The sequence below is a fragment of the Budorcas taxicolor genome, chromosome 22, assembly GCF_023091745.1.
Source record: "Budorcas taxicolor isolate Tak-1 chromosome 22, Takin1.1, whole genome shotgun sequence".
NCBI classification, from domain to species: Eukaryota; Metazoa; Chordata; class Mammalia; order Artiodactyla; family Bovidae; genus Budorcas; species Budorcas taxicolor.
This window is the reverse complement of record NC_068931.1, coordinates 42,104,353-42,226,248: the sequence shown is the minus strand read 5'-3', so window position 1 is coordinate 42,226,248 and position 121,896 is coordinate 42,104,353. Positions and strand designations below refer to the sequence as shown.

At 37.8% G+C, this 121,896-nt stretch overlaps 2 protein-coding genes across 2 annotated transcripts in view; both read right to left on the bottom strand.

The window, feature by feature from the left end:
- Positions 1-7,646: 7,646 nt before the first annotated feature.
- ANKRD12 (ankyrin repeat domain 12) lies at positions 7,647-67,875 on the bottom strand. The gene is made up of 12 exons (XM_052660454.1): positions 67,748-67,875; positions 59,429-59,576; positions 51,731-51,799; positions 47,710-47,856; positions 44,198-44,395; positions 42,849-42,991; positions 34,082-34,229; positions 18,747-23,440; positions 13,812-13,910; positions 11,446-11,589; positions 8,968-9,063; positions 7,647-8,338 (listed from the first exon to the last, which is right to left on the bottom strand). The coding sequence occupies exons 1-12, from the start codon at positions 67,832-67,834 to the stop codon at positions 8,153-8,155; spliced, it is 6,159 nt and encodes a 2,052-aa protein (XP_052516414.1). The 5' UTR covers positions 67,835-67,875; the 3' UTR covers positions 7,647-8,152.
- A 39,612-nt stretch (positions 67,876-107,487) lies between these two features.
- NDUFV2 (NADH:ubiquinone oxidoreductase core subunit V2) overlaps positions 107,488-121,896 on the bottom strand; it is an 18,536-nt gene continuing 4,127 nt past the window's right edge. The window contains exons 2-8 of the mRNA XM_052660442.1: positions 121,787-121,852; positions 120,329-120,391; positions 120,130-120,246; positions 117,670-117,838; positions 116,297-116,406; positions 112,758-112,834; positions 107,488-107,642 (exon numbers count right to left, since the gene is read on the bottom strand). Coding sequence (XP_052516402.1) covers positions 107,549-107,642; positions 112,758-112,834; positions 116,297-116,406; positions 117,670-117,838; positions 120,130-120,246; positions 120,329-120,391; positions 121,787-121,852 — 696 coding nt within the window. The 3' untranslated portion in view covers positions 107,488-107,548. The remainder of the gene's footprint in view (positions 107,643-112,757; positions 112,835-116,296; positions 116,407-117,669; positions 117,839-120,129; positions 120,247-120,328; positions 120,392-121,786; positions 121,853-121,896) is intronic.

Below are 121,896 nucleotides of genomic sequence, written 5' to 3'. Positions count from 1 at the left end.
TTACTTGGGTAGTAAGAAAAAGATAGTTATTTTTAATTTGAAGATCCTCTTTGATATGCTCTAGAAGATCAAATGTCGGTTGAGCTTCCAGGTGGCAATCAAGTGGTTCTGGACCTGTTTTGGAATTGAGAGCTGCAAGGGTTATTATAGTGGCTATTTTATTTCACCAGTGACCAATGCAATAGCCTCTTAGTAGGGTTTGATAGGCTTCCCAGGTGGTGCTAGTGGTAAAGAACCCAACTACCAATGTAGGAGACATTAAGAGACTCAGGTTTGATCCCTGTGTTGGGAAGATGCCCTGGAGAAGGGTATGGCAACCCACTCCAGTATTCTTGCTTGGAGAATCCCATGGACAGAGGAGCCTGACAGGCTACAGTCTTTGTGGTTGCAAAGAGCTGGACATAACTGAAGCGATTTGGTACAGCACAGGGTTGATGACAGGGTCAAATGTCACCACTTCACCTAAAGTGATTCATTCAATCATCTGATGTAGATGCATCAGTTGACTGTCAAACCACCACAGTGAAGAGGTTTCCTATTGCTGATAACAAACATTGCCGTAAAGCAACATCCATCTAGTTTCTTACGGTGCTGGAAGTCCTAAACTCAGGCCAGATCAGAAGAGCTGTACTCCTTCTGGAGGCTCTCGGGGAGACTCCGTGACCTAGCTTCTAGAAGCTACCTGCATTCCCTGTCTTGTGTCCCTTTCTCCATCTGCAAGGCCAGCAGCACAGCATCTTCAGGTGAATAAACACACTTCCCTTCCACGCTCGCTCTCCCTCAATCCCCCGCTTCTCTCTTCCTCCCTGTTTCTCAGCTCCTCTACACATCTCCTTCTCACTCTCCCATCGCAGTATCTGTAACTTTATCATGTTCCCAAAGTTCCTCTTCCTATGTAAATTTACATGGACAGCTCTTAGGGATTAGGATGTGGACATCTTCGTGGGCTGGGGGAGGGGTGGGGTGGGTGGAGGTAGTGAAGCTAGGGGAGGGGGAAGTTGTCCTGCCCGGTATAGAGGGACAACAAGGACAATTGTAGCTTCTTACCTCTGGGTCTCTCCTCACTCCAGCCAATCCACCCCAGGAGACAGAGAGCAAAAGGGTCACCAAGGCACAGTGCTGGGTGCCCCCGGTAAGCACTCCAGTTGGTCTGGAGTCTCCACTTTGGAGCTTCCTTACCACTGTGTGGGCAGATCGCCCAGTCCTGCCTATGGGAGGAGGAAGCTGGGCTTGCCTGGAGGAGGCATCCAGCCTGTGCACCACATGGCCCAGTGGAGACAGGAAAACCACTCTGTGTCCTAAAATCAGCCAACTGCCCCAAGCTGGGTACTCCGGTCTGGAATCCACCACTCCCCTCTTCATGCTTTGCATCCAAGAGACTCAGCTGAATTCGCGGATTTGATGGATCTAAACTAAAGGGAGCCAGTCTACCAGCCTCTCAGCTGCCCTGTGGGGGTAAGATCTAGGGATGGGAAGGCCCTTTGGGGAGAAGCCTCCTTCCCCATCCTCGCCCTGCTCTTCCATCCCTGCTTTGTGATGGGAATTACCAGGAAGCTCTCAAAAGAAAACACTGAATTCCAAAGGCCTCTCAACTCTTCCTTTTTTAAACATAAAGAAATGTAGAAAATCTTGAGGCTATTTCTGTTTTGTTTCAAGTTCTTAAGATCCTCCTAATTCCCTCAGTGATGAACGGCTGTGAATCCACCAGGCAGGTCACCCAAGGGAGCTCTTCAAAGTCTCAGGGCCCAGCAAACCTCCGGGGAAGCTGCCGGCCCACCTGCTGGGAGAAAATGCTGTTTTGGCAGAAGATGTTTGCACGGCACTATCAAGGGCTATTGAGAGATTTACAAATCATTCTGGAAAGCTCCTAAGGCCTCTCAAATCATGAGTAAACACTACTCATGGCTCACTCTTGCCTACCAGATTAGGTCCAAACTCTGTAGCTTCTTTAAAATACTTTTTTTCAACTGTTTCTTTTTTCCTGATTACAGAAAATTTAAAAGTTATGGAACGTCATACTCACCCCGGGCCATTTTAGCTTCTGGAGATTGCACCTCATTTTATGTGTATTCCTTCTTTTTTAAGTCACATGCAGTGACATGCTTGTGAAAAATGAAATGATAAGAATACTTCACTGCAACATGCTTTTTCCCACCTGGCCATATCTAGAACATCTTTTCATGCTACTAGATTTAGATCTTTATACAAATACTCTCCATAAAGCCAAGGTGTTCTATTTGCATGCTTCATTCTTTTCCATTCCTGTATTCTGCACATTTTTCCTTTGGCTTTGTACAGGATTCGTTTTTCCTTGTTGCATAAACCCTATCCACTTTTTTTCTAAATTTATTTTATTGGCGTATAGTAGATTTACAATGTTGTGTAAGTTTCAGGTGTACAACAAAGTGATTGTTATACATATTATTAATATCCATATTTTTCAGACTTTTCTATTATAGCCTATTACAGGAGATCAGCCCTGGGATTTCCTTGGAAGGAATGATGCTAATGCTGAAACTCCAGTACTTTGGCCACCTCATGCAAAGAGTTGATTCATTGGAAAAGACTCTGATGCTGGGAGGAATTGGGGGCAGGAGGAGAAGGGGACGACAGAGGATGAGATGGCTGGATAGCATCACCGACTCGATGGATGTGAGTCTGAGTGAACTCTGGGAGTTGGTGATGGACAGGGAGGCCTGGCGTGCTGCGATTCAAGGGGTCGCAGAGTCGGACACGACTGAGCGACTGAACTGAACTGAACAGGATACTGACTCTAGTTCCCTGTTTTCTACAGTAGGTCTCTGTTGTTTATTCATTCTATATGTAATAGTTTGCATCTGCTAATCCCAAACTCTTAGCCCACCCCTCCCGAACCCTCCTCTCCCTTGGCAACCACAAGTGTGTTCTCTAGCCTGCAAGTCTGTTTTGTAGGTAAGTTCACTTGTGTCGTATGTTAGATTCCACATATAAATGATATGGTATTTGTCGTTCTCTTTCTGACTTACTTTACTTAGTATGAGCAGTCCTCATTGTCTGGGAACCTTGCTTCCACTCTGAAACTCATGGGTATGAACTGAGGGGCGAATGGTTCCAGGGCAGGTAAGAGGGGACATAAGACTATCACAGCTGTGCTGATGTTTTATCCCATGGGGAGACACAGCAATTCTGAGACAAGAGTTCTTTCGAGACTTGAGCTGGGGAGGGCTAACCACAACAAAATAATTGAAACAACAATAAAACCAACCCACGCCAAAAAACCCACAGGAAGGCAGTTGGTTTCCTACTTTTCCCTGCTTGCCAGCATCTGCTTGTTCACGCTTGGAATTAGTGATGTTTTTGGACTTCTATGTCTGAAATGGAGCAGGACCCTATGGTCCTTGTCCCCCATGTCCTCTGCCTGCCTTCTGTGGGAAAACTAGCCAGAAAATAAGTTAATCAGAGAAATGAGAATATGCAGAAGCAAGGAAAACAGTTAAGAGAGACCAAATGATAATAGTTTAGTCATTAAGCATAGTCAAGGACCTTTGGTTCCTCCTCCAGGGCTACAGATAATATTCTGAGCTATATCCTGTGAGCTGTCTTATAGGTACTGAAGCCCCCACCAGGTAGAAGTTAAACTGTATGATGACCTGCCTGTAACCATGACACAGCTGCCACAATTCCTAGAACTGGCCTCAAGGAAATGTGAACAAACTGACCATGGAATTGAAGACTAGCTGTCACACTGATGACCAATTTCAAGGTGACTATCAGAGCTGTGATGTTTCTGTACTTAGCCCCCACCCTCAGCCTATACAAGCTCTAGCCCACTGATGGTCAGAGGAAAGAGTGGGCCTTTGGACAGAAGTCTATCCTTCCCTCAAGTTGTTAGCATCCAAAATAAAGCAAGCTTTTGCCTCTTTATTGCCTTCTGAGCAGGCAGAAGCCGGGCCCCACTTCTGGTTACATGTTGGGAGTACACTTTTAATTAAGATGTTTCTTCATGAAACTTCCACCACGTGCTAACTTAAGTCTAAGGGCCAGAGCTTCTTGATGCTTTCTGGAGGACAAACTGCTCCTTCCACCATATCCAGCCTGCGGTGTCACTAATTCAGGGAACCAGAAGGCTTTAACAGGGCTTCCATCTAAAGTATCTCTGATTAGACTGTACCATTCAAGATTTTCTGCTCTCTGCCCTTCAACAATGGCTTCAGCTTTTTGCCTTCAAACCCATCAGACTTAAAAGTTCTGAGATTTTTCTTTCTTTCCTTCAAGCTCTTTAAAATACAGATGTCACAGTCATCTCTTTCGTTTTATATCATCATTCCCATCTCACAAAGCATGTTGCTGTGATTCTCTCCCTTTTAGGAAAACAGAATTTTTGTATTCTCCAAATATTCCAGTTGGGATGGTTACACAGTAGTTTAATTATTTTGAGATAGTTAAAAATATACTACTATAATTTATTTTAGCAAAACTGCTTACATAAGAATGTTTGCAATGATACAATATTTTGCCTTAAATCACTAAAACCTAAATGCATGGATATTCATACATTCCTTAAATTCTTACGGACATTAATAAAGACCTGACAAAGGATCTGTGTGCAGAATAAATACCTTCTAAAATCAATCAGTAATACAAAAACAACACAATGAACACTTGAGGACTTTTCACACAATAAAATGTACAAATGGTCACTAAACATATTAGCAGTGTTCAAACTCCCCAGTCATGAGCGAAATGCAAATTAAAAGCACAGGAAAATACCACTACATATCCATCAAAACTGCTAAAATTGAAGACTGACAAGTCAGTCTCTCCAAATGTACTTTTCACTGCTGCTGCTGTGTCACTTCAGTCGTGTTCGACTCTGTGCGACCCCATAGACGGCAGCCCGCCAGGCTCCCCCATTCCTGGGATTCTCCAGGCAAGAATATACTGGAGTGGGGTGCCACTGCCTTCTCCAGTGCATGAAAGTGAAAAGTGAAAGTGAAGTCGCTCAGTCGTGTATAACTCTTAGTGACCCCATGGACTGCAGCCTGCCAGGCTCCTCCATCCATGGGATTTTCCAGGCAAGAGTACTGGAGTGGGATGCCATTGCCTTCTCCAGTACTTTTCACTGTTTAAATGCTAATGCTTAAACTCTAACCTTTTAGCCATCTGATTAATTGGGAATTATTTAAATTTTAAGGTTTGAAAAGGATTTTTTAAGAAGTTGTGAAAATGCTTTTTTTCAAAAATACAAGAAGACAAGACTACCTCATGAATTTTAAAAAGTCAATTTCCCCTACATAAAATTTTGGGCTTTTCTGTGTCAGAGATAGAATAAAAAATATTGTTAACTTTTTGAGACCTCATTACTGAGGAGACAAGGCTAATTTTTGTCTTAGAAAAAGGTTGTTTCCCCCCAATGAGTATTTTACCATTTTGCCACCTGCTCAAGTAAACACTGGTGTTGGAGTCATGTGGGAGTAGAAAATAAAAAATTAAAAATAAATCACTTATCACACATTTCACTCTTATTTTTCTATAAAAATATAACTCTTTATTAAATAACATGCACAAATATCAACTAGTCATTTATTAAACAGATATGATTTAGAACAAGATTTAAAGAAATACAAATCCTTAGGTACAATTTAGTATCTTGCTCATGATATTTGAACAGTTAAAAAAAAAATCACTGATTAAACTAACCATCCTTTTGTTTCTTTCATAATCTTATATCATTTTAGGCATAGACTTCATTCCAAGTTTTTTTCTAGCATTTCAGAGCTTCAGAATATCTTTAATATCAAGAGCCCTTAATTACTTACTTAAGTATAAATTCCTCCGGACAAGGCATTCACTTTTTTTTTCTAAGCTATTCCAATTGGCTTCGAGTCACTTTACAGAGGAAACCTGCAGAAGCAGAATCATGGCAGACAGGCTCCAGCAACTTGAGGTACCGTTGAAGAGGGAGAGAACTGTGGTTAGTACTAAGACGCTGGGGTGACTAAAAAATGCCAGATTTCTGCTTGTTTGGTTTTTCTCTTCTGCAGCTTGTTCTGTTTGGCTAAACAGTGATTTTTTTTTTCCCCCGTCCCCCATCTCTGGTTGAACCATCAGAACAAAATGCTGTATGAACTTCCCCTTCTTTTATTTTCTGTGACTTCAATGCTCAGTAATCTGGTTTTTTTACTTTTAGGCAAAAGTATAAACAAAATTTGCATTAATTTTTTCATATTAAAAAGTATTGCTTTTATAAATTAGCTTTTAATGTTCCCAGCCTTAATAAACTTAACTTCAACAAAACCAGTGCTTTAAAATCTACCCTGCCTTTCTTGGCCTCATTTATCCAATAAAAAAGGCCAAAATCTTTCATCTAAATTTCTAAAGACTACTACATCCAATCTTTATAATAAAGTCCTTGCACTGTGTATTTTTCACATGTGCTGCTTTATTGCGCATGCCAAGTACAGTATGAATTAAAATATAAACTGAAGTAAAAATTCAAAACCCCTAAGCTTAATATATACCTTTGCACTCAAAAACTTCAATTTTACATTCTTTCCCATTAGCTGGGACTTCCAACTTGCTAGCTGAATTTAAATCACTTTATTCCTTATATATTCTTTACTTCTACTGGAATAAAAAACATCCAGTATTATTTTATAATTTAAGAAGGTATTATGGAAAGTTCTGTAAATTTTATTTCATATACTTATGATCCATTTTACATATAACCTAATTTTCTTTCCAAAAATGTTTAATAAGTTTAGCAGCAGGTTTCAAATCTGAAATATTCCTGAACATTTAATTGATATCATGTTATAGGAGAAACTGGACTTTTTCTATGTATATTGCTAATTATTTTACTAAAAAACAGCATACCAAATCTTACTTTAATTATAAAATTCTGAAAAGTATATGTTTTGCATCTTGATACAAGGAAAAAATACAACATATTAATTTTGCATAAACATTGCAGAGGTCAATAGGAATATGCCCATTGCTTTTACTTATTGTGACTACCAAGTATTTCTTTCTTGAGTACTCAGTTTTTATTTAAAAGTGCAAAGGTTATTAAGCTTAAAACATTATATTTGAGCAATGTAAAAAAGTTTTACAATGATTTAACATGACCAATAAAATTTATTAAACATATTTACATATATTCACAGATTCTTTCATACTTGAGTATTAAAATAGACATTTACAATTTCAGAATTTTCATTCAAAGGCATTTTTTGGGGGGAGGGAAAATAGACTCTATCGTGAGATGAAGAAAGAGCTGTTTCTTTGCATGACTAATTCTAAATAAAATGTCCAACATAGTAAGCCAAAGGTCCTACCCTGGGAGACTGGTATGAAACACCTTACACTACCGCCAGGCATCACTGTGGAGAGGGTTAAATTATAGGAAGCATGCAGCTAAGTCACAGTCTCTACAATTCTGTGATGGTAACAAGCTAACGCAGACACGCATGCCTTATTTAAAGGTCCTGCTACCTCAACACACTATCACTACACTCCATACCATACAAACTACAACTTTGGTCCAATAAAACATTAGACAAAACAGTTTTACAATTATCTCTTTGTATATGTTTTGACTACCAATCCCTTTGTATACATTTTGACCATTAATTACAAGATTTACATCTGCACAATATGTATAAAATAAGTTATTAAAAAGGAAGACAATATTAAAACTTTCGAAAAGAAAGCTATACAATTAACTTACAGATAAAATAAACTGAAGAAATTTTGTGCCAAGTTTTCCTTCCACATTAGAAACTGCGCCTTTTAGTTTGTTGATCTATCTTAGCAGACTGTGACAGAACCTGAACACCCGCAGTCACCTCGTACACAGAGCGCTAACAGCTTCCAGCGCCATTAGCAGCCCCTCTGCTCCCTACTCAACTATGACATCTGCCAACGGGCTCCAATGTGAGTCACCTTCCACCAATATAAATAGTAGTTTTCAGTTAGAAACTGCTTGGATCTAAGATCCAAAATAATTCTTTTCGTTTTTAATAAAATGACAGTGTTTACTACATCACCAACTTTAGTTGAACTTTACTAACAATTGTGAAGGCATAATATCGTATTTTTGTCAAAAGGCAGCATTCCACAGCGTAACTCTTGAGCCTCATTTGTTTAAGACACCATCAGGAAGTAACGGCTGCTATATAGGAGTCAATTCAAAGTCATCGTTAACATCAACCAGGGGAACGTAAAACTCCTGAATTTCATAGATGCTGATAGATTTATAGGTGGCAGGATCAAGTTCCTGGAGTTTGAGCTGCCATTCTAACCTCTGGACGGCATTTAAAGCTGCAGCTTCATGCTGTTGCCTCATTAAAAGACAGGTCTATTTAAGAGAAGAGAAGAATTGATTATTTATTAGAAACTGCTTTGTTTAAAAAAATTAATCTCATGCATTGTTTCTTTAGGGAGCAAGATGGATATACTAGGGTATGTGAAGTTTCTGAGTTACGTCCATTTCTGGTTTACCCTGTCTTATATCTGTATCCATACACCAAACCTTTCTGGGCCTGTGACTTTATACTCATCTAACAGACTTCAATTTGAAACTGTTCTTTCAAGCAATAAAATTTCAAATTGTCAGAAGAATTATGAAAATCTAAGGAAGAGTGATTTTTAAAAATAATTCAAGCCAAATAATTTTCTTTACAGACTACTGGCAAAATAACATTTCTTCTCTCTCTGTTCTTCCCCTCCTCTTGTACAAAGGATAACAAGCACGAAGACCCCCTTTAGAAACAGCTTTTTCTGTGGCAGCTGCACCTTTGATACTAAACTGGACTCAAAAAATGCGGGGTGGGGGTCCTTTTCTTCATTTATCTTCCAAAGTGAGAACAGCATGAGGACTCACAGCTTACCATCTTTCGTTTCCTAACCACTCCTCTATCACACAGCAATAGTTTCTGTTGATGAAGGGGAAGCATCCAGTTAAAGTGAACTTCTAAACATACATACCTTTAATTTGTCAAATTTATCATCCACATCTTGTAACCATGACATGAACTGTCTTGCATTAAAGCGATCCCTCACAGAAGTTTTACTGTCATCAGACTGAAACAGTAAAAATAATTGGATATTACAAAATAAAATAACCTACTTTAAAAAATCTATATGCCACTGTATCTTTTTATAGTATATTTTACTTTTAAAGGAATGATGAAAGTATATTTCAAAAAAAGATAACATCTAACTGAGTATTTAAACAGGCTGATAAAATATTTCCATACTGGGCTGATTAGTTATTAGAATTATTAGGATGTTGAGTTTAGTAAGTAATTAAAGAGAACCCTACTGCTATGTGAGTCAAAACGTCTCAAAAAGGCATGTCATATGATGTATTAAATGCCTGTGACCTTCTTAACATATAACTGATCATGAAACTCATTTTAACGTGACAGTTGGTTCAGACCTGGTAAACAATCTGCCTGCAACTCAGGAGACTCGGGTTTGATCCCTGAGTGGGGAATATCGCTGGAGAAGGTAATGTCAGCCCACTCCAGTATTCTTGCTTGGGAAGAATGGCCAGAGGAGTCTGGAGTGCTGCAGTCCATGGGGTCGCAAAGAGTTGGATGCAACTGAGCTACTAACACTCTCGCTTACCACACGTTGGGAGGAAACAACACCACGGTCGCAGACAGGGCTCTGGGGCTGGTGCTTCTCCCAGGACTGATTCCTTTTTTTAGGACCTATTCTTTGGAGAGTTTATACGGAAATACTATACCGACTCTTAGTAATACCAGTTTTGGTATTTCTTTAAGATAGGCAATATTCAAAGGTCAGCGTTGTATCCTATTGTGTAATCTCAAATTGATTATATACTCCTTCAATTTTCTATTCTGTAAATGGGGTTAAGAGCATCTCTTTACATATTGTTTGAGAACTGACTTGTGAAGGCCTCATTCTAATGCCCAGGCAACAGGCAGCACTGGGCCCACCAGGCAGCTGCCTCCATAACTGCCCCACCCAACCTGACCACCAGCACCACTACAGGGGTAACCAGGCCTCAGACAGTCCCACTACCACACTGTCCACATTCTGACCTGTGACCACTTTTGCCCTGGTCTTCAGGAAAGATGTGTTGACCATTTTAAAATGTATCATTCAATGCTTTTTAATATTACAAGTTTATCTGGAAAATGAAGAGGTCTGAAAAGAGAATAGCCTACCTAAGCAAGTGGACTTGTTCCTTAGACCCTCTGCAGCTCTGTTCACCTGGACAAGCCTGCTCCTCAGTTGAGAGAGACTGTCTATCAACTGTAAGGCCAGCCGTACAAGGACAAGCAACAGGCCCACAGTCGTTCTCAAGATAATGACTACGTTCTTCTGTTGACTGTGGCGTGATCCTTTTTAGTCTCTGATCATTCTGGGTTTACTAGGAAAATTCACTTCTTTTCAGAAATTCTCTTTATGACCCATCTGGGACTCCTTTTTTTCTTTTTAAACAGACGAGAAAAATAAAGCCCAGAAAGAACTAAGTAATTTTCTCTGTAATATACTGTGTATCCTTTGTGTTTCTATGGTTGGCCTGATTTAAAACAGCATTTCCCAGGACTTCCCTGGTGGTACAGTGGATAAGGTATCTGCCTGCCAATCCAAGGTACATGGGTTTGATCCCTGGTCCAGGAAGATCTCACAGGCTGCAGGGCAACTTAGCCCTCGAGCTGCAATTATTGAAGCCTATTTGCCTAGAGCCCATGCTCTTCAACAAGAGAAGCTCCCACCATGAGAAGCCTGTGCACTGCAACTAGAGAGTAGCCCTTACTTTCTGCACTAGAGAAAGCCTGTACATAGCAATGAAGACCCAGCACGGCCAAATAAATAATTAACTTTTTAAAAAACCCCAGCATTTCCTAGTCTTTTTTGGTGATGATCCTTCATTGTCTTGTGTTGATACTTTTATATTCTCTTATGACGGGTGAATTTCATTCTGGTTTATGAACTACAAAAAAATTCTGATGACTGATGTCTGGTTCCGGATTCCTGAAGTTTATATGTGGCATTACATGTTTTCAAACTATAGGTACAGTTTCCCATAGTTCTTTTAATTTATCCCAACAACACCCAAGATACAAATAAAGCCTGGTCTTCTCTCAGCACTGACTCAACCCGGGTTCCACCTGCCAATTTTTTTTAGCTTCTAGCTTTAAGCTTCCCAGTTGCTCGAAGGTCAGGATCGGGGTATAAAATCCATGACAGAAACAACTTACAAGTTATCTATAAAATGAGGCTATCTTAAACACACATGTATCTGTTCTGTAATTGTCTTGATTTAATGATATAAACCTGACGTTCAGAGGGCCAGGTGATCTGGAAGTGCTTCACTCATTTTTGCCTTTGTGCTCTACTGACTGTTGAACTCAAGTTTGTCCTGAGGATACCAACTACCAGAGGCGCTGCTGTCCTAGGGGCACTGAGGCAGCAGGGAGACCTTACCTGGGCATCCAGGGGCACGCTGTACACTTCTGCGTCCAGGAGAACTGTGCATGCGCTGAATGGCAGTGTCTGATTTGCCAGTGTCCTTGCAGCTCTGTAATGAACCCGAAGAACCTCCTGTTCATTGGATACAATGAGTTTTTCCTAGTTGAACAAAGAATTAAAAAACAAAAACAAAAACTCTTCAACCACTTGTTTTAAAAGAAAAAAAAATCACTTAAAATGTTAAAAGAACTTGAATCTCAGAGAAGTTTTTCCTTCATAGTAAGGCTGAGAAATTTGAGAACTCTGAGAATTCTAAATTCTCAGAGAATACTCTGAGAAAAGTAAATTTTCTTTCCAAAATTGGCAGTCTCTTTAAAAATGATCTTCTGAAAGTGTACAATGATGGCTTTCATTAATAACATACAGTCATCTGCTGGTATCTGTGGGGGATGGGTTCCAGGATCTTTGTGGATACCAAAATTCATGGATGTGCAAGCCCCTTATATAAAATGGCATCATATTTGCATATAACCTACACACATACTCCCATATACTTTAAATCATCTTTAGATTACTTACAATACCTAAGACAATGTAAATGCTAGGTAAATTTGCCAATATGTGGCAAAATCAAGTTTTGCTTATTAGAACTTTCTGGAATTTTTTTTCTTGAGTATTTTGATCCATAGTTGGTTGACTCCATGAATATGGAACCTGTGGATATGGCAGGCTCACTGTATTTACCAAGATGTTCAATTGTCACCACTTAACTCCAGGACATTTTTGTCACCCCAGGAAGAAATACCCCAGGCCCACCAGCAGTCACTCTGCATTCCCCTTCTGCCCCTGACAACCTCAACTCTACTTCTGGTTTCTATGAATTTACTTGTTATGAACATTTCATACAGGTGACATCAAACAGTGTGTGGTCTTTTGTGACTGGCTTCTTTCATGTCACGTTTTCAAGGTTCATCTGTGTTGTAGCACACATCACTTCCATTCATTTTTACATTTTATTTATCTATTCATCAGTTGATGGCTCCTTTGGGACACAGTGAATAAGGCTGCTATGAACATTCATGCTCAGTTCTTTGAATGTGTATTTTTATTTCTCTTGGGTAAATAACTACGAGTGGGATTGCTGGGTCATATGGTAGGTTTATGTTTAATTTGTTGACAAACTGCCAAAATGTATTCAACAGCAAACTCTGGGAGTTGGTGATGGACAGGGAGGCCTGGTGTGCTGTAGTCCATGGGGTCACAAAGAGTTGGACATGACTGAGTGAATGAACTGAATTGATTTCAACAGCAGTTGTGTCATTTTATGTTCTTGCCAGCAAGGTGGAAGATTCCAGTTTTTCAAACCCTTGCCAACATTTGTTATTATCTGTCTTTTTATTATATGCATTCTAAGTGTTCTGAAGTGGTACTCCATCGTGGTGGCATGGTGGCTGCTTCTCTTCTGTAACAGCAAGGCATTTGTAACGTGGCTACATGCACAGATGAAATATACCACAAGCTTGTGGCTGAAACAGCTACTGATGTGGGTTATACACGCTAACTTCTTTCTGCTAACAAACTGTTCACTGATGTGGGTCATGCAGTGTTGTAAGTTGTTTGAGTGCATCTTTATTTGCTTTTCTATTTGTAATACTATAAATTTATTTCATTCATTTACAAACATCATTTTGAGCAAAGGTTTTATATTGGAATCCATGGCACAAAAAAGGTTAAGAACCTCTACCCTAGGGAATCAATCATGAATGAAGAAATTACATACAAGGTTTTGCTTGTATAAGAATCTATGTGTATGTCTGTAAAGAAAGGTCATAACTTATATCACATTTTCAGAAAGTCCCTGACTGTCCCAGAAGAGATATAGAAGGTAATTTATTATTTTTATCAATCCCAGTTACTTTGATGATTTCTATAAATAGATAGGTTTGTTCTCTTGTCATTTCATGCCAAAACTAACCACCAGAAACTGGAATACTAAAGCAGACCGAAAAGACCACGGAGCACAGCCTCAGTATGATTCTGTACCATGGCAGCTGGTACCAAGCAACAATCTCAGAACTGGGAAACCCATCTGTCTATACAGGAATTCACTGCTACTGGCCTGCAGATCCAGCAAATGACACTGAGAAATTTTAAGAGGTTTCTGTTTATCAAATAAATACTGAACATAAATTGTAATACAGGAATGGCTGTCCAAAAATAGGCTTAAAAATTCTCCATCTTATTGCAGAAGAACAAAAATAAAATCAAGCCATTTCCCAAAATGGTTCTAAATAAGGAAGATTCACTAATAAAAAACTGTAGGCCATCATAATCTGTTAAAACCGTTATTTTTTGCATAAGTGAATTTAAACATTTCTTACCCTTTCAATACTGTGCTGCAAACGTAGTTTCATCCTGACAACTTCCTGTTGTCGAAAAAGCTCTTTAAGTGGATCTGACAGTGAAGGTGGGGGTGTAATCTAATTTAAAAAAAAAAGTTGAAAATTAGATTAATTAGATTTCATTTACAATAATCAGCTATTTCTATAAACTTAAACCTTTTTAGTGCAGAACATAATGAAAACATGAATTCTTACGTTCTTTGAATTAAATAACACAGTAAGTTTCAATTTCACAACTGGTTGTTACTTTTCAATTTCAACTCTTTGAAAGAAAGCAAAACATCACATATTTGAAATGCTCCGAAAGAAAGCAAAACGTACACATTTTACCTCTGAGGCCACAGCAAATCCCAAACAGCAAATCAGGATGGAGGGAGTTGTTTGCCGCAGAGACACGTTTTAGAGCGTCAGTATGTGACAGTTCACAGACAGGGAGGAAGGAATAACAAACACACAAAAACACCACACAAACAGTCCTAAAGATGACGGCAGTCTGAGTGTAGAGTAAGTAAAGTCTCTCTGTAGACATGATAAAATCCAAACACAAAACTGGAGTCTTCTATTTAGTGAATTAACTTTTTTAAAAATAGATGAAACTGTCTTCTAATAGAGCTGTGGTTTTCAAACTTCATTACAAATGTGATACCTCACTTTGTCTATCCAATCTCCAAAGAGCTTATGGTTAGTTCACCTCTGATTTGATCATTATCATGAACTGTGCTTTTTGACAGATGCTGGAGCTTAAGAAAGCTGACTTAGTCTCAAGCACACTCTTGAGCATTAATACAGAGACACCCAAGTATGGCAGCAACTGTCTGTGATCCCTGCATATTCTCCCTCTGCCCCCAGCTTTTAATAACTATCAACATACTAGAGTGAAGAAACAAAGGTTTCTCAGAACATCCTTGCACAAAGCAATAACTGTGGGGGACTCTTCTGGCAGGGGCACAAGGAGATACTGACACTCGGCTGCAGGGACAGTGTAGTGCCTACCATACCTGAAACACTTGCCAAAGATGCAAAACTGGACCTAGTCAAGACTCTGTTCATAAACAGTAAACAGTGTAACACCACTAGGATTCAATCAGTTGAGTCAATGCAGACTATTCTATAAAACACCTTATTGGGGCTGCTCATTTTTCAGGTCTCTAATTATACATTTGTGTCTTAAAACTTCTTTAAATTTAGTAAGAGGCAAGAGTACAGTTTGGTGCTATTACTTCAGTTTTGAAAAGCCACACAGGTGATCCTTCAAGTGGCACAGAGAAAACACCTCCTTTGAGACTGGAGTGTCAGAGAAGGCTTCTCTGAGAGGGTCATGCCCGAGCTCCACCTTAAAGGAAGAGCCAGAATAAAGAGTTCAGAGAAGTTAGTTGTGGGGGAAAAGAGACAGAAGGGAGGGAGCTAATTCGCATAGGAGAGAACAGTACGATCACCTGCCTGAGACAAGCAGTCTGGTGTCAGGAGGCACCTACAGGCAGGCCTGAGTTCCTGGAGCATCAAGAGTGAGAGCAGAGGGCAGCATGGAGAGAGCAGCAGGGCCCAGTACTACAGGCTGTAGTCTACCCTGCACACACTGCTTCTCCAGGCATGACTCACAGGACGCTGGGTCCACAAACATGGTTTACAGGAAATGGTCCGAGAACAAGTGAGGTTGGGAAACACTGTATGGATACACACACACATAAATATACTTATTTACATATCTCATAATTAACAAACTAAATTTTAATAGTTTTAGAAATCCTACAGTGAAGAAATCTATCTTTTGATTAAATGATGTTTCCCAAACTTATTTAGTCATGAAAAATAACCCTCTTTCTCCACTGAAGAAGGTATTTAAGTAACATGTTGTGGAACACATATTATGTGTAACACATTGGGGCAAATTTTATATGTAATAGGGAACCAGGGAAAGGTCTTAACAGCTCACAGCTGTACTGGAGAACAGCTACTGAGGGACACGACTATAAGCAAGGAATGAGGAAATCAGGTCACTGGTGCACTGGGGTGAGAGGGGGAGGCAGAGAAAGGGATGGGGTCTAAAAATATGGGTGACTGAGGATAAAAAAGAGGGAGCAGCTGAGGACTCACAGGTCTTTCAGCACTAGGACTGGATGGCTGCCAACAGAGACCACAAGAGGGGACCCGAGGAGAGAGAAGCAAGTTAGGGGCAAGTTCAGTGCTGAAATGTTGAGTAGACCAGCTAGTATAAAAGATGCCAAGGAGAGAGGTTTGTACAGAATATACAAATCTGGGAATTCTCAAAATACATCCATCTGTAGAGAAGGAGTATGTGGAGGCTTTTTGAGGATACTTTCCCCCTGCTTTTTCCTCATCTTGTCCTATGCTGTGGGACATTCAGAAGACATCCAGAAGCAGGTAGAACACAGTTACGGAAGTCAGTAGTGTATTCAGGGTTGAAGACAGAGGTAGGCATCATTCTCCAAGAGACCTGCAGTGTCCCAGCCCTTTATAAGATTACAGCTCAAAGGGAGGGGCAGGCCTGTAAACAGTTAACTGTAACATCCTGGGTAGGTCTGAGGAAGATACAAGCAATTCTGTTCCGACAAGATCCTGCCCAGAGTGACATCACAGCTCACACGACGACGGAAGAGAGAAAAATGGCCCTGACGAAGACAGCATTCCATGTAGAGCGAACAGCATGGCCAAAGGACCCAGGCAGCGAGCAGAGACTCCACAGGAGAGGGGGCTCAGTGTGACTGAAAGGCTGAGTGACTCGGACAAGTGGTGAGATGATGAAGCAGGAGTGGGGAGATGGGTCAGGCTGCTGTGCTCAGATGTGGGTTTTTATGTGTGGCCAATGGCGAGCCAGCTAATCACAGCTGAGATACTTCAATAGGGAAACAGCTTTTTATTGTTTTTAAAGCGACAGAAATTTAATAACAAAAGGAAAGTGCCAAAAGAAAGAAACTAGGAGAAAGAAGAAGTGGAAAAGTTGCTGCAATGCTGAAGTGAGAGATACTGATGAGGGCCCTGGGACAGGCAGCAGAGAACATCGAGTCCTCAGATCTAAGGGATAGAACCAGGTTAACTGATGGGTTTCTACTGTGGTGTCATCACCAATAAATAACGTGTTTGTCAGGGAGTGGGTGGGGGGGTCCTGTTTCGAAGTCTGAGGTTGGAGTGGGTGCCGTTAGACCTGCCTTCTGGAAACAGAGAGTTGGGTGGCCAAAGCACCGCAGCAGCTCAAGATAACCATCACCTCCCCCAGGCCAGGGCAGGCTCCCAACCAGAGGCTCCCACAGGTGCAGGCAGTCACTGCACTCACCTCAGGGCACCTGCCTACTCTCAATTCCACTTCCTTCACACATGCAGGCACAGCTCCTGACAACTCCCACCTATGACGCTCCTGGAAAACCCTCAGGGTCAGCATACTGGGGAACCAAGCCTGGGACATGTGCCTGAGGTCATTTAACTGACTGCCCAGGAGGCACGTGCCATCTGATTCTAGAGATGACGTGGCTCGACAGGACATTTTGGGACTAACGCTGCTGAAACCACAGAAAGAGACAGGAGCTCACTGACTGAAAAATTAACTCCTAGAGAACCTTGATGTTTAAGGGGTTAGTACAAGAGTATTCTTGCCTGGAGAATCCCATGGACTGAGGAGCCTGGTGGGCTACAGTCCACAGGGTCGCAGAGAGTCAGACACCACTGAGCAACTTCACTCACTCACTCACTCACTCACAACAGTCATAAGAAGACAGAAAAAGATTAGTGAGGTAAGAGAACCAGAAGAGCACACCATCATGAAAAACCAGGGAGGGGAGGAGTTTATGAAGAACCAGATGGTTATGAAGTCGAATGTGACAGAGAGCAAGCAGAAAGAAAAAGGGAGAGGTCAAGCAATGAGTCAATTCGGAGCTCATGGGGGATCTCTGCCAGTGCACACACAGTGAGAGTGTGAACAGGAAGTAACACAGAGGGGACACTGGGCACAGATCACTAAGGTATGGTGTGAGATCACTCACTAGGCATGACCAAGTGCCACAAGCAAGGGATAACTTTTTTCTCCATAGGACGAAGGAGACCCAAATATGTTCAGTTGATGGGTAACGGCCAGTGAAAAGAGAAACTGTAAAAATATAGTAGCAAGAAGTGTTCTCATAGAGGAAGGTTCCAAAGAAGGCTGGAGGGAATGGAATCAAAAGGATAAGGAAAGGAGTTACCCTTCGGAGAAATAAAAGCATTAACTCCTTATGGTTGAAAAAAGCAGCGGGTAAAGAACACAATATCGAGGACCAGTGTTGTTCAGTAAGGCAGCACAGACCACATACGACTCCTGAGCACTGACTGATGCATGGCTGGTCTGAACTGAGACGTACTGCAAGTCAGCCTGGTTTCAAATACTCAGCACCAAATATTTACCTATGTAGACTATCTCAAAAGCTCTTCTATACTGATTATATTTTGACATAGAATTGTGGATATATTGGCTGAAATATTAATTTCACCCATCTCCTTTTACTCTTTAAAACTTCAAAAGTAAAATCACTCAGTTGTCTTCTACTCTGCAACCCCATGGACTATACAGTCCATGGAATTCTCCAGGCCAAAATACTGGAGTGGATAGCCTTTCCCTTCTCCAGGGGATCTTCCCAACCCAGGGATTGAACACCGGTCTCCCACATTGCAGGCAGATTCTTTAACAGCTGAGCCACCAGGGAAGCCCAAGAATACTGGAGTGGGTAACCTATCCCTTCTCTAGCGGATCTTCCCGACCCAGGAATCAAACTGGGGTCTCCTGCATTGCAGGTGGATTCTTTACCAACTGAGCTATCAGGGAAGTCCCCCCATTAAAATGCGGTTACTAGAAAACTGAAGACTACACGTGACCTTCATCACATTCCTACCAACAGGGTTCTCAGTGTATCAAGAGAGGCTACTTACTGTGGGTATGCAGATCTTGCTTAAGGGGTTTCCGTCCAGGAGATATGACCCATTAAATGTCACGTATTCATCGTAATACTGAGGTGCCTGAGGGATCACACTACATAACAACTTGCGCTTCTCTTCAATCTTTTTTCTTATGTGCAAGTATTCAAAATAGGGATTTGCGCGCTCTGAGCTGTATGGCTGGATCTCATCGAGCTTCAGCGAGTCCACAATGGCAGCCAGGGACTGCTGGGTTTTCTCTTTTGCTTGCAGCAGAGACGGACTCACTTGCACTGGCTGAGGCACCCGAGACACTTTTCTTTTCCGCGGGTGGTGAATCTGAGGGTCGTCCTCCTCAGTTAATCTTATTCTTCCTCGAGGGGACGCAGACTCACTGTCTTTGTCTGGCAACAGTGCACAGCTGGCCAGAAGCTGCTTGCTTTGACTGGCTCCTGTGTTTCCTTTGTTTCTGGTCATCCTCTGAGGGATCTGGTTTTCAGGTTTATCATCTTCAGCACTTTCCTCTAGTTCTACTTTAACTAAGTGTCCGTATTTATGCATTTCTGGTGGAGCCAATGGCTGTGGATGGTTCTCCAGACTCGATAAAGTACTCTGTTGTGACTCCTCATCCTCGATGGAAAGCAAACACTTCTCACTTTCAGGACAATGTTTTGGATTATCTGGTTCACTCAGGTTTCCTTTTGGCACTCCTGCATTCATTTCACATAAATCAGAATCACACTTATCATTTAAATGAGTCAAAACCAAACTCTCCAGTTTGTTTTCTTTTTCATGTGAAGCATCCTGAGTATCAGAAGTGCTTTTTTCAGCCTCATGGCCACTGGAAGACTTAAACATTAGCTTGCTAAATGCGTAATGAGGATTTGGCTGGGAAGACCCGTCACTTCCATTAAAGTCCTTTTCTGATGTCAATACTGGCAAAGTACTAGCTTTCTCAAAATTTGGTGATGCTTCTTCAACAGTGCTTTCAGAGTACACTGGGACAAAGGCATCTGTCTTCTGAACGTCTGTTAGGACAAAAGTATTTTCCATATCTTTTGTAGGTTCAGTATCAGTATCCAAAACAGAACTGATCATTTGAATTGCATTTTTCTGCTGTAGAATACCTGGTTCTTGAGTGGTGACATAGGACAAAGAAGTATGTCTGGAAATAGATTCAGCATCTGAAAGTGATTGGCTGTGAGAAGAGCAAGGTTGCTGGGAAGGGACAAAGGACGCTGGATCCTGAGCACAAGTGTTTCCTGGCAATTCAGTCTGGTGCACGGACACAAAATCAATATTCTGTTCTCTCAATACTTTGTTTTCAGGATTACAAAAACCCTGAACAGAAGAATCTTGATCAGGTGCAGCAGAATTTGGGCAGCTAAAGTCCCCGGTGTTTAACGACTCCATCTCCCATGACTTACTTTGGATCACACCAACCTGATTAGAGAGCTCTAAGTGCACAGGACTGCCCATCAGCATGCCCATGGGAGCAGTGCCCTTGATGACATTTGTATCAGCAGAATTATATTTGCTGTTTATAGATCTTGTTGGAGAGGCTGCAAAACTGGAATGTATGTTAGACACGCTCAAAAGTTCTCTTTCAGGCACGTTGGAAGATACCTCAGATTTGGGAGAAGGACAAATATCTCTTGGCACAGCTGAGCCATCTTGACTGCTCTCTTCTGATATTGTTTGGAATTGCTTTGTATGCTCACAAATGACAGAGGGCATGCTACATCTTCGGGCTTCTGCAGCTGATCTCCCTTCATTTGTAACTAGTTTAGCATCTTCGACAGAAGATGCCCGGAGATGGGAAGTCAGAAGCCTGCTAGCATACGATGCTTTAATCCGCTCTGATAGGTCAGTCAGGCTATCTAGCTCCCTGTCATGAAGGGCAGGAGATTTGGCAACTGGCAAAAACGGTGACTGGGAAAAGGACATTTGAGAATCCGAACCCTCTAACATAAAATCTGAGTCATACTCAACTGGAGGCCTTGGGGTTGTCATTGTAGTAAGGCAGGAATCTTCTGAGCTAGCCACTGAAATCATGGAGACAGACCTGGAGCTGAGACCTGGCTTTTCACTTTCTGATCTAGGAGACCTGTTCAAGCTATTATCTGAAACAAAGGATGACTTGCCTAAACTCATTGTATTTTTGGTGTCCACAGATTGGGATCTATTACTTACAGCATCTTTACAGTGTTTCTCCTTAGTGTAAGTATCAGTCAACTCAGAACTCTTTGATCTAGTAAGTTCTTTATTTTTGGACTCAGCCAGTGCATGCTTTGTTTTTTCTTTATCTTTTACTTTAAGTTCTAAACAATTGCGATTTCTCAACCGTTCCTTTTCTTTCTGCTTAATCTTTTCCTTGTGTTTTCTGTGCCACTGCTCTATTTCCAGGTCTTTAAGGCTTAGCATCCTTTCAAAGCTGGTCTGCATTAAGTCGTCATTCACGAGCCTCTTTTCTTTGGGCCGAGTATCTTTTGATGCTGGTGATGACTTAGGTTTAGGCTTATCTGCTTCAGATTTTAGTTTGAGTGAACTACTCAGTTGAATTTTATCCCTATGTTTGTCTCGTTCTTTATATCTATCTATATCTTTATCTTTTTTATCTTTTTCTTTTCCATCAGGAGTTCTTAAAGGTTCATCTTTTGTTTTTTCTTTGAGAGAGAAAGTTTTTTCATGTTGTGCTTTATTACTGTCTGTTATACTTGACTTTCTCTCTTCCTGGAAGTGTTTGGAATTACTTATATTTACACTGTCTCTAGATTTGTCCTTTTTATCTACCTCCCTATCTTTTTCTTTATTTTTGCTTTTTTCTGATTTAGAATAGTCACTACTATCTGATGGCTTGTTTTTTTTTTCCATCAAGTGCTTCTCTTTGCTCTCTGCTGGATGTCTCTCTTTCTCAGGTTTTTCTTTGTCATGTTTCCTATCCATCTTTTCTCTACTTTTATCTCTGTCATCGTTTTTTTTAATGGTAGTAATGTTTTTTAGCTTCTCACCTTCTCTATGGCATTTTTCTGTGTGATGTGAATATAGCTTGTCCTTTTCTTTTATTCTGTCGACAGAGTCACTAGGATCTAATCTGTCTTTCTCTGACTTATGCTCATGTTTTATCTTCTTCTCTTTTTCAGAATTTTTTCTGTCAGCCCTCTCAATGTCCCTATCTTTAGTTTGAAATCGTTTTTCAGATTTTTCCTTACTTTCTTTCATATGCTTTTCAATTTCTATTTCTTTTTCCCCTGAATGTAACCCTATAGTGTCTTCAGTGGCACTTACACCTAAAGAGCTGAATTCTGTTTCTTTATCTGTAAGTACATTCTCTCTCTCATCTTTTAAATCTTTTATTTTTTCCTCCCTAAAAGATTTCTCACTTTCCTTTTTAATCTTTTCCCGTTCTTCTTTAAAGTTTCTCTCTTTGGAGATATGCTTTTCCTTGGTTGATTTATCATCTTTTATGTTTTTCTCCAACTTTGACTTTTTTTCTAACGTTAGGGACTCATGTTCCATACTTAAAAATAGATCTTCAGTTTCATCACTTTTAAAAAAATTCTCTTTCCAAAACTCTCTATCAAATTCCACACTCCGTTGCAGCTCTTTAGAACCATCCCTACTTTTGTATTTTTCCTTTTCACCTTCAATTTCTTTTTTATGCTTTTCTTTTTCCCTTTCTTTATGTTTTAACTTATGTTTTTTTAATGTTTTACCCTCTTTATCCATTTTTTTCAGTGTGCAATCTGAATTTTCAAATGTTGGACTGTGATCATCATCTTTTATTTTGGCATTTGACTTTTCACCAAATTCTAAGTGGAAATCTTTATGATGTTTGTTTTTCTCCTTATGCTTACAAGATTTTACACTTGAACTTTCTGGCAAGAATTCAGATTCTATATTGTCATACCGAACAAGATCAGGCTGTAATGACATTTCAGAACTTCCTGGTGATAAACAGGTTTTAGAATGTTCTTGTTTTAGTGGTGTTGACTGCTTTTCACTGAGTCCACAAGAATGTTTGGGAGATTTACCACTGGAAATATGAAATAAATGTAATGAAGTATCATCTTTCGGGCTAAAAGATTTCCTAAAATTCCCCTCATCTCTGGTCTTATCTGAACAATCTAGTGCAGTATTAACTGTCAAGTTTGTTACTCTGGTATTTTCTTTCCCCTCTTTTTCTTGCTTCAGCTCTTGGTTCTCTTTATTTTTGTTCTGGTTCTTTAATTTTCTTTTAACTTTGCCTTTCTGTTTGTGTTCATTTGAAACTCCATATTCCTTTTTGGTTTGAATATCAGAATTTGATGTTTCAGGAACAGAACATGGAGCAGAACACTTTTTGTTCTGAAGAATTTCTTCATCTGAACTTTCAGAACTTGAATACAAGACCCTAGATGGCTTTTGTTTTTTACTTTTAAATGATTTAGGATAGAAAGCTTTTTCCTGTTTTGCAAATAAACTACTCTTTTCTACTTCAGATTCATTCTCTTTTCGCAGTTCTTTCCTAAGAATATGCCTGTCATCAATCATTTTATTTATTTCTTCTTCATCATCATCTTTGAACTCATACTCATCAAGGGCAGATGGAAGAGGTGCTTTACTGGGAACTATCTGTTTACTTTCACAGATGAGAGAGTCTTTCTCTGTCTCAGAGTCAATATTTTCATCAACGCTGGAAGGATTTACAGACTGAGCCTCTTCAGAATCTAGAATATGAAAAAGAAAATCTCCTGTTAGTCAAGAGACAACTGTCAGGAAAATAATACTGAGAGAAAAAACATAGCATATACAGCAAATACTTCAATTCTGAAAAATTTTCATATTTACATGTAAATAATACAATGAAAAAATATGTAAGAGCTTTGCTACAGTTTTGTGGAAAAGCTTCAGAGACTCTGCTTCAGTATGATACCTCATGACACCTGTTAAAGCACACAATACACTGGACATACTATAGATACATATATATTAAACTAACATTAAAATGAATGAACAATATAATTAAAACTCCAAAAGGGCTAGATTCAGGGAAACATTGGCTACTAATGTAAAAAAAAAAAAAAAAAAATCATTTTGTGGCCACGCTATGCGGCATGTGGGATTTTAGTTCCCCAACCAGGGATCAAACTGGTGCCCTGAAGGATGGAGACTTAGTCACTGGACCAAAAGGGAAGTCTCCTATAAAATTTTATATATATGTACATTTTCTTTTTTCCTGGACAGAGAATATTTAAGTAAAATTCTTTGATGCAGAAAAGATAAACAATCACTAACTTAAAAAGTTTAATAAAAATTAGTTTTATATGCTTCAGAACTTTTTACTACTAAAAGCATAAATGATCAAATGATTCCCATAAGGACAGAACTTGAATAAAGGTGAATGGTTGTAACTACACAAGAAACATGACTGTCAGCTTTACCACCAGTAAAAAAAAAAAAAAAGAAGAAATATATCCACCAATCACAAAATCAAGATTGTAACAGATAGACTGATATATACTTTGAAAAAAGCTACTTTATTCTTTAGTTCTTTTATAGATTTTTTCCTTCCTAGTTGGGCATCTTTTCTTAGCTGAAGTGTATGTTGTATGCATGGAGCCTCCAACGGAAAAGAAAACCCAGGCCTGTAAAATTAAAGAAAACTGAAGACTCTAACCAAAAGAGGAGAACATCAAACTTCACTTTTTTGGCTAAATATATAACAATATAAAGGTAATCAATTTATCTGAATACATCAAGTTTTCCCTAAAAGTGATCTAGCTCTCAAATATTGTTTACATGGAAATTCAAATTGCAGACGCCATTTTAGAGTGTCTGTAAGGTTCTGAGCACTGGACAAGAGCTCTGGAGAGATGTGGAGAAGATGTGGTAATATTCCAATACTATTAAGTGCCAACTGAGTGACAGTTATATTGACATGTGGAATTAAAAAGAGAACATTTTTAGAATGACAGTTGCTTGTAAGCATAACTCCATTCCCAGTTCTTAACACTGCAATACAAAGCATTAAACTGTAGAACTTCATGGTGCAAAAAAGGGAACAGCTGTTTTGGAAGTAGTATTTGTTCTACTCCTCAATTAAATAAATACAAGAATATGTACTTATATGACAGGTGTTATTTTCCTTGTTGGCACCTTATTTACAATTTGTTCTTGAGGACTTTTCTCCCCTTGCAGTTTTTAAGGAGTTATGTTTTATGGTTTGTATATAACTATTCTATTTATATTCTTTCCCATTAGCTAAGTTTAACTGGAACTGGGAATGATTTTTTCCCTTGTGTATTCCTTAACACCTCAAGTCGACACTAGAATCAATCTTAAGTAAACATTTAGTATGCTTCTCTAGGCACAAAGTGCTCAGCGGGAGGTGTGATGTGATGAAAAGAGCACAGCTCTGCAGAGTAACAGTGACTCAGCCTGATGATGGCTCAGATGGCTGCTGGTACCCGGTTGAAAGGGTGCAGGTACCCTTCTCCAGTCAGCACCTGGGAAAGGGGAGCAGACTTCTCACAGCAACAGCACTGAATATTAGGAACTTCAGGCAGACTTCAGGGTGTGAAAACAACTAATGTAACAAAAGGCAGCTCAAACACAGCATGTCCCATTTCATATACAGCTTTTTTTCATTCAATAGTTGCAGACATTTTCTTTTTAAGTTGCATTTTCTTTGTTACTGTTTTTAAGGGCTGCATGTTACACGGAGTTAATATATAATCATGATATACCATGATGACAGTGTGGAGTTATCCCGGGAGGAGGATGGCAGCCTGGCCCTGGCCACTGAGTTGCACCCGCCCACCAGGCTCGCTCCTCTGCGTGCGGGCTCTCAGTACTGCCAATCAGGACCCTGCATGGCTCTCCTAAAGCTGGCCAGTTTGGGACCCCAGAGATGACTCTATGTCTCTGTGATGCCATTCTGCTGGCAGACTAGGTTCAAATCCCGTTTCTTCCCTAAGGAGTCCTAAACCTTTTTTATTTACTTTACCCAGGACTATGGATAAAGCTGGTCTTGGAATTCTGGCGCAGTAGTAAAAACAAACATGTCTGCTCCACCTCTCTTAGGATAGTGAGAACTTCACATAAGAATCCAAATCCTCAAGCCCCTGTACTGAAAATGGCCATGGTCATCGTGATATGACACCATTTTCAATTTGTTTCCAACTTTTTTCATCTCTACTATTTATTTAGTTACTAGGTTTGAATTTGTATTTAGAACAGTTTACTGAATTATTTCTGATAAAAAAGCTCCTTTAAAAAATATTATGTTTATCATCTCAATTTTCTCTGGGAAATGAGGGAGACAAGTGAGAAATAAGCAATCATTAAAGCATTAAATTTTTCATTAAAGCATTTTGTTATCTGTGAAAAAGTGCTAAATAACAAAATATAAAACTTAATTGATTAAAAATGCAATACATTTGAAAGTCGTTCTTGTACATCTCAAGGCCTTATTTGGAAAATAAATTGAAATCATGGAGATGCAATAAGCAAAATCCAGATTTTGAGAAAAATTATCAGGCAAATGATTTTTTCAACAACAAAAAATTACAAGAACAAAAGAACAGAAGGGGATATTTACATGACACGGTGAATTCTCAAAATCGAATTCACACACTATGTGTACTATAATCTACTCCTTTCTTGATAAATTCTTCACAAATACCTCTGACACTTTGTTCTAAAATATGACAATTGCTCGTTGCTGTCACTTGGGAATTTTTCATCAAAATCTGAATCTTTGCATTTTCCCCTTAGACTTTTTTAACCTTGCACTTTAGTTGCGAATGAAATTTTAGGTTCAAAATAATTTTCATACAACGTTGAGCCTGAAGCTGCACCCATCTTCTCACAACAGCTTTTAAGAACAAGAAATCAGTCACTCTGACTCTGATTCTGTGCCTCTGATTCTGGGAGTTTGTAAAATTTTAAACAATCTTTATCCTTGAAGTCGTGATGTAACTTGATGTGGGGTTTTCCCTTTTCATGCTTTTTGTTTTTGCTTTGTACATTCCCCTTTGATCTATAAATATCTTTCTTCAGTTAAGAGACATCTTCTTCAACTAAAAAAATTATTTTCTTCCCAACAATTATTATTTAAAAATAATATTGGATATGCTGGGTACGGTTTTTTTTTAAACCATTTTTCTCATATTCCTAATGTACTTTTCAATGTTTTGTGTGTTGCCCTTCTCTTAGATCTCAAATTAGATCTTCAGCGATGTCCAGTTTATTATTTAACCCTATATGGAATGCTTACTTTCAGTAATGAAAAACATTTTGAATTTCAAGGACTTTCCTGGCCAACTTTTTCAAGGTGGCCTGTTAGGGTTATTGGATCGACAGCCCCCACCACTATCCCAGAGTCTCCAAGCGCACTGAGAACTTACCCTTCTGCTTCCTATGTAATTTTCATTCTCCAGATCAACTGTTGTGCTTGTTCATTTTGGCCCTTCTTGTTTGTCTTTCAGTTGATTTTCCTCAACTCACTGGATTTCTTTTCATACTGATAAAGGGAAAAACTGGTTTCTTCAGCAGTTTAATGGAGGACCTCTACAGCAGGCGTCCCCTGCATGTGCTCCTTGGTCCCTCTAACCGCAGTCTGTTGCTGAGAATGCGCCTGCAACAAGCTGACTCTGAACTTCAGAGCCCCCAGGGCTCCACTGGGAGGGATATTTGAGTTGTTGCTTTGCTCCGCAATACTCTACTAACCACAACCAGTATACCGAACCTGATTACATAAATATAACTTACGTTCTAGTCAAGGAAGTAACATTCGAAAAAAAACACCTGCATTTTAGGAAACATATCTTTACAGCTTCCATATCCCTAAATTGATTGTAAAATGCAGTCTAGAGACAGGAAAATAAAATATTGGGTAATTTTATACAGCTTATTCTAAATCTCCATTTCTAAAGCTCAATTTAAAATAAAATAAACCTCAATTTTCCTAAGTAAAGGTTAGTTATTTTAATTTTACTGTATAGGAAAAAAGTAGTCACGTTTAGTACATTTATTTGGAAGTAAGTATGCCATATGGGAATATATTTTCACTGTATTTCTACAGTAACAGGTACAGGTAAAGGAGTTACAACAAAGAATTGAGGGGTGAGCTGGGGAGAGAAGAGAGTATAATCAATAGGTGAAAACACTATGTCTAAAAGCAAAATTGACATAAAAAGTAAAACCAAGTACCCCACTACTCTGTACACTCCCTTAGTTATACATGGCCTTTCTATCAATGTATCAGTCACACAAAAATGAAGTCTATAAAGTATAAATTAATCAAGACTGTCCCCCTCTGAAAATATGACTGGTATCACTACAAAAAATTTGATGTCACTAAAGGAAACTGACAAAAATCACCCAGTCTCGGCTATTCCATCAATACGTGTGTGTGTGTATATATATATATATATATATGCATATATATATTTTTATATATATTACATGGAGGTCCTTTAAACCATGAGTAGGTAAAACAGGATGATATAGCTAAGGCTAAACTCATTTATTTGTATACATATATGTAATATTTTAAGTTAAAGGTCTTTTTTAAGAATTCTGCCCAAATGTACCCTTCAGAGAGTTTTAGTCTTAAATAGTCAGCAATATCTCAAGGACTAAAATAATGTGACAGACTCACTTTAAGTTGCTAGGCATTGGTAGAAATGCAGTTTATAAGACAAACCATCAAGCTAATATATTTTTAACAAAAAATCAATTCATTCTGAATTTGCAATAAGCCATTTTATATATGTAGGGCAAATACACTTAAAATTTCTTGATTGTATTTAGATAAACTTCAAAGAGAGATATTGAGATTATTATTTTATGTAACACAAAAATTTAAAGACATATTCATTTGCAGACATCCAAACAACATACTAGCTGCAGTCACAATTTCCCATGTATTTTTCTGATATATGAGCAAGTAAAAAATGTAGAACTATGCAATTTTTATAGACACTACTAAAGAGCAAATGCTTATAATATGGTAATTTAGGTACAATAATTTCTTTCCCTTTTTCTCCACTTAACAAAATTTGACAAATAAAATTTTAAAAAGACATTCAACCTTGAATTTAAAACTCTTAAGCTTTAGAGTTAGGTTGATATAATGAATCTACATAAAACGCATGATAAAACCTGTATTGATTTTAAAGTATTGGCTTTCAAATAAGAGAACTATAGAGGTTTTGGCTGTTTAAGGTTCAGGTAGAAGTAGTTGGTGATATTTAGAGAAACGTGTGAAGAGTTAAAATCAGAACTCTGTGTATAAAGTGTACCATATATATCACAAAACAGAGGAGAAAAAGCAGAGTATGCAAAACATGGTGACAGAATTTCTTTTAACTAATCACTAAAATCTTATTGCCTATTATGCTGTATGCTTAGCCCTCTGCACATCACATGCCTTTTCATTTCTTGTAAGCACCTATACCACAGTAAGATGGGTGAAGAATAAAAGTTGTTGAACACCAAGCACAGTGCTTACTCTATGTGACCTCTACCTGTAGTCTTTATGCTTTGAAGGTTAAAAGAAGCTTGTTTTAAAACTTCCTCAGGTGGGTCTTCCTCCTACTTACAGTTTAATTGTTAACATCACATAATCCATTTAATAAAAATTTCTGGTCTATTTTGACTTAAGTAATTGTTTTTTGAATCTCTTGATTTATTAACTGTTTTAATTCCATATCTGCATGAATGGTCATATTTTCATAGTTCCTGAAATATAAAACTGAGGATATGAGTTTAACAAATATGACAATATATTTAGAATAGTTACAATCTTTTAACATTAAGAAAATAAGGCTTTGAATTACTGGTCATTTTGTGTACTTTATAACACAGAAATGCACTCAGCAAACAGCAGAGGTAAACATATCACTGTCTTTTTAGAAACTTCTTAATCTGTCTCATGGTAGACTCTAAACACAGACTGCCTACTTATGATGGAGTATTTCCTTGCTTAATCCGAAGCATGCAAGTGAGCAAAGCTTATAGCAGTGGCTTAATAAACATGGCCAGATTACTGGCAGTGAAAGTAATGTAAGAAAAGGGTGAACAATTATTTTTAACAATGCCTGGCATTTTCAACTTTACCCACTGGGCACTTTGTTTACATAATAAAACAGGGTCTGCAAACCTGCAGCAGAATCTTGGGCAATTAATGAGTATAGAAAGCATGGGGAGGGGCACAGTGCAACACAGAGTCACCCACTTCTCTGGTACCGTAATTCTGGTTCAGGAGCATGGTCTAGTTCTCGGAATATGACTCAGCTTTCAGCAGGTTAAGTAAGTAAATGAAGTTGCTCAGTCGTGTCCGACTCTTTGCGACCCCGTGGACTGTAGCCTATCAGGCTTCTCAGTTCATGGGATTCTCCAGGCAAGAATACTGGAGTGGGTTACCATTTCCTTCTCCAGGGGATCTTCCCAACCTAGGGATCGGACCCGGTCTCCTGCATTGGAGGCAGATGCTTTAATCTCTGGGCCACCAGGGAAGATTCAGCAGGTTAGCAAGAAGCAAATATCTGTAGCAAATCCTATTATCAGATAGAATTTCTGTCAGGAAGGTAATATGGAATAAGATTGTGGAAAAAGGGCAGAGGTCAGGGGAAAAAACCACAGAATTATGCAGATTTAAGTGTTGTACACTTATATGCAAATCAGTTGTACTGACCAGGACATGAATTCCTCCAACAATATCATATATATCTGATGTGCATGACATAAAATGACTACTCAAGGAGGTTCATGAACTTGGGCCACCCTGCACATTATTACTAATCTGTGATGAAATGATGAAGTAACAGGCTTGTATCAGAGGAAATCAGCGACGTCACAAGCACACTCTGAGCTCATCGGACAGATACCTCTTGTCAGAGCATTCTCCTCTCTGATGAAAGAAGCCGTGCACTGGCATATATTCTGGCACAAGCTCTGTGCCCTGAGGACCTGACACTCTGCAGAACAGTGCCTCTGTGCAGCACTGTCACAAAGCACAACACCTAATGGGATAAGCCAAACTCTAAAATGTTTCCTACAGAATGCCTCTTTATCTACTCCAAATTTAAGTTCTGAAATCCACAACCAGTTATACTCTCTAACTTTGCAACACTTAAAGTGTATCTGTCACATGGATGACGTACATACAAAATGGGTAACAATGCTGTCAAGCTTTACATGTACAAATGTCTATGGGCAGTCAAATTAATACTCCATTAAATATTAATACATTCTGAATTTAGATTAGAGACGTTTAATCTGACAAGGACCTCATGTAAATTAAACAATAAATTTGGGTATTTTCATCAGTCTTTTTCAGCAACTTCAAAATCTTTGTATGATACTTACGGATGATTTTTACTGATGATTTTTAAATCATTCCTTGAGGGATTTTGATCAAGCAATAATTCAGGCACATTCACCATGTGGAAAATAAGTATGCTGAAAAATCAATACATAGCTGATGAACACATGAAACAGTATCAGTGAAAATAAAAAACGGTTCTAAAAGACGTGCTTTACTCTAATGAAACACGTAAGTTCAAATAAAATACCTAACTTCTTCCAAGGGAAAATTTATTGCAGCACTTCTTTCTCAAAGAAAGATTTTTAACCAAAGCTGCTTTTCACTGCTATTGTTTTCTGAAGACACCAGGATTACAAAGTCCATAGGCATAATAAATGGGAGAATTAACATATCATATAGAATGTTTCTCTTCTTCAAATCTTATTTTCTTACTTCCCTATGGAAACTACATAATTCAGTTATTATAATCCTTATTTCATACAGTGCAAAGATTTCAACTGACTTTCAGTTTGCACCTGGCAGATGGATTTACAAATACTTTGAAATTAAAGACGTGACAGGGGTTAGGAGATAATCATGTTAGTATCTCCATTTCCTTCACCAGCTATGTCCTCCAAGCTCACAGATGGCCCCTCCATGCTGAAGCACCAGAGGAGACCTTGCTGTTGCCAGACCAGGTGTTCCCAGACTCACCCAGTCTCCTTAATGGACAAACTCAGTCTACAGGTTCAGCGACTCTGGATTTGTGGGTAATGGAAGCTTCTGGCATAATCCCTAAGGCCCAATTACCCCTTCCTCCAATTAAACAAATATTTGTTCAGCAATGTCTATGTACCAAACACTTCAGTCTACATTTATTGGAGGGTGGAGAGAAAATATACACAAAAAGGAATGTTGCCACCTTTACAATTCCTCCTATAGTTTTAGCTCCCATCATTACAATTTCCACTACTAAACACTGCTGTCAAAGCTTTAAATAACATGTTTGTCTCTCTCTATTCCTCCCTCCCCCATGTTTCTTCTCCTTATAAGTAGCCCCCCTTTTGGACGGGTGATAGTCAAGCAGAAGCCTTGATCCTTTCCTAAGTGGAATACGAGAACAATCACTATTGCCGGCCCCTTTCAGAACTACTGAAAACATACCAGGCATTTCCCCTAATATATCATCTTAATAATTTCTTTGTATTTAAAAAACCCAATATCCTGAACCTTTTATATGCTATTCACCTTAACTGAGTTTTGTACAAAATTCCCCTGGAGAAGTACCTATTAAGTACACAATTAAAATTTTAGTCTTGTCCATTTTTTAAAGTCTGACATGGTGTTTTAAGTCATTTTTATTTTTTTCTACAAGTCCTCCCTCTTTTCGTACAATCCAGCTGGGAGAAGATGCTGGGTGCAGCTCAGCACACTCCTCTGTCTGGGCCCCTCCTGCCAATGGCAGCGGGATCTGACCCGGAGGACTGAGGAGAGGAGCAGAGTGTCTCTCCAGCAGGAGGGCAGGCAAGGGTTTCATCCTCTTTCTAATTTAATGTTGGCAACTACTGATGCTCAGTGCTCCCAGACATCAACTAACAGGGGGCTGCAAAGTGGTCAGTCTCTCTTGTCATTCTTTTAGCTGGAGTAATCTTATAAGAAAACATTTCTTCTCATCATAATGAGGTTACCCAGTGTTAAGAGTTCATATAGGAATATGGAAGCAAAATAAATGACTGACTTTTCCCCTTTTTTGCCTATTTTTTAAGATAACAAACTGGTTCTTTGGTAACCATGAATTAATTTAAAAATTCACCATGAAAGATTCATGAATTTATACATGTTCAATGGGTTTCAAATCTTTGCAATTAACACCCTTACTGAAGCTCAAACTTTCCCATTTTTGGCCAGTGGAGAACTGTTCCAAGCTGTCTAAGGCCTTCTGACAAAACCTGAAATCTGAAATAAGGAGATGTTCTATATTTCCTGCCCTAGACTTAGTTTAGCATCATCCATTGTTTTCCAAGAAAGTCTGGCTTTCTTTTAGGAGAAAATATTTCCCAATTATAATCTGGGTACCAGGAATGACTACTGCTACTGTCTTTGTCAGCTTTAGATCTTTTCAACAGATCTAAATTTGTATTTTAGTTTTAATTTGGAAATAATTTCAACTCACAAAAAGTTAGAAAATAAAAAATAATAAACACTATGAATCCTTTATCTAGGTTTTCCTATTAACACTTTACTATTCTTGCATTATACTTTCTTTCTATATATAACATATGTGTATAAATACATTTTCTTCCTTAACTATATGAGGGTAAATTACACATATAATGGCTCTTTACCCTATATACCTCAGAGAGTATTTTGCAAGACATAAAGATATTATTTGTTACAGCATAGTTGCCAATTTCATGAATTTACACTGAAACAACACTAATCTACTGTCCAAAATCCTTGCTAAATGATCTAATATCTTTTATAACTATTTCCCCCCTCCACAACAGAAACCAGTCCTGGAGCAGGTATGTTTTTTACTTATCGGTTTTTAAAAAACTCTGAGTATGCCAAAAGTTTTCTGAAATACTCTTCTTGGATCTTCCCTTTTTAAAACTGTGATTGTAAAATTGTGCCGCAATTTTACAACAATGACCAGAATTCAACCACCTAAACACAAAAATAAAAATACAAAGGTGACTCATCAATGCCAGGAAGGGTCTGGTGAGTAGTGCTCTAATTGATAAAAGGATTAAAATAATTCAGACGTGGTACAGCTAGCAGTGGCAGTGTGTAGCAGTGCTGGTAACTATTAATGGGGAGAGAGTCTGCAACAGGCTCGAATCTGACATCAGCAATTTGTGGGGAAAAGAAATCACAGAAATAGGGCAAGAGCATCAGGACTCCATTTACACGGAAGACGTGGAGACAGGACCTCAACTGAGGTTACCAAACTCACCATTCTGAACAGCTAGAGTGCTAGGTGTTACAAAGCAGAAGTACAACATTCTACTAAAATAGCATGTCAACAGGTGAACGGAGACCATGTGGAACAAACCTGTGTAACTCTCATCATCATCAGACAAAGGCACCTCCCTTTTCAGCAACAACTCCAGCTCCTCTGTTTCTGCCACATCCACTGGACGCTCCCCATGTTTATTAGCTTGAAAAGGGTTTCCACCATGACGAAGCAGCAGTTTCACAATCTGCAACATTGAACAGTAGGAAGACTCAGTCCTTTCGTAGACTGCATTATTTCAACCATTCTCCCGATTACATGCATAGTCTCCTCCTGCTCCGTCTACTCTGCCTCCTTCCCCAGTATCTATTCTAAATCATAATTACTCTCAAGTTCCATTTTCACTGCCATCCCCCTTCTGATTGCATCTACTACCAAGACAGTTGCTCCTTAAAATTGAGGTTGGGCTATCTTAGCACTGAATCTCATGATTTTTCTTCCTGTTTCATCAAACATTTGACAAATATTTACTGAGTACCTGTTTAGTCACTGATTTGTGTCCTTCACTTTTGTGATCCCATAGACTGTAGCCCACCAGGTTCCTCTGTCCATAGGATTATTCAGGCAAGAATACTGGAGTGGGTTGCTAGTCCCTTCTGCAGGGGATCTTTCTGACTAAGGGATCGAACCTGCATCTTCTGCATTGGCAGGAGGATTCTTTACCACTAGCACCACCAGCGAAGTCCTTTTCACTCATATTCCTCATCAGATAGCTGGGAAGTATTATTAATTCTGCTTCCGTGACATCTCTTTTGCTTTGAGCTTTTATTTCCAGTGACATGAGTGTGTTCTGTCATAGGTAAATCTGTACTATAATTTATTAACACATTTCTGCCCTTATCCTAGACCACAAACTTTATGTGAAATCTTTGTTCGTCTTTGTATTCTCAATACGCAACTATGATGTGTTCTGGTATATAGCGCATCTTTTTCAAAAAACAACATTAAACAAGATGCTACAAATCAGGAATTTCTAACAAATGAAAGTATTTAAGAGTAACAATGGTTCACAGTGAAATAAAAATGAAAAATTGTTTCTAGGCTATGGAAGAATAAACCATCAAAACAGAACATTTGAAATGTAAGAATACAAAAAGAAAACAAATAACTCATGATCAATTGTTAATGTTCAATTTTCGTATTTTCATAAAATTATTTTTTATAAGATCAAATAGCTTTTCAAGGGTGCTAGTGAGAAACAATTGTCCCTGATATTTATCTTCGAATGCTTAAATATCACACCTAGCATGCTGCTTCCATATTTTTCAGTTTTAGGTGTTGTCTACTGTCTTACAATAGAAGACAGGGATTCAGCTCTCGTTTACCAACTGCACCGCTGTACTCCTATACATAACCATTCCCCCTCCTCCTAACTTTCCAAAACAGTCATATTATTTTGTGTGTGTATACTATGACTAATATAAATACTGAACCAAGTAGCATATCATGACTAAATTTTCATTCTTACACAAGTCATTTTATCCCAGAGTTAACTATCTTCATTTTTCATTTGCTCAGTGTTCTACATACTTATCTTTAACTCATCTCCCATTCTGCTACAAGCACAGATCCCTTCAGTTCCACACACAACCACTGTTTCTGTTAAAGTCCTTCTCCAAGCCTTCTCACTTACTTCCAAATGGACTGGCTGCTGTCTAGATTTGCTTCTCATCTGTCATCTTCCTTCATCCTATCATCCTAGAAACACCCTTTCCTCAGTTTTGTGTTGAGTTCTTTAAATCGTATCTTCTTTGTTGGTTTATGCCATTTTGTTGAAACACTACCTCCAGGAGATTCTTGAGAAATGGTTAAATAATCTAAGATTTTTTTTGTACATGTCAGAAAATACCTCTACTCTATCCTCACTTGAGTAATACTTACTTTGGACATAGAATAGTTTCCCCTCCAATTTTAAAGGCATGAGCATTATCTTTTAGCTTCTAGTGCTGTTACTGAAAAGTCTGACGCCATTCTGATTCTTTTCACCTTTACATGGAACTTGCTTTTTCTCTCTGTAAGCTAGAGGACATCCTTTGCCCCTATGGTTCTGAAATCCCAGGATAATGAAATTTGACCTCAGTCTTTTTAACATTCAGGCTGAGCATTCAATTACCCTTTCAATCTGAAGACACCTGTTCTTTCAGTTCTGAGAAAATTCCTGCTTTTATATCTGATAAAGTCCTGTGTTTTCATTGATCTGTCTTCTAAGAACTCTTTACGACACTGGATCTCCTGAATTAATCTTTTTTCTCATTTCCCCTCCTCCATCTTTGTCTATTTCCTGGTTTCTGGGAGGTTTTCTCAACTTTAACTTTCAATATTGTTTTTCATCCTGTTATCATTTTGTTAATTTCTAAGAGCTTTTTTTTTGTTAATTTGCTAATTTTCGTTATTTAGCAAGCCTTCAGTTTTTGTTTCATGGCTACAAGAAACTCTCATCTCTTTGGGAAAGGTAATGAAATTTTTTTTTTGAAGTTTCTCTTGGTCTGTGTCCTCCAAGTGACTACTTTTCTATTTGCCTGTTCTGGTCTTTACCTTCCATATCAGAGGCCTTTCTCAAAGGTCAGGTGATCAATGGCTGTCCACATTTAAGACTAAGGAACTAAAAGACTTTCTGTAAGTTTTCTAGGCCTAGGTAGGACTTGCTGATAGGTGGACTTTGTGCTAATGTGATATGGCTGGGCCACTTCACCGGAGCCCCTCTTGGCTAGCTCATTTTTCTATGGAGAAATCTCTCAATTCACGTCTTACTGTCACCATTCTGCTTGGCTGAGGTCTTAATGTTAATAAGCTGACATTTAATCCTTACTTCCAACTATTCTTGTAGTATGTCAGTCCAGACAGTATGGTTTATACTTCTTAGAAAATAAACCTTCAATCAAATCAAATCTGCCAGGGAGATGTAGTCATCTGCCTGTGAACGGTTAAGAAGGGCTATGAGGGTCAAAAACAGTTTGATTCAATCCTCTTGTTTTCTTATTCAACAGGCATTTCCTGGTGAACCCAGCCATCAATTGCTGAGCTTCAGTTTTTCTGGGATTTTGTGCTGAAATGGCTTTGGCTTCAATTTTCTTGGACTTTTTTAAATCAGGAGGAGCTGGTAAATTTGGTCTGTAGGCCAAATCTGGCCTGCTGACTAAGAATAATTATATTCTTATAAAATACTTTAAAAAATTGATAAAGGAGAAATATAAAGGAAGACACAGGAAAAAGAGCAGGGGAAGAAGGGAGGAGGTATTTACTATCTGGCTCTCTACAGAAAGTTTGCCAAACCCTGTTTAATGTAGTCACCACTCAGTCCTCAAATTTCTATCTCCCTAAATACTGGTTTCCTGTTTCATCTGTTCTTTGTGGGTCCATGTTCTTTAAAATCTCACCTTACTATCATTTGAGAGGTTTGAGAAGGTAACTGAAGGCAAAAACCTTTAGTTATTATAAATATTGGTATAGTGAACATCTTCACAAATTGAAATATTTCCCCACCACATTTCTAGCCTTATTTCCTTAGGCTAGAGTCCTAGTTTGAGAAAACAGAAGATCTTGATATTGCTGAATGCTTTCTATACCTATTAGGAAATAATTTTTAAAATATTTATTCCTATGATGGGACAATCAGTTCATTCAAGCATGCTACAAAAACCCTAATCTAAATAACTGATAAAGGACAGAAATGGTATGGACCTAACAGAAGCAGAAGATATTAAGAAGAGCTGGCAAGAATACACGGAAGAACTGTACAAAAAAGATCTTCACAACCCAGATAATCACGATGATGTGATCACTAATCTAGAGCCAGACATCTTGGAATGTGAAGTCAAGTGGGCCTTAGAAAGCATCACTATGAACAAAGCTAGGTGGAGGTGATGGAATTCCAGTTAAGCTATTTCAAATACTGAAAGATGATGCTGTGAAAGTGCTGCACTCAATATGACAGCAAATTTGGAAAACTCAGCAGTGGCCACAGGACAGGAAAAGGTCAGTTTTCATTCCAATCCCAAAGAAAGGCAATGCCAAACAATGTTCAAACTACCGCACAATTGCACTCATCTCACATGCTAGTAAAGTAATGCTCAAAATTCTCCAAGCCAGACTTCAGCAATACGTGAACCGTGAACTCCCTGATGTTCAAGCTGGTTTTAGAAAAGGCAGAGAAACCAGAGATCAAATTGCCAACATCCGCTGGATCATGGAAAAAGCAAGAGAGTTCCAGAAAAACATCTATTTCTGCTTTATTGACTATGCCAAAGCCTTTGACTGTGAATCACAATAAACTGTGGAAAATTCTGAAAGAGATGGGAATACCAGACCACCTGACCTGCCTCTTGAGAAATCTGTATGCAGGTCAAGAAGCAACAGTTAGAACTGGACATGGAACAACGGACTGGTTCCAAATAGGAAAAGGAGTCCATCAAGGCTGTATATTGTCACCCTGCTTATTTAACTTATATGCAGAAATGCTGGACTGGAAGAAACACAAGCTGGAATCAAGATTGCCGGGAGAAATATCAATCACCTCAGATATGCAGATGACACCACCCTTATGGCAGAAAGTGAAGAGGAACTAAAAAGCCTCTTGGTGAAAGTGAGAGAGGAGAGTGAAAAAGTTGGCTTAAAGCTCAACATTCAGAAAACAAAGATCATGGCATCCAGTCCCATCACTTTATGGGAAATAGACGGGGAAACAGTAGAAACAGTGTCACTTTATTTTTTTGGGCTCCAAAATCACTGCAGATGGTGACTGCAGCCATGAAATTAAAAGACACTTACTCCTTGGAAGGAAAGTTAGGACCAACCTAGATAGCATATTCAGAAGCAGAGACATTACTTTGCCAACAAAGGTCCACCTAGTCAAGGCTATGGTTTTTCCTGTGGTCATGTATGGATGTGAGAGTTGGACTGTGAAGAAGGCTGAGCACCGAAGAATTGATGCTTTTGAACTGTGGTGTTGGAGAAGACTCCTGAGAGTCCCTTGGACTGCAAGGAGATCCAACCAGTCCATTCTGAAGGAGATCAGCCCTGGGATTTCTTTGGAAGGAATGATGCTAAAGCTGAAACTCCAGTACTTTGGCCAGCTCATGCGAAGAGTTGACTCATTGGAAAAGACTGTGATGCTGGGAGGGATTGGGGGCAGGAGGAGAAGGGGACGACAGAGGATGAGATGGCTGGATGGCATCATAGACTCGATGGACGTGAGTCTGAGTGAACTCCGGGAGATGGTGATGGACAGGGAGGCCTGGCATGCTGCGATTCATGGTGTCACAAAGAGTCGGACAGGACCGAGCGACTGAACTGAACTGAACTGAAATAATCAATACTTTACAGATCCTCCTCACATGCAAAAAATTACTTATTCTAAAAAGAATTTAAAGTAACAAAGTTGCTTAAAATAGCAGGCAGCATATTAGAAGTAGGTAAAAATGTTGAGACAAGAAGAAAATAATGGTAGGTAGTATCTAAAACAGAACCAGGAATAGGGCTATTCTAAGAACATATATTATGAAGTACTATACACTTGAGAAAGGTAGGCCAAAGATTAGGTTCTTAGTAAGCTATGTTAAGAAAAGTAATCTTCTCTTACTCTAAATAATTTAGGACAGAACTGCTATCTTTCTGTTTTTCCCACCTTAGAAATGTCTTATGGATGGCTCAGTCATCATGAGTATCACCGGAAGAAATCTAATTCTTTGCTAGAGAATCATATGGTACCGATAAACACAAATGAGCTTTTGGTGGCTCTCGTTTCCCTCCTCCTCTTTGGGGACAAGTAACGAATAAGGAGAAAATAGCCCTCAACAGCTCTGAATTATGACTCCTACTATCCTAGGCATGTTGGTAGGAGGAAAAGCAAAGGTCTCTTGGAAACAGCATGCCAGTCTCCCTCTGGAAAGAGACTGGAAATAGTGTTTGAATCCTTGTAAGTGAATCAGCTCAAAGGTCAGCTTCTGGAAATATTTTGCAGCAATGTGCATATTTAGAAACTTATATTCATAGAAACATGTCTTACTCATAAGGCATAATTCTTTAACATTACATTTAGCAATCAAGAAATCTTTTTATGCAACATTCGAAGAAAAACTATTCCTGTTTGAAAAACTATCAATAATCCTTATTTTGAAAAAAGGGAAGTGAATACAGTATTTAACACAGCACACCCAGAATATAAATTATATATGTATGAGACTCAATATTCAATGCAGAAAATAGACAAGCACACGAGTAAAAAATAATATAGTTAAGTGCTATCCCATAGGTTATGTGTGAGACTGGAACAACAGTAAGGATCAGTTTAGGAAAAATAACATTGTAGACTTCATTTTTCTTCAAAATTTGAACTTGAGAATTATGAAAAAGTCTTTTAGAAAGATTTAAATGAGAAAATGGCACTTTTAGATTTCTGAATTTTAGTTTCTAAAATATTTGAGTATATTTGAAAAACAGCAATAGAAGCCTTTTAATCTCTGACCTCTGACATTTTTATAACATTTTAGATTTCAAGGTAGGTTTATGTGCTCAGTGTCTTTCTTTCCTTCCAAATATTCCCTTTAAATAGGTATTATTTATTCTGAATGAGAAAAAGGAAGTTGAGAGGAAAAAAGTAACTTGAGACCACACATTTGGCAAACTGGCCAGGCCAGAACTGAATTTGTATCTATCTTCACCAAATTTCCTTTTTTTCTCAACTAAAGCGGCTTTTTAAAGGCAGGCAGCATGACCCTGAAATTTTTATTGTGTCAAAAAAGGAAATAAGGCTGAGAATGTTTGCTGCTATTGAAAGAACTAAGGGGGATTTTTCTAGCAGAAAGGTATGAGATGACACCAAAATTTGAGCTAGGGTGTTAGAAAGCATGTCCTATGTTATTCACCAGAGAGCAGACACAGTGTATTGAAGAGCTCTTCCAGCTTAATATATCATTACCTCACTTTGTCTTAAGAAGACATTGGTATTTATCTTATTTAGTCCCTTAACTTGGGACTCTTATCAGTTTAATAAACTTAGGAGTGTCTCAGACTAACATGACCTCATGTGTCTTTGTTTTGCCAAACTCCGGGAGAAGCTAAGGGTACTGGAATGTAGTGGGTCATACAGTTTCCACAACAGACACCAAAGGATGTTCATTTACTGTGATGATTAAAGTGATTAATACATATGAATCATTTACAACACTTAGCTCCAAGTGAAAACACACAAATATTGCTGTGAGAAATTAATGCAATGTAGTGGAAATCTCAGAGACAAAGAATCCCACATGAAATTCACGGCAAAGAGAAATCCTTGGACAGCGTCTGTGCCACAGATCTAGGGCAGCTAGTCTCACCTGAAGCAGGATCCAGGACATTTTGTATACAAAGATACTCTCAAAAACAATGAACTGATGGATGTGTTTGACTTAATTCAGGGCATTTTAGAGTTATGAAAGAGAGAGTAAGGAAATACAAAATATTTATTTACACAGAGAACTAAATAAGAAAAATTAGAACAAGGCTGAGTAGTAACCAAGGTAATAAATAAAAATCCAAGGCAAAATAAATTAGAGTACACTCTGTGAGTCTCAGAGCAGCAATATATATTAAAATCCTTTGCAGGGGTCAGTAACTAGAGACTAAAAATTTAATAAAGCAAAATAGCTTACACCTTGTTAGAAATGAAGAGAAGAAACACAGCTGCTTTTGGCTAATGGTACTAGGAAGGGTGGAGGGACACAAGGGAGAATTTAGGTATTTTTCTGAGCTAAGCAATACTTTTCAACTTTCTAAACTATGCACAAGTATGTCAATAAAAGTCTAATTAACTGAAAAACAGAAAGTACTTCTTTGATGAACAGAATCCTTTGCTTTAGACACTGCTAACAGTGGCCCAGGTTGATTTGCTTCGGCTATAACCAGGTTACAGTAATGGAACTAAGCACTGCTGCTGCTGCTGCTGCTGCTTAGTTGTTTCAGTTGTGTCCGACTCTGCGACCCCATAGACGCCAGCCCGCCAGGCTCCCCTGTCCCTGGGATTCTCCAGGCAAGAACACTGGAGTGGGTTGCCATTTCCTTCTCCAATGTGTGAAAGTGAAGTAGCTCAGTCGTGTCCGACTTGTAGCGACCCCATGGACTGCAGCCTACCAGGCTCCTCCGTCCATGGGATTTTCCAGGCAAGAGTACTGGAGTGGGGTGCCATCGCCTTCTCCAGGAACTAAGCATTAAACACGCTTAAAACAGAAGCTTTATTACAACAAAGACAGGGTAGGCTTTGATGTCAATAAGCCAGAGACTGAAAATGCAAATGGAATTTAAAACCCAGCATGGGTCATAATATTGCATCAAAACAAATCAAACATGGTATTTAAAGATGCCATTAAAATTTCAAGCATATATAATCATGTTTGATTAAACTGTCTTATTATATATATAAGCATCTGAATATCTTTAAACAAATAATGTCAGCTAAAATTCAAGAACTGATGTTATATACAAAGGAATCATTAAATATTAATGTCTTAAAAAAGGTATGACAGTGTAAAATTTTTATAAGTAAAATATGCTTTAATCACTACATCTAATTATCTGATGGTGGAATGGCCCTTCAAATAAAAATTTTGTCAAGTTGCTTAATTATCAAATTAAATAGATTTTATGAAAAGATGCTAAACCCATAATAGGAATTAGCAGACAGAAGGTAGAAAAAGGGAAAATAAAACACAAATGAGCTGGTCAGGCAATGAATGAAATATGACACTAGATTGTACAACTAAGAAGTGAGTTAAATTACTCTGGGTTAAATTTTGAAGATGTGTATTACTGCTCCTCCTGTCATACTCACATCTCTGTGCCCACTACTAGCGGAATCATGGAGTGGAGTGTCATCATCTAATCCTTGTGTGTTAACATCTGCTCCAGCTGCTATCAGTATCTTAGCAACATCATAATATCCCACGTTGCAAGCTTCATGCAGTGGTGTCCAACCTAAAGTTACAATATTAATTGAACATATGGTTCACTTCTACTAATTCAACACATATGCTTTTAATATAACCATGTGTGATACAGTAATTCTAAATGCACACAATACAGAAGGAAAAAGGAATGATGAACAAGCTACTGAAAATAAGTACCTAAGAAAACCACTAATTTTACTGAAGGTTCATCCACAATAATATTATTTCCCATGAAAGTGAAGTCGTTCAGTCGTGTCCAACTCTTTGCGATCTCGTGGACTGAAGCCTATCAGGCTCCTCCTTCCGTGGGGTTCTCCAGGCAAGAATACTGGAGTGGGTTGCCATTTCCTTCTCCAGAGGAGGTTCCTGACCCAGGGATCAAACCTGGGTCTCCCACATTGCAGGCAGACGCTTTACCCTCTGAAACACCAGGGAAGCCCCATTATTTCCCGTGGGGCTAAATTATTTGACAAAAGTATTAAACTAACATTTAAGCTTACCCGATGAATATAAACTTGCTATAATTTATAATAATCAACTGAATTATAAAATAAGAGTAGAAAAGGGCAAAATAAGCTTGTTAGGGTCTTGCAACAAGATATTAAATAGAGTTCCCCGTATACAGCAGATTCTTGCTTATCTATTAATATTTTATATACAGTAGTGTGTATATGTTAATCCTAACAGTGAAAGTGGAAATGAAGTCGCTCAGTCATGTTCAGTTCTTTGAGACCTCATCGACTGTGGCCCATCAGGCTCCTCTGTCCGTGGGATTCTCCAGGCAAGGGTACTGGTAATCCCAAACTTCTACTAACTTATCTCTTTCCCCTACCCAGGGCTCTCTCATATGCCTTTTTTTTTTTTCTTTCTTCCATATACTCTTGATGGGAGTGAAAATGGATTCAAGATCTTTCTTTTGGAGGGTTATTTGCCTGATTTTCAAAAAAACGGACAAAATTTTTATCCCAAATTAGATAAAAAATTATATGGTAATATGCCAGATAAAACAGAAGCTTAATATTTAAGAATCTGAGTGATTACTGACATGGAATTGTAGTAGAGATCAGGGTTTCATGTACAAACTCCAAAATAGTTTTACATTAAAGTATACTTTTAGAACACTTGTATTTCAGAAAGAGGAACAAAGAATGTCGATTAAATTATAATCAGAGTCTGTTTAGGTGATAATCTCAAAATTTTAGATCCTGAGTATGTCTTTAATTACAAGTCTTACCTGCAAAATCTTTCACATTCACATTTGCCCCTAAACTTATTAGTTCTTTGACTTGTTTTACATCTCCTCGAATAGCTGCCATATGTAAAGGAGTTTCACCACGTTCATTTCTTTTATTAACTTTATCTTTTTGTCGAGATGAGGAACTGGGAGTTTTCTTTTGGGCTGGTGTTTGCGATGGATGATTTGGTGTGGTATCTGTAAGAAAGAAAAGTTTAAAGTTCTAGACTAAATATTTTGTTCATATAAAGGTTTTTACAGGTAATGTGCTAATTTCTTGGATTGAGGGAGTACCTTCTCACCCAAACAATCTGACACTAGACTTGGATAATCCGATAATGACCCAGAGTAGATCTTCCTTTAGGGTTATCAAATACTGCATGTGCCAACTAAGAAAAAAATGTTTCACTCTGTCAATTCTACCCTGAAAGTACTTGCTCAATGAATAATTTGATAAACTTCAAAAAAATCATTTTTCATGGCATGTTATGATATTATTTTAAGACTTAGATGAAATGACACTGAAGGCTAGAGTTTACACCTCTTACTCAAAGTACTGGACACAAAGTATGTATTCCAGCATTAGGTACAAATTAAAGTCATAGATGATTTTAGTATGAAATGAAGCTTATGATCCGTAAGAAATGAGGACAGTCTAGAAAAAGGCCTTTAAAAAGGGGCTGATAAAGGAGGGGAAAATAGTGCTTTGCTTTGATTTCTATCTTTTGGTATTTGTTCCAGTTTCTCTCTCAAAAACAAGAAAGTTAAACTGCATGACACTTAAAAGTCCTCTCCTCCCCATTTCAGAACTAAGAAAAACACAAAACGAAAAATAATTTCTTAATCAATTAAGGATTCGAGACATATGAACAGTGTTAATAATTCTGAAAATTTACAACTATTTAAAAGAAACAACAGCTCTAAGGAAAAAAAAGTCTACAGAAAATAATTTTCCAGCATCATATAATGACTTCCTTGCAAACTGCCACGATGGGAATGATAAAGTATTATCCCTCTTTTCTCAGTAAGAAAAAAGTTTAAAGTTTACTTTTTGATTTTTAATGTACATTGAGTTAGTTTATCTATGAATTTCTATAACATACACTCTAGAAGTACACGAATCTTGTCTAATTCATCACTGTATCTCGACTGCTTAGAAGACTTCCTGTTACACAGTGTACTTACACAAATTTGTTGAGTGAATACATGATTATTATAATATTTATAGTTAAATTATTTATTTAGGAAATTAGTGATTGAACTTAAAATAAATTCAAACAACTTGCAACGAATTAACTCATACAAAATTTTCTCAGCCATACCAAAGTAATATAACACAGACAAAATAACAGTAGTACTACCCATAATGGCAATCAGAATAAACATGGGAAATAAGTTATGTAATGGATAAGACTAGGAACCTTAACAACCATATCTATCAGCTGGCAAACAGGTTGATACTTCAAAAGCTTTCCCCTCTATACATGTATTAATGAGGAGGACTGATATACCCTTAAATGAAAAGAACAAAGTGCAGAACAGTATTACAGTATTAATCATTATATTTAAAAACAAACAACAACAAAAGATATGTTTACATGTTTATATCTAAACAACTGAGAAGAAATTATGAATAGGGCTTGAAGCTCAAAGGGAGAGGTTATTGGAAATGAGGAAAGATTTTTAGCTTTTTGCCTTACTGCATTAATTACTCTAACGATAGAGATTCATAGTATTAAATAACACTTTTAAGAAACAAAAGTTTTCTCATCTAGCTATTTAATCTGAGTCAAAGTCAACACTTCTCAAATGTTCAGAAACATTTGAAGTTTAACACTGTAAATAACTTTGATTTGGCCAGTCTCCCCAAGTTGTGGGTGGAAAGGCAGAAGAATAACCAACACAACATGCCCCACTTTAAACAGAAAGCCCTAACACACTCTTGTTAGTGAAAGATATAGATATACTTACGTTTTAATGGAAACTATGATCTATAGAAACTCTAAGAATTTTACCAAGTTGTCCCATTTTTTAATAACAAAGAGCCAACACTGGAAAAGTTCACTAGAAAAACTGTGTTCTTGTCAATGCATTTCAACAGGGTCTGTCATGTTACCCCAAGTGTTATACAAAGATGCCCTGAAGAAAAGAATTTTTCTTCCAAATTTTTGGAACTTTTCTTTCTAAAAGAAAAAGATTTCTCCAAAGAGATTTACTTTCTTCTTGCATTGCTCAATGAGAACTTTATACAACTTAAAACTCTTGGTTTTAGCTACCGGAATGTATAACTAAGTTCACTGCTCAATGTAGTAACTATCCCAGCCCAGCTGTCTAGACCTTCTCTACCTTTTAAACTCTTTTAATAAATGAACAAGTTCGTTGTTTGTTCCTTCTTTGTCTTCATCCTGCTGGTAAGCCATCTTTAATCATTTCAGGAGGGCAAACTATTGATACTTGAATAAACACACACACACACACACGAAGCATAATATCTTAAATGGAAACGTGAAATGAAACATGAAATAAATTTACATAATACACTGCAGATATTTTTCTTTTGAAAATAAATTTTGTTGTTGCTGTTGTTCAGTCATTAAGTCATGTCCGACTCTTTGCAACCCTATGAAGTGCAGCATGTCAGGCTCCTCTACCCATGGGATTTCCCAGGTAAGAAAAATGGAGTGGGTAGCCATCCCGTTCTTCAGGGGATCTTCCCAGACCAGGGATCGAACCTGTGTCTCCTGCATTGCAGGAAGATTCTTTACTGTTGAGCCAACACGGAAGCCCAAAATAAATTTTAGCAGATCTTAAACAATAAAACATGAATTATACTCTTGCTTCTAAAAGCATGTGTAAGATTACCAGCTTACAATAGAGTGCTAACTATAAAAGTACAGTATAACTATAAAAGTAAACTATAAACCTAGAAGCAGCTCTATAGAAACTGAAGTAAAACTTTCTGCAGGAAGGTAAAGGCACGCACAGTTCTACAACTGTGTGTTGCAGATTTCTCATGTGGACTGATTCAATTCTAAATTACAGTTGACCCTTGAACAACTCAGGGATCAGGGGTACCCACTCTCCTCACATTTGAAAATCCGTGTGCAACTTACAGTTGGCCCTTCAAATCCAGAATTCAGTATCTTCAAATTCAATCAACCATGGATCATGCAGCAGTATAGTATTTACTACTGAAAAAAAATCCGTGTGTATGTGGACCCACTCAGTTCAAACCTGTGCAGTTCAAAGGTCAACTGTACTCATTTTAGCTGACAAACATTTACTGAATGTCTGCCAAGAGCCAAGATCCCTGCTCCTGTATACCTTTTCATCTAGCAGATGAGACAGACAATAAACAATTGTCACACAAACACGTTAAGATTACAAATTTATAAGAAACTGATTAAATCTAAGAAAGGACAAACATTTAAAGTAGTTAAAAATAACTGTCAAGATACAGCTACAGTGTGAAGAAAACCACAAACACACAGGTCAGTGATGGTGAGTGTCACCTGGACTATTGTCCCGTGCTGTCATCTGCATAAGAAGTGCCATCTGCTTTCGCTCTGAGAGTGGGTAACCAAAGAGAATGCTAACTGGAGTGGACTTCTTAGTTCCAGCTTCCTTTTTGGTTTTCTTCTTTTCTGGACCTTCTTTCTCTGGAATTATTAATAAATATGTAAGAATCTGAATCAAATTTAAGCACTCAAAAGTAAAGCATAAGGAGACTTTTTAAAAATAGATGATACATGTTTATGAGAAACAAGAGTAACAGAAACTTGCAATAGGCAGACAAAAGAGCACTAGGGTTTTATTACATAAGCAATTTTCTCCCTGAATGCTTTGAAAAAACATCTTAATTATATAATTTTCAGAAAATTAATTAACATTTGGAAATTTAGTCCTAGTAAGATCTGTATTTTAATGATCAATTCTACTAAATAACACTTCAAACATTCCTTAGCTTTACATCTCTGAAACTCCTTCATTCACTTTAATCTTATTCAATTATTCCTAAGCCTGTATAGCAATATTCCTTCACATTACCTCCCTAATTCCACTAATAATTTGTACATCCTGTAAGGAGCTGTTTACGACAAAGCACATCACACAGAGTAATTACTGAAAAATAACACCAAATCACTCTATTGCAGTTACAGGATAGTTGAACATGGAAGACTATTAATCAAAGCTGAAACTGAGCAAAATTAAAGATTCTATATGTGTGTGTAAAGGGGCTGGGGGAATTAAGAAAGATCCTGCAAAGATGCAAAAATGTCTAAAAATTTTTCAAACAGATTTGATCCACCATAAAGCCAGTTCTCAGATTTAGCTATTTGGCAAATCTCTGGCAATGGAGCCAATATTCCCCGTTATAAGCCAGAAAATTCAGATGGAACTGGATTCCACAGTTCAAAGAAACATAGGTGCCTGTTACTCTTTCCTTAAGGACATTTCTGGGAATTAATTCAAGTGGCCCTGTGAGATGAGCTGCCTGTTAACTGTCTAGGCATCTATTTCCTAGAAAATCCTGTACCAATATCTGGGATCTACTGATCCAGGTTTGCAGTATACACAGGAGCTACAAAACTATAAATAAATTAATAAAAACTGTAAACAAATGTAAAATAGCAAAATGAGTACAAGACAAGGCTTAGTAGTCAATACTGTTGTTTTTCTCACGTAGATGTGGCCAGCAGTTAAGACTACTCCAGGAGATAAGCATTTATTGATCTAGTAACTTTCAAGAAATGAATAAAAGTTTGATACTATTTATGTATTACTGTATTATTATTTAAGGCATAAAATCCTATAGTGTGCCACTTTAAGTTAATCAGGACAAACTGGCATCCTAAGGGCCTGGAAAAATCAAAGGGCCTGCTTTTATACTCTGCTGCCGACAAATCACCCAAAATTCAATAGCTCCGAAAATGTCCATTTTGTTGATATTTGCAGAATTTTACATAACAGAAATAAAAAATTCCAAGATCTTTAAAGTCAGCCTTTATTAATAGTTCTAATATATTATTTCCTTACTTTTCATTTCATTAATGATCCAATTAGTATAAAGCCCATTTTAGCAGTGCTACACCTAACTTACTAAATTTATTATAAACCCCTAAATAGGTCTTTTGGAGAAATCTATTTTTTCCTGAAACACATTCTTTTTCCTAATAATGTTCTGTATGCTTTGGTTCTCAGAATTAATAAGGAACCACAACTGTTGTTTTAATAGTTGTCGATCTGAATACCAAATCTTTAAATATAATGAATGTACTTCTCACTTAAATTAAAATACTTATAACAGTTTAAAGAAAGAAGTTGTTTTAAGAAAAAAAGTACAGTTTAGTAATTAGAAGAAGCAAAATAAAAAATACATATCTATCCTTAAAACACTTAAAATTTTGGAAAAAAAATTTTCTTTTATTTTCTCATTTGCAAACTCTTGATTTCTGGTTTTAACTGCATTTTAGTAACACAATGTTTTAAGAAGAATATGCTTGAGGACTTCCCTGGCAGTCTGGTAGTTAAGACTGCACTTCCAATGCAGGGGATGGAGGCTAGATCCCTGTTAGGGGACTAGGATCCCATGTGCCATGAAGGAGTGGCCAAAAAATTTTTAAACAGTAAATTCAATAAGATTAAGATCAAAAAGCAAAAATCAATTATGTTCCTCTATACTTGCAATGACCTCCTAAAAAAAGAATATACTCTAAAGTGATACTCAGTTTATAGCAGAAAAACTTTAAATAATGAATTCATTATTAAAATTCCATGCTGCCAAACGAACAAAGATATTATATTTTGGAAAGGAATAAACAAATTGGATATATTCCAAATGTTCAATCAAAAACTCATTACTAACATTCATATGAACAATATTTTTTCTCTGAGTTACCTCAGCCATCTGTCTTGAGTTCATGCTTTACATGAGATATGAAAATAAGATAGGTAAACAGTAGCTGGTGTAGGATAGATTAGAGATAACTTTATACCATTTTAAAAAATCAAAAAATCTTAGATTAGTATGTCCCAAAGTGTGCTTTTTCATGTCGAAACCATTCAACAAAACTGTGAAAGCATGGATTCTTAACAACTGGACCACCAGGGAAGACCACCTTGGAAGAGATTTTTAAAGAAAAATCCAGGTGGTTCACTTAAGACTAAAGAAAAACAGATACAGCCTTTTCAACAATCCAGTATGCTTTACTTCAAGGTTCAGAGGACCTTTAGAATTACAGAGATATCTCAGTCTTATAATCCTGAAAATTAGTGCTTTCTTCCCATGTCTTATCAGAATAAACAGAAAACTCAACACTGTCACATCTCAATTAAGTATACTGAGAAGAGACAAAAATGTTTTTCTTGGGGAACTAGTTCATAAGCCTACCAGTGTCTCAGAAATATGACATTTTCCCACAAAGCAGTCACAGTATAAGGAATGAAACCATGGGAGCCACAATTCAAATACAGATGGTTTTGCAATATTTAGTTTCTGACAGGCGAGTGCTTACATCTTCTGATTTCCAGCCATGACCCTCAGACCACAGGCAATTTCATCACATACCGCTCTTTTAGGTGTGCCTTGGTACTCAGGGGCCCCATTTTAGGAAAGTACCACTAACTCCACAATAAGTATAGATCTGTTCAATTTAATGCTAACTGTAGACAAGCCATTGCCAAATTTTGATAACTAAGTATTACTGACTTATCAGGTCAATTGACAGTTTTTGGGATAATTTTAAGAATAATTACTTCGCTGTATACCAACTCCACAAATTCATAAATTAAATACAAAGTATATTAGGAACAGAAATTTTTAGTTTTTACAGTTAAAGGTCATATGCTAAAAACTGGACACTGAGGGACTAAACAATATTTTACATTTAAAAAGTTCAGAGATAAGAATCTAAGCTAATTAAAGTTTAAAAAAAAAAAGAATCAAAACACCTAGCTAATTTAGTTTTCACATACTATGGGATACATTTACTCTTTGATGGCATTTCTCCAGGAAACTTGGTGTTTTAATTCATTTTAAAATTCAACAGGGGCAGTAAAAAAGTCAACAGACTAAAGAGGTCAACTGAAAAAATTTTTAATGTTTTTAAAAACACTGCATGCTTGAAGAGTAAGATGACACTGTCTACGAAAATCACTATGTGTGGTATAACATGTGAAGGGCGTACAGCTAAGAGATGGAGGACCAGGGCACGTTCCCACAGGGGTCACTGCTCAGCACAGCTCCAAGGTGTACAGCTCTCATACTCTTCTACATGAATGGGTCCCCAGCTGTGCTGCATGCCTGAGTGGCTGTGCAGGATCCTGCTTGCAGCATCCACACAGAACATGTCTTGGACATGGTACATGGGAGCTCTCAAATGAGGCTGGAAAATTTTATGTCACTCATATAGTCACTTATTCAACCACAGACATCTATATGCTGGTTTGAAAATAAGTTATTTATAGTACAAGAATTAATTATAAATGTGACAGAAACCACTGGCTAACAGGAACCCCTGATAATCTAGTTACCTGAGCATGTCCTGTAAGAAGATATAAGTCTCTCCCCCCAATTCTCACTTGTATGTCCTGGGTCTGAATCTACAGAATGAGAAGAGACAGGAGAAGAGAAAAAAGCATACGAAGGGAAATGCAGAATTCAACAAACCAACATTTTTCAAAAGACCACAATGATGTATCACTGTTTTTCCAAAAGATTATTTTTAAGGTAAAGCCAAAAGTACATTTAAAACACAGGTTTGGCCAATACCTAAGATTTCAGTTTCTTTAGTCTTACAGCTAAAAAAGTCAACTATGTAGGTTGCGGTAACAGTTATTACTGAGGCTGCTTATTAAAACATATCATCTTTCTTTAGAATATTTTTTCAATCTCTGAATATTGATAAAACAGACAGTACTCTTAACTGCTTTTCTGTTTAGAATTTGCCTTTACAGAACTTGAATAAAGACTTGAATCATCCTTTTTGTTCTACGAATGCCAAAACTACTCAGAAGACAATAGAACATTTTGGACTACAGTATCATTCCAGACCAAGTATTTCTATAAGACTATGAACATTTCAAATACTATGAATTATTACACTGACCACCTCTTAGAAAGAAAGCAGGCTAAAGCAAAACAAAATTTATCAGCTAAGAAATGGAATGCTGCCTAACAACTCAATAAATTAGACAATTAAGAATATGGAGAACTGATTTTTGACAGTACGGCCAGAGCAAATATTTTTACTTACAAATAAATGCTACTATAACTTAAAATAATATTATTCTAATCTTTACAATCTCAATTTATTGGCTCATAGTTTTCTTTCCAGAATGATTACTATAAACATTATTCATGAGTTCAGTTAGGTATAAGTAAAAAACAAAAATATTGGGGGAAAAAATTTAGAGAACAAATAACTCCTAAACATAACATTTGCAAAAAAAAAAAATAAGCCTAAAAGTTTAGTGATGAGGAAGTTCACTCAATTGAAAGGGAAATGATTAATAAAATAACATTTAGACCAATTCTAGAGCCAATGGGTAAACAGATTGAATCACAAGCCTTTCAATAAACAATTACATTTGCTTTTTGTAATTGTTAACAAAACCATTAAGTTAACAACTAGAAGAATTCTATGAAGAATATTTGACATTTCAAGATAAACAAAAATTTAAAAAGACCTCCACAGGTTGCAAAGCAAAGTGGCAACTAATATGTTGCACCAACAAACTGAATTAAATGGATAAGTGAAAGCAGATCATATTACTGCGATCAATTAAAGAATAGTGGATAAAATAAACTTGCTTTCAATTATATTCATTAATGTAAGGAAGTAGTTTAATAGTTTATCCAAACCTTCCTTTGGAAGTAATTAATCTATCCTGGCCCCACATACCCACTGGCTTTTACTCAAATAAGTATGCTCATATTTGGGGCATCTGTATATGTATTCTATAAAGATTTAATTAAGGAGCTAGAAAATTATCAGGGGGAAGGGACAAAAATAAATCTATAATAGACTATCTCCATGAAAATCACCAAAAGATGAGTATCCTTATTAAGCAAAACACTAATTTTATCTGTTACTTTTAACACAGTTATCAGAAAAATAACATTTGGGTTTTTTTTTTTAAAGTTGTCTTCTCCAAAGTTGCTTGAGTCATTAAATAGGGTAGGTCCTTCAATGGGATCAAAGCCTCAGGAAAGCAGGCCTTAATGGATGGCCAGCAGAGACTGAATTCAGAGGATGTGAACACACTCTACAACTGCGACCATGGCCTTGGGGAATGGAGCATACTGTGCCTCTATGCATCTTCTCCTTCCACATTTATTCACACATTACTTACATATGCCACTAGAAAAAACACAATAAGCAAATAGATAATGCTTATAAGAAGAAATAAACATTTTTTAAAAAGAATGTTGTATTTTTTTTTTTACTTAAACATGCAAACTAAAATGAAACACTACTGGTTTATCACTATAGATAATTAGATCTATCAAACCTAAAAAAAAAAAGCAACTGCCCTGATGTAAAGAACACAAATGTACTGCTGGAAGACTCTGTAACTACATATAATTATTTTAGAGAAATATCATAGAAACATTGTATCCTTTTAACCCTATAACCCTACTCTTGGAATGAATAAGAAAGAAAAAATTCAGGGTATAACAAAAACACAATCTGGAACGATACTCTTATGGCATTATTCACAACAAAATAATTCAAATGTAGGCTGGAGGCCAAAAAGAGACTCACTCCTGTGTAGCCTCAAGCAGTCAAGTTCAGTACTTTCATGTTAAAGAACTCTTATGGCATCCAATGAATGCCATTAGGCTAGGAAAGAAAATTAGTATGATTTTATGGTGGACAGAGGAGGAATAAAGTCCACTCAGTAGAAACATTAGCCAACTATTAAAGATAACAGCAGTTATCAGTTATTAATATTTTGTTGCTGTTTAGTTGCTAAGTCTTATTCAACTCTTTTGTGGCCCCACTGACTGTAGCCTGGCAGGATCCTCTGTCCATGGGATTTTCCGGGCAAGAATACTGGAGTAGGTTGCTATTTCCTTCTCCAAGGGGTCTTCCCAACCCAAGAATCAAACTCATGTCTCTTGCATTGGCAGGCAGATTCTCTTAACAGTGAGCGACCAGGGAAGCCATATCAGTATTATAAGGTGCCTACTTTAAATATTCATTATCCTCTTCCTATTAATAGGAATACCCCAACTTTGATTAGAGTGACAATATACCCAGCTCAAAAATATTCAACTTTTCAGACTTTCCTGAAACTAGCACAGCCTAACCAGTTGAGGTGCAGGCAAAAGCATCACTGGTCTTTCCTGCCCAGGAAGGATGTCCTGTTACTATAAGGCAAAATGTTGAAGGACAAAGCCTATATACAAGCTAAGGGTGGCAGAGCAGAAATACGAAAGGAACCTAGTCCTTTCGGTATTACTGAACTGCTGCACTGCCTATGCCTGCTCTTACTGCAGTAGATGAAAAATCTCTAAGTCAGTTTTCTATTTTAATTAATATACTACAAACTGATTTTATATGTTATGTCACTCAGAGATCACAATTTCTGAAGTTGGTATTATATATGCACTTTTACAGATGAGACAAATGGGACTTATGAGGAACTCAGGTAATCTGGCCAGAGCAAGAACTCAACACTGGTCTGTCAGACTCAACAGCCCCTGATAAGAAACACTAGGGTCTGACTTCTCTCTATTATAACTATAACAACTTATTTTGTCTGGATTCCGGATGTCTGGGAAAGACTGAAAGTAAAAGCTAAAAAATGGTGATAAAGCAAGCTGACGACATAGCTGTAAAGAAACAATTTGTTTTCTTGTCTATACAGTAACTCACTGAGTCTATGGAAGTAAGGCTTACTATACAGTGAGTTACTGTATAGACAAGCCTCTTAACATTTCATGGGACAAGATTTATAGAAATTCTCTAATAGGATAGGACGATGTGGGATAGATACTGGAATGATAAAAGCAGTTATGCTGGAGATTTGTTGAAATGAAGACAATTATGATATAGCTATAAAAACTCATGGGCAACACTTCGAATTATGCTGTAATTTCCCCCCAAATTTTATCTGTCTAGTTAAGCAACTACTTTTCCAGAAACTGCTATCTTTTAAAAAATTAATAAACATGAAATAATTGAGGATTTAAAGAGTTTAAGACATACTAGGCTATCTCAAAATGAAGACTACGAATGACTCATCTGGTTGATGGCATTATTGCGGATTATAAGAATCACTGAATCTTTCTTGGACAATATGAATGTCTTTAAAAAATAATAATGGTTGTTTTATAAAAATAATGTATGTCTGTCATGTTAAACATTTAAGGCATATAAAAAAATACAAAGAAGAAAGTAACAAGTCATCCCCAATCCTGGAAACAACATGTTAACATCTCCTGAGTATCATGCAAAGTACCTTTCTAAATGTATGTAAAGACAGAGGGATCAGGGGAGAGAGAGAGAGAAATCAATTTATGTAAGAGGAAGAAAATACCACACACATGTGCAGTCTTTAAATAAAAATCTGTAAGATTAACTTTAATCCAACATAAAAAGAAAAGGAACTAAAGGAATCACTTCTCTACAAGAGATTCATATGCTAAAATATAAACACAGGCATATTTATAAACACACAGATAAAATTTTAAATAAGGAAAGATTAGAAGTTTTAAGCAATAATTTTGAAAAAAAATTTCAGTTTTAGGCAATTTCAGTTAATCCCTTGACATGAGAGAAGATGAGCTGAGTAGCACTCAGCTTTTTCTCCTTTTCCCCCATTCCTTTTTCTTTTACTTTTCACTAACTCAGGGTTTATAATATTTACATTTTTATTCAGGACCCTTAATAACTCACTAGGTTTAGGTTTAGTTCTACAATGAAACAGTGTTTATATTTAAACAATTTTCTCTTTCTGTATGTGTGTTAATATCTGTTTTATGTGCATAGGCATATAGACAAATATAAAGAATATGACATAATGCAATCAAACAGTACATATTATTTCATAACCTGTTTTTTCAATTTGTATACTATGAACATCTTTCCATACTGCTTATTCTTCTACAATATTATTTTTAACAGTAAAAGGTATTTCCTCAGGGTTTACCATAATTAAACAAATCCTTTATTACCTGACAGTACTTTCCTGTTTTTTCTATTAAAAGTTGAGAGAATTCTGTTTATATGTGTCAGTATACTGTATTGGTGTTTTTCTTTCTGGCTTACTTCATTCTGTATAATAGGCTCCAGTTTCATCCATCTCATTAGAACTGATTCAAATGTATTCTTTTTAATGGCTAAGTAATACTCCATTGTGTATATGTACCACAGCTTTCTTATCCATTCGTCTGCTGATGGACATCTAGGTTGTTTCCATGTCCTGGCTATTATAAACAGTGCTGCAATGAACATTGGGGTACATGTGTCTCTTTCAATTCTGGTTTCCTCGGTGTGTATGCCCAGCAGTGGGATTGCTGGGTCATAAGGCAGCTCTATTTGCAATTTTTTAAGGAATCTCCACACTGTTTTCCATAGTGGCTGTACTAGTTTGCATTCCCACCAACCGAAGTGCCAGTCTATGTTCGATACAGGATACAGGATGCTTGGGGCTGGTGCATGGGGATGATCCAGAGAGATGATATGGGGTGGGAGGTGGGAGGGGGATTCAGGATTGGGCGCTTGTATACAACCGTGGTGGATTCATGTCAATGTATGGCAAAACCAATACAGTATTGTAAAGTAAAATAAAGTAAAATTAAAAAAAATAAAATAACCCCCCCCCAAAAAAAAGTTGAGAGAAATATACTTGAAGATAGTTTTCATTCTCAATAATTATTTATATTGAATAAATGCCAAAAGAAAGAATAAGTCAAATGTTAACAAATTTAGTTTTTAGCATATGTTGTTATATCAAGATAGTTCTATAACTTAGACAAACTAAAGCAAGTTCCTATTCTAAATCAGTGACCAATTTGTATGAGTTCATGAAAGTGTAAGTTGCTCAGTCGTGTGTGACTCTCTGCGACCCCATGGACTATACAGTCCACGGAATTCTCCAGGCCAGAATACTGGAGCAGGTAGCCTTTCCCTTCTCCAGGGCATCTTTCCAATCCAGGGATCGAACCCAGGTCTCCCGCATTGCAGGTGGATTCTTTACCAGCTGAGCCACCAAGGAAGCCCTTGTATGATTCAACCAATGATAATTTTCTCAGTCATTATAAACTCTATTTCCTTAACTACTATTATTTCATAAAAAGATCAATGTCATATATGAGTTTTGGTGCTATAATTATCATTCATATTTAAAACAGCCATTAATGGTACTCTGGACTCTTTTTTAAAATTATGAAAATAAGACAGCTTAATTGTAAATAAGACATTTTTCCTTGGGCCTGGGGAAATTCTTCTCAATGCTTTGGATGTGTGTTTATGTGTGTTCATGTGGAACTAAGGCGTTCATCTGTTACTTACTAAAATTTATAAATTCAGACTACCAAAACTACAGATATACGTTTAAATACATCAAAATCTTCTTTAACGTTAGCGTGTGACCTTTTTAAAAAAAATGTTCATACTATGCAAGTCTGAGAGAGAGCTACAATGCCCCCTATTAAATTCAAATAGTGGAAAGACTGTAGCAGAGAAAAGCATTATATCCCATCAATAAAATATGAATCAGACCATGTTCATTCAGTGCCTAAAGTTCATGTGTTCCTAAGTCTTTCTTCTTTATTTTACACTAAATGAAAGACAAATAACCCAGCTGACCTAATAACAAGGGTTCTCCTGGGAAGTGTGTTATTTTGAAATCTTATATATTTTGAAAAACATGTTTACAACCTTTGAATTTTTCTAAGTCCCTTCTTCAAACTACTAGTAGGAGAACACTGTCACTGGAAAACAACATAGTTAATGTAAGTACTTTATTTATTTATTTATTTATTTTCTAAGTACTTTAAAAATGACTAGCAGAAGGACTTCCAAGGAGAAAGTCTGAGAGAAATTAAAGCCTGTGTATCTGAAGGCACATAAGCACCTTCTTCTCAGCTAAATGACCTCATAACCTTGAAAACAATGCTGAAAAATAAGGAGGGCCAGGCTTCAAAAAAACAAAAGAATCCAAACCTTTAGAAGGCAGTAACTTAAAATGAACAAAGCACATAATTTCTTAATTACTCAAAAAAAAAAAAAAGCAATTTTTAAGGTTTAAAAATGGCATTAAGTGTTTAAGAAAAACTTCTAATTCAAGCTAAGAGAAATAGCCAAATACACAAAAGGAAACCTAGCTGCTACCAAAAGTGTACACTAAAATTAGGTTATTTTCTAAACTATATTAGTATAACGCATTTCAAAAGTCCTTAGGATATTTTCAAAGATTCTGGAGTCAAGATTGTTTCTATACTGATGACTAAGGTAGCTAGAAAGATAAAAGTAGGATACAATCTCTGTACATATATTTAGAATGTAATACTGATTTTTTTCTGTGAGTGAAACTAAAAACAAACATTCTTAAGAACAGTTCATTATTAATACTTCATTCAGGGGATAAAACGATTATGATAAACATATAACAAACATTCAAGTTTATATGAGTTTTAGGAAATGACTATCTTAGGGCTAAAATACAACCTAGTATTTATAGACAGTGGTCATAAGGTTCTAATCTATCATGAATAACTGGGATTGACTGATGTCAAGTATCATTCCTGATATAGTGAGAGTTTTGAGGAAAAAAGTACTATGAATTGGACTGAGGCAGCCTTAATATTTTTCTTCTTTTTTTGGAAGGGACATATTTCTGACTCGTTTCTGAATCTAAAATGTTTAAGCTTTTTCTCCTTTGGTGGGTTCAATACGTTGTCCACAAAAACTGAACAACTCTTTCTCAAATTTACCACATCAAAGATCCACATAACCGAGTAAATTTTCAACAATGAAATGCTCCCCAAGAAATCAAGTTCAGAAAATGATAAGAGGTCTGTAACACTGAGACTAAGAAAAAAACTGCTTTTATATATGATAGAAATTATACTTGGGCAAGGAATATATGAATTTCTGCCCCAATGATAAACCTGAAATTCCAAAATACAAATATTTCTCTATAAAATGTAGTGTAAGAGAAATGATAAAATCACAGTAAAAAAAGATAATTTTACTAGAAAACAACAAATTTTCCTACCTGTGTCTGAATCTCGTTCTTCATTTCTTGATGGGCTGATGGTAAAAGGAAGTTTACGTTTCATGGATGATTTCTCTTTCATCTCCTTGCCCACATCATTTCGATCAATTTTTGGAGTTTTGCTATAGGATGCAATCTTGTCTTTACTCTATTAAAAAATAAAACATGAATAAAGTTTTAATGATACTAGCTAAGCAGTACAGTATTAAAAAATACTTTATGAAGGAAATTTTCATACACAAAAGTTGAAAGGGTATTACAAACTACCATCATATTCAATGTCCTCAAGGGCCACTTTCAACAACATGTTTTCTAAATTGTTTCATATTCCCTTTCATTTAGTAATATAATTTTAAATAACAGTAAAACAAAGTATCTTGAATAACAGAACTCTATGTCTAAGACAGACATCATCCAATAAACAAATATATAAATCAGAAAAAGAATTCTAGATTGAACTGAGTAGTGAAGATTACTGAAAAATAAAACCATCAAATCATTTCCCAGGTGTAAAGGAAAATCCTCTTGAGCTGTCTTTTCACTTCTGCTAATGAAATGGAGCTTCACAGGCATGCCTTTTGCTTACAATGCTGTTTTAAATGGTCAATTTTATTATTATTCTGGCATAGTGAGGCCAACAGGTCAGGAGACCACTGCCAGTGGCAAGAGTTTGTCACTCACAGCTCCCGAGAAAAGAGGGCATGTCACATGTGCAATGCAGTTTCTCCTGGGGAAGCACCTAGCCAGTTCAGGAGGCAGAGGGAGGGAAAGGCAGGCAAGCGGAAGCTTTAGTGTGGCTTCCACAGGAAAAGGCTAGGAGAGCAAGCAGGTTTAGGGCTGGCTAGTCCAAGTAACTTGTGCAGGGTCTGGGGTATACGTGTCACTTCTCTAGTTGTCTGGTACCTGACGGTTATTCTGGGGTAACCATCAGGGCAGGGGGACAGTGGTCCAGAGTATGAGAGTTGCTAGAGCTGGTGGTTAGGGATGAACCCTGGATTGCTGGTTTGCAAATGAAAGCTGTGGTCACAAATGAGCTATTTATTTTCTCTGGGAACTGAGTGGCCCTGGGAAGGATAGTCTGCCCAAGGTCAGTGAGGCCCCAGATGTCCAAGTATCAGAAGTAAAAAGGCATGATTAATAAAAGGTTAGCCAACAAAGTTCAAGAGATCTGCCTTAGAAAATACAAGTATTTTGTTATTAACAAAAGAATCTAAGAAAAACATTAAGAAGTTCCTTCTACCTTGCATATATGTTATGATACTGTTCCTTGACATAAACAAGTTAAAAGAAACCATGTAAATATATTACATGAAAAGTGTTCGCAAGACTATATCAATCATGTCCTCCTATGTGATAATTTGGTGACTAGTGTGAATATTCATACAGGGCTTGTAAGATAGCCCAGCTGGTAAAGAATCCACCTGCTGCAGGTGACCCCAGTTCAATTCCTGGGTCAGGAAGATCCTCCAGAGAAGGGACAGGTTACCCATTCCAGTATTCTTGGGCTTCCCTGGTGGCTCAGACAGTAAAGAATCCACCCGCAATGCAGGAGACCTAGGTTCAATCCCTGGGTTGGGAAGATCCCCTGGAGAAGGGAGCGGGTACCCATTCCAGTATTGTTGCCTGGATAGCCTGGCAGGCTATAGTCCATGGTATCCTAAAGAGTTGGACACAACTGAGCGACTTTCACTTTAAGTGTGAATATTCTTACCTGCTACAAACTTACTCTGTTCTCAAGTAAAACTGTTACCCAAAAAGTGTTTTTGTGAGAATTTTAACACTAAAAACTATTTTCAGATCTGGGGAAAGTAACTCTCAAATGAAATAGTTACTTCTGATTGTCCTGAAATTTCTGTATTATCAAATAGTATTTATATGTTAATAATATAAATACTCTTGTCTATTCAGGAGAGGGTCACTGGCACATTCTTCTTTCATACGATGACATAATAAACTTAACAGATTTTTTTCATTTTAAAATGTTAAGTGCTTTTCATTTACAGTAATGTTTTTCCTAAAATAATCTACAACAGCCATCACACACAGCATGAAAGTATTAACAGTTAGCCAAGAATGACCTTCTATCACTGCTGATACTAAACAAGGTGCTGGTAGTCTTTACCAACTCAAGAAGATAGAAAAAAAGAAGTATAAATTTACCTGGAGATAATTTAAAATATATATACATATATAAACCTTTGAAGGATACAAATCAAAATGTTAATGGCTATCTGTGGGTAATGGCATTACAGGTGTGCTGGGAGACAAGCCACCATGGCTTTCTTGCATTTCTGTACATCTAGCAAACAGAAGCACTAAATAAATCCCTTTGTTCTATCTTTTCAAAGTTATCTGTATACAGAACAGCCTTGGAAGACAGCAACAGTGTCTTCCTCTGCAGCAAAGGGTAGATTAGGTCTGTTCACTGTTCAATATATAACTTTTCTCTTTAGGGCTAAGGTCAGGTAGATAAGGCAGAGACAGTGTCTTCCTCTGCAGCAAAGGGTAGATTAAGTCTGTTCACTGTTCAATATATAACATCTCTCTTTAGGGCTAAGGTCAGGTAGATTTACCTCCCATTAAAAAGATTTGGGGTTCCTCTCCTGTTACACAATCCACTGTATATGTAGTTGTCACTGGCCTTCACTACATCCCTTTGTGAGAAATAGGGCTCTGACAACAGACACAAACACTGATACATGGCTACTGCTATGGCTATGTGAAAAAAACTTTCCTTTTTATCTGACCCAGGAGTCTCATGTCTTCACTAGAGTCCATGAAACTAATTAGCCTGCAAATAGGGTAGAGTAAAACCTCAAGATCCTTCATCTCAAACAAAGCAATTTCTATTTTCATTATGCTTATATATTTTTAAATTTTTCTACAGTGAACATGTATTACATTATTTGAATAAAAAAAAGTTCTCAATTATCAGGTGGAGAGGACAAGAGATAATGAAGACTGAACCTTCACTGATGATGAAAAGGTAGATGATTAACATTCACTCTTTCACGCTTCATGAACGTAACTCAAGATTTAGACTATCAGAAAATGTTTGATAAAAGATACTGCTTTGCAAATTATGAACACCAACTTACAGCTAGAAATGTTTCAGTGGAAAAATTTCTAAACTAAAACCAATGGGGGAAAAATCCCACAGATTGTCAGTAAAAGGATAAAATATTTGGAGAATTTTGAGTAGGTATTTTTGATGAACCCCTAACTATTGTGATACTTACTAAGGTAATAAAAATCACTTTATATAAAAAGCATATTGCTATGGAATTATTATTTAAAATATAATCTATTTGAATGTATTTAAGAAATTAAATTTTGGTTCATGTTATTTTTAAATTTAGAAATCTCTTAACAGCAATGTTTTGTGTTATATTATGCTATAAATATGGTCTCTATTTACATAAGAGAACAACTACAGATTCATTTCTAAAAATTTTATGGAAGGAAAAACTCAGCAGAAGCTAGAAATTGGCTTCAAGGCCAATAACTCACTAAGAAAAGACAATCCTAAGAATATGCTTTGCAAATAAATAAGTGAAAAAAGATAATCATGTCGGCTTCTCTCCTCCCCTCTAATTTTGTCATAAGAAACAGTAGTAACATATAGCATAAGCAAAAAACTGAGAATGGATATTACTGCCCTTCCTCTCTTAAGCTGTCAAATATTTATTTAAAATGAAAGAAAATTACTTCCACCAGCAGCTTTGGATGTCAAGCTGCTCAGAGATCCGGAGCATGGCAATACTAAGCACCATGCACACTGCTTCAGAAGGGCTTCTGACTCTTACACAAACACATGTGTGCTCTTGAAAAAACACTGAATGATTAAACTGAGGCTGAGAACAATTAAATATATCCCTTTGGGTAAGCCAACTGTTAATAACTAAAGAATTTAATAGTTTGTATTCCTATTTATTTTATAAACCTAATGATTAGTAAGCATTCTTAACTTACCTAAGGAATGTTTTTAACAGAAATATATTAGTAAAAGTTTTTGCTTTTTTGCTTGCCTCTACAGTTTTAAGAAATCACACTTTTATGAAGGCAATGCTCAGGACTACTACATATGTAGTGGCAATCATCAAAAAATAAAACAAGTACCTAGAAGACTAAAAGCTTCAACAATTTTGGCCTTATAAATTCAAATCCAAAAACTGACATCAAGCAACCTTCACTACACTTCAGCATTGAGAAGTGAAAGTTCTAATTCTCTCCTCAAATCTAACATTGCATCCTGTCCCCACAACTCTGAGATTTCCTCTACTCAGATCACGGTAAGGTATCTCCACTGACAAAACCCAACAACTTCATCTTTCCCATTCACCGCTGTGGCATCTGGCCACTCTCGGCTGTGCAACCTCCGCTTCTCTCTTGTCCTCTCCTGACCCCTCCTAAAATGTGTGAATTCCTCAGGGTATACTCTCCTCCACTCCTGCCCCATTCTCTTTGGATGACATCATCATACCTATAGGTCACGTTTCCACTAATTCTCATACTTTTAATTTTCTTTTAGCTGTTCTCAGCTCTACTCTTGTTATATCTACTTACACCTCTATTGGATGTTCTGACTTCATTCAACAAGTACAAACCAAACACACTTCCTGAAACAACCTCTTGCTTTTCCTGAGTGCCCTCTCAGGGAACAGTCCAATCAACCTCAGCGTGGACCCAGATCACTTTTCTACATACACAGGTAAATCTCAGTAATTCAGTGTCTTTCAGAACTGCCAATTCTCTCTATCCTCACAGTCACTGCCCATACCGCCTCCTCCTCGGATTTTTAAATACTACTATTGATCTCTGCTACGGCCCTTCCGTTTGGCTCACTGGCTACAGGATAAATGTCAAGATCTTTACCAAGGAACACAAGGCCATAATGAACTGGTCCCTGTCTAAAGCTTATTTCCTATCCTCCATCCTTCATAGGCTACATCCTAACTTTGGGTGCAGTACTTTAACAGACTCTTGTCTTTTTTACATCTCCTGCTTAAGACTACTACTTACTCTCATTTTCCAGCTGGTCACATATGTACTTATCCATGAGAATCCAGATTACATATCTTTTCCACTGTGAGACCCCATGAACACCCATAAACTGACTGCTTTTCTCCTTTGTCCCATCACTGTACACTTGAACACTTTCATTAGTGGGCTTCCTACAATGGTACACAAGTTCACAAAGTGTGGTCCCTTAGATTATTTCAGGGGACCTGCAAGGTCAGAAATAAGCTGACAATTACACATAAGATGTCAGTGTATCTTTGTCTCCCATTCTCTAAAAAGTGTGTATTTGACTCTTGAGACTATGTGACAAGAGATAGCTGAACTCATGGACTACAGAAGCAAATAAGTTCAATATCTTTCTGTTAAGCCAAACATTAAAGATATTTTGCAAAACTAATGACACTCTTCTCCCTGATACTGTCTTGGATTATATAGTTTCATAAAAATATATTCGTAACATGTAACAGTTTTTAGACCAATTATTAAACAAAACACATAAATTTCTTCTCAGTTTTCATTTCTGATTATGTAAATGTCGACCAGTTCAGTTCAGTCGCTCAGTCGTGTCTGACTCTTTGCGACCCCACGAATCGCAGCACCCCAGGCCTCCCTGTCCATCACCAACTCCCGGAGTTCACTCAGACTCACGTCCATCGAGTCCGTGATGTCATCCAGCCATCTCATCCTCTGTCGTCCCCTTCTCCTCCTGCCCTCAATCCCTCCCAGCATCAAAGTCTTTTCCAATGAGTCATCTCTTCGCATGAGGTGGCCAAAGTACTGGAGTTTCAGCTTTACATCATTCCTTCCAAAGAAATCCCAGGGCTGATATCCTTCAGAATGGACTGGGTGGACCTCCTTGCAGTCCAAGGGACTCTCAAGAGTCTTCTCCAACACCACAGTTCAAAAGCATCAATTCTTCGGTGCTCAGCCTTCTTTACAGTCCAACTCTCACATCTACTACTGGGAAAACCATAGCCTTGACTAGATGGACCTTTGTTGGCAAAGTAATGTCTCTGCTTTTGAATATACTATCTAGGTTGGTCATAACTTTCCTTCCAAGGAGTAAGCGTCTTTTAATTTCATGGCTGCAATCACCATCTGCAGTGATTTTGGAGCCACCCAAAATAAAGTCTGACACTGTTTCCACTGTCTCCCCATCTATTTCCCATGAAGTGATGGGACCGGATACCGTGATCTTCGTTTTCTGAACGTTGAGCTTTAAGCCAACTTTTTCACTCTCCTCTTTCACTTTCATCAAGAGGCTTTTTAGTTCCTCTTCACTTTCTGCCATAAGGGTGGTGTCATCTGCATATCTGAGGTTATTGATATTTCTCCCAGCAATCTTGATTCCAGCTTGTGCTTCTTCCAGCCCAGCGTTTCTCATGATGTACTCTGCATATAAGTTAAATAAGCAGGGTGACAATGTACAGCCTTGACGGACTCCTTTTCCTATTTGGAACCAGTCTGTTGTTCCATGGCCAGTTCTAACTGTTGCTTCCTGACCTGCATATAGGTTTCTCAAGAGGCAGGTCAGGTGGTCTGGTATTCCCATCTCTTTCAGAATTTTCCACAGTTTACTGTGATCCACACAGTCAAAGGCTTTGGCATAGTCAATAAAGCAGAAATAGATGTTTTTCTGGAACTCTCTTGCTTTTTCCATGATCCAGTGGATGTTGGCAATTTGATCTCTGATTCCTCTGCCTTTTCTAAAACCAGCTTGAACACCTGGAAGTCCACGGTTCACATATTGCTGAAGCCTGGCTTGGAGAACTTTGAGCATTATTTTACTAGCGTGTGAAATGAGTGCAATTGTGTGGTAGTTTGAGCATTCTTTGGCATTGCCTTTCTTTGGGATTGGAATGAAAACTGACCTTTTCCAGTCCTGTGGCCACTGCTGAGTTTTCCAAATTTGCTGGCATATTGAGTGCAGCACTTTCACAGCATCATCTTTCAGGATTTGAAATAGCTCAACTGGAATTCCATCACCTCCACTGGCTTTGTTCGTAGTGATGCTTTCTAAGGCCCACTTGACTTCACATTCCAGGATGTCTGGCTCTAGGTGAGCGATCACACCATCGTGATTATCTTGGTCTTGAAGATCTTTTTTGTACAGTTCTTCTGTGTATTCTTGCCACCTCTTCTTAATATCTTCTGCTTCTGTGAGGTCCATACCATTTCTGTCCTTTATCGAGCCCATCTTTGCATGAAATGTTCCCTTGGTATCTCTAATTTTCTTGACAAGATGTCTAGTCTTTCCCACTCTGTTGTTTTCCTCGATTTCTTTGCACTGATCGCTGAGGAAGGCTTTCTTATCTCTCCTTGCTATTCTTTGGAACTCTGCATTCAGATGCTTATATCTTTCCTTTTCTCCTTTGCTTTTTGCTTCTCTTCTTTTCACAGCTATTTGTAAGGCCTCCCCAGACAGCCATTTTGCTTTTTTGCATTTCTTTTCCATGGGGACGGTCTTGATCCTTGTCTCCTGTACAATGTCATGAACCTCCGTCCATAGTTCATCAGACACTCTACCTATCAGATCTAGCCCTTTAAATCTATTTCTCACTTCCACTATACAATCATATAGGTTTAGAGGGCCTAAATTAAATAGGAATGAAGAAGGATAGTTGTAAAAGGGCAGAATCACTGGCAAGGACTAATAAGGAACAACAAAAACAGTTAACATTTATTGAGTACTTACTGTGTAACAAGCATTGTATTAGATACAACACTTTAGTCATTTCACTGTCACAACGATTCTATAAAGTACCACTGTCCTCTATTACACTGAGGTTGGAAAAATTACGTAAGATTTATCCAAAGTTACAGACATGGGAAACTGAATAGCTACGGTATTTGTGTGTTTTGTTACCAGGAGTCGGAGGGAAGAAATAACAAATGACTGTGAAGTCTTGGATCCCCCACCCCATGATTATTTCCCAAGTTAATTGTGCAATCTTAGTAATTTTGTTATCTTAGGGAATGAGAAACAATCTCACCCCCAGGATTTGCCTTCCATACTACTTTTTGTTTTATGGATAATTATTAATATTAAAAATACTAAATCATGGGAATTCCCTGGCACCCTAATTCATTGGTTAGGACATCTAACTACTTCACTGCGGAGGGCCAGGTTCAACACCTGGAAGGGGAACTAAGACCTGGCAAGCTTCTAGGTATGCCCAAAATTAAATAAAACCTACAATTAGAGAAGTTTTTTAAAAAGTAAATAAAAATACTAAATCAGGAGTTTTTTTTCACAATTTCCAAAGAGTTGACAAAATCTTTAGCATAATCATATACCTTTCTTCCATATGGTTTTTCTACCATATTGCTGTCACTGTCAGAATTTTCACTCTGAACTGGTTTTGTGAACCCAGATTTGGGCATCTTATAGCTGTTCAGCTAGCTGCTTCTTCTGTCAGTCTTCTCATCCTGGATCTGTGAAGAATGGATAAATAAGGGTTATTTGTAAAGGTATGCAATAAAACCTACTTAAAGTTTATGCACCACAATTAGTGCAATTTGGTGTCCTCTACATCTCTATAAGGTCATTTCTTAGGTTTATCTTAGCCTAAAGTAAGCTTTCATTTAACGATCTAAGCTTTTAATTAAAGATCTCCTATTCAAGCCCATTCAGCTTGCCACTGAAAAGAAGAAAACTACTATTACATCGCTTTCCATGTTCTCTAGACTAGTATCTAACCTTAGCTTTTGGGGTAACCAGCCATGTTGAAGTGGAAGTTAAGTGTTTGTCACCCCACCCAGCATGGCTCCAGCAGCTGGAGCTCATAACAGATTCTCTGGTAGTTCTGCATTGGTCTGGAAATTGTTTCTAATTATTTCTAGGTATGATGAGTAATTTTATAACATCTAATGCTATTTTAAATAAAGTCCTCACTACTTAAAATCCCCAGAGTGGTTTCTTTTCACTCACTGAACTCTGAGACACCCCCAGGTATTTAGTAACTCTATAGCCTATATACTGATTTAATCCTTATCATACTGTAATTGTCACTTTACGTATTGTTTTCTTTCCAACTTGTTCAGTCTTCTGTCTCCTGCTCTACAAACTGATTTAACAGATCAAAGAGCCTCTTGGAAGCTTTTTGCTTGAGAGATCTAGAAAAAATTCCAAAACATAGGTTTTACAATACAAAACAGGTAGACTAGACCTGTGTTGCTGTCTGTTAGCCACACAGGGTTGTTGAAAGTTAAATTAATTAAAAATTGCTCCCACACTACACAGTGTATCTATACTGTTGGCACCGTTATCTGTTCCATGACCACAGAAAGCTCTCCTGCACCGCCTTCGGCTACACTGAGGCTGTCGGCCAAGAGGAGCAGGACTTGGGCCACAGCAACAAGCATAACAACTGACAATCCTAATTATTTCATGCTGTAAATTTCCTATAAGGGGGTATGGATCTAAGTAAGATACATTCTAGGATCTATAGGAATTATTAAAATCCAGACATTCGGAATAGAAAATTAGTAAAAAATCTATATTCTTCAAATTGGTGCTTTAAAATTTGTGGTTTCAATAGAAACATAACCAAAATATCCTTAACTGAACTGAATTAATCGGTAAATTATCAAAACGAGTTTAAATTAACCTGAATGTAGCCAAATTAGAGTATACTGCAACACATTAAACTTCCAGAATTCAAATAGTTCAAATCTTTCATTTTATAGAACAGGAAGCAAACTTGAAGAAATAAAGGGAAAATATTGACACTACACCAAAGAGGCAAAGTTTCCCTTGGGGTCATTTAACTGTTTCTACTGTTACTATATAAAGAGTCATTTAAACATAGCACTGTCCTCAAAGCCAGCTCTATGCAAAGCTTACAGAGTTAGAGTTACAAGTCATATCTAAACAGAAAAATTCTGATTCAAAAGCAGAACTGAGCTGCACAGCATCAACATGCACTAACCTGGGCAAAACTATGAAGATAAAACACTATCTCTTTTGTAGATCAAGTGAAACAAGTCACTGGTGGATGAAGAAATGTCACGAATATTTTTTAAAATTAAAATTAAACATGGCAGTAATATTGTATTAATAGACTGTTAGAAAAAGCTATTATTAATCAATAACTGAATCTGGAAAATCTCAGCAGCAAGAAAACTGACAAATGGATTTTTAAAATATTACTTTAGTCAATCAAGTATTTGATATATAATTATGTTCTGGGCCTAAGATACATAATGTAATCATCAGAATGATCGATGCACAAAGAGGTGATCAAAATCACACTGGCTAAGTAAAACTTGAATCGTTAAAAATGTACAAATAACCCAACAGAAGGCAGAAACAGAAATACTGAGGAATGAAAAAGAGAAGGAACACACAAAACAGTAATAAAGTGATAGACCTAATCGAAACATAGCAATAATTATATAAAATGCAAATACTAAAAACACCAATTAAAAGACACAGATTGTCAGAGAAGAGGGAAACAATGATCAAACTATGTACTACTCATAAATTCACTGAAAATATAATGGTATGAGTAGATTAAAAGTAAAAGAATGGAAAAACATATGCCATGCAAGCATACTCAAAGGAAAGCTGGAGTAACTATATTAATATCAGACAAAACAGATCTCAAAGCGAAGAAGGACACTACGTATTACATACTGATAAAAGGACCAGTTCACAGAACATATATCTAACTAGCAACAGACCTTCAAAGTGCAGGAAATAAAAACCAACAAAACTGACAGAAGAAATAACCAAATTGATAGTTATAGTTAGAGGCTCACTACTAAGTAAGACAGAATATCAACAAAGATATAAAAGGACTGAAAAAATGCCATCAATGTGAACTGACTGGATTTAATTGACATTTATAGAAAAATCTTCAAGAAAATTTTATAGAAAAATTTCTGCAAGAAAATCAGATACCAAGGGAACATTTCATGCAAAGATGGGCACAATAAAGGACAGAAATGGTATGGACCTAACAGAAGCAGAAGATATTAAGAAGAGGTGGCAAGAATACACAGAAGAACTATACAAAAAAGATCTTCATGACCCTGATAATCACGATGGTGGGATCACCAACCTAGAGCCAGACATCCTGGAATGCAAAGTCAAGTGGGCCTTGGGAAGCATCACTACGAATAAAACTAGTGCAGGTGATGGAATTCTCATTGAGCTATTTCAAACCCTAAAAGATGATGCTATTAAAGTGCTGCACTTAATATGCCAGCAAATTTAGGTAACTCAGTGGTGGCCACAGGACTGGAAAAGGTCAGTTTTCATTCCAATGCCAAAGAATGTTCAAACTACCAAACAGCTGCACTCAGTTCACATACAACCAAAGTAATGCTCAAAATTCTCCAAGTCAGGCTTCAACAATACGTGAACTGTGAACTTCCAGATGTTCAAGCTGGATTTAGAAAAGGCAGAGGAACTAGAGATCAAATTGCCAAAATCCGCTGGATCATTGAAAAGCAAGAGAGTTCCAAAAAAACATCTACTTCTGCTTTATTAACTACACCAAAGCCTTTGACTGTGTGGATCACAACAAACTGCGGAAAATTTTTCAGTTCAGTTCAATTCAGTCGCTCAGTCGTGTCTGACTCTTTGCGACCCCACGAATCGCAGCACTCCAGGCCTCCCTGTCCATCACCAACTCCCGGAGTTCACTCAGACTCACGTCCATCGAGTCAGTGATGCCATCCAGCAATCTCATCCTCGGTTGTCCCCTTCTCCTCCTGCCCCCAATCCCTCCCAGCATCAGAGTCTTTTCCAATGAGTCAATTCTTCACATTAGGTGGCCAAAGTACTGGAGTTTCAGCTTTAGCATCATTCCTTCCAAACAAATCCCAGGGCTGATCTCCTTCAGAATGGACTGGGTGGATCTCCTTGCAGTCCAAGGGACTCAAGAGTCTTCTCCAACACCACAGTTCAAAAGCACCAATTCTTTGGCGCTCAGTCTTCTTCACAGTCCAACTCTCACATCCATACATGACCACAGGAAAAACCATAGCCTTGACTAGATGGACCTTTGTTGGCAAAGTAATGTCTCTGCTTTTGAATATGCTATCTAGGTTGGTCATAACTTTTCTTCCAAGGAGTAAGCGTCTTTTAATTTCATGGCTGCAGTCACCATCTGCAGTGATTTTGGAGCCCCCCAAAATAAAGTCTGACACTGTTTCCCCTGTTTCCCCATCTATTTCCCATGAAGTGATGGGACCGGATGCCATGATCTTCATTTTCTGAATGTTGAGCTTTAAGCCAACTTTTTCACTCTCCACTTTCACTTTCATCAAGAGGCTTTTTAGATCCTCTTCGCTTTCTGTCATAAGGGTGGTGTCATCTGCATATTTCTCCCGGCAATCTTGATTCCAGCTTGTGCTTCTTCCAGTTCAGCGTTTCTCATGATGTACTCTGCATATAAGTTAAATAAGCAGGGTGACAATATACAGCCTTGACGTACTCCTTTTCCTATTTGGAACCAGTCTGTTGTTCCATGGCCAGTTCTAACTGTTGCTTCTTGACCTGCATACATATTTCTCAAGAGGCAGGTCAGGTGGTCTGATATTCCCATCTCTTTCAGAATTTTCCACAGTTTATTGTGATCCACACAGTCAAACGCTTTGGCATAGTCGATAAAGCAGAAATAGATGTTTTTCTGGAACTCGCTTGCTTTTTCCATGATCCAGTGGATGTTGGCAATTTGATCTCTGGTTCCTCTGCCTTTTCTAAAACCAGCTTGAACATCAGGGAGTTCACAGTTCACGTACGGCTGAAGCCTGCCTTGGAGAACTTTGAGCATTACTTTACTAGCGTGTAAATGAGTGCAGTTGTGCGGTAGTTTGAGCATCATTTGGCATTGCCTTTCTTTGGGATTGGAATGAAAACTGACCTTTTCCTGTCCTGTGGCCACTGCTGAGTTTTCCAAATTTGCTGGCATATTGAGTGCAGCACTTTCACAGCATCATCTTTCAGGATTTGAAATAGCTCAACTGGAATTCCATCATCTCCACTGGCTTTGTTCGTAGTGATGCTTCCTAAGGCCCACTTCACTTCACATTCCAGGATGTCTGGCTCTAGATGAGTGATCAAACCATCGTGATTATCTTTGTCATGAAGATCTTTTTTGTACAGTTCTTCTGTACAAAATTTTCTGTGGAAAATTCTTAGAGATGGGAATACCAGACCACCTGACCTGCCTCCTGAGTAATCTGTACACAGGTCAAGAAGCAACATTTAGAACTGGACAAGGAACAACAGACTGGTTCCACATTGCGAAAGGAGTATGTCAAGGCTGTATATTGTCACCCTGTTTATTTAACTTATAGGCAGAGTACATCATGAGAAATGCTGGACTGGATGAAGTACAAACTACAGTAAAGATTGCCGGGAGAAATATCCATAACCTCAGATATGCAGATGACAGCACTCTTATGGCACAAAGTGAAGAACTAAAAAGCCTCTTGATGAAAGGGAAAGAGGAGAGTGAAAAAGCTGACTTAAAACTCAACGTTCAGAAAACTAAGATCATGGCATCTGGTCCCATCACTTCATGGCAAATAGATGGGGAAACAATGGAAACATTGTCAGACTTTATTTTTGTGCTCCAAAATCACTGTAGATGGTGACTGCAGTCATGAAATTAAATGATGCTTGCTCCTTGGAAGAAAAGTTATGACCAACCTAGACAGCATATTAAAAAGCAGAGACATTACTTTGTCAACAAAAGTCCATCTAGTCAAAGCTATGGTTTTTCCAGTAGTCATGTACGGATGTAACAGTTGGACTATAAAGAAAGCTGAGTGCCGAAGAATTGATGCTTTTGAACTGTGGTGTTCAAGAAGACTCTTGAGAGTCCCTTGGACAGCAAAGAGATCCAATTAGTCTTAAAGGAAATCAGTCCTGAAGATTCATTGGAAGGACTGATGCTGAAACTCCAATACTGGCCACCTGTTGCGAAGAACTGACTCATTGCAAAAGACTGTGATGCTAGGAAAGATTGAAGGCAGGAGGAGAAGGGGACAATAGAGGATGAGATGGTTGGATGGCATCACCAATTCGATGGACATGAGTTTGAGTAAGCTCTAGGAGCTGGTGATGGACAGGGAAGCCTGGCGTGCTGCAGTCCATGGGGTCGCAAAGAGCTGGACTCGACTGAGCAACTGAACTGATTTGAAATAAGAGAAAACCTATAAAATCAAAACAATCAATGAAAGGGGGAGCATTACCACAGATACTAAAAATACCAATAGGTAAAGGAAAATAGGGGAACATCACAAACTTTATACTAATACATTCAAATTAAATGAAATAGACAAATTCCTTGAAAGGCACAGACTACCAAAGTTCAATGAACTAGACAGTCTCAATAGGTCAATACTTTTTAAATGACTCAATTTCATATTTAGGAAAAATAGAAAACTCCTAGCATCAGTAGTAAACTCTGCAAAATTCTACAAAACTCTCCTGAAAAGGAAAGAGAATATATTTTATGAGTCCATCAATACTCTGATAGCAAAATCAGTCTTTTACAAGAAAATTCCAGAGCAATATACTTTATAATCATATAACAAAACTGTCAACCAAATTTTAGTAAACTTGTAAAATTTGTAAAAATTAGTAAATTAGTAAAAAAAAAAAAATCCAACTACATAAAGAAAGATAATACATCATGACTACGTGGGATTTACACGAGGAACCTGAGGTCAGCTTAATGTTTGGCAATCGATCAAGGTAATTCACTGTATTAACAGACTAAGAGAAATAAGCATTTCAACAGATGCAGAAAAAGCATGCATCCATCTATAACATCTAGCAGAAAACACAGGAGAATATTTTAGTGATCTTGGGTTAGCCAAGATTTCTTAAATAGGCTATGAAAGCAAAAATTTATTACAAAAGAAAATATATGGATTAAGTGGGACTTCACAGAGGAAACTCTGCGCTTTAAATGACACTGTTAAGCAAATGAAGAGCAAGACATACAGGGAGAAAATACTTGCAAACTATGTCTTTATAAAAGACTTATAGCCAGAATATATAAATAAATAACAAATCAATTAGGATAATCCAACCTTAAAAGAACAAAAGATTTAAACAGTCCATCAAAGAATATACAGAAAATGATGTTCAATCTCATTAGTCATCAGGAACATAATAATGAGATACCATTATACATCCATGAGAATGGCTAATATTAAACAGTAAGGAAGACCAAGTATTGGTGAAGGTGTAGGGGAACCAGAACTCATATATACAGCCAAGGGTTAGATGGAAAGGCAAACTAGTACAGCGCTTTACAAGTGAAAATAGTTGGTGGTATCTTCCCAAGGCTAAGAAGAGTTATTCTTTACTTCCATCCTTTGTATGACAGTTTTGGTGACTATTACAACACTGCTTGTTGTTCAACCTCCTTGCCCTAAGACTGCAGAGAGACAGCAATACCTGTTAAGGGCCGCAAGCTCTATGAAAGACTTCCTTTGCTCTCTAACAGCTAAAAGAAACAGTCAAAAAGTTTTGATTCTACCTTTTCAAAGGTGTTTCTTCCTTCACAATAAATACATTCTTGCTTCTTATAGACCAAGGAGACTACGTATTCATCTGACAGCAACTTAATTCTGGGGCTGACAATCCATAAATGTATGCTATTATATTCAAGAGTTTTTCTACTCTACTTAATCACAGTAGTAAAACATATCTTTTTCTAAAAGTGATTCAGCATTCTAAAGTTTTTTTTTTAAATGATGTTCCTGTTTGTGATCATTCAAGGGATACTAATAGTATTGCTATTTGAATAACTTTGTTTCTAATAAACTATTCCAGTTCAGAAGTACCAAGATAGCAAATATAGGTACATCAAAAACTTGAGTATAAACTTAACATCCTTTGGATGAAGAAACTGCATATATGCCATTTATTCTTTTAGTGTAAGCACTTTAAGAACAAAGGTTGGTTGGTTTTTTTTTAAGCTGAGTCAAAATTATACCAAAAACTCATTAAATTTCTTACACAGTGGTGAGTAATGGATGGGTGACTATTTCTGGTTGGTTAGTATCATTGTCTTGAACCGTCTATATATTCAGTGTCACCTTCCACTGTTCCCCCTTCCTACATGTATGCTACTCTCAAAAACACACTTAGAAATTTCATAGCTCTCTAAATAGTCACAGAATCTGTACTTAGCACCAGTTACATCATCTGATTACTAGTCAAAAAAACTGAATCCATTAACAACTTAAATTTATCAAGCTAATAAACAATAGTGGCCCCAGAAGTCCTCGATGATAAGTGCTACACATTTAGTAGGTCTGAAAAAGACGCAGGAATTTGTCCTTTCAATAAATATCCCAGTGGTTCTTATCATCAGGGAAGTTTGAAAAACAAATTAAATGATGGATCATTTTTAATGATATAAAAGATCTCAGAAAAGAATTCACTTAGAAAAATTAAAAATAGGGGATTTCCCTACCATACTAAACACAATGTGTATGTATGTGGGTGTGTGGGTTACCATCTAATTTTAAAATAACCACATTAGGCAGCCTGATAGTCTCTTTAAAAACAAAACAAAACATTTTACTATCATTTCCTTTTTTCACAGGATGATAACTCTTTGGAAGAGTATTTTAACTTACAATGAAATGGATTCTGAAGAGCATTCAAGCACTGGTATCATCACTAGTTTGTTCCTCTACAGGTTGTTAGTTATGCTATAAACACTCCACAGCTTTCTTCTCCTAGGTTTATCTGTTTCTGTTTTTTACGGGAAGATTTTGGATCAACCATTAGTTTCTTGTCACTGCTTTTTAATTATAACATTTAATACTGGCTTCCCTGGAAGTCAATTTTTTCCTCTACTCTAGACAGAAAAACTGTTTTAGTTATTGCTTTCTTGTATTTTTAAGTTTGAAATAGTCTCAACAGAAGCCTATAAACCACAGTTAACATTTCTTTCTTTTAGATTACAAGTAGAAAATGATTTAAGTTCTATCCAATTCTTTCAGCTTAGTTTAGTCGCTCAGTCATGTCCAACTCTTTGAGACCCCATGGACTGCAGGACACCAAGCCTCCCTGTCCATCACCATCTCCCAGAGCTTGCTCAAATTCATGTCCATCAAGCTGATGATGCCATCCAACCATCTCCTCCTCTGTCGTCCTTTTCTCCTCTTGCCTTCAGTCTTCCCAGAATCCGGATCTTTTCCAATGAGTCAGTTCTTTGCATCAGGTGGCCAAAGTAGTGAAGCTTCAGCATCAGTCCAATATTCATTGGAAGCAATGAATATTCAGGACTGATTTCCTTTAGGATGGACTGGTTGGATTTTCTTGCAGTCCAGGGGATTCTCTAGAGTCTTCTCCAACAACACAGTTCAAAAGCATCAATTCTTCGGTGCTCAGCTTTCTTTATGGTCCATCTCTTAACATCCATACATAACTACTGGAAAAACCATAGCCTTGACTAGACGGATCTTTGTTGGCAAAGTAATGTCTCTGCTTTTTAATATGCTGTCTAGGCTGGTCTTAACTTTTCTTCCAAGGAGCAAGCATCTTTTAATTTCATGGCTGCAGTCACCATCTGCAGTGATTTTAGAGCCCCAAAAGATAAAGTCTGTCACTGATTTCATTGTTTCCCCATCTATTTGCCATGAAGTGATGGGACCAGATGCCATGATCTTAGTTTTTTGAATGTTGAGTTTTAAGACAGCTCTTTCACTCTCCTCTTTCACTTTCATCAAGAGGCTCTTCAGTTCCTCTTTGCTTTCTGCCATAAGGGTGGTGTCATCTGCATAGCTGAAGTTACTGATATTTCTCCCAGCAATCTTGACTCCAGCTTGTGCTTTACATTTAAATGTAACTTTAAACAGCATTTTCTAAACTGATTTTTCAAAGCATCCTTCATGGAGATCTCTAGAAACTGCTTTTGAGAGGGCAGGTGTAAAATCACAACTGGAAGAAAGCTACGTATCTCAAATCTCTTGACCTGTGTAAGGTGGTGAAAAAGATCTCATCGTCCATCTACCTTATCAAATTATTTTTAGTCGGCAAAATCATTCCACAAATTCTCTTGGATTATACACACATTTGCTTTAGCAAAAGGAGCCTTATCAATTCATTTCTGAGACACAATACACGCTTGATGCTTGGGGGACACAATGCATGCAAGCCCCCCAAAAGTCCAGTTTGTTGGAAATCTGCCAAATATTATTGTTGATATAAATGTATATCATTACTCACAAAGTTTAATCTAACAGGTGTAACAAACAAGAACAGCAGAAGCAAATACAACTAACTCAAGAACAATGGTACACACAGATAAGCATCCTTTCTGAAAGCAAGGCAACTGCAATGATGCTAAGTCTTGCGTGCAGGTCAGACAGAATAACTACCCTGGCTCTTCAATAAACATTTCTAAGTTTTTCTTTTTTATTTATGAACTGCCTGTTATACTAAAGCTTAAAGCTAACTATCTGGGGAAAAGTTTATTTTTTTAGCGGAGAGTACAAACTGCCAACAGCAAGAGTCCAACCGTTGTTGAGAAGATACTCTGAAAAGCTACTCCAAATAAACTCTGGCACCATGTCTATGGGGAAAAAACTATCCAACATGTCAAAAGGAGGGCAAGTTAAAAGACAAAGGAGAGAGAGAGGATGCTGGTGGGCTATAGGCAAGATAAGAATGAGAGAAAAAACACCTTTGGTTGGCAGTACAGATGGAGAATTTTGGAGAACAGAAATGGATAACAGAACCTGTGAAACTGTATGCTACGGTAAAAATCGACAGACGTGTTCCTTTAAGAATTAAAGAAAAGTCTCTCTGAGACACTTCCTAGTCTTTCGGCTTTAGTGAGTACTGGACCCTCAGAACCAGTGCTTTAAACACCATTTTATTCTGTTGTCTTTAGTCACTCTTTCAACTGTAAGTCTGACTTAAAAATTCTTCATTGGGGAATCACAAACCACTAGGCTTTTGTCTTTAGTTTCCATCTAAAAAACCAGAAGAGATCTAACTCAAAGTGTGCCAGCTAGTCTTCCCAACTAAGTTATCAGATATACTTGGCTTTAGCATAGCTCCAGAGTTACTTGGCAATGAGTACTTTCTTAAGAACGTATTTTTACCAAGGTAGTGGGGGCAGGAAGAGAGAATTTTCCTACGATTGGACTAAGGTAAGTAGAAGTTTAAAAAAGGTCAAAAACAAAGCAAAACAATACCCCCAAGAGAAAACAAGCAGAACAAAGTTACTGACACCAAGACATAGTAACGGAAAAATACAGACTATACAGATTAAAACAACTGAAACATAAACATAGATGCAACAAAGTGACAGTTTAAAATAATGCTTTCCCTCATTTCAACCCTAGGCTGCTATTAATTTAAAGATGATCAAACTGTGCTGGCAGTATTTTTAGGTTTGATGAGGTGCTCCTTGATTGACATTACTACTTTTATGACATTTCAATTTACTCAAAATATGCTGTTCTTTTAGGCTCATGCCACATGGTAATTCAAACTTGCTTGCTTATCAGAAGCAAAGCAGAATACTTTTTTAAAGATACAGACTCTAACTTCATCTTTAGATCCACTGAAACGATACCTAGGGAGGCAAGACAAACACCACTTTTTGAAAAGCTCTTTTGTTGCTGCCGGGGAAGAGGGAAAACAGGGACTGGCTGTTCAATGGGTACAGAGTTTCCTTCTGGATGATGAAAATGTTCTGGAATTAGTTGTGACTGTTGTATAGTACTATAAATATACTTAAAACCACTGAATTGTACAATTATATTATAGGAATTTTATTTCACTAAAAAAATCTCCCTGGAAGTACACGTTAGCAATTCTGAAATCACTACACATGTCCTCTGGAAACAAACATTTGAGAAAATGGACAGTGGATGGTAGGAGATGGTCTTCTCACCACAGGAGCAGGACGCTCCAGACAGCCAGGTCAGGAGAAGGCTGGAATGCGGCAGAGGATTACTATCTGAGACATCAATATGAATTCATGTCTAGTTTGATGTAAGATGGTACAGAAAAACCTGAAGGATCTTTTTGGCCAACCCAATGGCTACAGTTACACACAGAAGTATTCACAGATATACATATGCAGAATTAGTACACATACATATATTCCTTCCTGTCAGCTAAGGGAGCCTGGAAGCAACACCACCTCACTAACAAGGAGCACACCTAAGATCTTGGTTAGTGTTACTTTTCTCCAATGAAAAGATTCTGGGCTCCTTAGAGAAATGGCTGATCCTAAGACTGAGGCAGGACACAGACAAAGTAAGTCTGGACACTCTCATACTGCCAGAGTAAGGAAGTGCTCAAAAAATATGTAACCATATAAAGTTAACAATGGGAATATGTCAAAGGGATACAGATATCAACTGAAGGAGGTCCCCGTTGGCAAACTCACGATAATCTGAGCAACAGAGTAAGTAAAACAGTACTGGGTTATAATCCAAGGTATACATATCTGTGTCCATACTGACACAAATAAATGATTAAGACAAAGAACAGGAGAGAACAAATCTTCCATGAGGAATTCCAGGTAGTTCCTGGGGATTTTCTGCTGTCAAGGTGGTAGGACATAAAGCCCTACTGTTAAGTGTGGGCCACACAGTAACTTCCTTCCACAGGACACAACATGGAAAGGGGAGGAAGGAGTAAGTTGAAAAACCCTACAAATTCGAACTCAGCAAGGTCTGTATGCAAGTCAGGAAGCAGCAGTTAGAACTGGACATGGAACAACAGATTTGTTCCAAACAGGAAAAGGAGTACGTCAAGGCTGTATATTGTCACCCTGCTTATTTAACTTATATGCAGAGTACATCATGAGAAACGCTGAACTGGAAGAAACACAAGCTGGAATCAAGACTGCCGGGAGAAATATCAATCACCTCAGATATGCAGATGACACCACCCTTATGGCAGAAAGCGAAGAGGAACTAAAAAGCCTCTTGATGAAAGTGAAAGTGGAGAGTGAAAAAGTTGGCTTAAAGCTCAACATTCAGAAAACGAAGATAATGGCATCTGGTCCCATCACTTCATGGGAAATAGATGGGGAAACAGGGGAAACAGTGTCAGACTTTATTTTGGGGGGCTCCAAAATCACTGCAGATGGTGACTGCAGCCATGAAATTAAAAGACGCTTACTCCTTGGAAGAAAAGTTATGACCAACCTAGATAGCATATTCAAAAGCAGAGACATTACTTTGCCAACAAAGGTCCATCTAGTCAAGGCTATGGTTTTTCCTGTGGTCATGTATGGATGTGAGAGTTGGACTGTGAAGAAGGCTGAGCGCCGAAGAATTGATGCTTTTGAACTGTGGTGCTGGAGAAGACTCTTTGAGAGTCCCTTGGACTGCAAGGAGATCCACCCAGTCCATTCTGAAGGAGATCAGCCCTGGGATTTGTTTGGAAGCAATGATGCTAAAGCTGAAACTCCAGTACTTTGGCCACCTCATGCGAAGAGTTGACTCACTGGAAAAGACTGTGATGCTGGGAGGGATTGGGGGCAGGAGGAGAAGGGGACAACCGAGGATGAGATGGCTGGATGGCATCACGGACTCGATGGATGTGAGTCTGAGTGAACTCCAGGAGTTGGTGATGGACAGGGAGGCCTGGGGTGCTGCGATTCATGGGGTCGCAAAGAGTTGGACACGACTAAGCGACTGAACTGAACTGAACCTTTTTGTAACATGTAGTTAAAAGGGCATTTTACCTCTGTAATCTCCCTTCTCAAAATGCATAAGTCCACGCTTTTCATAGGAAAAATAAAAGGTCAATTTCAACAGTGGGACACCTTACAAAAACACCTGACCAGTACTCTATAAAACTCTCAAGGTCATCAAAAACAACAACAACCTGAGAAACTATCACAGCCATGAGCACTTAAGGAGACATGATGACTAAATGTAATCAGGTATCATGAACAGGATCCTGGAACAGAGAAATGAAATTAGGTAAAAACTATAGAGACCGGAATAAAGGATGGATTGTAGTTAATAAGAATGTATCAATTATATAAATGTCTACAAAAGACACTGATCACAGAGGACACTGGGGTGAGGTACACAGGAACTCTGTTCTATCTCTGCCTTTTTGTTTTTAAATCTCTGCAATTCTTCTGTGTATCTAAAACTATTCTAAAGCAAAGGGTTATTTTACAAAGAAGTTCCCCAGGTAGTTTTAATGGTTTGGGAACTGTTAAAGCAACATTTGCCTTGATCCTTTTCACAGAAAGCACCTGCATACCTACCCCCCAGTCACTCCACTCCATACTGATTTTTCTTCATTGATAGCCTTTATCTCTGCCTCAAATACTGCCCATTTTGGTTTTCTTGTCTCCCTCCCATCTCTATCCCATGCGCCAATCCCTTAGGTTATTTGACTTCTTAATATTAAAACCTTTTCACTGCACTTTAGCCACTTATTTTTCCTCTTTTGAATTTTGTTAGGGTTCCTTTGGCATTTCTACTTCAGCAATCATCATTTTCCTACAATTTCTAAATGACAAACCATGCTGTTTTTTTGAATACACATATATACACAAATGAACTGTGGTTAAATATACTTAATATAGAATTTACCACTTTTAATCATTCTTTAATGTATAACTGACATGAAACATCAATTTCAGGTGTACAACACAATAATAATTTTATTTGTATATATTGCAAAACGATCACAGTAAGTCAGTAACACCCATCACCATGCATAGTTGAAAATTTTTTGAGATTTAGTCTCTTAGCAACTTGCAAATATGCAATACAGTGTTGTTAACTACAGTCATGATACATTCCTTTTTACCCGTAACTTTTTTGTTTAATCTTTTGACCTCTTTTATTCATTTCTGCCCTCCCCTCCTTCCAGCAACCACCAATCTGTTCTTTGTATCTATGAACTTTTTTTTTTAAGGTCCTCTAAGAGAGATCCTATGGTGTTTGTCTTCCTGTCTAACTTATTTCACTTAGCATAATACCCTCAAAGTCGCCACGTTATCAAATGGCAAGACTTCATTCTTTTTTATGGCTGAATAATTTACCATTGTATATATAATCACATTTTTTTATCCATTCATCCATAGATGGGCACTGCAGTTGTTTTCACATCTTGGCTATTATAAATAATATATTTGCAAGTTAGTGTTTTCATTTTCTTCAGATAAATACCCAGAAGTGGAATTGCTAAATCATAAGGAATTATATTTTTAATATTTTGAGGAACCTCCATACAGTCTCCTACAGTGGTTATATCCATTTACATTTCTACCAATAGTGCTAAAGGGTTCTCTTTTCTCCATATCCTTGCCAACACTTATTTTTTTTTAATGTGTAGGTCTGTGGCGTTCAATTCATCCACACTACTGTGCAACCACTACCAGCAACCAACTTCAGAACCTTTTCATCTACCCCAACTGAAACTCTACCCATTAAACAATAATTCCCCACTCCCCCTGGTCCCTGGCAGCCACCATGTCATTCTCTGTCTCTATGAAGTTGACTACTCTAAGTACTTCATAAAAATGGAATGATGTAACATTTATCCTTTCCTGACTGGCTTATTTCACTTAGCCATGTCTTCAAGGTTCATCCATGTTGTAACATATGTCCTTCCTTTTACAGGCGGAATAATATTCTATTTATTGTATGTAAAAACCACATTTTGTTTATCCACTGACAGAGACTATGCTAAGAATGAGTGTACAATGGACTATACAATCAAACATATATTTTACGCCTCTATTTTCTTTATGGACCCTTCCTTCTCTTTTAGGCTCAAACTATCTTTATTCCAAGATCTGAAAATATATTTTCTTTTATTCCTTGAAATTTTTTTTCACATTTAACTCTTCCCATCTATCTGTAATGACAGTCTTTAATAACAATCTTATTCCTTTACATGGGGCTTCCCAGGTAGCTCAGTGGTAAAGAATCCACCTGCCACACAGGAGACCCAGGAAGATCCCCTGGAAAAGGAAATGGCAACCCACTCCAGTATTTCTGCCCAGGGAAATCCCATGGACAGAAGAGCCTGCCAGGCTACATGGGATCACAAAGATCCCATGAACTGTAGTAACTTAGCAACTGAGCATGCATGCAAATAATGTTAAACTAGAAATGCAAATATCATTAATAGGAATCAGATGACAAGTGAAAATATTTGCAACACATATGAAAAAGAACTAGTAATCAAAGAGCTGTAACAAATCAATTAAAAAAAAATCAGAAGACAACTTGAGGCAGTCCAAAGAACAAGAAATACAAACATGGAGTAAACACAGAGAAATATTCAGATTCATTCATAATTTTAAAACTAGAAAGTAACAGATAACTTTTCATTTAAAAGACTGACAGAATTAAGGCTGTGTTGGCAAGGAATAAGGAAAATCATACATATGAATATTCATACACTACTGATGGCAAAGAAATTGGGATTACCTTTTTGGAGAGGAATTTGGCAAAACTATTAAAATACAGATGCACAGCCTTTTGTCTTAATAATCCAATTTTAGTATTTACCCTACAGGTATACTATACAAATAATGCAAAGATAATATACAAAGGCATTTGCTACAAGGTTACTTGTATCCAAAACACTGGGGAAATAGTCTACTCATTTTATAAAATCTAGCTAAACGAAGTACAGTATATTTTAATGCTAAAAGTTATGCAAAATTCCTATTTCCCTGATGGCTCCTCTTCTGCAAAAACTCGAAGTGTCAGGAGTAACTCAGGACCTGATCCTGGATCCCTTTTTAATCCCTACTGCTGGTAAGTCGCTTCAGTCATGTTCGACTCTGTGCAACCCCATAGATGGCAGCCCGCCAGGCTCCTCCGTCCCTGGGATTCTCCACGCAAGAACACTGGAATGGGTTGCCATTTCCTTCTCCAATGCAATTAAGTGAAAAGTGAAAGTGAAGATGCTCAGTCGTGTCCGACTCATAGCAACCCCATGGACTGCAGCCTACCAGGCTCCTCCGTCCATGGGATTTTCCAGGCAAGAGTACTGGAGTGGGGTGCCACTGCCTTCTCCTGTGTCTTCTGAGTCTCCTGCACACACACACAGACACACATGCTCACACACATCATGTGGCCCAGATGCTTCTCCTCATAAATTGCTTCAGGGATTGTTAGGCCTAACACACTCCCTAAACAACCTGATACACTGAAGAGCTACTCCCTTCTAAGTCTGTATCTCTAGTCCTCCTCTAAAATTCCAAATCTGTCTACCCAGCTGCCTACCTGTCATCTTCACATGGGTGTTTAGCCAAAAAATTACTACAGAAAATTCTTAATTTTCTCTTTCAAACTTTCTTCACATTCCCCACCCTTCTTCTCCATTTCAATAAATGGCACCACCATCCATCCATCCATCACTTAAGCCAAAAACTCAGAAATATTGATTCCATCTCTAAGACACATTTCAAATTAAACCCATGTCTTTCCATATCAATTGCTAACCAACCCAAGCCACTATCACCACTTAGGCTAGCACAAAACTCGCCAAATTATCTCCCTTTTTGTATTCTTACTCTATCCCTCCCTTCTCTCTCACACACACATATTCCTTCTACAAGCAGCCATCAGTGGTCAGATCTCTTAAAACTAAAAATCAGATGCTACCACTGACTTGCTTTTTTGTATTAGTTTCCCACCGAAAAAAAAATCTCAACTCAAACTAAACCATATGGAACAGAATTAATGGAACAGACATGTGAGAAAATTTTTAACGCATTTAAAATTCTCAAAGAAATAAGAGAAAATTCCAATATGCAGCAGGACTAAACAGAACCAAGAAGAAATGCAGAGTATGAAAGTACGATGACTGAAATAAAGAACTCCACAGATTAGGTAAATGGATAAACAAAAGAATGAGCTAGCAAGCTAGAAGATCAGGTAGAGGACAGCTGCAGAAGATATCAAGAGAGAATTTTTTTTTCAAGAAAAACATTCAAGTTAAGAGATGGAGAAGAGACAAGCAGCAATAGAATCCGTATTAACATAATTCCCAGAAAGAAAAAAAATTGAAGACAAACTACTTGAGAAAATGACAATCATTTTCCAGAACTGAGGAAAGATCAATGATCTTAGATGAAAATGTCTGGAATACAACATGGCATACTCCCAGTAAGTAGCTAACTGTTGAATGAAAGAAGGACGGAATGAATACGAATCCAAGTGCCAAACAGGACAGAAAAGGAACTATACCCAGACACACTATAGACGGAAAAAGATAAACAAAAATGTCAAAATCTAGAGAGGAACTGCAGGTCACACACACAGGAAAAGAAATCAAGCTGACATCACAACTTGCAAAAAGCAACAGCAGAGACAAGAAAATAATGTAGAAATATTTCAAAACGTAAAGGGAAAAGAATTTCAAACCAAAAATCTTTAATCAAACTAAGCTATCATTTAAAAGTGAGGGTTAACAAATCATATTTTCAGGCATAAAAAGGTCTTAGAATGCATATATAAAAAACCCTGTTTGAAAATTGTTTTTTTAAGTAGGCACTTAACTGAAATAAATCTGTGAGAACACTATGTGATATATGGTAATTGCATGCATGTTCAGTCACTAAGTCATGTCTGACTCTTTGTGATCCCAGGACTGTAGTTCACCAGGCTCCTCTGTCCATGGAGTTTTCCAGTTAAGAATACTGAAATGGGTAGTAATTTTCTACTCCAAGGAATCTTCCCGACCCAGGGATCGAACCCATGTCTCCTGCATCAGCAGGCACATTCTGTACCAGTGAACCACCTGGGAAGCTCTTATATGGGAATTAATTATTTGTTAGGGAATTAGGTTATTTGTTAGGAATAACCTAACAGATCTAGTATATCATACAAAAAGAAAAATGACAGATGGATAGATGCCTGAAGAATACCTCTACAGAACTAAAATTCTACAAAACATCAACATGGCTGCTGGGACTTTGTGGGGGCAGGAGGTGTAGTGGCAGAGACGAAAGGAAACTGAGAAAGTGGGTAAAGTACTTCTCTTGTTTGGAAGAAAGAAAATATACATATTTGAATATATATTTGAAAATATACATATTTAAATATATTTTAAAATATACTTATAAGATTAAGAAACTGTGGGAAATGAACAAAAATATAGTAAATAGAATGTCAATAATTTCCAACAGATATTATGAAAATTACAATAAATGAAAATGGATTAAACTCATTAATTAAAAGATAAAGAGTCTCTGAGGTTGGGTAAAAATAAGATTCAGCAATATACTTTGTAAAAGAGACCCAAAAAGGATACAAAAACAGTTAACAATAAAAGGACAGGAAGAAGACGCACCAGGAGATGCAACCCCAGGTTGGCAGACTCTTTTTTCAACCCCATTCATCAACCATTCAGACCCTTACTGATCTGGGGATCAGACCCTTAGCTTCCTGTCATTCCTGGGCCTAGGGGTTCCAGTTTTCCTTTTAGGACAGAGCTTCAATTTCTGCTTCCTAATATGCCTTTGAGTTTTTTTTTTTCCATTTCAAGCACCTGCTGATTCTGCTTTTTTGCTTTCAAGCTCAGATGTGTTTTTTAAATATTTTATTTTTATCTAGCTTTCCATATACATTACTGAAAAAGAAGGGAGTGTCCCCCGTCTGCCTCACAGTCCAGAAATCCCCAGAGCATACACTTAATGTCTTCATCTACATCATGGAATGGTAAGGCTCAAATAATAAGGCTATGAGAAAATGTTATCTTCACATACACAGTCTTTGGTGCATATAAAATACTCAAATGCTGCCCTCTAAATTTACCAGCAATTTTACATTCTAACTAAAGAAAGTAAAGATGGAACCATATGAATGGAATGGAAATTCCTAACTTTTTTCCTGATCCAGCTTCCACTGGGCTACAGCTATGCTGAAAGTAAAAATGTTTCTTTCAAAATTGTTTTGAGGAAAAAATATAACTAGTAAAAGATGAAATCAACAGAATTCAAATGACCCTTAAGAGTAGGGACTACCCTGTGGTCCAGTGGTTAACACTCCATGCTTCCACTGCAGGTGGCAGTGGTTCCATCCCTGGTTGAGGAACTAAGATGCCATGAAGCACTGCCAAAATAAAATGGTTACTTTAAAAAATAATAATAAATAAAAAGTTATGGAGCTCATCCTTTAAAAGAGAGAGAGAGAGTCATTCAGTTAGGAAAGTGACTATTATTTTCTCTGTGATTTGATCTGGGAGACTTTAGTCCAAGATTCTATTCTGAGTCTACCACTGACTTTTTGGTTGACCTTCATTACTTCTCAGTACTTCTGTTTCTTCTTGAAAGTACAGTTAGGCTAGATTACATTGAAGAACTTCTATTCTTCCAAAATTCTGATTCCAGAGGTTTAGAACAATTTCACTCCATTCTACATTTCTATGAATACAAAAATGACAGCTTAAACTACTAAACAATTTTGACATCCTTATTGCTGTGCTCCCCCATGCAAAAGGGCTTCTCTGGTAGCTGAGTCAATAAAGAATCTGCCTGCAATACAGGAGATCATCTGCAGCACAGATGACCTGGGTTCGATCCCTGGGGCTAGGAAGATCCCCTGGAAAAAAGAAATGGCAATCCATTCCAGTATTCCTGCCTGGAAAATCCCATGGACAGAAGAGCCTGGCAGACTACAGTCTGTGGGATCACAAGGGTCAGACACGACTTAGTGACTGAACAACCATTACCCATGCAAAAAAAGTGAACCATCAGACATAAATATTAAACACTTCTTATTTTCACAAAGACCAAAAGCTTAACTCTCAAACTAACAGAAAAGCTTTAAGATAAACCTTAAATATGGCTGTATTTCTAGAATAAGAACTGGACCTCTCTACCATCTCAACTACTTAAACAGTTAAGAGTTTCAGTCTCTGAAATAGGTTCATGCCTGCTTTATCATACCTTCCCAAAGTAAGCTGTGGGTGATTTTCACCACAATGTTTCTGGCAGCTATTTCATAACATTCCCCCACAAGAATATGATGGTTGTATTTCAGACCAAGAAATCAGTATCATAAAAATCAAAAATTTAACCAACAGCATGAAAAAGATGAAAACAACCACTTCCTTTAAAATAAATTGTCTTTTTAACACTGTCCTTAAGACTATATTTTCTACAGTTCTTAAGAAATGTCTATGGTCTATTTTATATAGTTCTAAATTAATTTTTATAATAAACAGGTATTACTTAAATAATATACAAATGAAAATTTTTTAAAATAATAGGTTAACTTCCACTTGGTTTGCTCTGGAGAACTACAGTGTTCTGGTTAGAACCCAAGGGGAAAGACTGATGAGATGGCAGATGAGAGAAGTACCTCAGACAGAGCTTGAGGAAGAAGTAAGAGGTACTTTCTGTGTTTTATGTTTTCTAATCCAGCCATTAAAATATGAAAGCAAACAAAAGATTAGGGACAGAAGCTGAATCCAGTAAAATAGGTTGCACTTTGTGTTGGTGCTGCTGTATATTATCTCCTTCAAAAATCTAAAAGTGAAAGTAAAAGTTGCTTAGTCGTGTCCAACTCAGCGACGCCATGGACTGTCCATGTAATTCTCCAGGCCAGAATACTGGAGTGGGTAGCCTTTCCCTCCTCTAGGGGATCTTCCCAATCCAGGGATCAAACCCAGGTCTTCTGAATTGCAGGTGGATTCTTTACCAGTGAGCCACAAGGGAAGCCCAAGAACACTGGAGTGGGTAGCCTGTCTCTTCTCCAGCAGATCTTTCAAACCCAGGGATCAAACCCAGGTCTCCTGCATTGCAGGCAGATTCTTTACCAACTGAGCTAGCAGGGAAGCCCTAAAGCACAGTATTAATTTAGAAGACTGTATCAAGTAAATGCACTGTAAATAGTCAATTTAGTTTAGCTCTATGTGTGTATTACCTTCAAAATTCCACAAAGGTAACCAGCGGTGTAAAAGAGAGCAGCACTTAGACAGCCAAATTGCTTGAAATATAAACAACCAAACAAGGGTTCATGCTTGCTTTAACGTATCTTCTCAAAGTAAGCCATGGTTGATTTTTAGCACAATGTTTTCTGGCAGCTATTCCATAACATTTTCCCACAAGAAAATGACGATTGTATTCCAGACCAAGAAATTACACCCGCCCACAGAGAGCAGGCCACAGGGAAGGACAGCAAGAACTGAAGCACAGCAGGGGAGACAAAGAGGCTAAACAGAGGAAAAAGGATCAACAAGAAGCACCTCGTCACTGTGTCGTTTTATCTTTATGATGACAAAAGCAACTTAAGGCTTTAAAAAAGTCAGTGACACAATTTGAGTAGCATGTTTAAAAGGGCCACTGAGGGGAAAAAAGGGGCCGTTGGTGAAACTCTGGAAGAGAGACTCAAGAGGAATAACAGGAAAGACATGGAGACTACTTCAAGTATGACAACCAGATTGTGAGATGGGAATAAGAGTCCACAAGAGCAAGGAGGCTAGAATGACACCAGCAACAAGAAGCAGAAATGCTCTGAAAATACTTTAAGAGAAACAATTATCCACTGTATTTGTCTCCTAACAGAAATGACCAAACAATATCTCAAATTTTTTAAAACATAAAGTTCCCATTACTTCATTAGATAACATTTACAAAAGAGAATGTAAAAATATTTTTTGGCATTGTCAACAGTGGACCATAAAGGATCATACTCTAACAATAGTTAGAATTTTTAAAGAAAAGTAATACAGGCAGTTGGATTTAGAATGATCTACTTGCCCTCGATATCTAAGCATATTTACATATAAATTTATTTCCAGAACTATAAAGCTCAATATACAAAATACTCATCTGCAATGGAAAGTTGACATAAATGACTTCTAAGATTCTAAAAGTGAGTTGCTGGGGTTACTGACCTCTTTCTGGCCTGACAGGGCTCTAAATGTCTGACTTCCATAGGCCAGCAGAGGGCTGCAACAGCCCAGAGAAAAGGGTCAGGCAGCTTTGCTTGCATCTCTGGCACTGAGTGGTGGAAAATTTACAATACTGAAAGTAGAGATCTAATAACCATGACGCACTCACTCCACTATCAACAGACTCTCAAAGGGGGCAAAGACCAATCCCCCAGATCCTGAAAACTAGCAACACTCACCATTAAGCATTCTGCCACCAGCTCCTTTCACTTATTGCAAAATAGTGAAGTATTTGGAAGCAGAACAAAATCTCACTAATGTAGGGTAATTAGAAGGGAAAAAAGCCAGTCAAAATGAGTTAGCAATTCACACTTTCTTCTAGACCACTGCTTCACACTACTGCTACAAGACTAACCTTCCTAAAATGATTTCATGAGATTACTCTCACATCTACTTTGCCAATCTGTTCTGCATATAGTGCAATGTTGAAGTCTTTACTCTGACTAGATTTAAAGGTAGATTTCTACCTCATGTATATAGATAATGATTTTCAGCTCCACTAGCCAGTCCACCCTTACTGTTATATACAATACACAACAGAGCTGAAATGGAAAATGTCACCGTGGTGAACCCTGGAGAAAGAAAGAAATTTACACAGGCCTAGGGAAAGGGTAGAGCTACTGCTGGAAAAAGTCTGCACAAAGAGGGAGATAGGACTTCGCTGGGGCAAGAAAGGAAATGGCTCAGGGAAAGATACACAGAGGCCTTCAACTAAACTTATAAATGTTTAATTCTTAAGTCTGCAGACAGGTGCCATATGCACACTATGCTGTTTTCTGTACCTTTTAAATTATCTGAAATATGTGAAAATAAAAAACATTTTTTGTATTTTAACTTCACCCCTCAAAAGACAAGTAATTCTTGATCTGCCCTAGAGATTAGACCTCTGGTCCATTCTCAGTACTACTCACCCTTTAATTCTGAATACACTCTAACTCATTTTTACTTAAAAATGCTTTCTTTAAAAATCATAAGTACATATTTTAGCCTTAAATGAAAGGAAAGGACTTTTAACTGCTTAGATAATTGCATATAGTTTGAATAGTGGCGCATAAAAAAATAAAGAGATTTGAAATAAAAAGCATGGCATAAAAACCCAGAATAGTTTTTATGATAATCACAGCTTCTGCAATATAAGCCTGAAATCCTGAAAATCATCTTTATCTACATCCAAACTCTCTATGTGTCAGAGGTAGCTGAAGCCAGTACCCCTTCTCAAGAGGGCAACACTTATGAAAGTATTAAGTTATTTCTCATCTACATACCACACCATTCCCACCCTGATCCAACAATAAGGTGGGTGATTAACACTACTTCAATTATAGCCAAAATTGTAGCTTCCACACAACTTCACACCAGGGCTGAATTATCTGGGCCTTTTAGTCCTGATCTACCACTTCTGTGTCCTGCACACTCTCCGACATAAATCCACTTACAATACTACCCATAAGAATTCAGGACAACTGCCAACTTTAAATGAAGTATAACTTATAAAAATACCAAATGGCTGTATTATACACCTGAAACTAATATGACTGATACTATATACCAACTAGACAGCAATAAAAAAAAGAATTCAGGATAACTGCATATGAGTCATTTAAAAGGTGCTCTAAGTTGACTTAGGATAATAGTATGCATGATTGGTAGCTCTTTTTAGTCAGGTCAGTTTAGGATTGTACACTGCATTCCTGTCAAAGGATGCTGAGGAGAGTAACGAGGAATGTGGTACAGAGGGAACAAAGCATAGTGAATTCCCTGCAGTCTAACAGCATTAAGTATGTGACACGAAAAGGGTGGTACTGTGGAAAGTCCAACCCCAATGGCAAAGAGTATGTGTCTATTTGGTTTCATTTTTAAAATAAAGCATTTCCTGAAATATAACAATGTAAATATTATGAACTGGGGGTAAAAAGGCAAATCTCACTGATGATGCCAATATTAAATAGCTTTATCTATAAAAAGAAATATCCTGTAAGCCTAAAAACATAAATTTAGGACTATTTAAGAATTTAACAGTTTTACATAAAAAACTGAACTTAAATTTCCAACTCAGTGATTCTTCGTCTTTTTTGGACAGACCCATCTCAAAGCCCAAAGCCATAGGACCTTCAACTAAAAAGTCTGCAATGTAATTTCCAGATGTTTACAGAGCCTCTCTGTAATTATGGATCCTTGTTGTAAGTAATTATCTCTTCCAGCTAGATTTTAAGCTCCATACAAGCAGAAACTATCTTCTTCAGATATGTGCTTAGCAATGGCACCTAAAACCTTAATATCTAAGCACTTTTTCAATGATCTCCTTGTCTGCTATATGAATTCTATACAACCTCTTGAATTATTTTCTAAGAAAACCTGTGTTACATTATTCCCCATCTTGGAAATTTGTTTTTATCGAGCCCCTCTTCCTTGTAATCACGACCTTTTTCATCTGCTACCCATTTTCTTCCCCTTAGTCCCAATTCATCCTCTTAGGCCAGTAAGCCCATTCGCCTGACATTAGCATTGGGGTGATCCCTTAGAATGTGATGGAATCTGGGGTACAATGAACAAGACAGACACAATCCATGTCCTTGAGGGCTCACTGTGTTCCATTCTACACCAACTAAAAAGCATTTGAATGATTAAAGAATATGGTCCCCTTTCACATATTCAGTGTAAATTCTAAAGAAAAAAGCACTACAGCTAAGATCATATTAAAATATTCAGTGTAAATTCTTAAAAAAACACTACAGAAAAATATCAGCGAAGATCATATTAAATTCCTACCTCAACAACACTAAATGCAATACTGTTCATAAAAACATTTATTTAAAATTTGTTGGGTCTTCCTTGGTGGTCCAGTGCTTAAGAATCTGCCTTCCAATGCAGGAGATGCAGGTTCCATTCCTGGTTGGGGAACTAAGATCCCACACGAGGCAGGGCAACTAAGCCCATGTGCCACAACTAAGACCCGACACAGCCAAAACAAACAAATATAAGAAAATAAAAGTTGTTAATTAAGTATGCACTGTTTAAAACCTTGATTATATCCATAATACTTGTTCACTGTGGCAAAGCTTGAAAATACAGAAAAATAAATTCTGGTTAAGATCATATTCAATATCCAGAGATAGTCTGTCACACTGTCAGACTAAATCATTCAAGAACTTTCCTTGTAAAAATTCATAATACAAAATAATTATTTTCCCCACAAAGGCTCAAATTTTATATATCATTTCATCTTTTTTTTTCTCTTAATAATATCAACTTCTTTGAAGGTATAATTTTTTAAAGGAGCAATACAATCACTAATTTAAATTCATCTGTACAATGAAAACAAACTTCAAAAGGGCATGGTAAAGAGTGAATTGAAGGGAAAAAAGTAGAAGCGATGACAGATATTATTTTCTTGGGCTCCAAAATCACTGCAGACAGTGAGTGCAGCCATGAAATTAAAAGACGCTTCCTCTTTGGAAGGAGCAAGACAGTGTATTAAGAAGTAAATACATCACTTTGCCAACAAAGGTCTAGACTCAAAGCTATGTTTTTTCCGGTTGTCATGAATGGATGTGAGAGTTGGACCATAAAGAGGGCTGAGCACCGAAGAATTGATGCTTTTGAATTGTGGTGCTGGAGAAGACTCTTGAGAGTTCCTTGGGCTCCAAGAAGATCAAACCAGTCAATCCTAAAAGAAATCAACACTAAATATCCATTGGAAGGACTGATGCTGAAGCATCTTTGGCCACCTGATGCAAAGAACTGACTCATTGGGAAAGACTCTGATGCTGGGAAAGATTGAGGGCAGAAGGAGAAGGCAGAGACAGAGGATGAGATGGTCAGATGGTTAGACAAACTCAGTGGACATGACTCTGACCAAATTCTAGTAAACAGTGAAGGACAGAGGAAACTGGAGTGCAGCAGTCCATGGGGTCACAGAGAGTTGGACACGATCCAGCAACTTTCAATAACAACAGAGCGAATAAGAATTTATGAGGACAGCCCATTATCAGTCACAGGAGGTTGGTAATTATGCCTCTGACCAAAGGATATGAAGTATCAATTCACAGCAGAGAAAGGGCAAATGATTATTTCTCCACGTTATTAGCTAATGATCAAATTCCTGTAGCTAAAATCAAATCCATTCACACCACAATTTAAGATTAAAGTCTTGGATAACAAGAAAGTGGTTATATAATTTAAATGGAAGTGAAGTGAAGTGACGTGAAGTGAAGTCGCTCAGTCGTGTCCAACTCTTTGCGACCCCATGGACTATAGCCTACCAGGCTCCTCCCTCCATGAGATTCTCCAGGCAAGAATACTGGAGTGGGTTGCCATTTCCTTCTCCGAGGGATCTTCCCGACCCAGAGATCAAACCTGGGACTCCAGCATTCCAGGCAGATGCTTTAACCTCTGAGCCACCAGGGAAGCCCAATTTGGACATAAATATTAATGTTAACCAACAACAGATAGGGACAGATTTACTTTCACTGGATATTGCAAAGCTACTGAACAATAGCACCTGAAGGGGGAAGAGGAGCTAAGGAGGGGAAAAGTATACAGGAAAGGAACAGCGAGTGAGCCCCTTTGCTGTTACACATTCCTGTTTACTTTCAATAGTGTGAGGACTAATAGAAGGTAAAGAAGTATTTTTTGGTCCTGTTTGACTGCAGCCAAAAGAGAACACTCATCTTCATTCTCGAGATGTTTTTATGAACCCTGGAAGACAGGGATAATTTCCGGAGGGTGAATAACCACTGCTGGGTGATCACCTCAACTAAAAATCTGCAAACAGACGACATGATCCTCTACGTAGAAAACCCTAAAGACTCCACCAGAAAATTACTAGAGCTAATCAATGAATATAGTAAAGTTGTAGGATATAAAATCAACACACAGAAATCTCTTGCATTCCTATACACTAGTAACGAGAAAATTGCAAGAAATTAAGGAAACAATTCCATTCACCATTGCAACGAAAAGAATAAAATACTTAGGAATATATCTACCTAAAGAAACAAAAGACCTATATATAGAAAACTATAAAACATTGGTGAAAAAAATCAATATGCTAAGTCGCTTCAGTCGTGTCCGACTCTGTGCGACCCCATAGACGGCAGCCCGCCAGGCTACCCCGTTCCTGGGATTCTCCAGGCAAGAACACTGGAGTGGGTTGCCATTTCCTTCTCCAATGCATGAAAGTGAAAAGTGAAAGTGAAGTCGCTCAGTCGTGTCCGACCCTCAGCGACCCCATGGACTGCAGCCTTCCAGGCTCCTCCGTCCATGGGATTTTCCAAGCAAGTACTGGAGTGGGGTGCCACTGCCTTCTCTGGAAAGAAATCAAAGAGGACACTAATAGATGGAGAAATATACCATGCTCATGGATTGGAAGAATCAATATAGTGAAAATGAGTATACTACCCAAAGCAATCTATAGATTCAATGCAGTCCCTATCAAGCTACCAACGGTATTTTTCACAGAGCTAGAACAAATAATTTCACAATTTGTATGGAAATACCAAAAACCTCGAATAGCCAAAGCAATCTTGAGAAAGAAGAATGGAACTGGAGGAATCAACCTGACTTCAGGCTCTACTACAAAGCCAGAGTCATCAAGACAGTATGGTACTGGCACAAAGACAGAAATAGAGATCAACGGAACAAAATAGAAAGCCCAGAGATAAACCCACGCACCTATGGACAAACGAGGCAAGAATACAGAATGGAGAAAAGACAATCTCTTTAACAAGTGGTGCTGGGAAAACTGGTCAACTACTTGTAAAATAATGAAACTAGAACACTTTCTAACACCAAACACGAAAATAAACTCAAAATGGATGAAAGATCTAAACCTAAGACCAGAAACATAAAACTCCTAGAGGAGAACATAGGCAAAACACTCTCCGACATAAATCACAGCAGGATCCTCTATGACCCACCTCCCAGAATACTGGAAATAAGAGCAAAAATAAACAAATGGGACCTAATTAATATTAAAACCTTCTGCACAACAAAAGAAACTATAAGCAAGGTGAAAAGACAGCCTTCAGAATGGGAGAAAATAACAGCAAATGAAGCAACTGACAAACAACTAATCTCAAAAATATACAAGCAACTCCTGCAGCTCAATTCCAGAAAAATAAACGACCCAATCAAAAAATGGGCCAAAGAACTAAACAGACATTTCTCCAAAGAAGACATACAGATGCTCAACATCACTCATTATCAGAGAAATGCAAATCAAAACCACAATGAGGTACCATTTCACACCAGTCAGAATGGCTGCTATCCAAAAGTCTACAAGCAATAAATGCTGGAGACGGTGTGGAGAAAAGAGAACCCTCTTACACTGTTGGTGGGAATGCAAACTAGTACAGCCACTATGGAGAACAGTGTAGAGATTCCTTAAAAAAACTGGAAATAGAACTGCCATTATGAACCAGCAATCCCACTGCTGGGCATACACACTGAGGAAACCAGAACTGAAAGAGACACGTGTGCCCCAATGTTCATCGCAGCACTGTTTATAATAGCCAGGACATGGAAGCAACCTAGATGTCCATCAGCAGACGAATGGATAAGAAAGCTGTGGTACATATACACAATGGAGTATTACTCAGCCATTAAAAAGAATACATCTGAATCAGTTCTAATGAGGTGGATGAAACTGGAGCCGATTATACAGTGAAGTAAGCCAGAAAGAAAAACACCAATACAGCATACTAACGCATATATATGGAATTTAGAAAGATGGTAACGATAACCCTGTATGCGAGACAGCAAAAGAGACACAGATGTATAGAACAGACTTTTGGACTCTGTGGGAGAGGGCAAGGGTGGGATGATTTGGGAGAATGGCACCAAAACATATATAATATCATATATAAAACGAATCACCAGTCCAGGTTTGATGCATGATACAGGATGCTTGGGGCTGGTGCACTGGGATGACCCAGAGGGAGTATGGGGAGGGAGGTGGAAGGGGGGTTCAGGATGGGGAACACGTGTACACCCATGGTGGATTCATGTTGATGTATGACAAACCAATACAATATTGTAAAGTAGCCTTCAACTAAAATAAATTTATATTAAAAAATAATAAAAATAAATAAATAAAAATCTGCAAACAAATTGGATTGATCTTAAGAGAAAAACTGGGCTTCCCTAGTGGCTCAGACGGTAAAGAGTCTGCCGGCAATGTGGGAGACCTGGGTTCGATCCCTGGGTCAAGAAGATCCCCTTAAGAAGGAAATGGCAACTCATTCCAGTATTCTTGCTGGAGAATCCCAAGGACAGGGGAGCCTGGCAGGCTACAGTCCATGGGATTGCAGAGTCAGACACGACTGAGCAACTAACACTTTCACAAACTTTAAGAAACAATTCTCAAAATAATAGATGAACATTTATATAACATAAATTTCAAGTTAGTTCTTGAGTAATAGCGTCTGGAGTTGGAGACATTCCAGTGACAACTTTCTGAAATCTTTTTCATAACTAGATATATAAAATTACTCTCATCATATATTAAAATAACATATGTGAAAGTATCTAACAGTACAAAAGCTCAATAAAAGTTCTTTTCTTTCATCACCAAGTAACTTCCAAATAGTCAAAATTAAGCTCTGGTAATTTAAAAGGACTTATTTTAACTCAGAGGTTGCAAGAGTTTAGTACACAATATGAGAATATAAACCAAGGCTTTATTCCTGGTTACAATATTTTTGGGCAAATTATGGTGAGAAGTATTTTATAAATTAAAAATATTCTCAACTACCTGACATCATTAACCACCATTACTAATTAGTAAATTGCTATAAAGAATGTTTTTAGTATTTACTTCTACCCTGTTTGTTAAAGCTCCAGAAGTGGTAGAAGAGAAAGGAAAGAAAGCTGTGTACAATGTGGCTTTGGTAGAAGAGAAAATAAAAGTAGATGCTTCTTTCCTCTTCCTTTACATTTGCTAATACTTCTCTTTCATAAAGCAGTCTTAGCATTACTCCAGAGAATTTTAACGTGGATCCTATCCATGGCTCAATATCATCAGATAAGCGGACATTTTGCTGATCTCAAGAGTAGTAGTGAAACTCAACAGATATGATATAAAAATACTTCATGAACTATCGAGGATATAAGTTTTTACATACTATTATCTTTTACCATGAATTTATATATCTATTTCTAGGAAAAAAGACCCACGTACGCATGGTTTTGTTTTCTATTATAAGTTAGAATGCCAACAAAACTCCTATTTAGGAAGAACAACAGTCTGAAATGTAAGAAGCTACAGGACTCTCACAACACTTTTAAGCAATAAGGGAGTTTAAAAATATGGTATTTAATCACTAATATTTGTAGTATTTTCCCCAATTGTGGCCCAAATGCAAACTGTTAAGCAGAAGTGTAAGCAACTACATATTTCAAAACAATTTTAGTGCGATAAACAAATATTAAGCGATCAGCCAAAGAGACACAATTTTTAAATGCCAAAGAAATGATTTTGTAACTTAGCTTCATAATTTATCTTTTTTTTTAACCTCAACTTGGAAGTATTTCTGTGGAGGGTTCTACTTCTAACCTAGACAAACTCCTATTTACTCTTCCTGACTCTATTCCTTTATAAAAGACCTAAATGAGTCTGGTTAGTTATCTTTCTCCTTCACTCACTTTGTTTTAAGTAAGTTTCTTTATGATCTGAAAGGATATATGCACCTCAATATTCATTTGCAACACTGTTTACAAAGTCAAGACATGGAAGCAACCTAAACGCCCATTGACGTTTAGGAATGGATGAAGAAGCCATGATACATATATTCAATGAAATATTACTCACTAATAATGAGTAAAAAGAATGAAATAATGCCATTTGCAGGAACATGGATGGACCTAGAGAGTGTCATATTGAAGTAAGTCAGACAAAGGAGGAGGAGTACCACATGACAGCCCTTATATGTGGAATCTAAAAAGAAATGACGCAAACGAACTTGCGAAACAGACAGAGCACGAACTTATGGCTGCTGGGAGGAAAGGACAGTTACGGAGTTTGGGATGGATATGTATATACTGCTATATTTAAAATGGATAACCAACGAGAACCTACTGCTGCTCAATGCTGGAGTGCTACTCAAATGCTATGTGACAGCCTGGATGGGAAGGGAGTTTGAGGGAGAATGGGTACATGTATACGAATGGCTGAGTCCTGGTTCACCTGAAACTATCACAACATTGTTAATCAGCTATACCCCCAATACAAAATAGAAAGCTTAAAAAAAAAAGTATATTCCCTTTTAACAATGAACATTAATATCAAGGTGGAGTCTGTTAAAACAGTTCTTAAAAAGCTGTTAACAACTGTGGTCCTTCGGTAGCTGGTGAGACTAATTTGCTTCTGACAACTAATGTAAAAAAAAAAAAAAAAACCACGAACAACGATATCAACATCTCACGAAAAGACTTGCTGACCTATCTTCCACAATTCTTTGTTTTTTTTAACCAACACAGTAGAAGGTAGAATGCTGGCCCCACAAATTTTTCACAAAGTCGGAAACTTAAACACTGCCTTAAAACTTCTCAAAATCAGAGAAGCACTCTTAATTAGAGGTAGAACAGAGAAATGGTTAAGAATGAGGACAGCAGAGCTGTCACTTTTTTGGGTCTGTGAATATCTGCACACCACATAACAGTTCAAAGCCTCATTTTTCTCAGCCATAGTGTCTGTTTTACAGGGTTATTACGAAAATTATCTGAAACAGTTCACTTAAAAACTCAAGATTCTAAGTGCTCAACAATGTTTATCATAACCTTTAGCTTCAAAGTTACAAATAATCCGTGTAACACCACTACACTACAGTACTCATGTACTGACTCCCAGTATTATCAATGTAAAGCACTAAAAAGAAAGGTCTCTAAACCTAACAGCAGAAGTCAACACTTAGTCTTAATATTCCTACAGGGTATATTTTATTTTAGATCTACAAGATAACCTTAACATGAACTACTCAAAAGTTGAGTTTACAAAGGAAATTACATCTCCTGTTGCTGTATATCTCAAAACTAGCAACAAATTAACATTGTTACTAAGATACTTTAACTGTTACCTTTTAAAAGTCACTGTCTGTTAAAGGAACAGACTGTGCATGCATGACTGTATATGAGAATGTATTCAAATGCTATATGAAGAAACTTCATATTCTCCAGAGGAAGTCAGACTCTTTAACAACCACAATATTTAAAATGTTCATAAGAGGCTTTACTAAGATTAGAACTAAGCAGGGATCAGAAAATGTATCTACAGGGAGTTATAATCTGTAAAACAGCAGGTGCTCAAAACAATGAAGGTAAGACTAAGCAAAAACCTAGGGATGTAGACACCTTAGATAATACAGTAGGAAACTTATTTTTTCTAAAAATATCACTTTTTATATGTATAAAGGCTTATAGAATATAATGTGCTTTCCATACACAATCATATTGGGCCATCAAAAATGCTGTAAATTATATAACAAAATGTTTTGTTTGCAGATTACAAATGCAAGGCTCTGAAAATTAATATGATTTGTCAAAAGCCACAGTTAGGAAGTGACAAATCAAGAATTTAAACCCCAGTCCTCTCATTTATATTTCCCCTGTTCTTTCCACTATTCCATAAAGCTACTTCTTAAAAGAAAGAAGTAAATTAGCACCTTCACAAAAAGAAATCTCTAGGCCAAACCACAGACATTTAATTAGCTGTGCTGAGTTGGGGAAGTCATTTCCCCTTATCAGGCCTTTATTTTCTCATCTGTAAACTGAGGGAAACAGATTAGAAAATTTGAAGTCCTTTCCAGTTCTAAGGATAAATCTCTAGACCGTACCCTTTAAGAGTACCAGCATTTTACAAATACATGTTGATGTCAGCTTTAGCAATGAGTTCCAAGTCAGAAAGTGGTGTCATTAGCTATTAAGCAACGTATGGCCATTACTGGATAAATTCGTCACACCCATCTGATAGATGCTGCTTCAGTAGCATCAAGTTTATATACAGAAAGCTGTCTAAACCTTTTCCAGACTACAATGGAAACTAAATATCACTAATCATTCTCTCTTTAGATTGAAACAATGCTCTTAATATATAAGAATGGTTTAAAGAAAATTTAACCACTAGTCAACTAGTACCAAGAAACTGAAAATTTTCAATATTATTTTTATTCCCTAGAATAAAAACCTCTTTTCCAATAAGAGTTTTCCAAATATCCCTACTGTTTCTTTGATATCAGGTACATGTTTCACCAACTTCTATATGGGAAAAAAAAAAAGTAACATACAAGCATTTTGATAAAAATATCTTCCATTTAAATTCATTCCACCAGTTAGGTACTTATCGCCAAACAAAATTCAAGCTTTTCTCCCCTTCACAATATCAGAGAACTAAAGTCAAAGACTGCACAACATACTTCCACCTATTAAGTTCTTTCCTCATCTCAATATTTTTTTCTCTTCCTCAGTCTTCATGGAATACACCCAGGGATTTCCACTTTCCCAGTTCTGCCTGTTCATAAAACCATCTTAACAACCATGGAAACCAGAGCGCTTAAGATCATTATAGCCCTCTTTCTCTTTTCCTTTCATGAATGCTACTTAGTTAGGTTTTACTTCATTTTAACACCTTGCCTGTCCTTAAAATAGAACACATATCCTGAATAGTTAATCTTGACCTTACTTACTCAACCATTCGCAGACCTTTAGAAATTGTTAGTCCTTGTGTCAACTATAAAAAATTTTTTAGTAAACCTTCCCCCTCTTGCCTAGGAAACATTTCGAATGTTTACAGGTTTTTGTGTTTAGCCCAAATTAAAGACTTTCCCCAACAAGCTTAGTTAATATAACGACTTGATCTTACATAGTCGACACTATCTCATTTTGTTTTTTAAGCCTCTTGGCACCAATACAGCATATGTTCTGCCAGTTCTGAGCTAATCTCCAGGAAAGCCTTTGTATAACGATTGAAGAAACTGAAACAGATCAGTGCCCAAAGATTTTTAAGAGCCTACACGAGCATATGTTTTTAATCAGCAGTCAATTTATTTTAAAATAGCTATTTCACCAGTTCGCCTTCTTCCATAAAACCGTTTTAAAATAAAAAAGGACACACGACCGGGAACACAGGTTCAGGTCAAGTTCAGGACCAGAGGCTTTTCCGAAGCGTTGGGGATGCCGGGGTCTGAATCCCGTCACCGCGTCCACGGGTTGGCCGCGAGTGTCTAGTGGACATCACACTCTCGACCGCTACGCCGCTTGAAGCGTTCCCTACGGCTTCAACGGGTTCAAAAGTGTCAACTTCCCGTCCCAAACTGTTTCTTACTGTTATTATTAAAACAGCTGTCAGCTGGGCTCCGGTGACCTCTTTGTACAACCGTTTATTCAACGCTTTGGGATCCTCGAGAATGCGTCACGGCGGGTTACCCTCGAACGAGCTCCGAGAGCCCGACGGCCCGCTGGTCCGCGAGCACCGGCCCCGCTCACCCGCGCCGCCCTCCCGGCCTCACTCGGTCCCCGCGGCTCAGACTAGGCGCGCCCCCGCTCCGCCCCGCCCCGCCCCGCTCCGGCGGCGCCCCCGGCCGCGCACACCCGCTCCCCGCCCGCCCGCTCGCACACGCGCCGCGGCCCCGCCATGTTCCGGGAGCGGCGCGGCCGCCCGCCCGGCCCCCGCCCCCCGGGTCCCCGCCCGGCCGCTCCCGCCGCGCCCCGGCTCCGGCGCTCCCGGCGGGCGGCCCGTCCTGTCAGCGCGGCGGGGCGGGGCGCGTCCTTACCTCGCTCTGGGGAGGAGACGGGAGCGGGCGCGACTGAGGGGCTCCTCCCGGGCGCCGGGGCCGGGGCTCGAAACCGCGCCCCTCCTTCCTCCTCGCCTGTCGCCACGCCCCCCTCGCCCGCACAGACCCCAGGCACGGCCGGCGCGGGAGGGTCTACCCCCGGGACGAAGGCCTCGGCTCCGCCGTCGCTGTCGTGCTCTCCGCCACCGCCGCCGCAACCGCCGCGAACGCCGCCGAGGCCGGGCTCGAAAACATCTCCGGTCTCCGCCGTCCCTCACCACAGCCTGCTCGCTCCCAGGACGGCGCCGCCCGGCGATTGGCCGCGGCGCGGGCACGTGACGCGCGGGCACGGGACGGGCAGCGTGAGCGCCCCGCCCCCGGCCCGCCGCCCCTTCCGTCCGCCCGCCCCGCCCGCGGCCCGCGGCTCTAGAGGCGTCGGGAGAAGCTTCCCGAGCCGGGGGCGGGGGTCGGGGCGTACCAAGTGGACGCGGGGCAACGGGGTCGGCGGCGGACCGGGCGGAGCCCCGCGTCGCCGTCTCCCCTCCGCCGGCTCCGACCCCAGAAGGCAGGGGCTGAGGGAGCGAGGGAGTAGCGCAGGCGCCGCCTCGCCTTGCGCAGTGGCCACCACCGTGGCTTGACTGGAAACTTCTGGAAATGGCGGCGGCGACGAGGAAGAAGAGGCTCTGTCTACGTAGGGTATTCACACGTTTTTGTTTTGCGGGGGCGGGCGGACGAATTTGCCAGCTGGGACCCGGGAGACCGACGCTGCGCCCCCGGCTGGAGGCGGAGGCGGGTGTCTGCCCGGCCCGCGGCCCGCGGCGCGCGGTGGGCCCGGGGCGTCCGGAGAGGCGGGCACCCGCTTCCGCGCATTGCGCCTGCGCGCCGGCCGGCCGCACCTGCGGGAGCCCGGGGACCCGCGGGGCCGCGACGCGCCCTCACCTGCGCCAGGTGGGCCTGGGCCCGTCCCGAAAGCACATCCACGTGCACCTGCCCCCAGGTCCGCACGCACTGTGCAGTACGCCCTCCCCCAGTCACACGTTCGGATAACCTTTTTAGACAAATTTCGGTACATTTTCCCCCAACCGCTCGGGGCACTGCCAGCTGGAGGACTGCGCAAAGGAAAAGTCACCGCCTCGGCAGCCCCGCTGCTGGCAGTCTGACTTCCTCTGGAGGTTAATCCGCGACAGTCTGTACTTGCCCTTATTTAACCACCGAGGGGATTACATAATCGGAGGGAAACCATTTTATTCTGAGTTGCTTCTGGTGACTTTTTATTTACAAGGAGGTTAATCCGCGACAGTTTGTGCATGCCTTTATCTAACCATCAGAGAGCCCTCATCGTTGTGGCCTCTCAACTACAGCATGGGTTTGTGACTTACTTAAGTTACGAGTTTGTCATTAATCAGCAGATGAGCTATTTCAGACGACAGAGAAAGCTACATCCCAGCATTTAACTATATAAAACATAAGCTTGCATTAAAGATCAGTTTTTTCCTTTCCTACATTTCTCCCATCTTTAAATACATCAGGTTCAAAATGAGTAGTAAGACTGCACCTTGTGGCTAGAAGTGGAACACTGTTACATTTAAGTTGGATATTTATGGCATGAAGTAACAAATACTAAAAATTTATAACCAACTCGTCTGACTTCTCAAGTGGTTGAGTTGGTTCTCATTTAACTCGCTGTAACAATAGCAATAACTATTTCTACAGCAGTACAAGCCTCAGTTAAAAATTGAAAGCAAATCTTGAATTTGCTGAAATCAGTTAACCATAATTTATGGCAATAACTACATGCACAGCCTTGTTACTTAAAAATCAGATTACGTGGGTAGTTATGATCCAAGGCATTGTACTGACTACTACTGAATAAGGACACTATCTGTACAAAGTTCATTGTAGAAGTTTGTAAAATTTCTACAAGTTGCAAAAAATTTTAAACTATTAAGATTATATGTGACACATTATAAATCAGCCAATTTGTTATTGGAAAGGTTCAAATGAAACTTACGAAGGGAAGAGGAGCTAATTTTCCTTTTTAATGTGAAACTAGAAGTACAAATCAAGAAGGCAATTCTTATTATAGATATAATAGGATAGAGGCCTGAAAAGAAGCTGGAGCTAGTTGACTATGTAGCTAAGGCTCTTCACTATAGAGCCGTCTTTCATTAGCTCAAATCTCTTCAGCAAGTGGGCAAAATGTTTTTTTAATAGCACCAGGTCAAGGATCCCAAGCAACAAACATCACTCTTAGCCAAGGTTAAGTTTTATCACATTTATTTAGGATTACTACCAGACACTTAAAACGTGCATATGTGGTATGTGAAATAGAAGCCATCTGCAAAATTTACTCTTTCCAACTTCTTACCGTTAGAATCAACTACTGTTATGTTTTCTACATGAAGTCCAGTTAGATCATTCAGAAAATCCTGCCATATTTCAGGAAGGTGAATTAATAAAATCTCAGTCATGGCTTACCATATTGACAGTCTTTACAGATGTAATACTTGGGTGGTGAATACCCGTATGATTGTCACTTGCTATAGGATATAATAGGACAGTTGCTCTGTCCAGTTATAGCAAGTACTTCTGAGGAACTGGTAGCCTTCCCTAGCAACATTCAGTAGCCACTCCAAAAACCACCAAAAAAGCCAGGCACAAGAATTTTTGCCCAGTAGGAAGAATGACAAGTTGAATTATTTGTTGCTCTATTTTTGTAATATGAACATTTCCTCCCTAAGTATCTCTTTTTGAAAAAAACAGCATAGAGCTAGGAAATGAGAAGAGGAAAAGAGGGAGCAAGTGGTGTTAGACACATCAACACCACCAGCTTCTCTTCATTGGTTTGAGAATCAGGCTAGGCTATAGCTGTCATCTCTAGCAACAAAAAACTGGCAAGGAGTTTTGAATCAAGCGTGTTCAGATATCTTTGGAACCATCTTGGATTACTGTAATGAAATTTTACCTGCCAGATGTTTTTAAAAGCCTATCTGTAATTATTAAAAACCAGTGCTCTTGTGTAAAAAATTGGTACAATTTTCAAAAAAAAAGGGCAAAAAAAATTAAGATTCAACTCAAAATCCTAATACATACTACTGTAGCACAATGTAAGTGATGATCTAAAAGTATTTTTTGATAATGGTGTAACAGTATGCCTATAAAGACCTAAAACAAATTTTCTGCTTCTAAAATAGAACATAATAACCAATATCTTTAATACATAACTTGTTTTTTCAACTAGTATCTGAAACCTTCCATTCCTAACTGTTCATCTACTTGGGGAAAAAAAAAAAGTAAAGAATATAAGACATTTTTTACAATAGTAATTTTAAAGGAATTTAAAGTTATTTAAATTTTCATAATTTTTTCTTATGTATTTTTTCATAATTTCAAATAAAACCCTAACAGCTAACAAAGAGAAGACTATTTTTTAAAAAAAAGATAAAAAAAATAATAAAAGCATTCCATTGCCTGTGGGAAGGTCTGAGGGTTCTGGGGCAGAAGGGAGCATTTTCACTGTTTTTTTTGTGCCTCTTGAAAAATTACTTTTGCTGTTACCTTCTTAGGTGAAAAATGAAAATTCGTAAAGGCAGTATCAAAAAGTAAAATGTTTGTTCATATTTTTAAGCATCATATACTAGTCTGTCATAAGACTAAGGCCAACCAGTGACTTTGAGAAATCCTGAAACAGTTGTATTATTTAGATCTACCCCTGAATTAAAGCTGGCAAGCTGGCTATTAATTTTTTATTCAAACTTGCAAAACTCATAGCTAGTTTCCTGAACTGGATGATATACACAAAGGGTTTTATTCTTCTAAGTTGTAGTATGCATTCAGTTTCTAAACTTGTAATATGCATTCAACTGAGGAGCATATTTCCCATTCCCACTGAACTTTCAAACTCAAGTTATATTTCCAGTTTCTTCCCCTAGTTAGTTTTTGTGTACCTGCAGTGTCAGAAGAGTGAAGAATAATGTCAAAGTGTTTTGTACCTTCCCTCTTTAAAAATAATAAACCGTACATCTAAAGACAACTACCTTATCCTTGTTACACCTAGTCTGCTTGACATATCACTTACCAGTTGAAATTACAGTAACAACTTTGTGCCACAAATACAAAAATGTTTAAAGAAAATACTAACAAATAAGGTTTATAGAGAGATCATATTAAGATTTGCCTATGGCTAAAGATGGGAGAGCAAAATATACTTGAAATTTGACAGAATTTTTATTTCACAGTACCCTAATATTGATAAAAGTGAACAGGCAGTTGAAAATGGTGCTCTGAAATTCTGACATGATACTTAACAGCTGTAAGTTGCTAGGTTACAAGCAAGGTGTACCTAGATGGAAATGAACAAGTAATATAAAAAGTTTAAGTAGATAGGAGATTCATATTTTATTTCTCCACTGACATATTTACAGCGAATATAAATTAAAGGCCTGCTTGCACACCAAACCCAGGTCCTTTTGGTGGTTCAGTCAAAGAGGTAAGACCTCCAGCTGGCTCACAGGAGAAGCGTCCACTCCTGAAAGAAAAGTAACATTAAGCTGACTGCTAATGATTACCATTTACAATTGTTACCTCACAACAGCCCAGATAAGAAACTGTTTCTCTCCCAAGAACTAGCATGGCCTATTTAATCCAAATATCACAACTGCTGCAACATTTGCACTTCCTAAATATGAAAACTGATGTATAAAAATATGAAATATGAAAAATATAAAAATAATACTAATACTAGTTCTCACTCATCAGTGAACATGTATCTATCAGTGGCTCATTAAATCTTTACAGTGCCAAGAGACAAGGGACACTGGCCAGAGTGTTTTATAGACACACAAACCAAGTCTGGGGTGAGTCAGCGTCTGCCCGGAGATGAGAGCTAAGAACTCAACCCCAGAGGACGTTTTTAAAAATCATGTTTTAATAAACTAGAGCACTACATTTATTCTTTTTATATTTGAATTTTATTTTGACTTGAGATCCAGTGTCACAGGGAATACATACTTAATATACTATATTTGGAAACAAACAGAAACTGAGTTCTTTGAGAGATTTGAGGGTTTGGGAGGATGTCCCTTAGAAGCAGTGAAGATGAAATTAATTTGTATTGATGTTTTTAAAGGTTAAATTATTAGTATTTTTCAACAGCAGGCTCTAGATCAGGGTGGCTACCATAGCCACAAAGAAAACATGAACAGATCCTCCTACAGTTCTATGAAGAGAGGCAGCAAGAGGTAGACGAACCTGTCCTCTTTTCACCCCTACACATACTTTCCCAGGTGATCTTTAGGCTCAACCTCTGTCCTGTCTGACCTCTGCTGCTAGAGCCTCGCTCAGCACCTACTCCTGTTTCACCCTCCTATTCCCTGGCTTTGTTCATTTACCTTGTTCCTGCCATACATTTCAGCTGAAGAACTTACTCAATTAAATCTTTTTATTCCCTCTGGCTTTGCCCTTCACATTCTGTCATCAATCTTACAAGTCTATTTTTAGAGCCCTAGAAAATCATTTGTTGAGGGGACAGGAAAATGACACCACATAATCATTTATAAGCTCTTTCAAGATATTATATTACATAATGCAAGTAATTAGTATAATAATACCTACAAAGTCAGAAATCAGTTAATATATCTGCATTATAGGTTTACTATGAAAACCAAATACAAAAGCAGTCACTACACTATCTGTTAGAGCCTAAAATTAAAGTTGTAGGGTAAGTGGCAAAATGCTATAAAAACAGTATTTCGCTTTGTAATTTTTTTTTTTTTTTAATGTTAACTGGTAGCAACCCACTCTAGTATTCTTGCCTGGAGAATTCCATGGACAGAAGAGGAATCTGGTGGGCTACAGTCTATGGGGTCGCAAAGAGTCAGCCACAACTGAGCAGGCACACTTGCTGCTCTTGACTACCAGTAAAACAATAAAATTAATTAATTTTGAAGGACCTCTCTTTCTTTTCCTTACTATGTTCCTTCTTGTGGGAAGATGTTTTCTGTACCCCCAAAGAATTCTGTAAAATTTAAAATATCTTTTTAAAACTAAATATGAAGAATTCAAGTTGGATTTAAAATTAGTTTCAGATAATCCATACTAAAAAACAACCTCTATTCATCAATAAGTTGAAAGCAGGGTTAGAGGTTATGTTCAATACTTTAAAAACAATCCCTAGCACACAAATATTTATAAATGTCAAAAGAAAGAATATTGTATTACCATCAGTTTAGCATTTTCTTTCTAGCCATCATTTACCAAAATAAAAGCAGTTCTGAACCACAGAGACAGTCATCTTTACCAGTTCTGTCTAGAGTATACGTGATAGCAGGGCTCAAGTCAGTTACCACAGAACCAGTTTCACAACTAGCACCTCTGTCAAATATTAAAGGCAGAGCACTTTATTATAAAAATACTAGTAAGAAGTAGCCAGATTAGGATAATTTAAAGAATAACTATAGCTGTATTTTGGTTACTGCCATTTTATTCACTTAAAAAATTTTTGGCTGCACCACGTGGCCTGTGCAATCTTAGTTCCCACCCACCGTGTCCCTGCAGTGGAAGTGCAGAGTCCTAACCATTGGACAGCCAGGGAATTCCCTATCTCAACTTTTTAAATAAGAGGTGATAAGAAGGAAGTAAAAATAGATTGAGAAACCAGTAATTCTAAAGTCTTTGGCTCAAATCTGGAACAATGTCAAAAACTCCCACTGAATAACTATTTAAAATTACTGATAAGCAACATCCCTATTATTAGATGGTGAAAATGCTTAACTGTGCTACTTAGTTCCTATTTATTAATGTTCAAATACAATGTTACAGTACCCCCTGGATTAAAAACAAACTAATTTTACCCCTGGTAATCTCATCCAGGGGCTTCCCTGGTGGCTCAGACTATAAAGAATCTGCCTACAGTCCAGGAGACCCAGGTTCAATCCTGGACAGAGGATTCTGGTGGGCTACAGTCCCTGGGGTCGCAAAGAGTTGGACACAACTGAACAACTAACACACACAATCTCATCCAGACTTAGAACTTTAAATGCCATCTATTAATACAATAACTAACAAATCCCCAATGTGTATTTCCAGCCCTAATGTATTTCCTAAATTCCAAGCTTGTATCTACCTTTTAGCCATTCTACCATGAATGTTTAAGCATCTCAAACATGCTAAGTAGCACATCCAAAACGGAGTGACTTTTTCTTCCCCAAATGTGCCCTACCTCGAATCTTCTTTAGTTAAAGCAATCAGAGGTACTCATACTAAAAAGTTAGAAAGCATTCATAATTCCTGTCCCACAACAGCCATTAAATTTTAAACTATTCTTTACACAGCAACTAGGATGATATTTTTAAGAAGATCACACCTATCATCCCCTACTGAAAACACTCAACAGTTTTTTATACTGAGGATTCAACCCAAATTGCTTACCTGGGTCTCTACCTCTCTGACCTCTTCCACCCTTTTCCTCCCTCATCACCTCACTTCAACCATAACGTCATCTTACCTTTCCTCCAGGACCTTAACACATCTTTCCCCTCTAGAACACTGTTCCTCCAGATTTTTACATGACTACTTTGGGCTTATTCAGGTCATTAACTTACCTCAGAAAGGCCTCCCCTGACTAAATTTACCTCCAATCATTCTCCCAGCATTTATCACTCAGATATTACACCAATTAAAGGACTTCCCTGGTGGCTCAGACGGTAAAGCGTCTGCCTACAATGTGGGACTCCCGGATTCAATCCCTGGGTCGGGGAGATCCCCTGGAGAAGGCAATGGCAACCCACTCCAGTATTCTTGCCCAGAGAATCCTTTGGACAGAAGAGCCTGGTGGACTACAGTCCATGGGGTCGCAAAGAGTCGGACACGAATGAGCAACTAAATTTTCACTTTTCACTTTACACCACTTGTCTCCATCACTAGAATATAAAATATATGACAACTTTACCTTGTTCATAATTTGTACAGACAACCTAAGATAGTGACTGGCACACAGCACGTATCCAGAAATATTTGTGAAACGAATGCTGAGGGAATGCAATAAAGTAGACAAAGCAAGAGAAATACTGTAATGTGACATGACAAAAGGTTTCACTTCAGTAGCCTCCATAATGGAGACTGATTCTTCAAAGTGGAAATGTTTTATTCCTCAAAATATTTTCAGTGTAGCCCAAGAAAGCCAGGAACTAGGAAGAGAATGCCAAGCCTCTTTTAAGTAAATTCATTTCAAGTGTTGAAAGAAGAGTGTGTTTTTTAGGGGCCTGCTTGCCTTTGCTAAACTTAAGTTATCCTGAACTGACCTCTTTTTCTCAGTTAGTTGTTTAGTCATGTCCAATTCTTTGCGACCCCATGAACTACAGCCCACCAGGATCCTCTGTCATGGGATTCTCCAGGCAAGAATACTGGAGTTGAGTTGCCGTTTTCTTCTCCAGGGGATCCTCCCGCCTAGGGATCAAACCCGGTTCTTCTGCACTGCAGGCAGATTCTTTACCATCTGGGCCACAAGGGAAGTCCCTTTTTCTTATTAGGTAGGGTCAGTAGTCAGCCAGAACACTGAGGGAGTACTTCCAGCAGACCACAAAACCATGCATAGCCTCTTGACCTAGTAATTCAACCTCAGAGAATTGTTGTTTACAACAAAAAGAAGGAAAATGTATTTTAATACAGTGTCATAAAGGTCACATCATAGTTCCCTCAATATATCAGAATACTATATGGCCTTTAAAACCTACAAATATGTTGAGACAAGGAAAATTTTATGACATAAGCAGAAAAAAATACAAAGGGAATATGACTATTAAACTATGCAAACACTGCTAGTATTAAGAGAGAATTTTAAGTAATGTGAACACTTAGTAAAGGAATAGGAGTTTGTTTGGAAGCAAAAGTTCAGGGTGAAAACAGAAAGGAATAATTAGAATGACACAACCTGGATAAACAGTGTTTAAGTTGAAAAAGATCTAGGTATTCTAACTGATTGTAAGCACAATGTAATGGTATAATGATGTGAGGTAAGAACTGATGTAATTAGGCTGCATTATTGTAAGTATGAGGTCTGGAATAAAGATGACAGTCCCACAGTGCTCTACACGCTGAGTACGTATCTCAAATACTGTGATTAGGCCAAGTATCACATTAAAGTCATCAGCCAAATAGAAGACATAGAAAGGAGGGAGACCAAAACTATGCCATGTAAGGAAAAACAATGAAACAACTGTGGCTATTAATTCTGAGAAAAGATATGAGGAAGATGATATAGCTGTTTCGAGTAACTAAAGAGCTGTCATTTGGAAGAGGTCTAAAAATTATCTTGTGTTCGTTCAAAGGAGAGAATCTTGGGACCTCTACGGGGAAAAGAGGAAGACAGACATTGAGTCAAATTCTGGCAGCATGAACTTTTAAACAATGAAAGAGGTTTCTATCTGTAGTAAATCTGCCTTCCTTATAAATATCCAGATGATTATCTGACAGGGTTTTAGAGAGGGTAAAAAAATCATTTCTTTAAATGACAAGTTGGTTTAGACAGCATTCAAGGCTCCTGAAAACTCCCAAAGACTTATGGTATAAAATTTTTTAAGTTTACATGAAACACTAACTTAGGTTAAGCCATTAAAATTTATTGAAGAAAAAAAAAAAAAAATACCTTGGCCCAGGTTTTGGGATTTTGCCAGCCTTCAGTTCATCAATAATTTCTTCAATATCTTTAGGTGTCAGATCCTCCTAGGAAAAAAAATGTAAGGCAGTCATATTAAAATTACATCCTACTACTAAAATCAGTGTGAATCCCTAGTATCAGTTTATTATTGTCTGTCCCACCTCACGAGTTACTTACCAAGGCAGCACACCTGAGTAATTCCTAGACATAGCCTGTCCTGCCAAATGCAATCGCAGTAGGAACTGCAGCTGAAGGGGCAGCAAGACCGTGCTCTGAGGGAGACAGTTCTGCATTTGAGCTCAAGTTCCAGCACTTACTAGCCAGCAGTCTTAGAGAAATTACTCAGCCTCCCCAAATTTGTTTCTTCATTTCTCAACTGACTTCAGAATGTTTTGAGGTTTAAAAGCAAAAATACATAAAATAGAACACGGGCATGCACATGCTCAACAAATGCTATATCCCTGAGGAATCGGTGAGATACACTGGCAGTCATAAACAGTACATGCCTAGTATCTATCACTAAGCCAAAGACCTAATACACTAGTGATATCTTCTTGATTTCACAGGTGAAATTCAACCTGTTTCAAACTTGACTTAATTTTCCAAAAAAGTAATTTTGGAGACATTTATTTTAAAAATTCTGACCCTCCAATCCCTATTTCAACCAGACCAACTTTGTATGTTGTACACTGTACACCTGTGTAAAATTCTGACCTCAAGAAAGGGTTCTGTTATTTAAAATAATAAATACAATTAAAACACACAGACACACTCTTGACCCTGGCTACGCAATATGTTTAGTCAAAACAGAACGGGGCAAAATTAAACTAAGAGGAAAATGCCTAAACTACGTTATATCCCCTCTACCCCTCAAAATTATTAAGTCCTTAAGATCTTTTGAGGCCTCTGGTACTAGAATAGAGAATCATGCTTCCATACAGTGTCTTTAGTGCCTTGCCATACAGAAGCCCTTTAACAGATGATGATAAACATTTATGGAAATAAAAACTGCTTAGAGTTCAAAAGATGCTCAGAACTTCAAAACTGTAAGGAATCTTTAAACTCATTTAGTGATTTTTATCCCCCACAACTCTTTATTATGAAAATTTCAAAGTATACATGAATAATCATGAATGAAAGTCTCCCATTTGTGTCCGACTCTTTGAGACCCCATGGACTGTACAGTCCATGGAATTCTCCAGGCCGGAATACTGGGGTAGGTAGCCTTTCCCTTCTCCAGGGGATCTTCCAACCCAGGGATCGAACCCAGGTCTCCTGCATTACAGGCAGATTCTTTACCAGCTGAGTCATGAGGGAGGCCCACATGAATAATCATATTTCTTGTCATGTATGAATTATGTACAACATGCCTTCTGGTTTTGTGTTTGTACTGTACCATTTAAAAGCAAGCTACAGACATCATGACACTTCACCTTAATAACCACAGCAGGCATCTCCTAAGAACTTTTTTTTTTTGGCCATGCCACATGACTTGTGGGATCCTAGTTCCCTGACCAGGGATTGTATGTGGGCCACAGCACTGAAAATGTGGAGCTTTAACCACTGGACCACCATGGAATGCCCAGAATATTTTTAAATGTTCTTAAATAAAACAATACCATTATCACACCCAATTAACAATAATTCCTTAATAAAATCAAATGTCAAGACCATATTCAAATCTACCCAACCATCCTCAAAATGTGTTTTATAGTTTTCCCCTAATTGGTAGCCATTCAAAGTTTATGTGACCATGTCATTTTATCCACCAGTCAACTGAGATCCATAAAAGTTAACTGCCTTACCAAAGATCATACCAGGAATGACTGAAAAAAGCTCTTGCATAAACCCATAGTCTACTATATTTAAACTTACAGTGCTTCATACAAAGCCTTGACTGTCTAATTCCTGCTTAAATTAAGATCCTCCTGATTATGAGTAAATGGCAGAAATGTAGGAGAGGGAAAGTTATTGTCATATTGTTAAAAGGTATTTTTTTTACATATGAGAAAGAGAGGGGGTAAGAAATTTGAATCACCGTCATTAAAATGAAGAAAATCCCTATAGGTAATAGAAGCATCCTAGAAACATAAAATGCCAAAGAAGTCCAATTTCATCTTCATTTAAAATAAAATCATAGATTTCCATTTCAGGCATGGCAGGCCAGCTATCCTGACTGAATGTCCTGCTGTTAACAACTATAAATGCTGAATAAAATAAAAAACAAAAACTTTAAAATTTTATTAAGACATTGACAAGGAAAAAATACTCAGAGGTCCAAAACTCAATGAAAACTTAGGGAGACGTGGAACACCAAACAAACTTGGCTTCAGGATGTCACAACCTACAGGGGCAAGGGACAAAGTCGCAGGCACAGGAGGGCATACAAACCACACAAAGTGGAGACACCCAAAGGGTATATTCTCAACATAAAGGAAACCAGAAATTAAAACTGCCCCTCAAAACACCCTGCTAGTCTGGAACCTTACACTTCAGGGGAAGAAGAGGGAGGATATAAGGAGAAGGGATTTCTTTTGGGCCAGTAGTATTTCCAAGGGCAAGAGAGAAGCAACATCAACTTCTGGAATAATCTACCTTCAACACGGGCCTAAAAGAATTTCCATAAAGAAACTTCTAAGAGTTATGAGCTAACAAGATATTATGAATGAAAACCACTATATAATTAGGGTAGGAAGCAATTAAAAAAGGTAACTAGAAAATGCCACACACCCGGATATTAACACTTCTAAAAAAAAAGGTCAAAGAAATAAAATTGCAAAATTTAAAAATATTTAGAACTAAATGATAAAAATATTACTTATCAAAACTTGTCAGATCCAGCTAAAGCAATTTTTAGAGAAAGGTATGATACCATCTCTGTAAAATTTTTAAAACACACAACACAGTATGATTAGCATGCCTGGATACATATATTTTGGAAGTTTAAAAAACACATACAGGAAGAATACACACTAAATTTATGATAGTGGTTATCTCTGGGAATGAAAGGAAAGGAACAGGATTTTGAATAGGGGTAGGAGAAGTTAACCCTCAGATACAGCTTATTTCTATGTAATGGCAACCCACTCCAGTATTCTTGCCTGGAGAATCCCATGGACAGAGGAGCCTGGAGGGCTATAGTCCATGGGGTCAAGCACAGTACATGTATAATAACAATGATAAAAATTATAATACCTGAAGCACGTGTGGCAAAATGTTATCTATTAAGCTGTGGTGTTTATTTTTTGTATTTAAGTTTTTGTTATTTAAAAGTTTTTTAAATGTATCCTGGAGTTAAATGCAAAAATGTTTAATGATGATAACTTTTTTTTGGATGACAATTTTTGAAAAATGTTCTTGTGGACAATAATGTGGAAGCTAAAACTGACATTTTTATTCATAATTATTTGATTTTTAATAAACTTTGAAACCACAAAAAAAACCTTCTAGATATTTATACCAACAGGAAATCAAGTATTTTAAATATAATGTCATACAAGTTTAATTTACATTAAGTAAATACTCACATAGTAGTTGTCATTTATTTGAACCATTGGTGCATTTACACAGGCCCCTAAACATTCGACTTCTATAAGAGTGAAAAGTTTGTCAGGTGTAGTCTCTCCAACCTTTATTCCTGAAAGTGTAAATAAACACTGTAAGGATCAGATAATATTTTAATTGCAACATAGTTTAAGGAAACAAAACAAAACCAACCCATTACAGAGGCATGTAAAAAGTATTTAAGAGCACTGAACTTCTTAAATTAAAGAAACTCTGTATAATTATTATAGAACATTCAAGGATTTCTTAAGTGGACCTGTTCCTTTTCAAACAGTCAAATTTCAAGGGCCTCATCTCCAGTGTTTGTTGTTACGTAACAGTGTATCAGACCATATAAATTTTGATCATTGATAATTAACGTACTATTGTATTATAGCTATACAATCAGACTGGAGAAGACTCAGAAAACAGTTAATGTCAAAGATCATTAAGAATGTGAGGATAGTAAGTACTCTCAAATCTTTAGGGAAGGCATTTTGATAAAATCTGACCCAGCAATTCTACGTCTTGGAAACCACGTTCGTGTACTTGGACAAGTATGCAAAGAGATGCATACGTGAAAGTAACTGCAGCATAATTTAACTTATATAGAAAAATGAGGCAGACATACATATTATCATAGTCAAAATCAAGTGCAAAAAAGCAAACAGACATATTACAAGTATGTATTCAACAATGAAAATAATTAAAACAACATTAACTCTAAAACTGATATACCCAACTGTCATCACAAATTTGTACCTCAGAGGTAGGGGGATGCAATTTCAAGCAGACTTCAGCCTCTGTTTCATATACTTTAATACTGTCCAGCTATTTTTACAACATGCAAGTACTTTATATTCAGTAACAACAAGATTCAGAGACACCTCCTTTTACTTCATTTGGTATGTATACTGATAAATGTGACAATGGCAGTTTGCCCCTGTAGTAACATCTTCTTCCACACTTCCCTTCCTGAAGCATTCTTCCTTTTCCAAATCTCACTTGTTCCAAGTCTTGTTTGGAAGAATGAGGATAATACAGTCACTTCATATGCCACATGCTATCACACAATGAGTGAAACTTACTTTTCTAAGCAACGAACACTTTAAAATTTTAAGAAGCTTTTAAAACATACTCAATGATAAGGAAAGAAAACATGAAAACTCAGCTTTGAGAATGAGAACGAAAGAATACAGAAGAAATAATGGTGGGCAAACACAGTAAGACAAAAATTTACGCATCAAGTACAGATCCAATATGATAGTAAAAGTTGGAAAATTTAGGTAGAAAGAGGTCACATTTCAAAAGACAAATCTATTTTTTATAAACACTATAAATATACTGTGCCCCATACCAAGTTTTTTCTGAATGGCTTCCAGTATGCTGTCGGAGTTTCGGAGCATGCAAGGTGTGGTAGTGCAGACTTGAATGTGATACTTTCCAACAGGCTTTCGATTATACATTGTATAAAAAGTTGCTACTTCATACACTCTCATTGGAGGTACTTGTAAAATTTCTGCAACCTAAAATATTTTAATAATACGGTTACAATGTTTATTAATTGAGCTTTAGATATGTCATAAAAAACATTAATTTCAATACTGCTTCAATTTGGTAAAAACCAAAAAAGTTCTTCAGAAGCAGAAACTACATCTATATTTGATATCTGCGAGGCGTAAGTCCTTCAATTTTGACACTTAAAAATCACACATATATCCAGGTCTTGACATGAAAAAAGAATTCGTTAAATGGCATTTCAAATGACAAATATTAAACTTTTTCTTATCAGGGATTCTAAAGGAAATGTATTCTCAAAAGACATCTAACCCTGGGCTTACTCCTGTGGTATTCAAGTAGCTATGCTGAATCTAATTCTGTGGTACTAAATTAGGCTTGCAGCTCTGAACCTGGGGAACTCTCTCAAAATACACAAGCTGGCATCCAATCAATGGGATAATTGTAAGGCCCTGGTGTCTAACTAAAATAGTTCTCCTGAGCTGCTGTTGTGCACCTCCCTATAATGCATGGGCCTCTGGATATTGTTTTTGTTGTAAGGTTGGGCTTTTCTTGGAGGGGAAAGGGCAGTAACATTAAAAGTCTCAAAGTGGAAAGAATTTTGATTCTATTCTCTGTATGCTATTTCTTCCTCTCGTACATACACATCCAATTCTACATAGAATAGGACAATATTTTTAAAACATTTTCACATTGGTTTCTCATTTATTTTGCTCTGCTAAGCTTGACAATTCAGCAAGACTTTCAACAAGGTTACCATTATCAAAAACATAAAATTTTCAAAAAAAAGTTATTTATGATTAGAAACACACCTAAATCATCACCGAGGAAGTTGGCTGTTTTAAAATAACGAGGAATTTAGAAACGCCCCCAAACATTAATTTACTGAAATAAAAAAGCACTTATGTTTACTAAGTATGGTGGTTTAGTCGCTAAGTCGTGTCTGACTCTTGCAACCCCACGGACGCGCGAGCCTGCCAGGCTCCTCTGTCCGTGGGATTCTCCAGGCAAGAATACTGGAGTGGGTTGCCATTTACTAAGTATATTACTAACCAAACTTGCTTTATAACATTTTTCATAATCAAAACAAATCAACAAGAGTCCACAACACTGTTAGAGTACAGTGCCAAGTAAATAAGAGATTAATGAACTCTTATCTAAAATTTGCATCCAGGATTCCATTAGATAAATTGAAGACACTCCTAGACTCTAAGAAAGACTCTAAGACATTCCCCTTGTCACAGTGAGAAAGTGACAAGGGGAATGAAGCACAGAATCTCTGCAGATGTCAGTCAAGTACAAACTGCACAGAATGAGAGATGAGTCAGCCCCAGCTCTACCACTTAGAAATAATAATATAATAATTGGAAAAGCTCTATCTAGTCCAGAATCATCACCGCAGATGAGCAAGTTCAGAGAAAAATCAGATCTCTGAGCTCAAAGTAAAATATATTTTCCATTATATCAATGGAATAATAATCACACTGGCTTATTAGCCGTGTGATTCTCACAAGAATCAAATAATATATGGCTTTGTATTACACTCATAAATGATACACTATAACATAATACCATACAAATGTAGTTACATTAAAAGGATATGAATAAACTTGAAATCTGGATTACTGATGAAAACACTATTAGGAAAAAAATGAATCCTAAAATATGCGTGAATATACGAACTGTATTTAAATGGGTCACTTAAAAGATTGCCCTAGGTTGTTGATTCCAAGCTGCCATAATCAAATGTCACAAATACCATGTATTATAAGGATTTTAATTAAAGCCTGAGGCCAAAAATGCAAAGTATTAGAAAGATTCACATTAGCTGTGAGCAGATCTTTTTCTCTGCAATTCTAGTATTTAAACAGTACATTCCTTTTCAGAATATCTTGACAGCAAATTATACATATTTGGGATCTTTTTTTCCTCTCAAAGACGGAAAAAAAGCCTCTTTGACTCTAATGCCCTTACTATTTCTTGCAAGGATAAAAAGCTCCACCCTTGCAGTTTTCAGCATTATTAAGGGAACCAACAGAAACATAAATATAATTTAGGGTATGAGATATATAAATGATTTGTTGTTGTTCAGTTGCTAAGTTGTATCCAACTCTTTGCAACCCCATGAACTACAGCACACCAGGCCTCTTTGTCCCTTACTATCTCCCCGAGTTTGCCCAATCCAGGAGAACTTCAAATTCCTGGATTATGACATTAATGACCGTCAGAGAAATTTCCACATAAGGAAGTTACTATACACAACCTCTCCTCTTTTTGAACTAACACAAAAATGAAGTACCTTGTTCATAGCAGAGATGGGCAGCCATCCATTCTGTCTCTGGGCTAAATCCAGAACAGGAAGCACAGCTGCTGCCTTATGCCCTTCTGGGTAGTTTTTCACAATGGCCTCTATCCTCTGTATCAGAGAAAAAGCACTTGTTTTTATATATCTGGAAGATACTAAATATTCCGTAACTATAACGTTAATTCAGTCATACCTTATAGTTTTCTGGTGTGAAATCAAATGGAGTTTCTGGATTATTCTCAGGAGTATCTCTGTGCTACACAAAAGGAAAAAAACGTTTCTCAAAATTAACAAAATTCCCTGAAAAGTGTGAACAACTTTGTACCTTACTACTACTGATTATTTAATTTCTTCACTTTGATTCAAACATGATATATGTCAATCTATCCTTGCTTCAAAAGCAATGGCTAAACTAATTATTAACTACACATCTGATAAGTATGATTACCAAAATAATATTAGCAGAATTAAAAATTTTAGACATTTTCAAAATCACCCTTTGTAAGTTATAAGAAGTAGCTTTAGGATAAAAAAACAAAAAAAGTGTAATGCAACTTGACGAGAGAATACGACCTTCTAACGTAGTATAATTACAAAAAATTACAGATTATTGGGAAGCCTTATGAAATTAAGACACAAAATTTTGAGCATGACAATATGTACATTTTTCCAAAAGAATGTACCAGATTATCAAAGGGACCCACTACCTACTACAAAAGCACCATCTCTTCCCGACACAACAGAAACTAGCCCACAAATAGTTTTCCATAACAGAAACTAGCCAACAGCAAGCTTTATTTCTTCTCCAATAAGAGCAGGCCCTTTTCAAACACTGACAAGAAATGGCATGTCAACAGGAAATCAAATGAGTCACACTGAGATTAAAACTTACATCAATTAATGTTTTGTATATATGGTGAAACAGAACTGAATCCCTTAATTTGTTAACTCACAAAGTTCTGCTTTTTCAAGGACATGGAAAAGGAAACAAAGTTTCTTTGGACAATCATCTCAAATATTTTTAGACAAAGACAACAAAATGGAGAGCAGGACTCTACTTATTAACAGTATGGCTAACTCATTTATTAAGATTCAGCCTTTAAATAATTCATTTTCCAAAACTATACCATCAACTGAATTATCACACGACTCCACTAAACTGCCCTTAAACACTAGACTGATTTCTGAAAAATGCACCTTGTCACAGAAAGGGCATACGTATCTTAGTCTTTCTGAATTGTGCAGCCAATCAACCTCTACCTGTAGTGAAACCCTGGAAACCAAAAACATGAGGGACAACAGCCAATGTATTGGCTGTATTACTGAAATCCATGAGTTTCACGCTGGTGCCATTCTGGGATTCCCCAATTTGCAGCCTCAGAATCTTCAGTCAGCCAACATAAATGATCTTGAAAAATCCACAGTATGACAAGAAATCAGGTTAGGGCTCACGGTTATTTCACCAAGGAATAATCTAAAGTCTTAATCCCAGGGTGGCCCTGGTACCAATTTAACTTGAAATGCAGTGAATTCAATTATATTTAAACTCCCACAAACTCCCACTGCAGCAAACACCAAAGATGTTGCTCTTTAAGATGTTGCATTTAACCAAACTTCCAAGTCCTTTCATTCTGAAATCTTAATTACTTACCACAAATAAGGCTCCTCCAGCTCCATTCTGAACAGCTGTCTTATGCAGATCCCTTATATGTTTTCCCTATAATTTTAAGAAAGTTCAGTAAATCAAATACCTTATGAAAT

Excerpts from the sequence above, each read along its gene's own strand:
- ANKRD12 (XM_052660454.1), bottom strand. The coding sequence starts at position 67,834 with ATGCCCAAATCTGGGTTCACAAAACCAGTTCAGAGTGAAAATTCTGAC. Across the intron at positions 13,911-18,746 it reads GCAAGATCTGCATACCCACA|ATTACACCCCCACCTTCACT; the intron begins GTAAGTAGCCTC and ends TTTTTAAATTAG. Across the intron at positions 11,590-13,811 it reads TGCAGCACAGTATTGAAAGG|GAAAAACTCATTGTATCCAA; the intron begins GTAAGAAATGTT and ends TTGTTCAACTAG.